We start from the raw sequence: 144,179 nt of genomic DNA, 5'->3' as shown, positions 1-144,179 counted from the left end.
GATGGTTTTCCTTAAATTTTCCGGAATGATTATAGCATCCGCGTTGGTTTCTTGGACACCGGTAACGTCAAAGCCCGGTCGGGCTGCAGCTGCAGTTCCACCGGTTGCGTTATTGCCTGTCGGTTGACCGTTCTCGGTGTCGGTATCCAACATTTTGTTGAAAGTCTTGATGAGCAAGTTTCAAGGAAATAAAGATAAGGTGCACAATATTTTGGAACACTATATCCTTCAACGTTGAACAAACCAAAAACAAATACATAGGATTTTCATCCTACTCAGTTATAGCAGATATTTTATCCTTTTAACCCACTCCAGACGTCTATTGGAGTATTTTACGGGAAAAAGGGGTCTCTGTGAAAAGTACGACTGAGTTACTCTAGTATCTAGCGTTAAATTAGTGCCTTACCAAACGTTGGGCGCCATGTAGTGTAGTTCCCATATTCCCAATAGGCTCTGCGCATTGAAATAACATATCCTATAGATTTGACGTAGGACTTAGGTCGACTAGGTCTCTATCGAATATATTGGACTTAATTGTGAGTGCCAGCTAGCTCGGAGATCACTAGAAACTTTCTCGAAAGTACAAGAAGAGATTAGTTTCTGACAACCGCATAAACATGACAGCTTTGTTTCCCAAGAATAAGAAGTATCTCTAGAGTCATGGAAACAATAGATAGATATTTCACTCAGTCAATCGTGCATGCCTTGTTTCACCAGAGGTGCAGAGAAATAGAGAGACGGCGTTTTCAATTAAAGTATTTATTCAACAGTCTTCTTTCTCATGCAAAAGAAATGAACTGCTACAATCGTAATACTGGCTGTAAAGTATAATGCGTACAGCAAGAAGAGTATTATAAAATAATACTGTAAAGGCATGGTATGGTTTCTAAACCATAAAATACATACATAAATAACAAAGACTAAAAGTACTCAACTGGTGCTTCTAAAATACGCCTACCCCAATTTACCTACCCTAAGTCTAGTACGAGGGAGGAAGTAAATATGGTGTAGCATAGGTTTTAGTTTCTTTGCCAAGAATCTATCCAAGTTTTCTCTTAGGGTCTAATCAGCTCCGTACCTTGGTTTAGAATGAAGGATGTCTGGTATCTCTCTGTCTCGGGACTCGATTTCCCAACAACCCGCAAGGGGAGCTTAGAAACACTGGAGCTGGATTCTCAGCGAGAGAAAGGCAGCCTCTCTGTCACTGCGTCAGCTGGAGGGTCGGCTTCCTTCGGCACTTGCTGTAGCGAGTAGATAGACGAACTGCTCCAAACCACTGTGTGTTTGCTAGGGCAAATGTAGGCATATTTATACCATGAAGGTGCCTGGTTTGACATAAAGTCGGACATAATAACGTCACCAAAGAGCCCCAAGGGATTGGTAGTTCTTTGAAAACGCCATGATTTCTGGTGCAAATCAATATTCAAGAAAGGGGATGTCCCTGACTGCTAAAGCCGAGTTTTTCCAAGAAATCGTTGCGGGTTTTGGAACTAGTGGAAGTAGCCACGCCTGTATTAGGACTGCATGGGCTATGTCTAAATATGGGTATGATTTCTATGCCTATATACGGGTAATGTGATTTATACCTATATAAGCGCATGAATCGGGAAAATTACACTTGGATCCTAAAATGCTACACGACATTGGTGGGTATCAAACATTTGTCAGTAGCATTTTACAGTCCACAGGATAATGGTGTGGTGGAGAGGCGGAAGCACATAATGAAAGAGACAATGTTGGATTTTAAGGTTGCCCTTTGCTGAAAGGTTTTGGAGCTATCACAATACTCCACTCTCAACCACCGGTGTAGCACCATTTGTTTTACTTAGGTGTAGGCATTTTTGAGTGAACTTTGAGTTGAGTGCTGAAGAAAACTGGTATGAGTAAAACAGTTCCCAATGAAAAGGAAATAGGTCAAAGGGTAAAAGAAGTACAAAGAAAACATAAGACCAGGTATGAAGACTTAAGGATCATCCGAAGATATCGGGTTTTAGGTGGGAGATGTGGTACAAATCAGATGACCAAAAGGTTTTAGCAAAGGTTTGTCAAGGATTTATCCCAACTCCAAAGTGATTCAAGTGACCAAACATGTGATAAAAATTGAAAATGGGCAATGGTGGAGTAAAAAAAGGTGCTGCCAGAGTACCGCCCAGGGAACTGGGGGCAGCAGAGAGAAATGTTAAAGATACCTCTGAAGTGAAAATAGGGTTTGATCCTAAACTGAATAGTCGTTTGTTTGACACAGAAATGACCACTCAAGTGATGAATGACTTGAGTATGAATAATACAGAGGTTATAAACTGTTCCAATCATGGTCAATCCTCTGTTGAAGATACTTCCAATACATTGTCATTGGGAAGAAAAGCTGAGTTGTATAGTTGTCAATATGTGGGAGGAAGATACAGAATTACTAGGCATGTGTGAAAGCCTAAATATTTGGGTTAATTGTCCATATTAAGGACTTTTCTTTTGCTTTCTAAAGGAGGGAGGTGTTAGGACATTTATTTTGTTTTCAAAAGAAAGGAGGAGTGTTATGTGCAATTATTTAGGTGCGTACACTGTTTCTTTGATTGATGGAGCGTTAGTGAGAGTTCTCGCTGCATCTGTTGGCGAGGGTTCCTACTCCTGTAAGTTGATGAGTGGAGCCTGGAACTGCTGACATGGAACTTCATGTGCTGTTACTCCTGTTTCTCTATACTAAAGACTCCTTATACTTCAAGTAATGGACTTTACAGGCTCTCTCATCTCAGGCCAGCAGGAGGTCATGATAACTCATCCTACAATCAACATTGCTTCTCCCTTGTTCCCCCTCATGAGCCTCAAACATGCTCTGAGTTCCTGAAGTGCTTGGTGAGTCGGAGAGCCTGGCTGCACAGCACTCTGCACACACATGGACCTCAGTGTTAATCCATCAGAGTCTGATGAATGCTTGAACCTTAAATGAGCCATCCAAGCATCCCCCAACTTTAACGTACCTATCACCTTGGCCACAGCAATCATTGTCAGTGCAGACAGGGTAGGCAAACCATAAGTCGGCCCAAGCATACTGTAAGGAAAAGCAACATTGAATGACTATCCCCATACTTGTGGTGTTACATGAAAATTACTAAAGTCTAACAGGAGATTTGTAGTACATGTCAGGGCTAGATATATATGCTCTGGAGTGAGAAATGCACTCATGTCAAGTGGTTCCATGTCATTGGTGGCACCTTGTGCCAGACCTGACTTTTCAAGCAACAGTGCTTTGTGTTATTGAACTTCTAGTTTCACTGTTCCCATTTTAAGTATATGGCTTTAAGGACCCAGTATGAAAAGGTGATTGACTAAAAACTCAAAAATCAATGAAGAGGGAAAAGAAATTATAGTCCATTCTGCTTCCTTAGGCTAGAGCAAAAAATCAATGAGGGAGAATGAACCACTTGTCCTGTGTTTCCAGGGTCTATGATAACGTGAAGCCGGCCATTGTTGTAAAAAACCCTCATATGCTAACACAGGCGTAAGACGGTATATCTTGGTTCTCCGCCATTCAGTGTCGCAACAGCATTATCATTGGGTCTTTTCCTTAGTAGGTTATGCTGACCTCCATGAGGAGAAAGACCAACTGGTTTGACAGTAGTGGCCAGAAATAAAAAAAGGGTTTTGCTAGTCCTCAGGTGGGTGTGAAATAAAATTCCTTATACCATGACGCTCGTGTTTTATTCTGCAGTTCACTAGTATAGGAAGCTAAAACCAAGAACGTGCGTCTTCAGGCCTAGTTACTAGCCTTACGCACTGGTGAATACGGTCAACATATTTCAGACTTCTGGTATCTCTAGAGGCTTTCGTCAGGACCAATCTTTTAAGAGCCAATTGTGTCTCCTAATTATATAAAAGTGGTCTACTCACCACCTTTAGAGTTTGTACGGAGATAAATTATATCTGTACCTTAAATCATTAGATTCTCGGCTTCATCGAGGAACACAGCCAGCTCTGCAGACCTGTTGCGGTGCTGCCATAACTGGAGCTTGTGCTGGCTCTGGTTCAAAAAGAACCAGACGTTAGCTGAGACAGTAGAGCGAGGTTTGCGACCCTTCAGTGCACGCCCTCCTTATGCTCATGGTGCCCCACCTGTGGGGGCCGGTGCATCTCCCTTGCTCCCACCCACCGACGCAAGCCTTGACCCATACCTGCTCCTAATTCCTGCTGTTCATCCCTTTTCACAGGACCGCCTGCGACCTTGCCTCATTAACGACCAGTTTTGACCTGAAATAGAAAGGAAAGTTTTAATGCACTCCGGGACGAGCCCTGTGTCCCTGAACCCATCGAACACTGCAACGTTGCCGCTGGTGACCCAAGGTCCCAGTACCTGCTGTGGGCACGTGCATCGCCAAAAACCCTTTGAGGCAAGGAACAAGATTGCAAGACACAGCCACTGAAAGTAAACTTATGTTAGCCACGCACATGTATTGTGTATATTCCTGCCTTGACGTAAAAAGGACAGAGAGGGACCCCTTACAAGAATCAAGGGAAATTAGGTACTTTCTACCAGAAAAAGAGATAATCCTCTTGACCAGAGAGTATTGTCAATACACACTGATTAACTATACATCAAATAGTAAACACCATATACAATTCATACGTTTCAATTTTTTTATTAAAAAACGAGGTTTAAAAGTAATTTTTTTTTAAAAACATGACATCACTGTTATGACTCAATAAACATTTTCAAATACATTGCATGTAATACAAAAGAAATAAATCAACTCAAATAACAAATACAGTTATGACCAGCATAACAGAGACAACACCATATGTAAGACACAACACCTTGTCATTTACTATTGCATTTATTTCTTTTGTATTACATGCAATGTATTTGAAAATATTTATTGAGTCATAACTGTGATGTCATTTTTTTAATTAATTTTAAACTTCGTTTTTTAATAAAAACTTTGAAATGTATGAATTTTATATGGTGTTTACCATTTGTTGTATAGTTAATCAGTGTGTATTCCGGCCTTGATACTGCATGTGTCCCCCACCCCTGTTAAGACCATAAGGGGCAGGCCCACCAAACTTGCAAACAGGGCGCTGCCTATGGATCCCCGCAAATAAACCCAACATTCTGTTGTTTATCTTCAATACATTCAATGCTAGACTTGATTGAAAAGTAAACCTGCCCCTCCCTGTTCCAGGGTACGCTCGCCCTGCTGAAAACTCGTAAACATTTCCTGTCCCCTGCAAACCCCTTCATCACCCCACGTCATATATGTGCCTGAAAAACCTGAAGACGGTGCAGATTTATATAGTGCAACACGCGACAGAGGGTATTGGAACAGACAGCTCGAGACCAGCGCTATGGTGGGTCTGACCCAGAGGCCTGCATGGAGTCCTTTCCCTGACTTCTGCACAGTTTAGCTATCTCAGTGCAGCCGCATTGCCAACGGATAGCCCCGCTGTCGGGGGTGGGGCCTGCACCGCATGCTTGATACCAGCCATGCTGGCCCGACGACCGCCCCCGAGATACCCCCCCTCGCCCCCCTGAATATCCATGTAGCGGCGCGCCTCCCGGGACCACGGCTGAGGAGAAGGTCTTGTAACGTGCCTTCAGGAGACACCCGGATTGCGCGCTGGCACTCCCTGCTTGGGAAATAGAGTGATGTGTTACCCGTGTGCCTGCCAGTAAGCAAAGCGTGCCTGTGCCCTAATCAGGCGATTGTGTGCGCTATGTTGGGAAGGGAGGGGTACCGGGAACGGGAGCAGTATGCTTTGACCCTGGCCCCCCAATGCGCACCCACATGTAAACCGGGGCCCACCAGCTGGAAGGAGGCCCAGTGTCCGGTGAAACATGGCCCCGCGGCCAAGGACAGATGCAGGAGGAGCCGGCCTACAAAATGGCCCCCGTGGACCGGAGCGGGTTGAGCTGGCATTCAAGATGGGGGGGGGAGACAGCACAGATTTAAATTGGCCCGAGGGCCAGGTCAGATGCGGCACCTACAGGCACTTAAACCCGTGGAACAGCCACCGTGCGCATGAGGGCAGTGGCCAGCAACTGCAACCTGCTGGCCATGCTGCGGGTGAGCGTGCCACCTCCACCCCCATCGGCTCACGCATGCCAATTCAAATTGACCTAGTTAGCGATCTTCCCCCAGGGCCAAGCCCCGCCACCCCGTACCTGGGTGGAGGCACGGAGAGCTCACACCCTGCACACCAGATTAACTCAATACCCTACAGTGAATTTGTACGAGCTGATCCAGCGGCCTATAGGAAATATATCATAAACAACGCTACCCAACAATATAACCTACTTCATAATACACTACTCTAACTCATGGACCCATTAACCAAATATGACATATTTTGGCCTACTAAATCAGGTGGTCAAATTAAACCTATATACCTTGTTTACAAATTATACACATCTATATACATCCGCGGTAGATGATGACAACATATGAACAAACCTAACTATTTAAATGACCACCATGGCGATGGCATCTAGCTAATAGTAACCTGTGCTTCTAAATAACTAAGACCAGCTTGTTTCAAAAGTAAGATTTTATTAACTAATTGTAGATATTTCAAAATATAGTTTCATAAATGTAATTTTATTAGCATTAAAGCAAGCATGTATGAAAAGTATCATAAGAAAATATAGTTTAGGCAAGAAAATATAAGTTTAGCATTTCTAAATCCTAAGTCCCTAACTGAGCTAAAATAAATGGAAATAAAGTAAAGTTCTTTGAGGATTCTTACGTGCTCCACGCAAAGTCCAGCAGCACAACACCCTCATCGGAAAGTCAGAAAGCAGCAGCCAGCCCATCCCCAGGGGCATGGACTTTTTATACCTTTCTATGCTAGCTAATCTAAGTAAAGGAAAATTTTCTGCAAACGACGATGTCCTATTGGTCCGAGAGTGACAAGTGACATGTCACCCACATTTCAAAACTTCCATTAGGTCATATTCTTTAGGACCATTGTCTTTCTTGTACGTGTTCCAAAGCTTCCTTAGTTTGCAACAATTTTAGGTAACTGTTCTCACTGACTCCATTCCACTTCCGCGGATGCCAAGTTAGCAAAATTGTTCTTTTCTACCGGTTTCTGACCTTGGCCACGTCCGACAGAATGATGACAACACATCAGCTTTTGTTCAGTGAATGCGACTTTGACAAACACTTTTTTCAAAAATGGACATCTCGTGCTCCTTGCAGAAGTAAAATTCATCTTTTAGCAAACTCGAGCAAACTAGGCCCAAAAGCAGGCAACTTATTTTTCTAGTATAAAACAAACACAAGAAAAGTATTAATGTAAGAAATGTCATTTATTCTGTATCCACCCTTCGTTTACTAATTGATTAACCCATCCAATTAGTCTAATGTTACCTAGCACCAAGCAACAAATAAGCAGCATTTTATATCTACCAGTCTTCATGAATCCATGAAACCTTATGTGCACCTAGAATAGTAGAAATGACATCACATAGACAAGGAAAGCAAAATAAGCACATGCTTCTTTTAAATCTGCTGCAGTTTAGTAATGACAAAACCAAAAACGACAAATTAGTTTATTATTTTTGCACGAACAAAAGATGCAACATTTATGCACGTTTATGAGCACACGTGTTACCAACCCCATGTGTAAAATTTAATCTAGGTTGTGTTAGCAAAACACACCATAAAACGTTAACAATATTATTTGTGTTATGGAAGTGTGACTTCACGAGTTTAAACAGATTTCTGTTTTCTATCTCGCTCCATCAACTCCCTCATCTGGTGATTAACAAATCACCACACCACCACCCAAAATTTGGAAATTTAAACTTTCTGGAAAATGATTCAAATTCATCTGTGTCAGTATTTTTAAAAATCTGTTTCCGCAAAATCTTTGCAATTATCATAACGAGCTCTATGTAATTCCTGCAATTCAATCTCCCTCTCCTCTTCTTTTTTGAGTTTATAAATTCTTTTCTTTTCTTTCATTTGTCTCTTTCTCTTATGCAACAAACAACCAATTGTTGTCAAAATAAAAATAAAAATTATCACGATCAAAGGTGCCAAAATCTTGCCAAGAACTGAACTCCCAATGTCATGAAACCAGTTTTTAATCGATTGGAATCTTTTTGAAATCCTTTCAGTGAAATCTTCTTCTTCTAATGGAATTATCTTTGAATGCATCTCTGTGATGTTCTTAATGTACATCTCAAGGTTCTTACTTTCGTCAGGTATATATGTGCAACAATGTTGCACATGTAAAATGCCACAGACTCCTCCCTCTTTCGCTAGGAGTATGTCTAAAGCAAGGCGATCTTGAATCACCATGGATCTAATTGCAATGACCTCAACATTCACTAATTGGAAACCATCAGCAGTATCTGTTGACAATCTGTCAACAATTGTGGACAATTTTCTGATTCTACCTGAGTTTAGGTTATACCTACAATAGGTATTATTGCTTGGAAAATATCTCCCATCACTTCTGTAAAAGTTTCTCTTTTAGCTTTATTTACATGATTATGAATTTTGAACAACCCTTCCGAATCTCTGTCAACATGGAATATCTTAGGAAACACAATCCCAACATAACAAGTTCCATACCAATGATCAGGAAGATTGTAATAAGCTTTGTCACCACAAACAAAATAAATCCCAGGGAAAATTGGATCTTTTCCACCTTTGAATCCCCAACCTCCCATGATCTGATATGTATCTTCACAATTACTTGCACCCACAAAGTAATTATCAAAAAGTGTATTATCTCTTCTAATGCAAAGCTTACCACTAACTGGTTTGTCTATGTGAATTGCAACATTATCAAGCATTTTGCCATTTAGCTTCTCATCCTCTTTCTGCCAGAACCTGGATTTAGTCTGTTTGACTATCTCATTTCTTTTGTAAATTGCTCTCCTTTCTTCAACCAGGTTCAAAAACTTCTTTCCCTCAGTACTTAGTTTGCAAGTTAAATTATTCTTGTAAGCATACTCATAGGTAAATTCATTAGTAACAAGGAAAAATTCCCTCATCTGTTTCGCTTTTTTATGCTTATTCAAAGCACCCTCAATTTTTAAATTAGCAAAAATCTCGTCAAAATCTGAATAATAGTATTCTAAGCGTCCAGTCTGATAGAACAAACTAGTTAACACACTGCATGTCACACCATATGTAAGAGGAAGCATATTGTATGTCACTCCCTCAGAAACAGAAGCAGGTAACTTGACACAGACATAGCAGTCCTTAGCATCCATTACCTTGACATATTCACTCAAAAGCTTTGTAAATGTATTGCTTGAAAAGTCGCTGATAGAATTGTCCTGATGAATGTTAAGTTGATGATCAATAATTTTGCCAGTTGTACTATGTTTGTTTTGACTAACTGAAGCTTTGCTTGTCATGGCTTTGTGAAAATCCTTGTTAATTTCAAATGGAATGATAACAGCTAAAACTAACCAGAGCAGAATTAGAATGAGCAGACACACCAGAGTCATCTTACAGCATCTCTTAAAAATGGAACATCCTGAAGTACTTTGTTCCATAACGTAAGGCATCTTTGGTTAGTTTTGCCTTAAAAGGGAAAAAAATTAAAACTATTTAAAAAATTTTGACTAATAGAATTATTTACACCCCCCTTTTAAAATAATTTTTTTTTTTTTTTTTTTCAAAAACCTTAACAGTATTTCTTCGAACTTATGTCACAAATGAATTTTCTTCAACTAAACAACTTTTCTTCGACCTTGTGCCTCCTAACAAGATTTCTTCGGCCTTCTGCCACAAATTAAAAACCCAAAACCCAATTAAAATTTTTGTACTTCAATCATTGTCACTGATTTCTTCAATTTCTTCTTCTTCTTGACTACTATCGTAAATGTCAATGACAGGTGGAATTACTAGATAAGTCCATTCAGGTGATTTATACTTTTGATTTGCTCTTATAATCCTCTTTCCTTTCCTTGTCACAACTTCAATTTTTCTTCCAACTCCAACTTCCTTTTCAGAATCCTTTTGACTACTGATTTCTTCCACCTGCTCTTTCGGTTTCTTGATCAACCTAACTCTCAATCTTCCACCAGGCCAGTAATCTGCTTTTCTCACAAACTTTCTATTTGGTTCTGAAGTTTTCGTCTCAGATTTCCAAGATCTTTTCTTTGGACTTCTATTTTCACCATCCACATCACTTTCTCCAGTATCACAGTCTGAAACTTCAATTATTGACTCAGGAACTTCTCTATTCGGCAGTTTCACTCCTTCAGGAACTACACTTTGTCTTCCATCACTGGTACTCGGTAATTCGTCTTCCTCCTCCTCTTCAATTACCTCCAACTTCCCAGATTCTGGACTTCCGTTCCTTACTTCAGAGCTTAACTTCTGCTTTTCGATACTCTCCTGGTCAGAAATTTCTTTCGGTTCAGTCTCACTGTCTTCAATGGAAATTACTCCATTAATCTTCTTGACTAACTCATCAGTCGTTTTTCCTTCTGATAGATTCTCTTCTTCTCCAGAATCTATTTCAATTATTTCAGAGCTTTTTCTTGTCACTAATCCTTCATTCACAGGTACAGGTTCCAAATGTCGACTTCCCTTTCTATCTTCAGTTTCTGGATTTGTTTCACCTTCTACTTCTGAATCTGAATCTTCTGTAGTATCACTTTCTACATCAGAACTCTCAGGAGTAGGCACTGGAATGGTATGACTAGGATGTATCCACCTCTTTAATCCTCTGCATTTCACTGCGTTTGTAGTAATCAGAATTATTTGTCTAGGTTTCTGCCACCTAGGAGCCAGACAATTTCTTCTCCGATGTACTTTTGTTCTGACCCAATCACCAGGTCTCAAATCATGTGTTAGAACTTTCTCATTTGATTGTGCTTCAGTTCCCACCTGATTAGACACAGAAGTCACTATATCAGATAACCTTTTACAGTAATCCAAAATAGCACTGTCATTTATACTCAACAATTTGCCTACAGGTACAAAAGCTTGTCTCATGACTCTTCCCATCAGTATTTCATGAGGACTCAAACCTGTCTTTTTATCAGGTGTACTTCTCAATGACATTAAAACAAGTGGAAGAGCATCTGTCCACTTTACACCTGTTTCCAGACACATTTTTCCAATTCTGTTTTTAATTGTTCCATTAATCTGCTCAACCACCCCAGATGCCTCTGGTCTGTATGCACAGTGTATTTTCTGCTCAATGCTTAATGCCTCACATATTAACTTCATTAGTTTGTTATCAAAATGGCTTCCTCCATCACTCTCAATAGTGACTGGAAAACCGTACCTTGGGATGATCTCTCTGAGTAGCAGTTTTGCCACTGTAATTGAATCACAATGTCGTGTAGGGAATGCTTCTACCCATCTTGAAAACAAACAAACAATTACAAGAACATATTTTAAACAATTGTGTAGGGGCATTTCAATGAAATCCATCTGCAACCTGGTAAAGGGACCACCCTCTCGACCAATTATCCCTGTACCTACAACTGATTTTCGGTTTGGGTTCATTTGTTGGCATGACAAACACCTTTGACAAAAAGACTCTGCAATCGTTCTGAATTTAGTATTGAACCAAGTTTCTCGGAAAAGTCTGATCATAGAATCTCTTCCAAGATGAGCTGGGCCATGATACAATCTGGCCATATCAGCAATCAAACAATTTGGTAAAACTACTCTGCCATCTTTATAGACCCACACTCCATCCTCAGCACGTGGTCTGCAATCTGATCTTAACCACAGATCTTTTTCCTCTTCATCTGCTTCATTTTGTAAATCTCTAATCTCATTCCATGTTTCTACCACAGTTGTTAACATTAATGAATTTGAATCAGTTTCTTTACTCTTTTCCCGATGGTATGCACAACCTTTTCGTGCGCAGTATTTTGCTGTCTTATCTGCATAGGCATTGCCTTTTGAGATATAATCCACTCCTTTTGTGTGTGCAGCACACTTTACAATTGCGATTTCTTTCGGCAACTGTATGGCTTCAATTAATCTTTTGATAAAAACTGCATTTTTAATTGGTGACCCTGCTGAGGTCAAATAACCTCTCTGAGACCAGAGCTGTCCATAATCATGTACAACCCCGTACCCATACTGACTATCAGTAATGATGGTAACTCTTATATCTTTTGATATTTCACAAGCACGAATCAAAGCAATCAATTCAGCCACCTGTGCTGAACGAATTCCTTCAAGACATGATGCTTCTTTCACATCTGCAACTGTACAGACTGAGTACGATGCCTTTAAAACACCTCCCTCTGTCCTCAGACAGGAGCCATCCACAAAGTAGACAACATCTGATTCAGGCAAAGGTACATCTTTGATGTCCTGCCTTGGTTTGGTGCAAAATTCCATGACATCCAAACATTCATGTTCCACTTCATTTTCATCAATAATTTCAGAATCAGGCAGTAATGTAGAAGGGTTCAAATTCAAACATCTCGAAATGGAAACATTATCTGCTCCCAGTATGATTTTCTCATACTTCGTCAATCTGCTACTTGTTAAATGTTGAGTCTTACCTCTTGTCAGTAATATTTCAACCGAATGAGGTACAAAAACCTTCACAGGAAATCCCATAATGATTCCTTCACTCTGCTCAAGGCTGACACTTGTAGCTGCAACTGCTTTCAAACAACCTGGTAATGCTTTTGCAATGGGATCAAGAACTGCAGAGAAGTATGCAATAGGTTTCTTTAGATTTCCATGTCTCTGAATTAACACAGACAATGCACATCCTTCTCTTTCACTGCAATACAGTTCAAAATCTTTCTCATAATTCGGCATGCCCAAAGCAGGAGCTTGACATAAGCTCTTTTTCAGGTTCTCAAAAGATTCCATCTCAACTTCACTGAGAATAATTGGATCTTTCACATCAGATCTTGTAAGTCTCTGAAGTGGTTTCGCAATTACCAAAAATCCACTTATCCACTGTCGACAGTAGCCAACCATTCCCAAAAACATTCGAACCTGTCTCTGTGTTCTGGGTGGTTGCATTGCTTGAATCATTTTAATTCTCTCAACAGTCACCTGTCTTTTTCCCTTTGCAATTCTATGACCAAGATATTTCACTTCTTGTTTGCAAAACTGTAATTTTGCTGGAGACACTTTATGTCCCTCATCTGCAAGATGATTCAGAAGTATTATTGTGTCTGTCACACAATTTTCTCTTGTTTTAGCAGCTATCAACAAATCGTCAATATACTGCACCAACGTAGACCTGCCAGGTAAGTCTAAATTTTCCAAAGATCTTTTCAACAGCTCATTAAAGATAGAAGGACTCTCTGTATACCCTTGAGGGATTCTACACCATGCGAGGGTCCTATTCTGGAATCTGAAAGCGAAAATTTCCTGACTCTCTGGATGTAATGGAACAGTAAAGAATGCATTGCAAAGATCAATGACAGTATACCATTCAGCATCATGTGGAATCTGATACAAGATCACTGCTGGGTTTGGAACCACAGGGCAACATGGAACAACAATCTGATTAACTTTTCTCAAATCTTGAACTATCCGATATGTTCCATTCGACTTTTTAATTCCCATAATCGGTGAGTTACAAGAGCTACTCTCAATTTCGTTTAAGACACCTTGTTTAATGAATTTCTCAATCACAGGTATAACTCCTTCAATTGTTTCTGCTTTCATCTTGTATTGGGGAATATTAGGAAATTCTATTCCCTGCTTCAGTGTAATTTTTACTGGATCGACATGTTTCATTAGACCCATCTCATTCCCAGTCAATTCCCAAATTTCAGATGTTACTGTTTCCTTGAGCTCTTCTGGCAGATTCTCTTTTTCAAACGTAGGAAACAATTTCGTTTCCTCTGTTTCCATCAGCATCATTGTCATCCTGTACAAGCCATCTTCTTCCATTGTTTGTAATTCAACTCCATCAGGAGAACAATATATTCTGCAATTCATCTTGCACAATATGTCTCTGCCCAATAGATTCACTGGACTACTATTACAAACCACGAATCTGTGTTTATCTTTGAAATTTCCAATTTCAACGGGTACTGGATCAGTCAAATCAGTTCTAATTTGTTGATTGCTTACTCCGACAACTTGGATGGTATCCCCAGAGAGAGGTAGGTTTTCAATTTCCACTGATCTAACAGTAGAACGGGTAGCACCAGTGTCCACTAGAAAAGTGATGTCTACATCATTAACTTTCCCATTTACAAATGGACCAGACTGGTCAACCTCAAGAGTGGCTCCAACAACACACTCTTCCTCCTCTCTCGGGCACCGTCAGTAATAATCATCAGAATCACTTTCCTGCCCTTCTGTTAACAAAAACTGTTGTGCAGTATTTTGCACCCTTTGCCTTTTTAGTTTTATTACCTGATCATCTCCTTGAAATCCCACACCTGAATTATATTTTTGTGTTCCCCCACAATTTGGAAACGGTGCCTGTGGCAATTGATTCTGACGGTTATTCACTTGATTCACCTGTTGCTGGTTTACCTGTTGCTGCAATTTTCGTTGAAGACTCAATTCGTTTAAACTCTGTTGCAACTGTAGCTGTTGCTGCAGGTCAACATCATTCTGCATCTGTGGATTTAACAATGGGCTTTTTAAATTTCTAGGTGGTTTCTTACACTCGTCTTTCCAGTGTCCAATTTCGCCACAATTAAAACAAGGCAATCTTTGTTTCATCTCTTCGATTTTTGGATTAAATTTTCTCACAAATGCATTATTTTTAAACTTTCCTTGCCCTTGGTTCGGATTTGTAGTTTGTACAAAATTTGTGTTTTTATTACCAAGACTGGCAATCTGTTGCTCAGCCACCTTCACCTGAGCCCACATGGCTTTCTCCTTAAGCTTCTTTTGTCTGACTTCTAACTCATCACTGCAGTACTTTGCCTTTCTCAAAATGTCATCAACAGAAAGTGCTTGCCATCCGACAATACTATTCCTGATCATATCTGCAATTTCTGGTTTTAAACCATAAACAAATCTGTAGACAAAATGACTCATATCCTTCTCGTCTAATTTTTCATAGCCACTGTATTGTTTAAAAATCAACAGTAACCTTTCATAAAACGAATGAACTGATTCTTTCGTTTCCTGGTTTGTTCTTTCTATTTTAACCCAATCAACCTCTTTTGGTGGAATTTTGTTTTTCAGCCAGTAAATCACTTTTTCGTAGAAATCCATTACAAGAGGATTTGGAGCACCTGTTTCCTTAACTCGATCAGGTTCCGTTTTTGGCCAACTTATGGATATTTTACATTCTGTCCAAAGATCTGATGGAACAACTATGTCAAAAAATCCATCTAGATCAATCCACAGAACTTTTGAGACTTTGATAAACCTGTCCACTTGCCTATACCACTCCACTGGCTTTTCCCTCAGTTTCGGAAAATCATTTGTGAACAGTAGTATGTCCTGTCTTGACCATGGGACATGAACATATCCTCCACCTGCAATCTCTCTCATTGGAAATAGTTTTGACAATTTTTCCAGTTTCTCATCTTCTTTCTTTTTAGTCCATTTTACTCTCCATTTATTCAGTTCTCCCAATTTTTTAATGTAAACAATCAGGTCTTTTATGTGCATTATTCTTCCCATTGAATTCAAACTTTCAATGTCACTTTCTGAAAAGTCTAATCTGTAATGTTTTGCAAAATTCTTTTGCTTACTCACATCTATTTCAAGTTCAGCAGCCAGTTCTTCCAACTGGTCATATTTGTTTTTTGTTTTCCATTGCATACTTTTGCAAATGAACAATAGTTCATCATCTCGATAATAATTTAAAATGTCAGGACCAATCGTACCAATTATTAATTCCTCAATATTTGCTTTCAATTTTGCAACATCCAGTTTAGGTTTAGTCACCCTAACTTCAGGACTCTCTGCATCAGATTCTGCACCCATTGGTGTTTTTGGAGATAAATCCTCATTAAAAGTCAAATCTGGCATTCTCGATCTTGAAGAGTTTATTTCAGATATATCTGAGTAAAATTTTTCAGCAACCTTCTGGATTTCTGCATTTAAAGGAACAGTTAACCCTGTCTTATTAGCTTCTATTTGTTCAAAAACAGGCTGAACAGGACCAATAGTTACTGGAACTGTCACAGCTTCCATGCTTTTTGTTATTTGTCGAATGAATTCTTCTTTTGATCTTAAATACTCAGAAGAATCAACAGCCTCAACGTTTCTTGTTTCTCTCACATAATTTTTTGGAGCTTCCCTTGTTCTCGGAGTCGCTGAAAAATGTCTACCCTCATTACGGATATTTTCAAATTCTGGTCTTTTTGGAGTTTCAACGATTTCACAATTATTTGGATAAAGTTTAGGAGCTTCGTTAATTGGAGGTGCACTTGGTGAAGTTTCTGTAGAAACCACCGGAGTAGACCATGACCTAGGAGGTCTCAAAGGCTGATTCCTTTTATCTGTAGTGTATATTTCCTCTAAAACTGCATCTTCGGTTTCACTTTCTAAAGGAGCACTATTTCTCTTTTCAGTTCTTTTTCCACCAGGAGAACCTAAAACCATTTCTCTAATTACAAAAAGTCCCTCACTCATGTTTCCCTGTCTCCACATTCGCATCCTGTCTTCATGTGTCTCTCTCTTCCAACTTGGAGGTTTAGAAGATCTTTTAATTCCACTTGCTTCCCTTTGTAATTGGTACATTTCATCCTCCCATTCAACTAAAGCCTCAAATTGAGTTGGTCTCGGCTTGGGTTTAAGAGCATTCATTTTCTCTCGCAAATTTCTCAAAACCTTTACATTAAATGAACCATCATCAGGCCAAGCCAAAACACCATCCTCCTTGGTGAAGTGTTTCCAGCTATCGAACCATAGAACAGTATGATAACCATATTCACCTTCCATATACGCTGCAGGTGTTTTGTACTTATGAAGTAATTTACCACCTCGCGTTTCAATTTTCTTGTCAGGCGAAATAAACATTTTAAATTTCTGAAACAACGTTGGCTTTTTCTCAACGTGTTTAAAATGATAACTCATTTTTATAAATTAAATTCAATTACCAAATTCGTTCGAAAAATATTTCCGGGATGTTCCGCAAAACAACCAATCCGTGCGCGAAACACACCAACAAGCCAATGAGAGTTGAGCTACGTCACTTCTTTACTCAACCAATAAAATGGAGATTTTCTGAAGAACCAATCAGCTTACAGCTCGTCAGAGGCTCACGAACCAATCAGAGCACAGCTTGTGACGTATGTTACCCAATCCCAGCGCGGCTCTGTGACGTACACAGCAGCTGCGGTCTCTCACTTCTCACTCCTAGCGCTTACCACTCCTTCACAAAATCTTTTCACAGCGCCATTTTGAGAACGCTTTCTCGATGTAAATTAACTTTTTAACAATGACAATAAGGACTCATCTGACTGTTTCTCAAATTAGGATAGTTTGCATGCATTCAAGTATTCACGCTTCGGAATAGTCGACGCTATTCTCATTAAGAATATTTTCCAATTGCCAGTAGAGCAACTCTTACTCTACCCTTCTAACAAGTAAAATATGAACTCATTTTCCTCAGGACGCACAACTAAGTGACTGTCCGAAAGTTCCACTTGAACATAAATTACAAAACAAACTCGCACTTTCACACGGAAAAATCCCTAAATTCAAATACACATGAAACCCGTACAGGACTCTCACCTGTTTATAGATATCATGCACCGTTAGCAAAATAACGACGTTATCCGTACAGGACTCTCACCTGTTTATAGATATAAAACATGTACCCCTACAGGACTCTCACCTGTTTATAGATAATCATGCACCGACGTTACCCTACCCTTCACTCAAGCTCGAATATAACCAATACTCTTATCACAGTGAGTTTTACAACAGGCGCTTTGTCCCTATTCTCATGCTGCTCTAATTTCTTAGATAATCCTCACTATACAAGATTCACACCTAGCCCTAAAACTGTGTTGCACGACCACAACACTGTGTTGCACGACCACAACACGTGATACACGACGATATCACTTGTGATACACGACGATATCACAAACAGATCAGATGTCTTGCGTGACTACCTTCTCATCACACAATCTGTACCGGTACAATTCACGTATAGCACGAAAACTAACTCAACATATGTTAAACATCGATCCTATTTTTATACCATAACACCTTAACAACCCTTAGCAACCACCATATCACCTTGGTTACCCTTAGCAACCATCAATTTCTGCTATCAGAAGAATTGATCCAGCGGCCTATAGGAAATATATCATAAACAACGCTACCCAACACTATAACCTACTTCATAATACACTACTCTAACTCATGGACCCATTAACCAAATATGACATATTTTGGCCTACTGAATCAGGTGGTCAAATTAAACCTATATATACCTTATTTACAAATTATACACATCTATATACATCCGCGGTAGATGATGACAACATATGAACAAACCTAACTATTTAAATGACCACCATGGCGATGGCATCTAGCTAATAGTAACCTGTGCTTCTAAATAACTAAGACCAGCTTGTTTCAAAAGTAAGATTTTATTAACTAATTGTAGATATTTCAAAATATAGTTTCATAAATGTAATTTTATTAGCATTAAAGCAAGCATGTATGAAAAGTATCATAAGAAAATATAGTTTAGGCAAGAAAATATAAGTTTAGCATTTCTAAATCCTAAGTCCCTAACTGAGCTAAAATAAATGGAAATAAAGTAAAGTTCTTTGAGGATTCTTACGTGCTCCACGCAAAGTCCAGCAGCACGACACCCTCATCGGAAAGTCAGAAAGCAGCAGCCAGCCCATCCCCAGGGGCATGGACTTTTTATACCTTTCTATGCTAGCTAATCTAAGTAAAGGAAAATTTTCTGCAAACGACGATGTCCTATTGGTCCGAGAGTGACAAGTGACATGTCACCCACATTTCAAAACTTCCATTAGGTCATATTCTTTAGGACCATTGTCTTTCTTGTACGTGTTCCAAAGCTTCCTTAGTTTGCAACAATTTTAGGTAACTGTTCTCACTGACTCCATTCCACTTCCGCGGATGCCAAGTTAGCAAAATTGTTCTTTTCTACCGGTTTCTGACCTTGGCCACGTCCGACAGAATGATGACAACACATCAGCTTTTGTTCAGTGAATGCGACTTTGACGAACACTTTTTTCAAAAATGGATATCTTGTGCTCCTTGCAGAAGTAAAATTCATCTTTTAGCAAACTCGAGCAAACTAGGCCCAAAAGCAGGCAACTTATTTTTCTAGTATAAAACAAACACAAGAAAAGTATTAATGTAAGAAATGTCATTTATTCTGTATCCACCCTTCGTTTACTAATTGATTAACCCATCCAATTAGTCTAATGTTACCTAGCACCAAGCAACAAATAAGCAGCATTTTATATCTACCAGTCTTCATGAATCCATGAAACCTTATGTGCACCTAGAATAGTAGAAATGACATCACATAGACAAGGAAAGCAAAATAAGCACATGCTTCTTTTAAATCTGCTACAGTTTAGTAATGACAAAAACAAAAACGACAAATTAGTTTATTATTTTTGCACGAACAAAAGATGCAACATTTATGCACGTTTATGAGCACACGTGTTACCAACCCCATGTGTAAAATTTAATCTAGGTTGTGTTAGCAAAACACACCATAAAACGTTAACAATATTATTTGTGTTATGGAAGTGTGACTTCACGAGTTTAAACAGATTTCTGTTTTCTATCTCGCTCCATCAGAGCTAAAAGGAATTGCAGTGAGGACTCAGAGTTTAAAGCAAACATCTTACACATGAAACCGCGATTCAGAAAGAGAGGCTACCATCCTAGATCTCTCTATAAAGCTGAATGTAGATTTGCTGAGGTACGCAGGAAAGACACACTAATCACACGAACAAGTATGCCACAACTTAAACAACCTACTAGAATGATCACAGAATTTAATGATTTACATAATCCCTTAAGAAAGAGCTTCAAAAGACATTGGGGCATCTTATAATCTGACAAAACACTCAGGGAATTCATCTGTGACTATCCACGGATAACTTTCAGGAAAGGGAGGACTTTGAAAAACAGATTGAGTCATACAGTACCACGCTCGATAACGACTACTAACGGGCTCAGACCACACACTCTGGGTTTCTACAAGTGTGGATTTTGCAGTATGAGCAGGTGGGCGAAACATGGCCATACACAATTTACAGACTTTACAGGAAGAAATTACGTCATCAAGAGCAATATTAATTGCACCACCAAATTTGTCACCTATATTATTAAATGCCTATGCAACAAGATCTATGTCGGCAGTACCATCAGGCCGCTCAAAGAGAGGATAAGGGAACATATCAGAGCCATACACAAATGTGATCCAAAATACCCAGTAGCATTACATGCAGCGACTTGTCCATCACAAGGAATGGAGAAAAAAGTTTTGTTTTTTGGCATTGAGGTCACACATGCCAACATTCGGGGTGGCAATAGGGAGCTAAGACTGAGAAGAACAGAGGCGATGTGGATAATGCGTCTACGGACAGTTGAACGAGGCCTCAACTTTGATCATGAGATGCAATATTTTCTTGGCAATTAACTTCTGACCGTGGTACAACCAAAGTAAAATCGCCTTTGATATGAGACCCATTTTCTCTCACAACTTTTTTAATACCTACTATTTTTGTCTAAATCTTGGTAGCTGCAGGGAAATACTCATGGGGCGCATGGTTTCTACAAATGTATCTTTTTTCAAATGTTATAGGATCAGACATTGTACCCACATGCCATTATCCTCTTTTCCTGCGCTTAATCTGTCAACCAACAAGTTTTTGGTCAACCTACAACCAAGCATAGTACAAGCTTGTATTACGGAATCGACGATATAGCTTTTGAAGTTACTTTAAGCATGACATAAACTATTTCTCTTACTCATGAGCACCAAATAGACTGTGATCAACACTCTTATGTACTGGAGGTGGGGTTCCCACACTCATCACTTGTGTTTTTTTCCAAGTCCTTCTTATTACTTGCAGGATCCTTCCCCTTATGTTCAATAGGACCTACGTACCTTTTATTATCTGTCAAGAGTGGATTGAGTCTGTTTATCATTTACTGTCTTTGCAGATATATGAACCAACAGCCAAACACAATCATGGTACTATGATAAATGCATATGAACTGTGTCTCCTTATAGTATCATGGAAAAACGACTAATGTATACAGATCATGTTTCCCCTTAATTTTGAATACAGGGTACACGATACATAATATACACTCCGTCTTCAAATAACTTTTTTTCCCCATTTTTGTTATAAATTGAAGATATTTACATGTACCTCTACCATGAATATGTTGTATGCATTTTTAATAGACAACGGATGTTTACTTTTAGTCCTTCATGATAAAAATCACCTACTAAAAACCTTTAAGCAGCTCACGCATGCACTAATATCATTCTATTTTTCACACTGGTTCAAAAAGATGTGTCTTTAACCAGTATACTGCTCTCTTACCTAACTATCTCTCGTCTCTCTTTTTCTACGCTAAACCATGATCGAAAACATGAGAGAGAACGTATGGGTGCTTAAACTTTTACCCACACATACCGAGTTTTAATGCCCGAATTCATCTCTTATTACTGACGCTTACCCGATGAGGCACCAACACGAATATAAATGGCGGCAATATTTCTTTTTTATATATTTTCAGGTTATCTGAGGTTCTTTTATGGCAATACTACTGTTACTCACTTAGTCCCTTCTTTTTTTACAATTTCCACATTTTACACTTTAAACATGATAAGGGTTGGCGTTCCAGCGTTTGCGGCGATACTTAGCCAATCCATGTTCAGGGACCTGAGTTACATTCACTTCCGGGTCTAAACTCTCACTCGTCCGCTACCTGGTACCGAGTGGTGTGTCGTGGGGCTGCATTTGAAAACTTTAATAAGGTGAGATGATTAGGAGTTGGTTTTCCCGGTTTAGTCCGTTCGTTTACGGCTACTCAATAAGATTTGAACCGTTTGTGTTGTAGAACCAGTGTTATAGAAACCCGAATTGCCTATTCTGCAGTAACGTGGTTTACTTGTACTCGTAGACCGAATACTCTTGAACATGGACAAGGCGAACTGACCTAGAATTTTGGAGACTCTGCCACGACTCAGAAATTTCGAAACACAACTGGCACAAGGTAGAATTTTTTTAACTTTTGGGTTGCTAGCATCTAATCAAAATTTTGGCTCTTAGAGCAGTGGCTAAAACTAGTGGTTTTTCTTCTGATTTTCATTTCTCTACAGACCGATCAGATTCACATGATTGAACACTAGCAGTGTATCATTTACACTTGTTCACAACGCTGGTAAGCCACACTTGCCACTAACCCCCCCTTTTTTGCGCAAAAACATTGTGACAAAGATTAATGTCTTAAGCTTCACTACTTATACCTCCATTTTCCATCACTTTTCTGTTTTTATCAGACTATCCGGAATACTTCACCTGACCCACATTAGCCCGGCCGGGTTGGAATTATCACCGGCTGAGCGGTAAGGCTCCTGGTTATTTTAGGTTTTCTCTCTCATGCCGTTTTCTGCCTTTTGGACACGTTTGGACTGACTTGCTCTTGTTTCTTCTGAATTTTCTTGTCTTTATCCAAACACATCTCGTTTGTTTTATTGTCTTTGCAGTGCTATTTTCACCTTAGTGAATTTCTCTCCTTTCCTTTAACCATCCCTCATTACATTTTACGAGACAATTTCTTTTCTCTATCTTTACGCACCTTGTGCTCACTTTAATCTTTTCTGTCACAGATTACACAGATCGATAGACTTTACTACAGATATTATTTTATCTCTACTAATTAATTCTCGGATATCCACTACTCTCTTTTTTTGTGTAGATCATCTACTCACTAACCACACTATACACTAATCACCATGGCACATTTGTTATGTCAATATTCGTATTCGTTCCATCATCCCCCATTCGAATGGACTTCATAATTCATGTCTCTGGGGAAAACACTCCTTTTTATGCTAAATGGCATGTTTCACCTGAGGTTGGTTGGGTTTCCACATGTCCATCAATTACTTTAATTATTAATGCAGAGGGCTCACATTGTAAAGCCCTTTACATCCTTTGTTTAACATGATAAACATGTGTGTCATTCGTATTTATTGTATCCATTCCCAGCCCTGAAGAAGTTGTGGAGCAATACTCCATTGTGCAACAAAACACGTGTTTGCTGGCTTGTTCTACATGCCTTTACGTTTGAAAAGGAATAAAAGATTCAACTTGATTTAACCGTACTTTGAAACCACCTCAAGACTTTTTCCTTCCATCTGGACGATACTCTTTGCCTTTTTTACATTGCTATTTACATGAACTTTACTCTCTCCTATGTGTGCCTAGGCACTTGCTTTTTGCACCCACATGTAAACCGGGGCTGTGACGAGGGGGACCCGGACTCGGGCCCTCCAGGCTTACAACCCCAGGGTCATGAGATGGTTCCTGGCCCTACAGCCATTCAGGTTTCAAGTCCGCCACAGAAAGGGGAAGGACAATGCCAACGCAGACTACCTATCCCGTTATCCTCTCCCCGAACGGGAGAATCATAGGGGGGAGGGGTGTGACGAGGGGGACCCGGACTCGGGCCCTCCAGGCTTACCTGTTACTATGTCCCCTCTTTCCGAACAGCACACCGACTCCTGGAAAACGACGGACATCGTGTACAACCCCTTGCAGAATACGAGGACCCGTGTTTCTTTAATTGGGCGGAGCCGGACCCTGAACCCGCCCACCTATCGCAAGTAAAACCCATCCCAGATATCCCACAGGTGTGTGTTACACCCGGAGGCGGAGAAGGAGAGTGGCGGCGGGAGGACGGAGCGGAGTGGAGATCGAGAGAGGAAGAGCGGAGGACGGAGGAGGCGGGAGAGGAAGAGCAGAGGACGGACGAGGCGAGAGAGGACGAGCGGAGGACGGAGGAGGCGAGAGAGGAGGAGCGAAAGTAGAAGGAGGCAGAAGGTGACGACCGAGGAGCCCAGAACAGCGGAGGAGAACAGAGAAGGGACCGAGACTGCAGCGACAAGCCAGGAGGCCAACGGGAAGGAGCATCGCCCAGCCACACTTCCCGGGAAGTGTGGCTAGAGCAGGTACGGTCACGCTTCACGGGTTGGGCGGGACGTAAGTGGGTCAAACCACCCTAACGAAGCTCTCGACATCCCGTGCACAAACCCCCCCCCCCTCACCACCTGTACCGGGGTAGTTAGTCGGCACGTGTGAATCCTCACTCCCTTCCCCAATCAAACACCTACAGTTCACCAGGCTAACACTGGTTTCTTTCTTTTCTGCTGCTGTACTCCGGCCCTCATTTGAAAACGGCGGAAGACCGGCCTACACCTCCCAGACGACATCGGGAGCATCGGGGGCTCGGAGTGGCAAACGACTTAACGGAGGACGCTGAAAACCCCCTCCCTTATTATCGAGTACCGGTCCAGAAGAGGCGGCTGTATAAAATAATAAAACCGGCTTTACCCAAGACCCCATTGTCAGTGAATCTGTTCGATTCCCCACACGAAATCCCACAAGTGGTGGAGAATGCGGGCACGGAACTAGCCATCCAGGACACAAAGATGGAAGAAATGTTACAGGCTCTCATCAAAGGCCAGGAACAATTGGGATGGGCAGTGGAGCAGCAGCTCGCCTCCACCCAGCAAGACAGAGACACCTTCAGGAGCACAGTGGTGGCACGACTCGAAGGGATGCAACAGACAGTCGACCCAGCCAGCAACCCAGTGAGAGAGAGCCGTCCACCTCCCACCCCCTCTGGTATATCCTTGCAAAAGTACATTACAGGCAAAGACCCCGACGCTTTCCTGACAAACTTCGAGAGGGTGGCTTTGGCATGTGGGTGGCCCTTGGAGAAATGGCCGTTCTTCCTCGCACCCCTGTTGACCGGAGAGGCACAGGCGGCCTACCAGGTCGCCAACGGCAATGTACAGACCCCATACGGACAGATTAAGGAAATCATCCTAGACCACCTAGGATTGGACGCGGAGGCCTACCGGGTACACTTTCGCAAAGAAAGAGGGCTAACAGGGGACAATCCAAAAACCTTGTTCTTTCGGCTGAAAGCCGCTGCCGATAAATGGCTCACCCATATGACCAGCACGAAAGAGGAGATCATGGATAAAATATATCTGGAGCAGTTTCTCGAGGCTGTCCCTTACGGGACACAGAGGTGGCTGAGACAGCACTCCAACCTGTCCACCAAACAAGCCATGGAGATGGCAGCCACGTTTGTCCGGGCACAGCCCCGCTTGCACACAAGTGAACCTGAGAAAACGACTAGACCTCCTGTCAGGTCGGACCGCCGGCCTCGAGCCCCCCCCTGGACTCCCAGTTCCCCGATTGATGACACCGGTTGTTCCCCAATACCGGGGTCCACAGTGCTTCGACTGTGGGGCTTGGGGACATATCGCTCGCCTGTGCCATCAAAAACGCAACCAGGAAGAACCCATGGAGGTCGGGTATATACCCAAGGCTGTCATGTATACCGCAGAGCTCGGAGGTGCCTATCACGTGAGTGTCAAGGTCAACGGAACTGAGGTCAGGGCACTCCTGGACTCGGGATGTAAACAGTCTGTAATACAGGGATGTTTTGTGAGGCCCCTTCAGGTAATGCCAGACGCCCTAGTTTATATTAAATCTGTGCACGGTGACGTCAAGGGTTATCCAGTGGCTTATATCCCCATAGAACTGGAGGGTAGGAGTACACTGGTGGTGAAGGTGGGTGTGTTGGACGCCCTTCCCGAGAAGCTTATATTAAGGACCGATAACCCCCACTTCCTAGACATGTTTGAGGGACAGATACTAAAGTGTAGGTCGCTTAACACCTCATCACTTCCTGCCCTGACATTCCCTGACCCCTGGGAGGGAGACAGGAGTTTTCGTTTTGCCCAGGCCAACGACTCCAACCTGTTCAACGCCTGGGAACAAGCCCACACTGATCAGAACAATCCTCAGCCCCGTTATCCCCACTTTCTGATAAAAGATGACCTCCTCTATAGACAGGCGAAACAGTAAGACCCTCTGCAGCTAATAGTCCCGACCTGTTTCAGGGAACAAATCATGTTTTACGCCCACACGCACTTGTTGGCGGGCCATACCGGGAGCGAGAAGACCACCCAGAACGTGCTGAGAAGCTTCTATTGGCCGGGAGTGTATCAAGACATCAAGACCCATTGTCAGACGTGCGATGTTTGTCAACGCAAAAACACACAGAGACCCCCTGCAGTACCCCTACAACCTCTCCCCATAATCGGAACACCCTTCGAGAGAGTCGGCATGGATCTCATTGGCCCCCTACCACAAACAAGGAGGGGGCATCAATATGCCCTAGTGATCGTGGACTATGCCACTCGCTTCCTGGAAGCGTTCCCTCTGAAAGCCCCCACCTCAAGGAACATTGCGGAGAAGTTCCTGGAACTATTCTCAAGGGTGGGGTTTCCTAAAGAAGTCCTTACGGATCAGGGGACCCCGTTCATGTCAAGAGTCATGAAGGAAGTATGTCACCTTCTAGGCCTCCATCAGATACGGGCGTCTATATACCATCCCCAGACTGACGGACTGGTGGAGCGCTATAACGGGACCCTGAAATCCGTTCTGAAGAAGATGCTAACCGTGAATGGAAGTGACTGGGACCTACTACTACCTTTGGCTTTATATGTGATCCGAGGCCAGAAGCAGAGCAGTTTAGGCTGCTCATCTTTTGAGATGCTTTACGGAAGACAGCCCCGGAGCCTTCTGGAAATGACCAAAGAGGTATGGGAAGCAGAGTCATCAGGGGAAACACGATCTCTATTGGAATACAGCCAAAACCTGAAGAACAAACTGGGGAAGATACGCGAATTGGCCTTTACCCAGCTAGAAGCCAGTCAAAAAAAGCAGCAGACACACTATGACAAGGGTAAGAAGTGGCGACAACTCATCATTGGCGACTGGGCTCTGGTGTTACTACCCTCTCCGACAAAAAAATTCCAGAACGAATGGCAAGGCCCCTACAAAGTCATAGAGACGATAGGGAGGACAACCTATCGGTTACAATTGAGCGGGAGGAAAACCCAGATTTTCCATATAAACCTTCTGAAGAAGTGGTTGGGCTCACCACCCGTGTCATCCAACCTCGCTTCCCCCACAGGAAATGTCCCGGAGACAACGTTGAGAGAACTGGTGATCAACGACGAGTTGTACCAGAGCGAGCAAGAGGGGCTACAGAAGATCCTACGACACTTTGAGCATATATTCTCCAACCTTCCGGGGACAACCCGATTGACTGAACACCGGATAGAGACCCCTGCAGGTGTCACGGTTAAGCAACGACCATACAGGATCCCAGCTGCAAAGAGGGAAGCCATAAACAAAGAAGTGAAGGAAATGTTAAAGCTAGGAGTGATCCGACCCTCCAGAAGTGAATGGTCTTCGCCCATAGTGATGGTGCCCAAACCGGACGGAAGCAGCAGGTTCTGCATGGATTTCAGGGCGCTGAATGCAGTATCTTCATTCGACGCGTACCCCATACCCAGGATAGATGAGCTGATAGAGAAACTAGGAGAGTCAAAATATATCAGTACCCTGGATCTGACAAAAGGGTACTGGCAGGTCCCATTAAGGGAAGAGGATCGGAAGAAAACCGCCTTCGCTACGCCAGACGGACTCTACGAGTTCAACGTACTCCCCTTCGGCTTACACGGTGCCCCGGCCACCTTCCAGAGGTTAATGAATGAGGTACTAAGAGAACACCAAGGATATAGTTCGGCATACCTCGACGATATCATCATATTTAGCCCGTCATGGGAGGAACACCTACAACACCTGCAGATCATCCTACAACAACTTCGCAGAGCCGGACTTCATATCAACTCAAAGAAGTCAAGAATCGGGTTCCAGAAAGTCAAGTACTTAGGGTACGTTTTAGGGCACAGAGCCATAGAACCCCAGCTCGAAAAAGTGAGGGCCATTGCCAACACCCCTTTTCCCAAAAACCAGAAAGAAATGAGAGCCTTCTTGGGGCTAGTAGGCTACTACCGGAGATTCATCCCCTCATTTTCGGACGTAGCAGCCCCATTGACTGACACCTTAAAAAAACATCCCAAGAACCCTGACTTTCAGAGACCAACCCCTGCAATGTGGAAAGCTTTCCAGACCTTAAAGAGAGCTATCACGACAAGCCCAGTCCTTACATCCCCTGACTTCACAAAACCCTTTATACTGCACACAGACGCCTCCGACTTCGGAATAGGAGCCGTGTTGTCCCAGGACACAGAGGCAGGTGGGGAACAACCCATCCTCTACATCAGTCGCAAGTTATTCCCCAGGGAAGTGAGATATCCAACAATCGAAAAAGAATGTCTCGCCATACGATGGGCTGTAGACAAGCTGCGCTATTACCTGGAGGGGCATCTGTTTATCCTGTATACCGACCACGCCCCTCTCTTATGGATGAGCCGCAACATCTCAAACAACCCCAGGGTCATGAGATGGTTCCTGGCCCTACAGCCATTCAGGTTTCAAGTCCGCCACAGAAAGGGGAAGGACAATGCCAACGCAGACTACCTATCCCGTTATCCTCTCCCCGAACGGGAGAATCATAGGGGGGAGGGGTGTGACGAGGGGGACCCGGACTCGGGCCCTCCAGGCTTACCTGTTACTATGTCCCCTCTTTCCGAACAGCACACCGACTCCTGGAAAACGACGGACATCGTGTACAACCCCTTGCAGAATACCGAGGACCCGTGTTTCTTTAATAGGGCAAAGCCGGACCCTGAACCCGCCCACCTATGGCAAGTAAAACCCAGCCCAGATATCCCACAGGTGTGTGTTACACCCAGAGGCGGAGAAGGAGAGTGGCGGCGGGAGGACGGAGCGGAGTGGAGATCGAGAGAGGAAGAGCGGAGGACGGAGGAGGCGAGAGAGGAGGAGCAAAAGTCGAAGGAGGCAGAAAGTGACGACCGAGGAGCCCAGAACAGCGGAGGAGAACAGAGAAGGGACCGAGACTGCAGCGACAAGCCAGGAGGCCAACGGGAAGGAGCATCGCCCAGCCACACTGTAGGAGAGTAGGGTCTGCTATCCTATGGTCACCCCAAATTTTTGCTTTTTGCTTCACTGGTTTATGACTTAATGTGGCTGTGGGCCTGATAATCAGACCCACAGCCTGCTGTTCTCTCTCTAAATTATTGCCAATGCACTTTAGGTGCATTACGAAATTGGAACTCGTTCCCCTTATTGGCCCCTGTAACAGTGTACCCAGGTACCCAGGGCATAGGTGCTTCCAAGGCCTACCAGGGGCTGCAGCACGTATTGTGCCACCCCTGGCCGGGCCTCCATATTTGACACAACTGGCTGATCACTCAGCTGGGGTAAATCGGTGTAACCACCCCTTACTTAGGTGTAGTATGCCTATACCTAACCTAAAATGGACACATATGTTCCTATCAGCCACTCCTATGGAAGGCCTCATCAATCCTGGAGGCAGAGTGCTTGGAAATATGTGAGATGGTGCTCTGGCATGAGTTGAGCCTGTCTGCAGCTTTCGGAACCATGTCCTTTAGCTGTTTCATGATACTGCCATACCATATACTCTTAAGAGCATTATAATCCTCGCGGTTAAATGCTATCTTTGGTTTGGCTTTATCAAAACATGTCGAGTGAAGTGTCATACGAATTGGAATACTACCCCCTCGCCAGTTCTGGCGACGGGGGTAGCATTCACCCTTCTATAGGGACATGTACATAACCTGAACCCCAGTTAAAGTTAAACAGAGCCTCAACATCACAAAATGGATGCTGCCACCACAGACACAAGTCTGACCTCCCGCTGCTGGGAGTCCTTCCAGCGAGGGCAGCTTGGACAAAGGGTTTCCTGCCTTGGGAGGTGCTAGCACCACCCCAGGCAGGATTTTGTGTATTGGGTAGGACAGGGCTGAATAGAATCAGACATGCCTAGGGCACACAAGGTGTCCCCGTGCATTTGCCAGTTCAAACCGGTGCTGGGGCTTTCCAGCCCCAGTCCTGGCGCGAAGCTGGACAAAGGAAAGGGGGTGTAACCACCCCCCTTCCTGGTCCCACCCAGAGGAGGGACCTAGCAGGTGATCCGGCCCCTAGAATTGGAATAAGAGTAGGAGCTGTGTCCTGAGACTTCAGATCATCCTGAACTCGACTTGAAATAAGAGAAAACTGGACTTCGACATTCTGCTGCACAGAAGACTGAAGAGAATCTCCCTTGTGGCCAAGGAGTGACCACCCTGTGAATACAGGCACCAACCAGCAACTCGACATCTGCTTTGCCGCTGTCTCCCGCCGGAGCCCGAGCCCAGAGCCTGACAAGACCCAGACTCCCAGACATCTCACAGCCCGATCCACAGTCCCTGAAAAGAAGAGACCCGTGGAGGCACCAAGAGACGTGGGACCGGACCTCTTGAAAGACCACCGAGAAGCTGACTGCGCAGCACCCGAGGCACCCTCGATGCTGTGCTTTGGGGTTTGAGAAGCCCTAACCTCGAGCAGCATTTGCATTGAAGATCAGCCCCCCAGCATCTCCACGATCTGAGTGGGGCCCTTTTGCACTTTGCCACTTGACGCGCCATCCCGGCCACTTGCCACGTGGCTAGCGGCCATCTTGGCGACGAAAACTACGATTTACACTGCTGGTCTGGTTGCTCCAGACTGGCCCTTGCTCCCCTGAAAAGGAGCACCCGCTCTGACCTTGCTGGTCCGAGTGAGAAGCTTGAATCGATTCCTGCGTGGCTTGCTTTAGCCAAGGCCTGTTTGCTCCAATCAAGTTGCCGACACCACCATTAGCGAGAGCCTACGTGGGACAGCTCGTGATCGACTCCTGGACGTCCTTGACCTCTTCGTGTCCACGTGGCTGCAGAGACAATCTTCACCTCATCGCCTGTTTGCACCCGACATTGCCTGGTTCCTTCCTGGTTCCACGGTAGTCACTGGCTAATGACTTTGAACATTGTCCCCTCTGCTTTCAGGTCTTCACCTCTTCAGATCCACCCTTGGATCCACCGGAACTCTTCTCGACGACCCGCCTGCAGCATCTTCAGCTCCAAGCACCATCGACCTGCGTGACGAAACCCGACACTACTTCGCACCTGTGCACCCGCTTCCTGTGGGTGAGGTAACTCAGCAACGCCGGTGTTCCCACACTGGTATACACCTCTAGTGCCTGTGTCTAAAGTTTTGTCCTTGTAGGTTCATCGGAAGGTTCCTAAAACACTAACTTTGTAACTTTTACGTACCATAGACATTGCATTGGTGCATGCGTGCGCTTTCCGCACTGCACCCGAGTCCCGCTGGCCTTTCCCGACTTCATCACTGCTAGTCCCGAGCAGCTCCAGCGATTCCCCAGGCCCTAGGCCTCTTCACTTTCCCCATAGTGGTTCTTATACCACTATTTTAGTATATGGTTTAGGTGGCCCCTAGGGCTCATCCATATTCGTGCAACTTTTGTATATTTAAACTGTGTTTTGTTTTAACGCTTATGCTTCTGTGCTCAAAAAGAGTATAGGGGATATTTGTAGAAATAAATATATATATATATATTCAATATATATCTGTGTGGTGTCCTTTCATTTGGTATTCAAGGGGATTGTGTATGGTAAAACAGCTTGCTTCACATGCCTTTACAGAGTTTAGCCTAAGACTGCTTAGTCCATGCTACCCCTAGGATAGCTTGTCTATAAGGTTGACTTTACAACCTCCACCATAAGGGTTGCTTGGCATGGTACAAGGTGATCACTAGAACTAGTGAGCATCATATACCAGGCCAACTTCTCACACACACTTCCCGGGAAGTGTGGCTAGAGCAGGTACGGTCACGCTTCACGGGTTGGGCGGGACGTAAGTGGGTCAAACCACCCTAATGAAGCTCTCGACATCCCGTGCACAAACCCCCCCCTCACCACCTGTACCGGGGTAGTTAGTCGGCTCGTGTGAATCCTCACTCCCTTCCCCAATCAAACGCCTACAGTTCACCAGGCTAACACTGGTTTCTTTCTTTTCTGCTGCTGTACTCCGGCCCTCATTTGAAAACGGCGGAAGACCGTCCTACACCTCCCAGACGACATCGGGAGCATCGGCAGCTCGGAGTGGCAAAAGACTTAACGGAGGACGCTGAAAACCCCCTCCCTTATTATCGAGTGCCGGTCCAGAAGAGGCGGCTGTATAAAATAATAAAACCGGCTTTACCCAAGACCCCGTTGTCAGTGAATCTGTTCGATTCCCCACACGAAATCCCACAGGGGCCCACCAGCTGGAAGGCGACACCGTGTCCGGTGAAACATGGCCCCCGCGGCCGAGGACAGATGCAGGAGGAGCCGGCCTACAAATTGGCACCCGCGGGCAGGAGCGGGTTGAGCTGGCATTCAAGATGACCCCCCCATGCCGGGGTCAGAAGCGGGGGGGAGACGGCACAGATTTAAATTGGACCCAAGGGCCGGGTCATATGCAGCACCTACAGGCACTTAAACCCGTGGAACAGCCACCGTGCTGCATGATGGCAGTGGCAAGCAAAGGCAACCTGCTGGCCACGCTGCGGGTGAGCGTGCCACCTCCCGCGCATACCAATTCAAATTTACCTAGTTAGCGCTCTTCCCCCGGGGCCAAGCCCCGCCACCCCGTACCTGGGTGGAGGCGCCCTAGACAGGCCTGATCCCACTCTGCCCCGCTCCCCACGTTCAACATGCGTGTCCCCCCACAATAACCCGGGGAGGAGGGTGCAGGGGGGCTCGCTGTCTTCCCCACCTCCCCCCATGACTCGGCCTCCCTGGCCCTCATGCCACCAACAATCGGGCCCTTCCGCTAGCCCTGGCCAACCTGCGTGGGGGGCATTGCTAGTGCGATATTATGGCTTCCCACCCAGGAGTCCTAGAGGAGTATATTAATTGCACACATGCACTTTCTAGAAAACACACTCTTGCATAAACACTCACTGCGACCCACTTGTTGAAATGTAAACATTCCTTTATGGGCAGTCACAGGCGCTTAAACTTGTGCCCCAGTGCTGTGCAATGGAAATCAGAAATTCTATGGATTATTTTCTATTATCTTTCCTTTGTAAATGCTTATCAGAATTGTATTTTTGATCCATTTATCATAGAAAGTGTGCGGAATATTGCATCAAAATATACCTTTTTAGGTCTCGGCTAGCATAGGCTGCACACATGCGCAGTCTCGCTGACGAGAATTAATGACTCTGAGTAGTGAAGGGAAACCCCGCCCCTCTTTTCCCTTGGCTGGCCTCCTAAACGGCGGCCAGCCATTGAAAAAGAGGTCTCAGTGACGTCATTCTCTCGCTCGAAGCCCCGTCTTTTTTGGATTGGGGGGCGTGTTTTTTTCGTTGCTTTCTCTCCTCTTTCCATTGGCTGGAATGTAAACAACAAGTCGAAAACACGCCCGTTGTTTACATTCCAGCCAATGGAGAAGAGGGGAGAAAGAAAAACACACCCCCCAATCGCAAAAGGACGGGGCTTGCAGACATGGCGAGCGCTTGTTTCTCTTTCTTCTTTGTGGCTGCATTTCGTGGTCTGTTGATGTCGGCTGCAGGCGGCGCGTTGAGTATGAGCATGGCGGCAAGGGGAGTTTGTAAGTATATCCGTCTCGCAGAATGGGGCGCTTGCATGTTAGTTCTGCTTGCATGTGCGGACATGGGCGACCGGTGGGGCGGTGAGTATCCCCGCCGTGCACTTAGCAGCATGTCGCAGGCCCCTTGTTTAACTTAAGGAACAGATTTTTTTTTATTTTTTTTTCAAAAATTAGTCACACTTTGTACATTATACATTATACATTATACATTATACGTTATACATTGTACATTTTACATTGTTCCATATTCAATCAATATCTTATATCAGATATAAAGCAAAGATATACTATATCCAGGAAATCCATTCCTTGTGTTTCGTCATTTTTGATGCCTGTGTTTAATCAAAACAAAACCAAGCAAATTATTTGGTCAACCTATTCCCTCCTTCCATCTTAGGATAGGATCCCAAATCTTCAGTCCCATCAATCTCCCTCTTTTTCCTTTACGGGCATAGATATTTTTCTCTATGTTGTAAGATGTTAATAGGTTGGCCACCCAACACTGCAGCGTTGGTGGGTTCTTATCTAACCAAGCCCTGGCTATCATTAATCTGTAAACCGCCATCGCGACAAAAATGAATTCCTGCTGCATCCCATCATTAACCCTGCCTACTCCTAGTAAAATCCAGGTCGGGGTAAGCTTTATCCGAATCCCTAATGTGTTGTCCATAAACCTTTCGATATCTCTGAGAAGCGTGTGGAGTTGTGGACATGTAGCGAATATGTGTATGCTATCTGCCTCGGCGGCATTACATCTCGAACAGAGCGTTCCCTCAGTGCCTCCCCATTGTGCTATCCTGGCAGGAGTAATATAGAGTGAATAGATCGTTTTGTAGTGTTGGGATTGGAGGGAGGATGCACACAGTATTGACCGGCCTAGGTCCAGTGACTCCTGAAACCATCCACTTTCTCCCTGTAATTTTGCCTCCCATTTATTGCTGTATTTTTCTAAATCATTAGGTTTTCCTTTTATCAAACTCGCGTAAATTGAACGGATCGAGCGGTCCCCTGCTAATCTTATTTTTTCCAAGATTTCATTCTTATTGAAACCTCCTGGTCCTCCTTGTTTGCCACCTAGAAAGCTTCTAATCTGGAGGTACTTAAAAAAGTCTCTATTGCACAAATCAAATTTCTTTCGTAAATCCTCAAATTGTATCATACCCTCCGAGCCCAACACATCACCAATTTGTACAATCCCCTTTTCTGCCCAATTCAGCATAATTTGATCCCCAAATATCTCCAAGGGGAATGACTTATTTTTGTACAGTCTTACATATCGATTGTATCTCTCCAATTTACACTTTTTCAAAAATGCATTCCATATTTTAACAGCAGCCAATAGTGTCTTGAATCTCGTTCTTTTAAAATATCCATAATTTATACAGTTTAGTAAACAGTTCCCCGCTTCCTCCCCTGCTACCGTTGTATATATTTTTGTAGAAAAGCATTCGATCCTCAGGTCGCTGTCATTACCACCAATTAATCCCTGCATGTATTGGAGCGCCGCAGCCATATAATACAATCTGAAATCCGGAGCGCCCCATCCCCCCCTCTCCCTAGGTAAAGTCATAAATCTGTAGGCTCTACGTGTCTTGCCGTGGGCCCAAATAAGCTTATTGCAAATTGCCTCCAGAGTATTAAACCAAGTAGCCTCCAAAAATAAGGGAATTGATCTCAAAAGGTAGAGAAACGTAGGCAAGATTAACATTTTTATGACGTTTGTACACCCCACCAGTGACAAATGCAAGTTATTCATTCTTTCCAAATCCACTTTTACTTGTGCAATTAACGGAGTCATATTGTTCCCCACCACCAGATCTAAATTTGCAGTTATTGCTACCCCCAAGTATATTGCTGAGTTAACAACTCTATTATCATTACAAGTGGCGAAGCTGTTCACCACAATCTGGGATTTACTTTTATTCAGGCTATACCCTGAAATCAGCCCAAACCGCTGTGCTTCCTCCTCGACCTTCTCGATGGCCGCTCCGGGGTCAGGTGTTAATATGGCTACGTCGTCTGCATACGCCAGTGTTTTAACATTGCTGCTAATTAAATTCATTGCCGGAATATCCGGATTACGCTCTAACCTACGCAAATAGGGGTCCAGATATAGGGCAAATAGCAAGGGAGATGAGGGGCAGCCCTGTCTTGTTCCTCTCTTTATTATGACTTCTTCAGAATACCCTCTATTAACATTTATCTTGGCTGACGGATTCATGTAGAGAGTTTGCATGGCCTTTATGAAACTGTCGCCTATTCCACTCCACCTCATAACTGACCATAGATACTCCCAGGAGACCCTATCAAATGCCTTTTCAGCATCTAGGAATAACGCGGCCATAGGGTCTCTTAGGGTATTTGCTGCATCTAGCATTGTTATAACCTGCCTTATGTGTTGTGTTGAGCCTTTCCCTGGAATAAAGCCATGCTGGGAGGGGCAGACCATACTTTCTATCACCCTTGATAACCTTTTGGCCAGTATTTTTGAATAAATTTTTACATCTGAGTTCATCAGAGTAACTGGCCGATACGAGCCTGTGTTAATCGTAGATTTTCCTTTCTTTGCAATTACAATGATGACTGCTCCTCCCCATGATTCCGGTATCGACTCTCCTTTCTGTGCCTGCAGCATTAAATTAAACATATCCCCCTCTAGAGTTTCTTTAAATATTTTGTAAAACTCCAAGGGTATCTGATCTGGGCCAGCGGCTTTCCCCGCCGGGAGATCTCCTAATGCTACCCCAAACTCCTCGGGACGGATAACTTCCTCAAGGTGAGCCTTATCCTCCATTGATAGCTCTGGAGGTGGTATATCGCTCAGATATCTTTCTACCTCCTCTGATCCTGCTGCATCACCCGTATCGTAAAGGCCTGAGTAGTAATGCCTAAATACCTCTCTTATCTGATCTGGTTCATGAACCATATTCCCTTGTGCGTCTTTGATTTCCCTAATATCTAGTGTGGCCCCTCTCTGCCTTGTTCGAACAGCCAAAATGTGCCCGACCCGTTCGCTAAGTTCATAGACGCTCTCTTTTCTTGCCAGATATTTCTCTACTGTCCTTTTAGCAATCCCCTCAGCAGCCTCTGCCTTTAGTGCTATACCTTTTAATAGTATCTGGTCTAGTGGGGATTGATGCCTAATAGCCAGCTCTAGTTCGCCCTCTACTCTCGAGATATTTCTATTCATTTCTTCTATTTTTAGTTTTTCCCTTTTTTGTCTCGAGAAGACATAGCTCATTGTCTCCCCCCTTACTCCCGCCTTAAATGTATCCCATACTATGCCTGGGGGTGCGGTATTCCGATTTATCTCCCAGAAGCTCGTCATCCAGTTTTTCATGGCCGTTCTATATTCAAGATCCTGGAGCAAAGCTCTTTCGAAGGTCCAGTGTGACTCTTTTCTTTGGAATTGCCCTAATTTAATTGTTAGTACAAGTGGGCTGTGATCTGATATGATACGTGGGTGTTTTTCTATTTCAGACCCTGTTGCCAAGCTATTTGAAATAAGGAAGTAATCAAGCCTAACTAAAACCTGGTGTGGGGCTGAAAAGAAGGTACTTCCATCCAAATGTGGATGCCATTTTATCCATGGGTCCATCAATGCATTGTTTATCACCATATCTGACAGGGCTTTATAGGTTTTTTTCTTTCTACCTTGGTACTGAAACCCTAGTTGTGTAAACGAGCTACCTGGATCGTGTAAGTTAAAATCACCACAACATATGATTGGTTCCTGCCATTGTGCTAATTCTACATCCAGATATTGAAAAATATCCGGATCGTCATCAGTAGACCCATACACTGAAACCAACGTTATTATCTCCCCTTTAAATGCAAGCTCCAACATTACCCATCTTCCATATTGATCTTTTTTTTTCCTTTTTACCTCCGTATCCTTCTTTCTGCCCATCACTACCACCCCTCTAGTCTTTGTCCCCTGATTAGTTTTTGCCAACACCGCAAACCCCAGCTGTTCCATAAGAGATGCATTTTTGCCTTCTATGTGTGTTTCTTGCAAGCAAACCAGATCTAGTTTTAAAGTATTTAACAGTGCAGCTACTCTATGTCTTTTATTTATATCATTCAACCCACACACATTTATTGAACCTATCCTACATGACATTGGAGTTTAGTTTCATTACCATTCCCAGTGAGTACCTCTGTGTCTTTGCTTAACTGTTTACTATGTATATCTTGCCCAGTTTGTATTTCATACAAGTATTTCATCATATCTCCTCCTGTCCCGGTGTGCTGTGCCAAATTTGAAACTTCCAACCTTCGTGCCTCTTTTTTCCCCCCCTCTACCCTCCCCAATCCTTCCCTCCCTCCCCCCCCTTTATCTCCCCCCCTCCTCCCTCCCACCCCTTTACAGGCAAATAGGTCTACTGACCTATATGTGACCGTTTTGAGTTCTCCTCGTCGCCTCCCCCACCAGCTTATTCCTACTATCCTCGCGCTATGCTGCTTTAGCTTAAACTCGAATCTTCAATTTTCCCCCTTGTGGACTGTCTTTTATATAATTAGTAACCATGCATAATCAATTTCATCGACCCCTCAACCCCTTTCTCTACTCTACTTTCTTATCCTTCAGTTGTTCCAAGAAATGCTGGGCTTTAATCTCTGTATCAAACATCCAGACTTGACTTTTGACACCACTTTAAGCCTAGAGGGGTAGAGAAGGTATGCTTCTGCCCCTAGTGCCTGGAATGGAGCTATCATCTGCCTCAGTCTCCATCTGCGCTCTACCGTCGTGTGGCAGAAATCAGGTCTTGTAAAAAAGGTAACGTCTTTGAACGAGCGTTTTTTTTTGGGCCTTGCTTTATCTATGAGCTCCTGTCTTAGCAAATAATTTCCAATGTTGACTAGAATTGCCCTGGGTAATACCTCTCTTGCTCCACTGGTCTGCCCTTTCCTTATAGTGAACGGGAACCGGTGCGCCCTCTGGACCTCCCTCTCCCACTGCCACTGGGATTCTGGAAAGGCCCCCTTTAACAAATCCACAACAAATTGTCTTGTGTCCTGTCCTTCCAGCCCTTCAGCCACACCCAAAATTCTGACATTATTACGTCTCTGCCTGTTCTCAAAGTCTTCCATTTTCCATCGTAGATCTTCCGTCATTTTCTCATGCTCGGTTTTAAAGGATTGCCATGCCCTGACATCATCCTCTAGCTTCTCGGTGCGTTCTTCCACTTCCGTCACTCTGTCTACTATTGCCTTATGCTGTTTATTGATTTTCCTAAGAGACCCTTGAATTTTCTTAGTATCCTGTCTTGCTCTACGGCTATCGGCCCTCGCCTCAGCCTGCATTTGTTTCAGTGTGGAGAATAGAATCCCAAAGGAATCGCTATGGGCGGCCCCGCCTGTTGCTCCTGTTCCTCCATCATCCTGGTATTCCTGCGAGGTGGCTGAATAGTCCCACTCCAAACGTCTTTCAGTTTGAAAGGGGGACCCAGTGCCCCGTCTTCTTAGTCTAGGGATTTTTTTCCTTTGTGTGGAGTCCTTTCCTGAAGTATCTGACCCGGAGCCTGAGCCTTCCTCTTCCTCCTCCTCTGGGCTCTCTGACACTATTGATTCTGGCTCTGACTCTGTCTCTGTGCCTTCGTTCACAGAAAAAAAGCACTCACCCTCCATGGAGACACATTCACCCCCTTCTTTAGTGCTGAGGCTATCTCTGCTCAACTCTGTGCTGTTCGACTGTAGCGTGCGCTTTTCCAAGTTCATCTCCTCTTCCACTGATAATAGCGCTTCTAGCATGTCGTTATTTCCCTGTTCTTTCCTGCCTGGCGCCAGGTTGCTGCCACCCTCTCCCAGTTCTTTCAATTCAGCACTAGGGTCACCCGTACCCTCCTCCAAAACTTCAATCCGTACTTCTGGCACCCCCTCGGGGGCTGTAGCTTGGACATTACCTTCGCTAGGCGGCTGCTTGGGCGTCTGGCTGCTCTCTGCGCCTTGCTCGAGACTCGAGTGTCGCCTAGCAACCGAGCTCACGGCTTTCAGCGCTGCGTCCTCGAGGACGCTCTCGCTACCTTCCTGCTGTGCCTGCTGATTCTTCGCGTCTTCGATCTGCTCGGAGGCTTTCGCTGAGAAAACTTCGTTTAAGGTAGGCTGCCGCATAATTGAATCCTTGACTTTCTGAGTTTCAGCTCCCTTCGTGGCGGTCTCAGCTCTGGCCCCTTTCTGAGCGCGATTTTCAGCTGATTTCGAGGCTGCGCTTCCCGCTGTCACTACCGACTTCTCCCGCAGCTCCATCCTCCTTCTGGCAGCGGGGGGTGGGGGTGCCGGATTCTTCCAGGCCGCCCCTGTCGATTTCCCGATTTTGCCCATGCCAGGGTCTGCACTTGGGGTACCTGGAACTGTTTTTTTCATAGCTGTCGCCGTCTGATCCGATGCTTCCTTTTTTTATCAGGTTTGGTGCTTCGGAGGGACATCTCAAAAAACGAGCCCAGACGTCCGTTCTTCACCCCCGTTAGCCACCGCGACCACTTCACTTGGGTACAGATCCACTTGTAGTCAGCTAGTCGCTTTATCAACCAGGTATATTCTTCTAAGGTTGTCTTACACCAGTTAAGACCATCCATCTAGCCATTCGCAGCATATAAGTCCTGTAGATCGGCTTATGCTGGAGAGAGGGAGATGTGCGACCTCTCAGCACAACTCGCCCGCGGCCATCTTGCCCCAAATTTTTAAATGAGTTTTTAATTTGGGGGAGGGGCGGCCGTAAAAAGACTTACTGCAAGCTACAGAGAAAAGCGTTCTTTTGATTGCTAGAAAAAGCAGGGGCTGCCTGTAGTGCTTTAAAAAACAGAAATGTAGTATTTGCAGCAGTTTCCCTTTCGAAAACGTTTCTGCTAAAAGCACCGTGCTCGAACAGTTAGAAATACAGTGTGTTCCGAATACACATTTTAGCGCGGCAGCCAGGTAATATTTAAGCATATGCTGTTGCATGTACGTTAGGTTTTCCCCCCAGACTATGGGACTAATTTAGAGTGCATTGAAGACGCCTTTAAAGGACGCTCATGTTGGATAAACGCACACATATTATATTTATGTAAATGCAGGGCCCCACTAAGACGTGGAATCAGCACGTGTGGAGAGAGCCAATATTGTTTAAAGACTGCAGATAGACACATATTAAACCCATTACGGCTATTCCCCTTGCTGCTGTGCGGCTGCTCGTTCCGGGCTGTTCCAACAAAGGGGGCTTGTGATTATCACAGCATGTTCCTTTTTTTAATAAAACTCGACATTGAGGTTTGTAAAGTGCTCGTATCTTGCCGTGTTCAGTGCTTGCATGTTTATAACATGGCCTGTGACCCGAGAGTCCCACCCCACACGGTCATGTGATGGGAGGGGCTGAGTGATCAGATTTAAGACCAATGTGGCCCAGCACACCATGTATTGTGACCAGGGGCCCGCACACTGTGGATTGTGACCAGGGGAGGCTGCCCTGAATATTGTGTCAAGCGGGGCCCCGCATGCTGTGCGTGGCAAGTAGCCGGCCCGCATACCTTGTATGGTGACCTGCTGGGGCCCGCAATGTGTATTAGGATCGGTGGGCACCTCATACATGTAGTGACCATAGAGGCCAGCACACTGTGTTTTGCAGTCGGAAGGTCCGGCATCTGCTTGGTAGGGTCTCTCCAGAGACTGGCAGGCCCCACCCACTGTCTGGCAGGGACTTGTTTACCGAGGGGCCCTGTACACCATGTTTTATGACTACTGTGCCCAGCGCACTTTGTATTGTGACCGGAATGGTCTACTCTTTTATGATCAGCCGGGGCCCCACACACCGATTATTGTAACCAATGGGGCCCCACATACTGTGTTTGAAGACCAGAGGGACCCACGCGCAGAGGCTGGCATCTGCATGTCTAGGGTCTGCGCAATGGCTGAATGGGGTAACTGGTGAGCCCCACACACAGGTTTGCCGGGGCCCCGCACACCAAGTACTGTGACCTCTGTAGTCCTGTTTACCGTGCAATGTGACCATAGGTACCCATGCAGTATGTCTGGCTGGACCTAGCTACTGGAGACACCATTCAATGTACCTGGTTGGATATGACCAGCTTAGGGCCACTTCTTCTGTGCAGCTGGACCTGGCTACCTCAGGGGTCCCCACACTGAGTCACTGGACCTGGTGACCCCAGGGCCGCTCACACGGTGTCTGGCTGGATGTGGTCAGCTGAGGGTCCCACACGCTTGCCTTGTGCCCATGTGTTTAGATCATCTGTAATGACTGGGGCGGTCACCAAAGGGGACCCAAACTTTTTTGCCTGTCTGGACGTTGTGGCAGACGTTCCACACAGTGTCTTGTGACAGCCCGCACACTGTGTTTGTGTAAACTTGGTGATTAAAATCTCGCAGTGTCTCTTGACCCGAGGGGCACCCACTCATTATCTGTCTGGTCGAGGTGACCACAGGGACCCCACATCCTATGTCTGGATTTGGTGACTTGGGAGAACTACACTGTGTCTTGTGACCGGAGGGGCCACCCGCTGTGTCTGTGAGCCCCCTGTGTCTTGTGACTCTGAGGTGCCCTACGCATGTGACTGGTTGCAGAGACCAGTGTGTCTGTCTGGCTGCGGTGACCAGCACACTGTGTATTGCATGTTTATACTAAGCCACGGGACGGAAGCCATCACTAGATGGGCCCCACACACGCTACAATGCATGCTTAGGATCTGACTAATTTTCGGATGTGATGACCTGAGACTTCCACCTAGAGTCCCTGCCTGGAAGCGGTGGCCTGTCTTTACTCTTCATATAACTCTCGCATCCTCCGGTAACTGGCTGGGTGGGTACCAGAGGGCCTCTATCACTCACTTCGCACGGCGTCTATCTGCATCACCTTTGTTTAGAGGCGGCCCTGTACCTGCGCTCTTGAAACCTGTAGCTCCCAGCGCCCTCGTTACCTCGTAATTTTCTTCTAATGTGCACGGTACTCTGCTTTCAAAGTCAGGTAGATCTCCGTTCACCTATTGGCTGTCGGCTTCCTGTTGCTGCTCACATCTGGAACGTGCAAGGCAGCAGTGATGGATTTGGCGGGCTGCGCACACTTGTAGCTTCAGCTCATTTCTCTGCTGTATTTTTATGTCCTTTCCAGCAAACAACCTGCTTTTCAAGCCCCTCTCCTTTTCACTACCTTTCTTGCGTCCTCTTTGTTGGCTGTTTTTGCCTCTGATCCATTTTCTTCCCTTTCCTTTCTTGTCGTACTCTCTACTTTTGTTCCATTTTTTGGGTGTTGTTTTTTCCCGTTTAGTTTCCAGCTTTCTCTCTTCACTTTCTTTATTATAAGTTGATTTCTTTCTCTTCAGGTTTTCTCTCCCCCAGTTTCTTTGGGTCATTTACCTGATTCCTTTCCTTTTTTTGTGCAAACATCTGGCTTCTTTCTCTCTGCCTCCTTCCTCCTTTCCTTATTGTGTTTATTTCTTTATGCCCCGTCAACACTCTCTCTATAGCTTCTTTCTCTCATCCCACTCCGTTCCATTTTATTTGTGATGTTCTCTCTTCCATTTTCATAACTTGATTCCCTTTTCTCCCTGTTTCAAGTGCCATTTCTTTCTTTCTGTAATCTTCCTTTCCCTTCGTTTTCATTAGCTTCATTCTCGTTGCCTCATATTCCATTCTCTTTCTTTAATTTCTTTTACCTCATTCTCCCTCTTTACTTTCTTTTCACATGCCAATTCCACCTTTTCTTTTTGCCAAATTTCCCCTTCTCTCTTTACTTTCCTTCACTCTTCCTCCTTTTCCTTACCTTTTTGTTTTCTTTCTCTTATTGTGGGGCTCTGTGTGTGTGTGTGTGGGGGGGCTCTGTGTGTGGGGGGCTCTGAGTGTGTGGGGCTGTGTGTGTGTGGCTCTGTGTATGTGTGGCTCTGTGTGTGTGTGTGTGGCTCTGCGTGTGTGGGGCTCTGTGTGTGTGTGTTTGGGGCTCTGTGTGTGTGTGGGGCTCTGTGTGTGCGTGTGAGGGGCTGTGTGTGTGTGGGCCTCTGTTTGTGTGGGGCTCGTTGTGTGTGTGGGGCTCGCTGTGTGTGTGGGACTCTGTGTGTGTGGGGGGCTCTGTGTGTGTGTGGGGCTCTCTGTGTTTGTGTGTGGCATTTGCGAGAGATTAAGCTATTGGCATTGTAAATGACAATGCCATTTATTTATCTGTTTTCAAAACAAACACATGAGTAAAAATGTTGTCATTTACAATGCCAATAGCTCTAACTTTTGCAAAGGCGAGACCGTTGCATTGTAAATGCTTGTTTTCTCACTGAGAAACTCTTCTGGAACCCATCTCCTATAAATCGGGATCGCTCTTGTCGCTCACTCGCACTAATTAATGTATTGATTTACTCCTATTCCTCACCACTTTCAAATCCTACCAGCCGCCACAAGACTACAAGTCCCAGAATGCAAAGAAAAAAAATACCACCACTCACGAAGGAGCTGTAAAACAAAGCAAAAACCCTGGACTATATGAACTAGTCATATATGGACCTAGGAAACTTTTATATCTCTGCGCTTCCTAGCCTACGTATTTATTATTTTTTCTGTCAACCTACCAACTGTGAAGGACAAGCTACTTCTGTCGGACTGCGAATGAAGCATTTTTTTAATTACCGAACGAAGTCGACTAGGGTAAATTATATTTCACTACGTTAGCCGCAAAATGAATGCTATAATCAGATGGGGCGCAAGATTCGACACAGGTTGACTTTAATACTATGCTGGCGCCGCAAAGATGTGGTCATGTGAGTAGCGTTTGTTCGACGTCATCGTTTCATTTTTAAAAAATGGCGGTCGTGTGATCAGCGTCCTCCTGACGTAGTAATTGTTTACAGCTAATATGGCGGCCGTGCGATAAGAATATCGGTCAGCGGCAGGTTTGAACAGCGCCTCAGAGGTAAGTAAATTGGCTGTACTAATGTACCGGCTTTGTTTGCCGCAACATAAGCCCGTGGCTGTTAAGCCATAATATTCTCTGGTTCCTTGCGGTACGTTTCTTTGGTAGGGTTAACCAGCAGGGTCACCTCCCCTTTATATCAGGTATGCAGCCCAGAATGCATCTGTGCAGGCGGTAGATCCAAACCAGAAACTTCTTTCTGATTGTGCTTTCATTGTAAAAACATTTTGTTCATGCATAGTGGTCATTCGAATCTTTCAAATACAAAATTACGGCCCTTTGGTTGAAATGCTAATTCAGTTTGAACTTTCCATTTTAAAGCTTTAAGGGGAGCTGACATTTGATCACAGAGCTGCTCCCTGGGCGAAAACAATTTGCCGCCCACTCCTCCTATTTAATTGTCTATTTATTGAACATTTGAGTGGTGTACGAGGGAGGTGAAGAGGGCAAGATAAGGAGCGCCGTGGAAAAACAAGCATCTGCAATGCAATAGGGCTCGCATTTGCGAGACTTAAGGCTATCAGTCACTATTTTAAATGATAATGTATTTTATGCTTGTGTTTGCCTTTGGGACATTATAAGTGTTTAGCCATGCAGCACATTATCCATAACTCCTGCACACAGTGGTGTAGGAGACCCTATAATTCTGGGGGGACTGCTCACAGTGGACCCTAAATTTCGGGGGGGGGGGCACATTACTGCCAAGTATCACGCATCAGGCGTGACTAACGCATTTCAATGTGGTCCGCTTCACCACACTGAAATACATTGTCACGCATTTTAATGCCACCCACTGTCTGCTGTACCAGCGCTGAAGTAAGTGTACGTCAGGCTGATAGGGGGTGTGCCGTTGACCTGCGCCGGCTCTGCTGCTCCCTGCAGATTTTCGGCCCCGGGCGCTGCCACCAGTACAGGCTTAGTAACAGTTAATATTGTGCATGTTTGGTGCGACAATGTATCTTAAATAGCCTACGGCATTGGTATTCCCTCCCACGCTGCGCAGGAGAGGACTGAGTCACTCACTGACTACTGCAGCCAGGCCTTAGGTCATCCAGCCAACGTAGCGCTGTGCCCAATACCGAGACACCTGGGCAGGCCTGCCCTGAGTGGTTGCGTGGTGATTACTCGCTTTGGCCCCGCGGGGGTGGTGAGAGGTGTGATTTCACGTCCTGGAAGGAAGTGAGGTCGGGGATTATTCAGGAAGTGGGGGCTGGAGGAGTGCTGCGCTCCTGCGGGCAGTCACTGTGTCGGGGTACACAGGAGCCTAAAGTCGTGCCACGTCGTTGGCAGTGCTCATCTCACTATACAGTATGCATTATGTTTAGGGCTCCCGGTCTTATGGTATTTATTTTTTTGCCATTTCCGTCTGTATTTATCCATATTTATTTTTGGGGCATTTTTTCTGTATTTATCCGCATTTATTTTTGCCACAAGCAAAAGACTATGCTACAGCTAGTATTTTTCCACATTTATTTCAGTCCCAAAAAACACATGTGCAGCTGCTTGTACACGGACGCAAGAGCTGAGGGAACAACAAACTAAATGGCAATGAACTCAACAAACACCGATCACAATGCAAAAGGGCTACCACAACCCCCCCCGCCCCCCCCCCCCACATGAGGAATCATATGCAAGTCACACACCCATGCATCAAAATAGGCTTACAAACAACCACACACGAGTAGGGGCGCAAAATTCAGCTGTTTAAAACTAAATAGAAACCAACGGGCAGTCTTTAATTTGATAGTGCATGGAGGCAAAGGAAAGCACAAATGCAGTTTGCCTGAATCAGCACACTGAAGCCTAGCCTGCTGATATGCCAGTTCTCTATTCCAAGCCCAGCACTGTTGCTGTAATGCCATTCTATCAGATGGCTCAGCAAGTTTAGTGGTGGTTTCTGACATATCGTAAGCTCAAATGCCAGCAGTCACCTTAGTCTTTCATCTTTCAAAGGATGGTAAAATGAAAGCCATAATGCTGGTTTGGTTTGCATTTGTTTTTTCAGAGGGGCTGCTAATTTTTTACAACGAGTACAATGTCCAACATGTCTCTTTATCGAAAACAAAACATTAAAGGAATTGGAAAACAGGTTCTGCTCAGAAAACTTTTGGAGCTTGCACTTCCATGGAGAGAGTTCTGTCCTACAGAGCGCTTTAACTGTGTGCTGTATCTATTGTCTACAGTACAATACCAAGCGGGGGCATTGGGTCAACGCTCCGCTGATTTCTGGGTGGCTTTCAGATCTATTTCAGTTCCCTGCTTCTTATTGGATGGCAATCGTCCCTAATGTTGTACTGAATCCGTCCCTGGAGTGTATCTTCTTTAGCTAAGTTGTTGACTAAAGGAGCTGCATTCTTCCATTGTTGAAATCAGAACTTTTTTTTTGCTATTTTAGTACACATTGGAGCGCATGACTTTTCTTGCTCTCTATCCAGCCCACACATTCTCTATCTACGCGCTGCCTTCTTTTCCAAGCCATATCCACTCACCTATTGCTCTCCTATTGCTCCCACATAACATTTTGTTTGGGGGGGGGTCGCAGCTGCTACCATACCACTCGCTTCTTTCTTTTACCACTCCTGCCCATACTCCTTTTTAAAAGCGTACAGACTTTCCGCAGAGTCTCAAAAGCTGAGGTGCCGTCATCGCCTCGCTTTTTGGAAAGTGTATCTTTTAAAGATCAGTCGTACAAGACCTTTCAACATGCAAATACGACTGTTGGAAAGCACAGCTCGCAAAATCCAGTGCACACTCCCTGAGCTGCAGTTATCCTAATCCTTCGGCTCAATGAAGGTTAATTGCTGATTCAAAACCCCCTGCTATTGCCTGTCTCATAGGTGGTGGGGGGTGCCAGATCCAGAGCCCGAGGCAGCAGCAGGACAGACAGCATTCCAGGGGTCGCCGTTAATCTGACCCCTGAGGCCACAGACATACATTTATCTTGTGAAATGGTGACGGGCTGGCGCAGATCTCACTTGAGCAGCGGAGCCCTGGAGATCCCCAATTCACAGGAAAGGCTGGGGGCAGCAACAAAAGGAACAGGGGTGTGCCAACTCTGGGCTAAGCGCGGCAAACTTTACTAGTATTTTGCCGTTTCTACATATAAATACAGACAAAGGAAACATAGTTTCCCATCTGTATTTATATGTAAAAATCCGTATAAACGAAAAACCGGGAGCCCTAATTATGATATACACTGAAGGAGACAGAATACTGCAACAGGGGGAGCAGCTGATGATCCGAACTAGTTGTTGTCAGTCTGGTGGTGCAGAGGGGGACGTCACTGACTCACATCATGCGTCCGAAAAGCTTCGCAGGGAACGTTTGGGAAAGGACCGGCGCGGCTCCGCGCTCGCTGGTTTGTGAGCTGCGTCATATAATAGAAAAAACTGTTTGCAAGAGTTTCCCTCGCATGGAGGGAAAAGCCATAACTCTGCCAGCATCTAACTGGAAAAGCTGATATCTGGTACGAGAGCACTTACGGAGGTGGAGTCTTGACAGCGTGGGCGGGAAGATGTACGCGACAGCAGGAAGAGAGGCTCCGCTGAAGGGTGAACTGGCAAAGCTGCATATCTATACAGTAAGTGTATGTTTTTAAAATTACATAAATGGTTTCTGTTTGCTACAGAGTACTCGCTGTTCTTTTAGTTTATTAACTACTGCAAGTTATTGTTAACTGAACTCGCAGTAACAGGCGGCGCTCCGGGCACCTGGCAGCTCACTTAATTATACTGGTGTGACATTTATGAATAAATTTGTGCCCGTCACTCGAGTCAGACTACTTTTGCACTTAGCTGGATGTGTCTGGATCTGAAGGGGGGGGGATGACATCATTTTTAACAAACTAGGGCGACATATGAAAAAGGACGAACGCAAAACAGATGAAATACTAACATCTAGACTGGTCCTAGATTGAACTCTGGAAGAATGCGTATAGGAGAGTAGGGTCTGCTTCCTATGGTTACCCCCACTTTTTGCTGTGTTTCACTGGTTTTTCGTGTTAGTCTGGCTGTGGTCCTGCTAATCAGGACCACAGCCTAGCTATTCTCTCTCTAAATTGATTCCATGTACATTAGGTACATACCAGATTGGTTACTGAGTTACCTTGTGAGCTCCTAGTGTATGGTACCGTAGGTACCAAGGCCGTAGGTACCCCTGAGGCCTACCAGGAGCTGAAGCATGTATTATGCCACCCCTGGGAAGCCTTCCAAAATGGCACCACAGGTCTGCACTTGCAGCCTGGGTAAGGTGGTGTAAGCACCTCTTACTAAGATTTAGTATACCTATATCTACCTATACATATAGACCCATAGTAACCTATAAGTCACTCTATGGTAGGCCTTGACAATCCTGAAGGCAGAGGGCTTGGTTTTGTGTGAGAGGGTGCCCTAGCATGAGCTAAGCCCCTCTGCAGCTTTCGGAAATCCTTCCTTATAACTGTTCTATAATATAGCCATACCACATACTCATAAGTGCATTATAATCCTCGCGGTTAATGCCGACTTTGATTTGGCTTTACCAAAGCATGTCGTGTTTGGTGTCAAACACTTTGGAATGCTACCCCCCACACCAGTTCTTGTGGTGGGAGTAGCATTCCACACTTCTAGAGGGAGAAGATTTGTACACACTGGTAAACCCGGTTGAAGTTAAACAGAGCCTCACCATCAGAAAATGGATGCTGCTGCCACAGACACGAGTCTGACCTCCTGCTGCTGGACGAAACAATAGGTTTCCTGTCCAGGGAGGTGCCAGCACCTCCCCAGACAGGCTTTAGTGAATTGGGGCAGGGTGGGTTGCATTCAGTGAATGCCTTCCAGACACTGCCTGGGGCACACAAGGTGCTCCATGCATTTCCCAGTTCAAACCGGTTGCTGGGGCACTCTGCCCCAGCTCTGACACGAAACTGGACAAAGGGGAAGGGTTGTAACCACCCCTTCCCCAGGTCCTCCCATAGGTTGGACCTTGGAGTTAGTCCATCCCCTAAACTTAGTATAAGTATAGGACCCCAGTCCCTAGGACTTTAGGTTACCCTGGACGAAACTCTTCAACATATATCTTGGACCTTCGTCATTCCATATCGACTAGAAAAGACGGAAGAAATCTCCCTTGGGGTCAAGGAGTGACCTCCCTGTTGAAACAGGCACCTAAGAGCATCTTGCCGGTCTGCATTTTCGAGGCTCCCGCCGGATCCCAAAGAATCTGCGACACAGGACACCGACTTCCAGACATCTCTGAGGCCGACGCAAGATCCCAGCAAAGCTGAGACCCGCAGCCGACACAAGAGACGTGGGACCGGAACTCCTGGACATCCTGCAATTTTGCAACTGCACCTACTTCCCGAAGTTTCCCGAAGTTGTGCATTGGGCTATGTGTTGCCCTTGCCCCGAGTTCCTTTTGCACCGAAGCTGAGAGGCCAGCACTCCACGAGTGACCCATGAGTCCCCTTTCATCACCGCAGCTCGAGACTCCTTTGCGATCTCTAGTCCGTTGGCTAGTGGGTCCCCACGAAGGACAAACCTTTGTTTCTTGGGCTTTCCTGGCTGCTCCAGACGTGCCCTGACTCTCTTCCAAAGGGTGAGTCCCTCAGACCTTGCTGGTCTGCACCAAAGCCAATCTTGTCTTCTTGCATGGGTTGCTGTTGCCAAGATCTGTTGGGTCCAATCCGGATTCCGACGCTGCAGCACTCGACATCCTTCGTGGGACAGCTTGAATCCAGCTCCTGGTCGTCGTCGACGCCTCCTGGTCCTCGTGGCTGAAGAGTCAAGCTTCACCTACTTCACCTGAAAACACCCAACATTGGCTGGCATCTTCCTGTCGCCATCTTGGTCACTGGCCAGTGACCCAGACTCTGTCCACTCTGCTTTCAGGTTCTTCAGATCTCCGATCCACCCTTGGATCCACCCGGACACTTTTCCTCTGGTCGCCTGCAGCACTTCTTCGCAGCTCTCCATTGGAATCGATGACGAAACCCAACACCAAAAGACACCTATGCACCTGGCTTCCCTGGGTGAGGTAACACGAGTACTCCGGTGCTCCCGTGGGTCTTGGCTCTCGAAGTGTCAAAGTCTAAATGGGTTCCATCGTAGTTCACCCTGTAGTGTCCTTAATCTTTAAAATTGTAACTTGTAATTTCTCCATAGAAATCAATAGGTGATCCGTGGCTGTGTTTAGACACTGCACGCGTTCCCCTTGGGCCTCCTGCGTCCCTACCTTGGGTGGTTCCTGGTTGCCCCAGCGGTTCTACAGGCCCTAAGCCTAGCTTCTATCCCTCCCATGGTTCTTATACCACTATTTTAGAATATGGTTTGTGAGGCCCCTAGGGCATAACGCATACTGTGCTATTTACTGTGTGCTATTTAAAGTCCTTGTATTGTACTCTTGCCTCTAGCCTCATAAAGAGACCAGAGGGGTTGTGTTTAGAATAAATACATATATATTTGATATATACCTTGTGTGGTGTACTTCCACTTGATCTTTCAAGAGATTATAGACTGGTAAAACAAGCTGCTTTACATTCCTTCAAGACTTAGCTTGAAGGCTGCTCTCCACAGCTAACACTAGGATAGCTTTCTATAAAGGTTGTCTAAACCTACCATCAGTAAGGGTCGTTTGGACTGGTGCAAGGTACCCACTAGAATAGTGGACATCAGATGCCAGGCCAACTTCCCACAATACGTCAGTAAAAAAAAGCATTAGGCTCATGCTCAATTGCATTGGCGAATATATACATAATAGACCTACTCATCCTTTCCTTTTTAACCAAGAGTTCTGTTTTTTAAATGTTTAAATTTGCTCACGTCCATATGGCTCCCAGACCTCGTTCTTACTGAGCAGAAGCCCCCGATTTGATAAAAGTACCTATTCGCTTTTCCAGGGCAGTTAAATAATTAGCAGCCTGATGGCATTTATTATATTAAAACATATTCCGACCTATTAGATAATAGTTTTTGCAACTCAGGAAGCGTTTAAAACGTATAGGAAAACATGCATTACATCGACAGATCAGCAGACGGCAATCTACAAAGTCTCGGAGCATCAACATCAAAGAAACCTGGTAGTAAGACAACACTCATTTTCCCAAGAGTTTTACCCACACAGCAAAGGCCGATGGATTCCAGGCGTGAGGCGTCCGTGTTTTTTTTGCTTGAAACACTGCTGTCGAGTATCATGTATATTTGGTTACTCTCATCTGCGGCTCAAGTATGTTACAGTTACTGTGTCTGGCACCGCTCGGTCAGGTGGCATACGTTGGGGCATCTCTGACATCAGTTCCCTGTTGGGACAGGTCACGCACGTGAAGTCAGAGAGAGGCCCAGACCCTATGCTCTCCTGCTTTTGCCAGGAAAGAGGAACCCACCACAAAGGCTGGTAATCTGTGTTTGGAAAAGGCTGGAAGTACAAGCCTCAAAACAACACAAAACCACAAAAACACAGCTCCTGGGCTTGTGTGCAGAGCCTTGATTTAAAATATTGCAAAAGTGCTTTCTTATATTTGTAATATTTGTATGATTCTAAGTATATGATTTAGCCATGATTATGATAAATGGCAGTCATTTAACAATTATTTCTTACGCTGTGCACCAGTTAATTTAGAGTGTCTCCTTCCTTAAATGAGTGTAATGTCTCCTATGTATGTTTACCTCATCTTCATAGCTTGATTTTGCTCGAGAGAAAGTGTCACTCATAGTCGTTAGAATGTCACTCATAATTACTCTGAAATGATGACCATGTCACACATGGCAATCTGAAACCTTGGCAGCTATGGTGACAGGGCCAACCTTGTGGACTTTCCAGTGACCCTATACAAATCGCCCAATGCGTGAGACCCTACGCCCGTAAAACGAAAACAACCGCATAGTATTGAAGTGAAATATTAAGAAAGGCAGGCATGTAGTTCCAGTTTGAAAGTATGCTTTGTTGTTGTTTACGTTCACATAGTAATTAGACCAAATGTGGAAAAAACATGTATATGAATCTTGCATCTTCATGAACCAAGCAAGCAAAGGTCGCTGACTTCGGGTGGGGGCGTCATGTTTGCAAGTGCCTTATGGTTTGGAAAGTACCTGCTGCTGCATTCCTGGTCTCCAGCAATTTTCGAGCAACAAGAAAAATGTCAAGATAACTTCAGTGATTAATGTTCTTCATAGAGAGAGATCGGAGGTTTTTCTAGTGTAAGTTTTGACTCATAGTAAGCTAGCCACAATGGGTTAATATACCTGCTGCAAAGAACTTGTACTATGTAGATCACAAAGTGCATATAATGTAAATAGGTCAGTGGGCTACTGCTTTTGTCTGAGAGATTCTTTTGTTACTTGCAGTTTAGAAGTTAAAATCCTAACATACAACAGTGACCTAATAACCTTCATCAAAGAGCTGCATGAAATCCTAATGTTAGAAAATGGGGTCATTTGGATATAAATCAATTCTGATTATTAAAGAGAACCCCCAACTATGGTGTTATGTTTTAAATTCTGAGTTTGTGCTTCTTGAGACCGAGCACTTTTAACCCCTTCCATGCTGCCGTCGGCCATTGGCCGATGGCAGCACTACCTCGCTGGTGCTGCCGTCGGCCAATGGCCGACACTGCCGCCCCTGTTTTTTAAAACGGCCGCACTGCGGCGAAATCGCGGAAGCAGCCAACGGGTTAAACTATACTGTCATGTGGTATAGATGACATGCGACTCCTACACCTTGTAGTCCTCGGTGTTATGTAATATTTTCTTATACACTGATTTACACACCTATGACTGATTGATTGTGTAGTGTGTGTAATGTAAAGTGCTCTGACACTGTACACTGGTATGAGTGGCGCTATATAACTAATTAAATGCATCTGAGAAAGTGGTAATGGAGACTTGAGGGGCACTGTTAAAGGGTGGTAGTGAGGGAATTAATGGCGGAGCTAAGTTGTTGAATACCAAGGCTGCCTACTCGATTTCAGCTCCTGGCTCTTTCATCCACTTTCATTTTCTCCATTCACTCTTGTAGGTTCTTTCTCATCTTTGTTTTCTCCCTTTTCGCTGTTTCCCATATTTACCTTCCACCTCCTGCCCACACCCATTGATGCCTTTCTCTCTCTTGTTCTGTTTTCCAGTCTGATGGTTTAAAAATTGTACCGGTCTCTAAAAAAATAATTCAGTTGGGCCCCACCTGAAGCCACCAGCTTAAATTAAGCATCCTTAGCTTGCAGCCCACAAAGGAAATGCAAGAGTGGCTAGTCTGAATCTTTCTGTATATTGTCTCCTGCCTAAAGAGCAGATACACCATTCCTCTCCTATCTGCAAGACACAAGAACCCCAGCCTTCTCCCTTCCCCATGGCGTAGCACAGAAACATTACATAAGACCAAAAATAAGGCCACCATGTCAACCTCCACTCCGAGTCTCCTTTCTACCCAAAACAGTCTCCCAAGTTAACTGTTCTTACTCCGCACAACTGACTCTGGCGTTGGTCTGAGACCATTTTAATATATCTTCTACTATCCTTGTTATTTCTGCTGGGGTACTTGCATTACTATTTCCATCAGAGTGAACGTTGCTTCAGAGCATAACCAGCTACCAGTCTCTTGTCTGTAATTGTCGGAGGGTTCCACTTCTAAAGAATGCTTCCCAACTGCACTGTGTACAGCTTCTGTTGTTTCTCATTCATGCCTCCCCCCACGTACCCTCCCCCAGTATGCAATAATATAGAGCCTTCACAGGCAGGACTTGTTGCTTGAACGCTGTGCCATCATTTTCACATTGCGGTATTTAAGTGCACATGTAGTTGAAAGGCAACAGAGTGCTGTACATGGTCAAAGGCAGAGATCCAACCAGTACGTGAATCTGGGTGGGAGATGCAGGGTTCTGCAATGGGAGGTGGCATCTTTACTGTGTTGTGAGTTAGTGTTCTTTAAAGACCTGCATCTTCAGCTCGTTCCTAACTAGGAGAATCCTTTGGGTGGTCCTGATGGATACAGGGATGTAGTGGCAGATCCTGAGTGTGTGGATGGGGAAGGCATGTTTCCTCATTGTTTTATTGGTTCTTGCATATCTTTGTCCCCCCTGAATGAAGGTGTCTGAATATGTCCCTGACTGGCCCGTTGATAATTTTGCATTGTTCTTTAGATGTGACCTGCATGACTGAGCCAATACTGCAGATGAGGCATCACCAGTGTTGTGTACAGACCTTTCAACTGCCTGCTGGGTTTGCACCCCGATATGCAATACAGAAGTATTCTTACTGGCCCCACATTCATGCCTGGAGCTGTTACGCTCCTAGCTGCCAATTGGCCACATGTCCAATGTCGGCCCTTCAGGCCATTCTCGATTTTTGGCCCACTGTACTTTGCATGCCTGGATTTTGAAGTCCATGCCTATAGTAGACAACTTAAAACTACAAGTACCAAAATGCAAAGGGCTGCTGGCTCAAGAGCCACCACTGGCTGTTGACCTCATCTATGATTCTTGTCCACTTGGAGCTTTGAAATTCAAAGTCACTCAGCCGAAAATCAAATTTTTACAGTCTTCAAAAGCATAATTTTTCCTTTAAAGCCCACAAGTGTCCCTAATTCAAGAAGACCTACAGCTATCGCAGACCAGCACAAAGAGACAGCACAGAGGGCATGTGCTGCTAAAGCACGTGCACACGTTTTATCAAGAAGATGCCCTAGCTGGCCTGGGATTTCTAAAGGTGGACCGGGTGCCAACTGGTGCAGTGGGGTCATAAAAGCTAGACATATTTCAAATGTTGGTGCAATACTGTTAGTAAATCTCTTGCACTTTTTGTGAATCACATACACAGGCACAACAGGCCTAACTGGGAAAATAAAGTTTTAAATTGGAAACATTGTCAGGCCATTAATGGTACAGGCTTGATAATGGCGCCACTTGGTTTACACTTGGCGTGCCAAAAAAAGGGCCCTCATATTTCTATACCGGGTCAGAGTAGTGCTACCTGAATAAGCGTGGCTTACCTTTGATTATATTATGAAGTCCTCTGGTAACATAAGTGACACAGCGGTCAAGTCATGGGCTTTCCCTGACATTGCTCTCAGGTTTATTAGTTCACTTGGTTAAGCTGATGTAATGCAAGACTACATATCCCAGAATGCTTATTGTGCTTAAGGAAAGTTGGGGACTGCAAAATAGCATTTTTTTCCTGATACAGTGTCATCTCTTACTTTTGCTAGGCTTCATTTGTGAAGTGGAAGGCACAGGGAAAGTGCCCTATGCAGTCTGTGAGTCCTAATTTCAAGCTCCAGCTCCCATCTGTGCCAAATATGATCTGCGACTTCCACGCTTAACCCCACAGTCAGGCTCCGATAGCACTTCAGTTCGTAAGGCCTCAACATTCAAAACGCAATAAGCCGAAATCCGTGGTCAAAGTGGGGGGAGGGAAAGTAGGAGAACTGTGGGCAAAGAATCTGAGGGCGAGAATAACCTAAAAGTTGGGTCTGTGGACGGAGTCGGAGCTATGGCCAGAAAGAGCAAAACGTCCCTACTTTTAATATTTGTTTGGCATTTCACTGACCAGTTACAGCATATTACGTTATTATTAAATCAATATATACGCATGTTTATTTAATGTTTAATATGAGTTATTGACATTGAAGTACATTCACAAAGTGGGATATGTTTCCAATCACAGAATATGCCAAATACGCTTAAAAGTGGAATCACAAGCCATTTGTCTCCGAGCCATGCAGTTTCTGTCATCCCCACTTCTCCTCCCTTTTTCCACAAGAGCAGTTCAAACATGAATTGCAAAATATCCTAGTTTGCAAATGTTTTCCACTTTATTATGGCTGTACTATATTTGCTTCTGTGATATGACTGCGCACTACGAATATATAGAGAACTTAAGTATTCGTTTGTTCGTGCTCCTCAGGTGTACTCCCTGCACTGGAGTAGATACTTGAATAGATAAAGGTTGCACCTACACAGACTGTGTGGGTGTCTCCTGGGGCACAGAAGTGTGCGAGGATTCTGCTAACACGAATTTCCACGTATTCCTTTTCAATTCCATAATTGAACATATATTCTGATGATCAAAAGCAATTTAAATGAACATCATTCCATGGTTTATATGATTTGGTTTCATTACATTATATTCCAATGCATTTCGGCAATAAATGCCTTCATCAGGGAAATCTACAAGAGAAAAATAAATAAAACATTCTAATGTTCCACCTCTAGCATTCCTTGTACATATTGTATACTCTCACATTCGCTGATTATCTTTTTTACAGTAAATGATGCATAAACGTCCGTACTATCGAATTACGTACCACAGTATTCTAAAATATAAACTAAACATGATGAATACATCAGTTAAAATAACAGGGAATTTGTTGAAATGTGTTCAACCCTTAAACGAAGGATTTTCAAACTAAATCAAAATGAGACTTTAACGTTGTAGCGGGTATAGTTGGCTGTTTCAGAATTTTAAACCATTCTATTGATTGAGCAATCATCGCCAATAGCGTGGTAGACGAGGTAGCGTGTAGTTCCAAACAACTCGTGTATAGTAACAATGTATCGCTTTACAAAATGAGAACAAAATATTAAATTACGCGTCGCGCTTAACTTGTAGAATGGTCTTAACCGTGATTCCTTCGCGCTGACTATCAGGGCTGTTCGGTGTGTGCTAACGCTTACCGCTTTCAAATACCATATTTGCTACATAATACATCTGCTGCATAATCTAAGGATTTCAACAAAAAAATTGTTTGTAGCTCAAACGGATCAAATCACTGAAGGAGGCGGAGGAGACAACGCTGATCTGTGATTTTATGGTGAACTTGTTGTCAAAATGGATTCATAGATTTCTGATGTTACATAATGGTCAATAACCTTTTAATCTGCTTTTAGCTGTAATGTTGAAAAATCTGCATCAAATATGCCAGGAAGTTTGCATATTACACCTACTGCACGTATTTCAGGTTTGGTGTAGATCGAAAGGGAGGCGAGTTTAGGGAGCAAATGTAAAGAAAGGAGTGGGTCTAAAACTTTTGAGTGGGCCCTTTGTCTTAGCCCTATCACACAAGGCCTTTGGCAGGTTGTGAGACCATGCAGTTTGTCGCTTGTGGCAGTTTAGGCACAGTGGCCAGACTCTCCAGCCAACACCTGCCTTGCAGGGCTGTGAGTAGCGGTGTTGGCTGCTCATGGTGGGTTGATCATAGACCCTGCAGTCAATCCCTCTGCCTTTTCAGTGGAAAGTATAAAGCCATAAATTCACCATGGTAACCACCACTGTCTAAAATATATAACGTTTGTGTGTTAATGTACAGTGTAATACAGGGGTTATAATGCCCCCAGTCGTAATATATAGCATGTCGTGCTCTGTGCAACAAAAAGCAGGATGTAAGAGCTTACGTCTGTGAAGGGAAGAAAATCTCATTTGATAGATTGTGATTATTATGAGTTTTGCTGTGTAAACCCATTGTGAAATGTAATCTGTAGTAGGCACCTGGACACCTAGCTTGCCTTTAGCCTGTGGCCTCCAGTTCTTGCTTGTTCTAGACCGATCCAGTGACACCGCAGCTGCCCGGGTTTTCGAGTTAGGGTTTTCCCGACTGGAGATTTTCCACTCACTATTCTTCCCACCAGCAGAAGCCCCCAAGACCTTTAATTCAGGCCGCAGCTCCACCAGGCAGCAGACACGCCTGTCTGTGCCCGTCCCCGCCTGGACCGCATCCAGCGCCACAACCCCTTGCCCTCCTGCCCCCAAAGATAAACCATCGCCGAGCTCTACACCCTCGACCCCAGATGCTGCAACAAACACTAGCACCACGACGACCCACCTTCCATGGTAGGACCTTACACCTGCACCCACTGCCACTTCACCTGTCACTGTAAGCATCCAAGAGAACACGCTCAGATGGATCACCTCTTTTCCTCCTTTCCCACTGGAAGAACCCAGAGCATCCAACTCTCACCTTAAACCTCTGGACCCAAGGAGATCACCTGCAGTGTCTCCTAGGCCTCATCCCTCCGTCCCACGCTCTTCAACGCATATATGACTCTGCTAGCTAACATCTTCAGATCCCATGGTCTCAACATAATTTCCTAGGTAGACCATTCTCAACTCTTCCTCACTCACAGAAGACCCCACCACCACCAGGCCCAACTTCCACAGATGCATGACACATGCCGCTTACTGAATGAAGAACAACTACCTGCAGCTGAACGCAGACCCAACGGACGTACTGATCTTTGGCAACAGCAGAAACACATAGAACGACTCCTGGTGACTATCAGACCTAGCACCCACACCCACTCCCTCCGACCTCGTCAGAAATCTATGAATCCTTTTTGACAACAAGTTCACCATAAAATCACAGATCAGCGTTGTCTCCTCCGCCTCCTTCAGGTGGCTACTCCTAGACACGAGACGCACCATGACACAGGCCCTCCTCATCAACCGACTGGACTATGGCAATACCCTCAACGTAGGAATCGCTGCACACCTCCTACAGAGACTTCAAGCCATACAGAGCGCCCTGCCGCCAGTCTCCTCATTGGCCTTCCCTGACTAACCCACATCACACCCCACTTCAGGCAGCTCTACTGGCTCCCTTTACAGAAGAGATGACAATACAAGCTCCTGACCCACGCACACAAGGCTCTACACAACCAAGGACCCGCATACATTAACCACCCCCTGAACTTCCACCAACCATTGAGAAGACTATGCTCCGCCTCTCTTTCACTTGCCCGTACTCTCTGCATGTACCGAAGCAGAAGTGGAGGACGTTCCTTCTCTCACATCGCAGCAAAGCCCTGGAACAGCTTCCCCACTCACCTGCGGACCATCACCTCACTTCCGGAATTCTGAATAGGCCTCAAGACCTGACTGTTCGAATTATCCTTCGGGACCTGCAAGCGCCTGGTTACGCTCTTTGTTGAGTAGCCGCGCTTTACAAATCCTGATTGATCTGTAGGACGGTAAACCACATTTCTTTTGTCAATTTCGCTGTACTGTGTAATAAAGGGAAGACATTTTCTTTGTCGTAATAAATATGGGTTTATTAGTTTGGTTGCTCACAATATCACGCATTATCATGCCACCTCTATTTTCACTCCCATGGAGTGTGTGTGTAAAATATATATTCACTGGAGGAAAAAAAAAAGGTTAAAGAGACGTTACAAAACCACTGAAATTTACTAGGTAGAATTATCTCCAGAAACTATAACTCGGACCCCCGCCATGCACTGTGTTGTCATCAGTGATCTAGTTACAGATATTGCAGTGAAGTTATTAATGATGTCATGGAACATGTCATGAGATACGTAATATGTGAGGTAATTGGCAGTGCAGGGCAATGGGGCAAGTTATAGTTACTTGAGAATTATTAACTAAGGTGCCCAGTTTTCTGCTTTTACTGATAAATGCAGATGGAAAACAATGTATTTCCTGTCTGTATTTATTTTTAAGGGAAGGAGGAAGGACAGGGCATGTTCAAGATGGCGGCCACGACAGACGCATAGAAAAGAGCTTTGTGTCTGACCGGTGATGAATCCTGCATTCACCCTCTAAATACCGCCGTGCACTTGATTGTGCTGCTACCCAGGTGTCTCGCTCTGTTCAGTGGCAACACCCGATGCATCTCTCCATCGGAGTGGGACACTATCCCGGTGCACTACAGACCGAGTGCTGAGGCCAACTGGGGCTAATAATGTTGGAGACCTCGGGCGCTAGGACTTGTTTGCCTGCTGGATTCCGTGGATTCAGCTGACTGCGGTCTACAGGGGACGCTTGTGGGACGGAGGTGCCCGTGCCTTCTGTTGCGGCCCGCTCCTGTGCCCCTAGGACATGGCAACAGCTCCTGGGTGTGGCCTGCCCCACACCGGGGGTGTCTCGCTGCCTGTGACTCCGGCGGCTGGACAGATTCTGGGGCCATCGGCACGAGTCACGCAACCTAGCAGCACAGTGAGTTTGTCGTGTATTTCTATAGGTTCTGAATCGATCCCCCTATTCCTGACCCTATTCTGGTTAAACTAACTATCAAAGTTAACTAACAGTCAGCCCATGAGGCAAGAACAGCCCCCATGATGCAGATACCGTTATCTGACGCAGTCACACTACGGCACAGGAACGTGTTATCTGATTAGGTCATAACGCTTGAGATCTAATTAGACAAGCGACATTCCTCCAGCCCCTGATAAGGCATACGACGTTCTCATAACAAATCAAACCTATGACAACCTGGATAATCCGTGCGGCCATTGTTTTGATTTCACAGAGAACTTTTGCAAAAGAATGTGCTAACGAGCAAGTCGTATGACATCTTTATTGACGTACCTATGTCCATCCTTACGTCAATCTCGGCACCTTTAAGGTATAAATATTGCCGACCTTGCCCTATGCAAACACACGCGTGGTGACGAGACGGAGCAGCCATACTTGCCGAAGCCGAGAGCAGAAGCAGACCCCGCTGGCAGCAGCCCCGCCTTCCTGACGCGCTGAGAGACGCGCTGCTATCTCAAGCCGAGAGACCCAGCACCGGCGCTTCCGGGTAGCCCTCGCAGGCAGCCTGGAATATCGAGAGCAGAGAAAGAGATACCATTCCTCATTCATCCTAAATTCCAGGTACAGAACTGAATAACCCCTCACAGAGAATTCTTTAGTTATTCACTTGGCAAAAACAAACTTAACTTAAACTGTAACTTTCTATTCCCGCCCACGCATTAGACTTGGGTCAGGTACACGGGGTAGGCGTATTTAGAAACACCAGTTGAGTACGTTTAGTCAAATGTATATGTGTATGTAAATATATCTTAATCATTTTAAAACATCATATGGCTCAGAAACCATATCAATGTTTTTACAGTATTATTTTATACTATTGCTTTTAATGTATGCACTTTACTTAACTATAAGTATTGCAATAATATCGATCCATTTCTCATGTATGAGAAAAGAGACTGATCAATAAATAACACCTTTTATTGAACACGCCCGTCTCTTCCTTTTCTCTACATTCTGATGAGACTAAGAATGCACGTACTGACTGAGTAAAATAATTGCCTTGTGCTCACACGACTCTGGAGATTGACTCTTGATTAGGGGAGAGCAAAGTTGTCATGTTCTATGGTTGTCAGAAACTAAATCCCTTCTTGTCTAATCAGGGGAGGTAATTCTTTCCTGAACATTCGAGAAAGTTTCTAGCGAACTCTGAGCTTAGCTGGCAAACCCAAAAATTAAGTCTAGTATCGACAGTAGTAGACCTAGTTAACGTCTGGCCTAGGCCTTTACTGCTGTAGGTACTATTCCAATGCGCAGAGCCTATTGGGAAAATAGGAGCTACACTACAAGTTCAGCGGAGCAGCTCAGGGATGCGGACCCCGGCAATAAAGGTTGCGGCTCCTCTGCAGATATCAGTCAGCCCCCCCCCCCCCCCCCCCTTCGGGGTCAGTCCTGGGCATCTTGGTAATCTACGCAGCTGGATTGCATGGATTCCTCCTTCCTCTGGGCGAAGTGTCCTTGTCTGTGTGGGACATCAGCTGCAGCATTCACTGCGGACCCGGTTGGGTGGGCTCCGCTACTGCAGTGACTTCCATATTGCAGCCTGAATCAGGATCCCTGGCAGCATCAGCCCTCCACTTGTGGGCCCATAGCGGCTGATCAGCTGGCCCCTGGGTATGGGAATTTTGCCTGGCTAATTATGACGCTGTATTGGAGAGTTCTGGACATGAGTGGCCCCAACTAACCAGATTATTCCTCTGATACTAAGACTCTATATCCCCCAGTTGCATGTTTGCCCTTTCACCTGGAGCCTTGTGGTGCACTCTTGGTGTATCGTACGCCCGTGGGGCTCTGTTTGGTGCACAACGATAGGAGGCCTGCATCATACCCAAATACCACATAAACAAATACCGCCTTCACCAATGATGCACAACACTTGGCGCTGGCTTGTCTTGCCCATCGGACTCTGGTGGAGCAGATCTCTGTTGGTGTGACTACACAGACGTCAGCCACTGGTCCTAGGTTACATCCCCCATACTGTTACCCTGGGAACTGATGAGCGCCTACCACCCACACTGTAGCTGGGGGACTGTTTTGGGCAATACGCCAACGGCGGCAACCAGGGTCTTTCTTGCAGAACTCCTATCCCTGATCATTGTGTTTACTAGGTGCAGCTGTTTCCTACGCCACTGCTGTACAGCCCTGACTCAACTTGGCATTTTGTCACTACGAGCGCGACCTGTTCTACTGATTTGTGGCGATACCTGGCCACGCACAATAGTGCGACCGAAGACCGATAAGACCCCCGGCGGTTGGTGCCCAGGGGGAGTGAGGAGACCACGAATACTACTGATGCTGTGGGTTTGTCCCCGGTAGGCATGTTTACCGATCATTCCGCTGCTTCAACAAACTTTTGACAGCTGTGTTGGCTATTAAATCGACCCTTGAACCTAATCTAGACACCTTATGCATTGATATGGGCCTCCTGAGGGACGCTCACAAGAAATTGAAAGACCAAGTTGAGAATATGGAATCAACAGTAGCTGCCTTGAGACCCAATGTGGCGGACTCCGACAAGCGCCTCCGGGCCATGCAGGAGGAAATAGATTATCTACAGATGGAACAACGTCCGGATCATGGGCCTCTCAGAACAGGCAGAGGACCCAATAATGTAACTGTACCTCGAAGACTGGTTCATAAACCAGATTGTGCAAGGTAAACATTCCTTCCTTTTTCTCTGTTGCCTAAGAGAATTCCCCCCCCACGGGTCCCCTCCGCGGCCAGTGGTTGCCTACCTTTTCAATTATATGGACAAAGACCATATTCTACAGGTTACACAGGCCAGGGGCTCCTGGTCTGTTGAGAATGCCCAAGTGTATATTTACCTGATTATATTTTAGAAGTTCAACATCGCAGGTCATCCTATGATGATAAAGAAATGATTCTGCGACCATGGCATCAAATATGCTTTGGAGTTCCCTACCACACTCCGGATAGTACACGAGGGTACTACTTCCTTTTGTATGACACTAGTGGATGCCTGGTCCTGGCTGGAACTCTGAGGCATCACGCCCCCCCTCGCGTGTTAAGAAAGATCCCCCCTTCTGTATGGGAAACACAAAGGCAACGTAAACCATGTAACATACATCGCCCACGCGGTCCAACTAAACAAGCGGTCAAAAGGAGGGCTCAGGCGGGGTCAAATGTGAGGCGGCATGTGGCAGCCTCCTCCCCCACAGGATCAGATGCAGAGAACCAACTCGATGACTCCCCGGAAGTGACTGCCTCACAAGTTTCTGCTCTACTGAGTGGCGACCCACTCGGTACCCCTCATACGGCCAAGGACTTGATATAGGATGCAATTCACAGGTTTGGAAGAAATGTGGATATGAATGTGGATATGAATGTATCACACCTGTAGTGGCTGCGGTTTGAGAGAATAATATCACTGATTCGATGGCTGAGGGTTGCAGACCTATCCACACAGGGTCACCGCTGTCGACGTGTGACCACCCCTCACTTGCTACTGGTATAGACTGTTAACTTGTATTGTTTGTATTGCATTACAGTTCTAATGGCTGGTCACCCTTAGGTGAACTGGCCTAGAAATGGGAGTTTCTTATATTCTCTCATCATTATTTCCAGTATGACTCTTCCTTTTTATACACACACACTCTTGTAGCAGCAGAGAACTCACTTCAGCAAATTACCTGGAATGTACCAGGCCTAGCAGCTTACACTAAGCGATACTGTGTCTATCTATAACTCTGCAGTCGCAAGATTCAGATAGTGCTCCTTCAAGAGACGCATTAGAGCGTTTGAGAGGCACCATATTAGGGACCACATTTTCCAGATATGCCAGGGGAGTTTTAATTTGGGTGGCACCAGGAGTGCCCTTAGAGGTGTTGCACACTAGAATTGACTCGAACATACAGTACATCGTGTTGAAGGGTTTACTAGATGGTCTTCCTCTCTCCCTCATATCACCCAACACTGATCAGGCTCCCTTCCTACAATCCTTGACTCAAGCGCTGTTGCATAATACATTGGCACCTAACTATTGGGGAGGGGCCTTTAATTGCACCCCGGATCTAACCTATTACTGCTTTCACCCTGGTTAAATCGGGCACAGTCAATCTCTCAAGCTCTCTGACCTGCGCGCTGGCATTATGGTGGAACAAGAGGTACTGCATGTTGCATGGACAAGCCGACCAGTTACTTCTCACCCCCCAAACTGGCAGAGATATCCGGAGGTGGTGAAATCTAGATATTAAATAACCTCTTTCTGAAACTGGTCACATGAATAACGCAGTGCAGCCTGCGATCTAAGTATAATGCATGCAGCGAAATTCCTTCTGCGAACACGTAGTATTCATTATAGTTGTATTACTTAAGCTGACAAATATACTTATTGCTTATTAATGGGGAGAGGATGTAGCCTAACAGTTAGGGAAATGGACTTCAAATCTGGGGAACCAGGTTTGAGTCTCGGCCACAACGCTCCACATCCTGTGATTCTGGGCAAATTAATGTGTCCTCATGTAACGCAACTGGTGCTTATGTAAAGCGCTCGGGTTAAGTTTGCGCTATATATAACTTCGAGAAAAGAAATAGTTGTCAATCTTGTTGTCGCTCAAACTATTAATAAAGAAATATTTTTAAAAAGGGAAGGAGCGAGGACAGAGCTGAGTTGATATACAACGCGTTGTTTGTGTTCCATTTTATTAGAGAAATCTGAAGTGCTGAATTAGAGCATTACATTTCTTCATTATGATTTCTTTTCTTTTTTCTTTCTATTCTTTTGTCCATTCAGTGGTATTCTTAAATTAAAAATCATAGATTCAAAAAGGCAGCTAACACGTTTCGTCCCCTTCATGGCACAGGCCTGGGGGCTTTCTCAAGGCTGATGGTAATAGCTAAGTGTGCAGTGAATACAAAGTTCATCACATATCGGGAGACCAGAAGTAATCCAAGGTTAGCCCAAGTGTTTAGTCATTAAAGGACCGAAATGAGGGCGAGAGAAGAGTGAAGGAGAGGGATAAAGTCAAGAAAAATACATAACAAGCAAACCCAAATCAAAATATACAGTATCATTTTCATGTATGTGTAGTTGCCCAACCATAGTATCGTAGAGAAGTGAAGGCCATATATTTGGATACATACAGACGGAAATGTTAAAAAATACCATAAAACATGGAGTCCTAACTATAACTGGTGAATTTCTGTGATTTTGTTAGTTTAAAATAGTATGTCTTAACTGATTTCCATCTAGCTATAAATTAGCTTTAACCTTTCTTTTTTCTTTTCAGGGTATTTCTAAGGCTTTTTTTTAATGCAAAGTAAAATATTATTTACACACTTAACTATTACATCACTTTTAACCTTTTTCTTTTTTGAGTGAGTTACTAGGGAATTTTGAATGTAAAATGTTTTACCATGTGCAGCACCAACCCTCCACCATGCACAGATTTTGGTCTGCGCAGCATGTGGTTGGCTACAGAGTCTGCATCCAACCCCCGACGGTCAGCTAACCCCACCTCGCGTCCTGCCTCTTGCTACACGATTTGGCTGCAGGGCCTGTCTGTCTTGGGGCCAGGCTCTGCATCTAACCTCCACGGGCAGTGAACCCTGTGCCACACACGGTCTAAGGTCCTACTCCCCACTACCCGTGCCAAACCACCTGGCGTGCTCAGGGCCTGGTGCCCAAACCCCAGCAAGTGCCTGGCTATGTGATGCTACAATATAAAGGGTATTTTTGAGCTGAGTGACCCAAATGTTCATGCGAATATGGGTATTGACACAAAGTTTAAACAAGCTTACACATGGAACTCCTAAGCAAGAAATACTATTGGACAGTAACATAACTTTCAAGATTCTATTTTATAATTAATTTCCCTCATCGTGTCGAGACCCATCCTGCCCCACCGCTCTTACCTGCACAGGCTACTCCTGCTTTCATTCCATTCTGTTAAACACTAAAACCTGTCATCCGGTGCTACTCAATATGTTGAATCAGTGTGGGTGTCCCAGCAGAGGACCACAAGAGTACAACCAGCAATATTGGGTGCCATATTGACCAAGTGTGACAAGTGTGTATGTATGCCAGTGAATTATGAGACTATTTTCTTTCTTCTCCAGCCATTTTAAAGATGTTGGTTACCTACTGAATTTGTCCTGCAAGGAAGAAAACCAAAGTTCCCTATTTTGTTAGTATCTTGGTGGAACTATTATCACCTCAAAATGTTGTTTGGTCCTAGTTTTACAGTACAGTATCTGTTTCTCAGGCAAAAGAAGCATCAGACGGTTTATAAGGCTATGCATTATCGGACATTTCTTGCTCTCCTAAAGGTGTGTCCTGTTGAGGGCCAGATTCATTTCACATAATCATTCTTTCCTTAACAAGAGTGCTGTTCTTATACTAGTATAAGTGAGGGTCGTGCTCCACCAGTTCTCAGCTGTGAAGTGTGATGCAGACTGTTTCTCAGATCTTTTGGAGCCTCTATACAATGATCCGTACAATCTTGCAGTGGTCCTGCAAGGTCTTACTTTATCTCATCGTTCAAGCCATTTCCAGAACTCTGCAGGGTTCCTGAAGAAGTGACTCCTTCCACCCAACATGATTTTCTATTTTGAGCTATAATTGAGCATATATTTTATTCCAATCATTCTCAGTTGTTGCCTCACTTGTAAAAATGCTGTGTGTTATCTTGTACTCTTCTAATGTAGTCTGAATGTTATGTTAGGTTATAATGTACTTACAGAGCTCATGTACACCCAATGGTTTCTTGCTGCTAAGTACAAGGATGGTACAAATCAAGCTTAGAGCACACTTGAAAGGGGAAGGCTAGTAAGCCTGCCTAAACAGCCAGGTCTCTAGTGCTGGATATATAATGATCTTGTGGTTCTTGAACAGCAGACGTATTCCGCTGCACTCCCTCTTCATTCTCTTCCTCCCTCCAGCCTTTCCCTCCAGTATTCTCTATACCTGCAATTTTAAAAATGTGACAATAATTGCTCGAGCTGTGGCCCTAAGAGGTGGTGCCTGTGCCAGTGCCCTATGTTACAAATGTGGTATTGCAAGGTTCTGCTTTATGCAGTCTTGAGAAAGCCATCCATAGAGGTCTCTTCAGTGTGCTCTGGAAAGCCAACAAATCTTACTTTGTTCGTCTGTGAGCGCTTGTCTACATCCTCAGCCCTGTCTTATTGATTCATCACTGCTTTTTAGGTGCTGCCACAGTTTTTTCAACATGCGCACCTCTACATGGATATAAATTCGAACTCGGTTTTCTGTAGTTTCTCTGGAATTTTCCTCACATCTGTGCAGAGCAGACTGACCTTCATTGTAATGAAGTCTATATTGTTTTATATAGATTCTTGGGAATTCATATGGCTTCCAACATGTCGGCCATCACACCAGCATTCGCCTGATCGTCCTTTATCTGTTCTGTCTGTGTATCAGTCTGTTTAGCAGAACCTTTACTGGTGCCTGTGGACCTGCAGGATAGATAATGATTGCGTTGTTCTGTATAATAATAATAATAAAGACATTTATAGAGCGCATGGAATAAGTACGCCATCTCGGCGTGTCCCCGCGCTAAGATAGAGGAGAAACTCATTTTGGGGGAGAGAGCCGTGCGAGGCATAAGGCATTACGTGAGCTATAAGGTGAACAGGTGAGTTTTAAGTTGCCGTCGGAAAATAATTTCCGAAGGCTCCAGGCGGAGGTTAATGGGAAGTTTGTTCCATGCTCTGGCTATGCTCTGGTATGTTGGATGTTTTGTCTTTATTCATCTTAGTAAACTTGTCAGTGTGCCTGCATTCATGTATATTTATAGTAATTTTTACAGTTCAACAGTGCTGTTAACGAGCTTCAGGATGCAAAGGGGGGCTGTTATGTGTCCACTTTAGTGGGTAGTGACCATAAGAACATTAAATATTGACGTCTGTAGATCTGTTTTTAAAAGGAAAGTACACACCTGGCTAAAGATAGTTGCCCCTCAGCACCTGCGGTCTCTGTAGCAGAGCGACTGCGTCGTCCAGTTCACCAGTCTGCTTCTTGCTCCTCCGGCCAAATCGCTGTGTAATCAGGGCTAAATTGTTTCGCCCTTCATTACCCTTCCACCCGCCATCAACTTCAGCCAGTAAAGACAGTAAGATACAGCCGCGCTCCACTTAACTGCTGCTGCCATCTTGTTCCTTCACCAAACAGCCCACATGGCACCACAGTGCGCGCCAGAAGCAGTGCAACCAATAAGCCCTCGATGCTGCCGCCCAATGCTGTTCCCCTCCACTGATAGCCAGGAACCCAGCAGGCGCTAGGAACATCAATTCCTCCAAAGCCCACGAGGCGAGCGACCAGACAGACATCACCTCCTTGCTAAATAATTTGGTTAGCTCTCTGTTCTTGAACCCATTCTTGTCGGCAAGTGCTGCATAAGGCATGCCGTTTCTGCTCTCTAGAGAGCCAGGATTTGCAAGATTACTGTGAATATTTGGATGAAGATGTAGATCCTCCGCAGAGTGTCTCTAAGTGGCAATGTTGTTCAGCTAGTACCGCCTCTAAATATGGTTGAAAGAAAGAGGGTGCCCTTAGCCAGGTGGGACTTGAACATCTTTGTGATGTAGTACTTCTGACGAGGAATGAGCAGATTCCAAAGTAGCACTATCTCTCTGATGCTAAATTGGATGGATTAATGAATGTATTGTGCATGGCCATAAGCCAGTGAAGTGACTGCCTTTATTTGAGACTAATTGTGGTTTCTGGGCAGATGATCCAAGAGGTCAATCTAGATTTTAATGTTTTGAAATGTTAGAGGTTCGGAACGATATTTGCCTGCACCAAACATCTTTCATTTAATCCCTTTGCAAGTAACTATTGCCTCAACTCCTCTATATGTTGTCTGTAGTCTCATTATTCTTAACTCACCAGCATGGAGCATTAGTGACTGAGGAGTAAAGGAGGTACATAATCTTAAAATATTCAGATGGATTATCAGCTTGCTGCAAAGCAACCTGCAGATAGGAGGGTTCCAATTGTTGTGAAATAGCTCCATGGATTATGCCCCTGATACATTGATACATGGTTCTCAATCCATTGTTCACATGATGCCAGTTTTCTTTTTACCACACCATCCCTTTCTTTTTCTCAAATTATTTATTAGCTCATTGAAGGTTTTTTTAACGACAAGTTCTTTCCCCTCTCCCCCTTCCCCCCTCCCCCCGCCCAGGTTTGCTCAATCGAGATTATTCACCAGAATTTGAGCAGAGTTGACATTAAGGGATGCTCTAGGTCAATTAAAGCCATGTCAAGTGAAACCGATAAACATTGACTTAATGGGTTATAGCCAGACAGAAGCACTATGTGATGAAACCAGTTGTGTATCCTTAGCTACCGTGCCAATAGTTCAATAAGAAAGATGCCCTACTGAAAAGTTACACAAATTTATATATATATTGTTTGTTAAACGATTCCTTCGAAGTACATTATTTTTTTATTTTATTTTTTAGGAATCCGACCATCAAGCATGGAATTAGAAAAAATAATAAGAGACTCCCTCTTTTGCTTCATCCAGTCACACATCCCAGAGGCTGATCTTAGGTATACATCGGTTTGCTTTCATTCTGTTAACCTTAGTACTATCGTTTGAATTCTTCACTATTGTTGTCTTTGTTATCCATGTATTCTAGTTGTGTATCCATTTTGTATGTGGTTTAGACTTTGCCTTAAACTGTCATTTTTGCATCTTCTCACTCTGCGTTTGTTTGCGTCCTTTTGTCCAGCTCGATGGATGAGGTGTTCTTTTCCTATATCACCAGTGTCTTGGAGGAACTTGGATCCCCAGAATCTTGTGAGGAGAACTTTGACATGGAAACATTTGTGGAAATGATGGAGGCCTACATCCCAGGCTTCGCTGACATTGGCAGGTATGTTTCGCCTACTGGAACCACTTTTTCATGGCTGTATCTGAGCTTGCTTTCTGATTGGGACGATTGTAGTTGTATTATCAAAGACACTTGCAGTGGTACTACTAAAATCTAGAATTGATGTTGACAAAATAAGTGGCTACAAGCCTGTTCCTTAACCTGTGTGTATGACTTGTCAAAACACATCTTTATTGGTTATATCATAACTAAACCATAAAAGAAAATATAATTAAACTTTCATCAGACAGTTATGATTAAAAAGGTAAAAAACAGTGTAAAATACAGCATAAGAACATCCGTTAAAATCAAGAAGTTCATAATTCATATTTCCAAGGTGCTTTAAACTTTTCCTTAAATGCATTACTTGTAGGATATAACTTACAGCGGCGCTACAGACCAATGGATCCTCCAAATTGGTGAGAAAAAGAAATGGAGGTTTATAAGTAACAATGCCCCTCTGTATAAATAAAGGTTTTTAAAACTGTCATCATTAATTAATATAACATTTACAAAACAAGATAAGGTGCACAGTAGATTGCGATGATGACCCATCATTGAGGCACTTCGGAATATCTCTATTCCAATGTCTAATCTGTGGAAATCCCACCAGGTGGTAAACTAGACCTAAACGGGAATGTGTAAGAATATACTTATGACATGGACAAACCATTAAGCAAATAAGATTGGATTCCAGCTGAGCATTCAATCTGAGGAAGAGCCTTGGACAGAAGACCTTTGGACCCTACTCAGACTCTTTCTTGCTTTCTAGTAGCAATAAGTGAGGTCCTAATTTCTCTTTTAGAATCTCAGAATCATCTTTGGATTGGGGAATAAATATTGCTAATTGAATTTATATAAGATAACATTTATATTGCGTAACTCGGCGACTTCAGGACATGATCCAGTGGTAAACAATCTGTTAAGATGTCCCTTGTAAAAGAGGGTTCTGGTTTACTCCACAACACCTCACCAGAAAAGCTGGCATGATATATAATGTGTCCTCAATGTAGGAGATATCTGGATCTTTGTGGATAGCTGGCACAGCAAGTTGAATATGGAATGTCGAAGGCATCTAAGCAATTGTTTCTCTAGCCTTTGAATGTTTGAATTTGAACCAAAACCCAAGAGACCTGCCCCGGACAGGGCTGCTCCTAACCACTTACTTCTATATATTGGTAACATTTCTCTAATAGGTTTACAACCTAACTTAGTTGCAAATTTAAATATTCCTTCAATTGTTCAAACCAGGTTAGTAGGGATATGATCTGTGTTTTCCCCCAGGATCCTTTACTAAGAAAAGAACTCCCAAATCTGAGATTGTCAAAATTCTCAAATCGGGTACTGGGTTTATAAAGTGTGAACAGGTTTTTAAGGTATTTGTTACCACAGACCATTGTATAACTTTTCTTTAGGTTCACCTTAAGGTTCAGACTCGCCATGTACCGCAGAGGTATTAATCAGAAGCTGTAAGCCACTCACTGCCTTGGACTGAAGGACAGCACTGTCTTCTTATAACAATATAGGTAGCTTTCTATAGACAACTCAATAGAAAAGATGCCAAAACACACCCCTGCCTTACTCCCCCCTTTATGGGGGCGGGGGGGGGGTATACATTCCCCATTAGGGCCAAATTGTACTTTTTGCTGTTACATTCGAATACATCCTTGTAAACAGTATGACTATTTCCTCTGGGGCTCTAAAGTTCTCATAATGTGCCATAACTTCATATGATTAACCAGGTCAAAGGCACTTCTCGAGTCCATAAAAAACAAATGAAGAGATCTAGCCATCGCCCTTGTGTATTTTCCCACTATTAGATCGAGGTTCAGTGCATGCTCAACTGTTTCCCAGTCCCTTTCTGAACCCTTACTGGCTTTTGTTAGGATGGAATTTTGTCAAGCCTCTTTAAGATGATTCATCCCAATAACTTGGCTGATGAGTCCAAGAAGGAGATGGGGCGATAACGGGACGGATCGCCTTTATTGCCCTTCATCTAGCTAGGAATAATGGTAGTCTCTGAACCAGTGTGTGTGGAGGGAGCTTTGGGGGGATGGGAGAGGACCCGGCTCCAGTCGCATTAAATACCATTGTGAGGAAAGGTGCCTAGAGATTAATGAGATTTTTTATAAAAATCCACCAAAACGCTATTCAGTCCAGCTGCCTTCCCTTTGTTGTGAGGTTAATAGGCCCTGTACACAAATATTTCCATTTTACAGGTTCGCCTCTAAAGTTGACATCTTTGTAAACAATTACTTTAAGCAGACATTTGCTTGCAAGCCCATATGAGGTAGTGTACTCCGAAAAGGTTTGCTTACAGATACATTTCTTTGTAGGCACATTATCATCCTGTCGTACGTTTTGTCCAAGGACCAGATACACTGCGCAAACTGCCCTTGTTTGTTGTCTGTTCTTCAACATCTCTGGATCTCTGGGTGGGTAGAATCGACAATGACAGACGGAGTAGAGTTCGGGCACAGAACAATGGGTACAGTTATATTATATAAACTGCACCATGCCTTTGTTCAACAGAGGAGCGTTTCTCTAGATTGTCGTGGTTAACCAGTGCCTGAATTCTATCCCAGCTGAATATCCTCACTATCCATAGAGGGGACAGCAGCCTGTTCTACACTAGACTGACTACCTGATGACACATGCGTGCAGGTAAAGGGGGAGTTAGCCAACTCTAAGGTATCTGGCAGAACAGCATCCAACCTGTGCTCTCTAGGATAGGTATTTCTGGTTAGAAGTACAATTATATATATCCTTATAATCCAATAACTATAATGGTTGAATTATTCATCTTGTTCACCATTCTCTTCATGCTACTTAATATGCTTTATTTTCTTCCACTAATCATTCCAGCACACGTATTTTACACAAGAATCCACTTGCTTCAATAAATGTTTCAAAATGCCAATTTGTCCATTTCTTGTGTCTCCCTTTGGCCATGCCTTAGTGGAGGAGTGTGGCTCAATGGTTAGAGCGGCAGACCCTGATGCAGAGTTCTGGCCCGGGATCAGGGTTCAATTCCCGCCTCGGCGGGTCTTGGGCTCAATTTCCTCGGACTTGACAATTCTCGCCTCGGTGCCTATTCCAATCATGGGCCCCACGCTGCAACTCTGGGCAATAGCTTGCATAACCTCCACACCGGCCCCAACAGCGCTAGGATGCCTGGCTTCACCCTGGGGGTGCCCAGGAGTGGACACTTTACAGGGAAAGCCAGGAAGGGTTCCACAGCGGTATGAGTGATAGCGCCAGGAAACCGCTTGGTGGCAGTGCGCTCTACAAATACCTTTGACATTGACATTTACATTTAGTTAACAACGAAAGGGTAGAGTAGATCTGTATATTCAATTTCCTTGGGGGAAATCATGGTTGTCATGTTCTGAGGTTGCAGACACCATCCGGTATCTTGTAAGGTTTAGAGGTTCAGATGGCACACTGTGAGCTAGCCAGGAACAAGGTCCACATATTCTGATGGTATGAGCGGACACAGTTCCCTATAGTTTTGATGCTTATGTTGCCCAATCGCACAGTCTTACTCAATTAGTAGGAACCGTACAATACCTTTACAACTCTTATCTAAGGCCAGGATGACTTCCTTTAGTGTAAAAATAACCCTAATGTCACAATTTGACATGGCATAGATGGAGTATTGAGCCCTCACTAAAAGGGCTAAAACAGTCTTGAAATGATCAATGTAATCATGAGGAGAAATCAGCGAATGTAAGGGAGAGAACAACTTGTCGCTTAAAAAGGGCCATTTACGGTTTTCCATAACAAGGTTACATCTTTGTATTCAGCTGCTAACAATAAATTGGACCAGGCTTCTTCCTGAAGTTGTTTTTTCCTATCCGTAATAAAACCTTCAATAAAAATAAATTGGACATAATGACCTTGTTTTCTGGATGCAAATAAGCTGGGCTGATGCTAGATGAGTTTACCAGCCTGTCATATGACTAATCGATCAACTCGTTTGATGAAAACCCTACTGCACAACCAAAAAACAAGATTTCAGTTTGGGTATTTATGGATTTGTAGGCTAGTTTTGTGCTGCAGCCCAAGCGGGGTGCTTGAGACTGTGCAAGGTTCTATTACCTTGAGGTCATTTGGAATCCATATGTGTTGTTTTAACTAGGCAGGGCATAGCTGATAAAATCGTAAATGTATGGCAATTGGTGGTGGCCAAGTTCTAGAACGTTAGCTTTTGCGGAGGGCTGCAGAGGTTGTACTTGCAAAATATGTACAGCTGTGCATTTTGTGAGTGTGTTGCTGGTGATGACAGAGGTACCTAGTAGAACAGACAGTACACAGATGGCTTTCTTGTTGGTGCGAGGCTGTGGCGATGTTCTTAGCGTATTGTGTTATTTCCTTAATATGTTGAAGGAGGGTGGGATGCTGAAAGGGTTAGGGAGCTGTAGAGCCTTGGTGTGTTGTGGGAGATGCTACCTTTGTGCAGTTTCTCATTTTTGGTCTCTTGAATACATATGGACACGAGCCATTGGATTTAGATGGTTTGCTGCCTAAGAAGGTGAAACTTCGCAGTGACGAGGGCCTCAAAAAAGAGCAATGGTGGAAGAATATGCAGACTGGGATTTGCAGCCAATAGCGTGATTGATCTGTGTGTGGGTATTGTGCTTCTATTAGTGGATAGTCATGATGAGGGTCAAGGGCGAAGTCGGTGAGGTACAACTAGTAAATTGTAAATGATGTATGAACTGATGAGGACACAGGTGATCACTTGGAATCCCAAGGCTGGGAAAAGGTGTTTTTTTTTCAATTGTGTTTTTAATTTGTCAGATTAATGACCCTGGAATAGGTTGGTTGCCTTGTGTGATGTGTGGTTTTAACGAGAGCTGAAGTGAAATGTTAAAAATAACACAGTATTTTTCGCTGGATGCAGTGACTTGGTTTGTGGAGCCAAGATTTTAGTCATTAGGACGTTTGGCACTTTAAGTGTATTTGGATGATGTGTTTGCTATTGGATATGCTGGAATCCTATAATGCATAATGAAACCTCTCATAGATGGAACAGGCATGTATTGGCATTAAAATGTAAATACTGTAATGTTTGCTACTAACAATGTGATGAATTTCTCAAAATGAATGATAGGATTCGCACAGAAGATTTACGATCATCTATAGAAAGAAACACAAAATTGTCTAGGACGGCCCATTTGTGAGAAACTTGGTTTGTGTTGCAGTAATCCCCCCACCACTTTTTGCCAGAACTACTGATGCTCTTTGACTTGATGTGCCCTGGGTCCCTGCCATTCAGGTCCCCAGGGCTTGTGTTCTTTCCCCAAAACGGTACCAAACCCAAGTGGCACTCTCTGGCCACAGGTCAGCTACCGGTAAATGGTACCCAGGGCACTGTGACCAGGGAAGGCCTCTAAGTTATTGTGCCACCCTTAGAGGTCCTGTACCTTTACACTCATACACTGCCTTTGCAGGCTGCGTGTTTTGGTGCAGAACAAAGTGAAGAGTCGACATGGCACACATCCCTCTGTGCCATGACTACAACTCACTGCCCTGGCATAGATCAGCCACCCCTCTAGCTGGGTGCACTATAACAGTGGTGAGGGTACAGGTGCATGAGCCCTGTACCCCTACAGTGTCTAAGTCCATTCTTAGACATTGTACATGCAGTGCTGCCATTAAGAGTATATGGTGCTAGGAATTTGTGATTGTGAATTCCACAGCACCATAATGGCTGCACTGAAAACTGAGAAGTTTGGTATCAAACTTCTCAGCACATCAAACCCAGACTGATGCAAGTGTGAGATTTAATGAAAAATGCACACAAAGGGCATCTTAGAGATGCCCCCTAAAAAACCGACCAGCCTGCCACCACGAGACATGTTTCTGGACCCCTAGGGTGGGTGCCTTCACTCCCTGAGCCCAGAAGCAAAGCCTTTCCTAGGCAGAGTTGTTCACTCCTCCCCCAGGCCAGGAAAAGACATCTGTGGCAGGGGAGCTTAAAAGGCCTGTCAGCAGGAGAGACTGGGGGTTGCATTACAAAGGCTATCGGGAGCAGGCCCCCTTCCTGTCGCCCCTCCTTTTCAGCGTGAAGACAGGCAGGAAAAACTATCCAGCCCAGAATGTGTGCCCACCTCTGCCAACTCCTCTGGTGGCGAGGCGAGGTGAAGCCCACTCTTCCGTGCCTGCCATCTTGCAGATGGCAGGTACTCCCCAATCAGGATTAGGGATTGTGCTCACTCCCCCACGTGGGGTGAGCACACCAAGGGTGTAGCCCATTGGATACTGACCCGAGACCCCTAAACTACCACTAAATACAGTATTTAGGGGGCAGCCATGAACCAAGAAAGCAGATTCCCTCAACCTAAGAAGAAAAAGGACAAAAGAAGCCGCCCAGCAGAGGACACTGCGGAGAACAACTGACTTAGTCCCAGCCCTACCGGCTCATCTGCAGTTTCCAGAGATCCTGCGCCAAAAATCGTCTTGTCCTGCAGCCAGCGACCTCCAGAATCCCTGGGAGGACTGACTGCCTTCAACAAAGACAGGATCTCCTGTGAACAGCAGCCCTGTTCAAAAGAAACTCCGAAAACAGACTCTGAGCCTGCTTAGAATGAAGAACCCCAATGCCTGTAACTATCACTGCACCCGTAGCCTACAGCCAGAGTTCGAGTGGCCCACCGGTCCCAGCGAGGTCCCTCAATGCTCCAGAGTCAGAGTCCACCGTTGGTTGACCCCTCCAGGACTCCCCGGCTTCGCCTGCAGCCTCTGCACGGAGACCCCCCAACCGCAAGTAGCCTGGTAAGGTGAAATTCCGACTACAGAAGACACCCCTTCATCCAGCCGCCCTGCACCCTGGACAAGAGAACCCAAGGTGCATCTACGTCCCCAAGCCCTCCAACTTACTTGCCCAGCTGTTGGTTCTTCCCAGAAGTCATCCTGGACCGAGCCTGCTGCTAAAAATCAAAAACGAAAATCCCTATTGAAAACAACGGGGCACCCGACGCCAAAACAGCATCCTGCACTGCTGAGGGTGCACTTTGGATGCTAAACCGGATCCCCCTTCGCCCTGAGCCTAACACCAGGAGCTTGGCTCCCACAACCAAGTGGCCTGCTCGTCCGCAGCCACCAACAGGAGGTCCCCTATTGGATAAAATTGGGCATCAGCACTCTGCACCCTGCCGCCCTAGAGCCACTGAGGGTGTAACAAGAGTGCATTCTTGACCCTGGGGGACCCCTGAGTCTACCCCAAGAACCTCGGCTCCCACTACCAAATACTTACCTTAAAACCGATAACACTATTTTCCTCCGTAGGATAACATTGACTGTTTTTCTTGGAAAAAAATTCCAAGTGTAGAGTTTGAAAACCTAAAGAAATTTGTAAAAATTATACAGTTAGTTTAACAAAAACGATTTTACTTACCTGTTTACAGGAAATGTCCTAGAGTAGCATCTAGTATACTACTCTGTAAGAAAATTAATCTAAAAAGCCCATTCAAGTCTATGTACTGTATTTACAAAGTATTGCATTTCTCTGCAACCATACTGTAAGTCAAAACAAAGTGCATATGCAATTATAATTCAAACTGTATTACTACTGTAATGAATTTGCTTACCTGTGCCAGGCTTGCTTTGTTCTAGAAAATAAAATAACTAAAAGGATATTTTTATACAAAAGAAATTGGTCTGAAGTTCAGTCTTTGAGTGTGTGAATTCATTTGCTGTCTGAGTGTGTACAACAAATGCTTAACACTGTCCTCTGATACTGCCTTACTGCTCGACCACACTACCACAAATAGAGAGTGAGGTGCTATCTAACTTTAGGGTTCCACTAGACTCTGTGCACACTATATCTCACTTTGGTATAGTATATACAGAGCCAGCTTCCTACACCATTCATTTACATACCGAGGCCATCCACATTTACTTTGTTTAAGGCCGTTTATGTCAAGGCACAAGACTTTTAGATGTATTTATGCATTATCAGCAACTGGTTTAATCCTGCATTTGTTTTGTCAAGTGACAGCATTGTATTGCACGAGTGGGAGAGAGCATGGTACTCTGACTCTTCCTGTGAAATGTCATGAGATATAACTTGCAATCTTCTATTCTCTCAGTGCAGCACGGAGGGAAACATTTCAGTATGGAAAGTTGCATCTGTGGCTAGAAACTGTTCTGCTCTCCTGTTAGGTTTTGAAAATCTTTTTCTTTTTCTTTCAGTGGGGAGGTTTGTGAAATGATGTTCACATTGTCAGGAAAGCTAAGTGAAGCACGCAACAAAGGTAAATGAACTAGCTGCTTGTGAAAAATTATCTGTTCAGAACTATATGAGGGAGAGGTGTGGCGCCACGGCCAGGGTGACTGACTCCGGAATCTGGGGATCACGGTTCGATCCCCGGGGCCGGTGGCAGATTAGCCCAACACCATGTGACTCTGGGCAATAGCTCGCTTAATCTTCCCGACGGCCCCCAGCGCCTAGAGACCCTTACGGGTGATTGTGCGCTTTACAAATGTGGATTATTATTATTATTATTATTATTATTATAGCTGCTTGTAATCCAATTAAGTAACATACAGAGAGCACTTTTTTTTTCAAAGATTCTCAACTTTACTGCTGTATGTCTGTATAATAACTAGGAGTGATGGTGTCATTTGAATGAAGCGAAACAAAATGTGATGGATGGAATTCTTGAATAAATATCAGCAACTGGAAATGACTTGAGCTGCATCCTGGTCCGTTTTTAGGGCTCGCCTGGCATTGCAGCGCAAAGCGCTGCCGCTAGCGAGCCTTATTGTCATTGTGTTGTGTTGCCTCCCCAAGTGGTACAGACCGGTGCACGAGCAGACACCGGTCTGTGAACGCGCGAGCCGCAGGGAACGCCAACGTGCACGCTCACGGCGTCGCGCTCCTGCCCTCCCGCGTCTCTTCCAAAGTGCGCTCCAGGCCGACTTGTTCTACTATGCCGGGACACCTCGTTTCATGTGTATTCTTATTTTGGGAGGTGTTTACTTCGTTCACTGCCCATGGTTTAAAATGGGAGATTGCATAGGTTTAAACCTTGCGCCTGCAAGCACTACGTTCCAGTCACGTGAGTCCTTGTAACGAAATTACAGTAGATTCACTCGTAGCCTGGACTCTAGAACCTGCCATATTGCTGTATGTTTCACAGAGAGTGTGCAAGAATGCGAGTGCTCTGCAACCGGCAGTGGTGCCATATGTGTGCTTGAGAGCACAAGATGAAAAGCACTCTCGAACCAGCCATATTGCTGTATGCTTTAGAAAGAGCGTGTGATAATGAGTGCACTGGAGCCTACAGTACTGCTACCAGGGTGCTTCGGACCGCTAGTGTTCAGCCCACATTCTCTCCTCTTCTGCCTGTGCTTCATCACCAGATGCCCTGTTTGGCTATATGCTATCCGCTTCTATTTTTTTTCTAGCATACCTACATTTTCTTCTATGGCGTGTGCAGAAATGTTTCTGTCATCAACCGCATTGTGTGCTCGAGTGCACATCATAACATGCCCATGGTTGCAGCAGGGAACAGCTTCTGCATGTTATCTTCATAGGATTCAAACTGACTGCAACTGTTTAAATTGTTTGCATATATGGCACCAATAAAGTGTGGCTCACATTATTCATCTGGCAGCTAGTGGACACAAATATCATATGTTTTGTGCAATGTCAGGTCCGATGTCCGGTGTCTTTCTTCATTCAACCCACAAACCTCCCCTCCTTCAGCGCCCCACTCCCATCGTCTAGAATTACTTTCCTGTGACAAGCAGCAATGTTTCTGTCTTCACACACGTTACTTTTTTATTTATTTATTTAATGCGATTTTATATAGCGCGAACATTACCCAAAGGTGTCGGAGCGCTTTACAAAAGAACCAGTTGCATTACATATGGACTTTGGATTACATGAGTTACATAAGAGATACAAACAGAAAAGAATTGCAAATATACAAGGTGTAAAGTCACTCAAGTAAGAGATATAAACAGGAAACAAGCATTAAAAATGCAATAAGTCTCGCCTTTGATTAAGTTAAAACTATTTGCTTTGCTATAAAATACCATTAGCAAAGCAAATAGCTTTAACTTAATCAAAGGCGAGACCTATTGCATTTTCAATGCTTGTTTTGTGTGCTTATCATGGCACCTTAGACAGGGATCAGCCATATGCACATCAGCTTTGGCCCTGCTCCAATCAGAACACGCCATCCCTGATGCTAGGCTACGTCACCTATAAACGGTAACACCAGACCTGTTTAAGCTTAATTAAGACTCATCCGTGGAAGTACAACTTGAGACCTGTGGCACAGTGAGTTGAGGACCCGCGTCCGAGCGTACAAATCACACAGAGGAAAAACAAAAAGGTGATGGGTCAAAAGCTTGAAATAAAGTCAACTGCTGTTGATTACTCAGGGATACTTCCCGATACATCCATTACCTCCCTACCACACTACTTTCAGGAGGAGCCAGCAATATGCAAATCCGCTTTTACCTGCTCCAATTTGAATGGTCCAGCTCAGGCTGCCAGGCCAGGTCCCCTCTGAACAGGAGCCCAAGCAATCGCAGACTGGTTTTGTTCAAGTAAGGCAGAGGTCTTCAAACTTTTGTATGCCGAGACCCCCCTGTCAAAATTTTCAGGCGTAAGGACCCCTCCTGACAAAAATTTCAGACTTGGTACTCTTCATCATCGACAACCATAAACACCCCCAGTTCCCATGGCAAATCATTTTTACTGTGGGGAAATATTATTAAACCGGGTTTAGCAAATCAAAGGTTTGTGGGTGACTGTGGTTCGGAGTCGGAGGCTTACTACACAGTTCAAAGAAAAAGTCTCCAAAAAGAATTACCCCAAAACGCACAACGGTACATTATTTTTCCCAAACACAACATAATTTGGCACAGCTTATTTGGATAATAACACATTTCTGAACTAATGTATGGGTGTGCCTGTTTTTCTCCAGAGAAACGGTCAATTTGTGGATGAATTCTGTGCTCCACCTCAAGTCTTGAACTGTACTTCATCTTTAATACTGCCAATGCTGAGAACCCAATCTCACTTAAATCTGATGGCTAAAAGGCAGAAGAGCCAAGACTGCAATTTTTGACAAACATGAATCTTCTTCACAAATTGAGGCTAATCTATAGCTGTGTGGAACGTGCATCGCCAAATCTATAGCTATGCAGAATACACAGCAGCAGCAAAAGTGCATAATTCTAGTGTCCCTCCCTGCCTATAACTAGGGCAGTCTGAGCCTAACCACCACAGCTCAACCAGGCCCATTCACTGTTACCTACCAAGCCTGCACGGCACTCTGCCTTCTGGACACTGCACTGTTCTCCATCCTTTGGACCCTACACTCCTCTCAACACCTTTAAATGAAGCCCCAATTACTTAATGCTGCAAACAACTTTTCAAAATATATAAACATCAAAACAACTATAATTGAAAATGCTTGTTTTCATAGTGGCGGTATTTCTTTTTTCTGCCTACAGCAACATTCACATACCGAGTAAAATTCAGTTTTGGTGTCAGGACAAATCTTTTTAACAATGCTATGTTTTTTTAATGAACTATGTGAAACTGGTTACTGGTCCAGACTTTCTAAAGAGAAGGAAAAGGACAAGTATTCGGGCAAAATATTTAAAAAGAGCGCGTGTGAGATTAAGATTGATGACAGTCACGAGAGAGTGGTATGAAAGAGTCCAAGAGAGATAGGCACGCTGAACTAAGACAGAGCACAAATGCACACTCAACCATGGGAAGGGGCGAGACGCACCAAGCACCTCTCTTGTTTCCGCTGGCATCAATGTCCACGGCAAAAAAGAAATCCTGAGACGGGTCACCCAGTGACCTGGAGGTTCTGCAGATTTACACTTTTGAGAATAAATATCTGACACTCACCTGCCCCTAGTTTGGGAGCAGCAGCAGGGGTCCCCCTTAAAACCCTGGTGGTACTGTGATGAGTTAAGCAGTTCACTCATGCCTCTTTCCTCCCAACCCCATCCCTCTCACCTCTCCCAACCCCGGATCCCTTTTGCAGGCCATTTTCTTTCACCCCTTTTTTTACATCTTCTGAACTTTCCCCATTCCTCTCACTTCTCCTTTAATCACCTCTTGCTGTTCTGTATTTGGACTCCTCTCATCTCTAACAGTCTCTCGCATTTATCTCCTGGCCTCTCTGGCCCGTCACCTCTTTCACCCCTCAGCACTTCTCATTCACCTTAAATTTCTCCCTTCAAATTTCTATCTATTTGTATCTTACACCTCTCCAGTCAACCAATTCATCTTTCATATCTCCCCTTTGATCTCCCACACATTCTTGAACCAGCACCCACCACAGTATTCCCTCTCTTCCCCTATTGCTGCTCTCCCTCACGTTGCATCGAATTTTCGTTTTAGCTCATAGATCACCTCTCATCTTCTCTCACCCTTCAATAGTAGCCCTCCTCCCTACCCTCACCGCTCATCTTGCTATTCCGCACTTCCTTTGCCACTTCACAATTCTCCTCATCCCTGACGTCTTAAATCGAATTCTGTCCCTCCCTTGCCGCCCTCTTCATTTCTCTCAGCTGTCTCCTCTCACCCTCTCACTCTTTCACGTCTCTCAACCTGCGTCTGCTCACTTAACTCACATCATCCACCCCTTCTCTCCAGTCCCCTCTCATACCTGCATCCTGCCTCTTGCTCTGCACCTCTCGCCTTGCCTTCCAGTTGGCCTTGCATAGACCCATCTCCCATCCGCATTCATAACATATTATGGTACGTGCTGTGCACCAATATTTCTTCTGTATGTATAGGCACAGTATGTTTGTTTTTCTATTTTAGCTGTCTGTTTATTCCTATTTCATCGTTATACACCATCTTCCAAGTATTTGCCCTTATTTTTCACTGCCTCCTTATGCAAAGTTTGAGGGGCACTTCGCAAGTTTAGGGTAAAGTAACCCTTTAATCCAGATTGTGCTCAAGCTTTTTTGTTGTTATGGTTCATAGGATACAATATAAGCAAAAAAGCTGAATCAAAATTACAAAGTCTGGCTTCATGTTTGCCTCTGTGTGTCTCCTCGTGCAGCGCTTTGACACTCTTCGGAGCCTTAATTGAACTCCCAAAAAATATACAAAATAATATGAGAGGCCTTGCAATTTAGCAACCAAAACAGGCCTGAGGCTAATATACATATGCCATATTAAAACAGCCCTTTTTGCCTGGCCTACGTAATATTCTAACTAATCAAAAACACATAAATGAGAGAATTTTCAAGGAGGTATTGTGGGAAACAGTTTCAGGCAGGAAAATTCTTATAGATAAGAATGAGTGTGCGTGGATGTTTGTGTGTATGTTTGCGGGGTGAAAAGCCAGGGCATGTTGGTAACTTACAAGTTCTACGAAGCTTGGGTTGCCTTGGTAACATGGAAACAGCTTAGAGAGGATTGAAAAGGCCGCCATGAGGAAGTATTGTATTGTAATTGCATTTATATAGCGCTTACTACACCTGATGAGGCGTTGAAGCGCTTTTTCGGCAAGTAGCACGCTACTCCAGGACACATAGAGGATTAGTGTTAAATTAGTATAGTGAAATATACAAGTACATTTTAAGTGGTGGACAGGTTAGTCATTTATTTGTATTTGGAATGATAGCAGAAGGATAGAGGAAAAAAAAGGTTTGTATTTATGTAGTGCTTCTTACCCCTGATGGGGTGTTGAAGCATGCTACTCCGGAAGCCAATAAATGATTAAGAATAGTACATGATACATCATTTTGGCTGGTTGTCTACCGTCTATGCTCTTTCAACAGCACTCAAGCTATAAAGACCGAAATTGATATTTAATGAAGATTAAAGTTTTTTAAAGATGTTCGTGAGCAACAAAGGAAAAAATGACGACTCTGCTAGTTTCTGGTCTCCAAAAAGCCAAGTATATCTCTCAACACAGATTTTAGTTCAAATTAGGAAGCCAGGCTCACAATACAACGCTTTGCGCCTAATAAGCCTTACAGTAAACCAACATGTTTTTTGGTCTGTAGTTATCTCTACCTTCTCTTGAAGAGAAAGTCGCCATTACCCTTCTAAAAGAGGAGCACAGCAATCCACCAGTTTGGGTTGTTGCCAAGAACTAAGTCGCAATGCAGGCTAGCGTTAACCTTCCACCAAAATACACAGAAAATAAAAAAAAATTACTTGAAATAGCCAGGTCGAAGGCTGCATTTCCTTCATACACATTTAGACTAATTGCCGCCATGTTCCATGTGTTTATAGCAATGAAATGTAGATAAGACTCTGGGGGAAATGTGTGTGACCAGATAGAAAGGGGTTTAGGCACTAGACTCGGTGCAACTTTTTATAAAGACAATGTGATAGTGTTCCCATACAGAAAGCCCGTATTTCTAAGTAGCACGAAAAGGACACAGCTGAAAAAACACAGCAGCAGCGGCAATGAGGAAGACCAGGAAAGGCAACAGGACGGGACAATATAATATCGAAGCACTCCAGAGCATTCCGCAGTTGCATATTTCTGGCCTCATTTCCCGGCCCGGCATTTCCTGATGTTCATCCTGCTGTCTCTCTGATTGGCGTACAATCGTGGATGACGTTGTATTCTTTTACAATGTCCTCCAATCTGAGAGTCCATTGAGATGCACTATTCTGAATCCAAAACGAAGAACAAGCGTTTTGGATTCCGGATCCTGGCAGTTCCATGCAGGAGTGCGATCGGGAGTGCGCGACCCCCTTTGTATGTCTTCACACCCCCCCCTGGGGGTCGCGCCCCACAGATTGAAGACCCCTGAAGTAAGGGATCATGAGTAAGTTACAGCTTAAGTAAGCCCTGTGTTACAGTGAAGACGCCCTAAGTGCAACTGGTATGCCCAAACATGGGTCTTGTGTTCACTGTGTATAAGTCTCAAGCTGCACCCCACTGACCAGGCCAAAAATATCCAAAACCGGTTTGGGATCGCTTGCGTTACTGTTCAGCTGGGACCCGCCTGGATCTAAATGACCCTGTATGTATGACCTATCTGTCTGCAGGACATAAACCTCTTTTTCACATTAAATCCAACTGCTAACGATAAGGTGAATAACCATAATAATAGGGGCTTGCTACATCCAATTTTTGCAGTTTATAAGAGCTGTAAATTGATGTACTTCATGTGTGTGCAATTGGAGATAGAGTAAATAATGCAGTTCTAGGTGCTGATTATGTTAATTTAGTAAAACCATTGTATTTGTTTTGGGTAGTTATTGCCCCTTACAACAAAAGATTGCTACATTCCTTGGAGAAGCTAAGAAGTCTCAAGGGGGGACAGTTCATACTGTACCAAGTAAACTCCAGACTTTGTGTTACCCAGTGCATTACCTCCACAAATACTGACACACTCAAAGTGGGACCCTAGTGGGAAGCTGATGTAATCTCTGGGCAATCTGTCCCAACCCAAGTCATGAGTCGCTCTTACACATTTGTAAGCTCTTCTAAGTCCTTGCCAGGTATTTCCACACTCTGATTGGGGTACTGGAAAAAGACACAAAGTTAATATCAACCTTGTTGTCTGTTGACAACTGCAGAGCCGAACTTTGTCATTGGGCTGCAGGGGCGTCGGGTGTTTATGGCCGGGTGAATGCCCGTCCTCTATCCTAGTCCTCAATTATCTTCAGACTGTTTTAAGAAGTGATTTGCTTCAACAGTTTCTGCTACCTACCCTTGCAAGCACCTTTTTGGACAGTTAGAAATGTAATAACCTGCATAGAGGCAAAATAAGCTGAAAGGTCCTATATTAAATCTAGTGTATTATTTAGCTAAAGTAGTAATGCATTTGAGCTACTCGGATGAAGAAATGTGGATTTGGTAACTGTTGGGGGTAGAGGACCAGTTGGAAAAGGACGTTTGATTTAGACTGTGGTTTAACCCTGCATTCTTATGTTCAAATGGAAACTTGACATGCTAACATGGCTGGAATTGGCAGTTTACCAGTCAATGAGCAGGAACAAGGCTGAAAGCAAGAAGTCTGGCACAAAAGCCTGCGCACTGAGGAAGTACCATAAGCTGGAGTTGGATGAGATGCTAAGTAGAAACTTTGTGCTGTCATGTGGTGACCAGTCTTGTCAGACAGTGCATAATAAAATGACTAATGAATTTGGTCACTCTTTCAGAGGTATTCATGTTTATTGAATTGTACATTTGAAATCCGTAATCCAAGAAAAAGTCCCACTGTTAATGTTCATTAAAAAAATAACTTTGTCAGTGTTAGGATCACAAACCTTTAATGCACACATTTGTCTGATGCAAACTGCCCAGCAGCAAAACACTACTTAAGTCTCTTTAATAAATGACATTTTTAGTTCTCAGAACTAATCTTCGTTATAAGTTTGCTGTGGCGGGCGGTGTGGTTGGCACAATCTGCTCTGATAGCATCTCCCTGCAGCTGCTGTGATTCCTAGTGGTAGTAAGCTGGAGACCCCTTGGGCAGTGGGTGCGGGCCCTGAAGCTGTAGCGGCTGTCCGACTGGTGGGGTTGTGTAAATGGGGCCTAAAGCCTAGTGATAGCTCTGCCCGGTTCGGCCCCTAAAGACATGAGCTAAGGTTGAAGTGTTCTAGATGACCCGCAGCATATCCGTGGTATGGGGAGTTTTGTCCAGTGGCTTGGTGAAACCACCGGTGAACATGGAGGCGGACATGCAGTTTTAGCCTGAAAGTGTGTTGATCGTTATGGCGACAGCTGGAGGAGATGGACCGACTGCTAAAGGTGCGTGCTCTTAAGAGCACTGGAAGTCACTCATTACTGTATGTATTGAATCCGCTGTTATCAACTAGGACATATGGTCCATACTACTGTGCGGCATACAACGGGCCATGAACTGTAATTCTCTTGAACGGAGGTAGGATAATAAATGCCTTGCAGGGCGGTATGGCCATTACCTCAGGTTTGGTTAAGGCAATGCTGGAATATTGAACGTACCGCTTGAGCATTTGTGAGATGGAGGGAGGCTGAGTTGCAGTGTAGCAATATAGCCGTTCTTAACTACCCATGTCCAATCCTAGTTAATACCGTAGTCCTTGGTGGGGGCGCAATTTTCCTAAAGCTTCGTAGTTGGCACATGGACTGCTATAGGTCCTTTTTCCACTCAAACACCCTCCCACTACCATCCTCCTATTATTTGAAACAGCAATGAATACACTGGGGTTCTAACCCATGCGTTTAGATCCAAAGAGTGCCTCTACAGTGATGCTGCGGGCATATGGTGCCCTGACTGCCCAACTGGAGACTTCACAGTTCCCAAATGAGCAGCGGTGGAACACTTCTGCTGCAAATATACTTCAGGCCCTAAACAATACCAGGACATCCCTTGAGGGTAACCTAGAGGAAATCCAGTTCGATGTCACCTGCTGAAGCAGGACTTCAGAAAAACGACTGACATTATCACACAGCCTGAGACTTGCAACATGTCAGTGGAAGACCAGGCCTAAACCTTGCATTATACACACTCACCCCTAGTGATAGTTTACAAAAGGATGGAGTATAGTGCTAAACATTTGGAAGGAAGTGCCCAAAGAAAACACATTATTATAGATGGAATCCCAGAAAATGCAGACAGCACGTGTGTGGTGTAATTTCTCATGATCTGGATCAGACCCTGGATCCCTTCAGACATTCTATTGCAGTCTGTCATTGAGAGGACTCCTCTGGATGTACTAAACCTTCTCAACCACTTCAACAAAGATACCATAATGAGAGGCACGGACTGTTGGTACAGTTTAATTCTAAAATCCTAATCTTTTTAGATTACGCCTGCTCTGTTCAGCATCAGTTTTGTTCATTCATGGCAGTTGGGCTGAAGTTTGAAGCTCTTAAAGTGTACTAGTATGTCCTCCTGTTTCCTTCCAAGCTAAGAGGTAGTTTTTATAGCAAAGATTTTTTTTTGACACATCGGAGACAGAATGGAACTAGACTCTCGGTAGGAAGACATTGAAAAGCTTAGTTACCTGCACAAGGCCTGTCTCACATGACGACGTGGCAGCCTGCATCCAGCTACAGCGCTGATTAGCTTAGTGCAATGGTGGGTGGGATGACAGGACCTATTGGCCTAGCAAAAGCAAAGATGTGAGTGATGGCACAGAACGGGTCCCCGGGGGTGGGGATTGATGGAAAAACCGACACAGGCAGACCTCCAGTGACACCCCATAGCTCCATAGGTGTATGCACTTGTCCTCGGGGTACTGGAGACGGTGACGCACTTTAGGCTGACTGGGAGCCGCTTCCCTCCCTTGGTTCTCGTTATTAATTCCTGTATAGGGTGGAGGGGGAGGTGAGGCTGACAAACCAGGTTCAAAGGACTCCTTTAGTGATCAACGACTTGAATGGGGGGAGAGATTTATTGACTGCGTTGCACACACCCTTGCGTTCTAGTTTAGTTCAGAGCTCAAGGTTGTGATTTTATTACGTGAAACCTTCACCTTCATGGCATCTGAAGTGTGGGTGATCGCACTAGGTTATTTCATAATGGTTCGAGAAATGCTGGGCGGACACATTAGTGTGCACGTATCATGTGATTTGCTAGACAACACTCTTGCACATATTTCTGACCCAGTGCTAGATTCCAATCCCAGGATGACTGTTAGGGCAGATGACTTTAAGGTGATTATCAGTTCTTTATTGGGCATTCTCCTCCCCATTATCAAGCAGACCATTAAAATTGCCTAAATGGCAGCATCCTTAGGCCTGGTAGATACCTATTGTCAATGGGATGTGAAAGTAATACACATCCTAGTCAACAGCAATCTAAATTACTTTATGCCTGGCAAATGCACTCAGCAGTGCCTTCTGTATATGTATGTGGTACTGGCACAGACGCACAAATTGCAAAGTGCAGCAGCACTACTGTCAGTAGACTTCGAAAAAAGCTTGCAAAACTTTTCACTTGAAATTTCTCCAAAAAGTGTTTCAAAAAATGCATTTGGTCTCGATCTTACATAGATATGTAGCCATACTATACACAACTCCATGAGCTCAAGTTAGAGTGAACGTATTAAGTTCTACACCCTTCGCTATAGATTGTTGCATGGATCAGAGGGGTGGTGCCGGGAAGAGTTGCCCGCTCTCTCCACGGCTGTTCATATTTGTAACATTTGATGGGATTCTGGTGGAGGAATGGGCGCGTAGTACGGGGCTCGCTGTATGTGGACGATTTACTGCTAGGTGTTTAGCAATCCGAGCACTCCATCCCTAGATTATTTAGAAGACTACATATTTACAGCGACGCCTCAGGTCTTAGTTTAAATTGAGTCAAGTCTGTAAATGTATCAATATCTGATGAGCTGCCGCCATGTATAGGACACACTCATGTGGCAGTAGCGGTGACCATTTTAAATACTTGGAACTGATTGTGACACAAGATGCTAGGTGGAACTGGGACATTCACCATAGCTTAAATGCATGAAGCAGGAGATGGATGGTTTTGCCTCCTTACCACACTCCGTAATGAGCAGTGTAACTCTTTAAAATTGTTTCACAACCCCGGCTCATGTATGCTATTAAAAATTATCCATACTTTCTCCCATGTCAGTTTATCCTCATTCTGCAGTCTATGCTTTGCAAATTGCTATAGGCTGGTAATATCCCCATAGTTTTCTTTATCAAATGCACACACTGCCCATATGATGGGGTTCTTGGGTTATCAGATATCTGACTGTATTACTAGGCAGCCCAGCTGCTCTGATCAATGATAAGCTGTACAGAGACCGGCATGATACTTTAGTGAGGCTTGAAGTTGGTTGTCTTACCACCACTAAATCTGTGCTCAATGGTATATGGGTCACCAATCTCTCACATACTTCCACTATTTACGAAAATACCTTTAATATATTGACATGATGCCCTAAGGCAGTGGGGGAACATTAATAAAGGAGATATCTCTGCTGATCACTCCCCACAGTAGTAAACCTTAATGGCTTCCAGGCATGGTGCTTGATATGGAATGTCTAAATTTGGAGGTGTCTGTGCTTTAAAACACATCAGACCATTTGAACAAATGTCTTAAGATAGTCTTTAGATATTTGTAACTTTGCCATCCCCTGAAATGGCTTAGTGAGAAACTGACAGATATCGGATTTCAGCCCTTAGAAGCCAAAGTGATAATCGAGAAGTTGGGAATCGGGGGTATTTCTAGGCAATACAGATCAATGAGGGTCAACATGGCTGACCCTTATGTAAAACTACGAGAAAAATGGAAACTGTCTGCTTCTAGTTAGGTCGAGCAGACCTGCATTCAATGCGAAGCATTGATTGCTGTCTGCTTCTAGACCTATTGTCAGCCGTATTTGGGAATGTAGACACGAGAGGTGCACGAGCGCAGATTTGACCTCGTGGGCGCGCACCGTGCCGTGCCCCTCTCGTGCCTCATATTCCCATGCGCAAACACTCACACAGCCACACTCACGCATGCGCACATACACAGGCACACACACACTGCATACACACGCACCCCCTCTTAAACAGACCCACGCGCACACCGACAGACACACGCACAGACACACACACTCGAACACACACAGACACACGCGCGTACACCCCCACCATGCCCCACCACCACCACTCACCGGGATCTTTCGGCGTGTTCCGTGTCTCCTCCGCAACGCTGGTCTTCACCCGGGCCCCCTCCTGGGACCCGGGACTTCAGATGCCGCACTCCGCTTTGGTGCCGGGCTCGGAGCGCGCATGCGCGGGCAGCCCCCGCCCTCTCACTCAGCCCGGGCTGCTTTCTGTTTCTGTTCTGTGTTGCTGGTTGTGTTTTGCGCTGGAGTCCTCTTTATGTGTGCACAAGAGTGTGTTGTGATTATTGCGTATGTTCTCCTGCCTCAGGCTTTTGGGTGTTCAGGACTTGTGATCTGAGTGTTTCGGAGAAGTGGCACGTGCCAACTTTCAATATTGGCAGTCACGTTTTGGCTATTTACTGGTCTCCTTAAATTTCATCCTTGTTTCATATTTCAGTTCTTTTCATACAGTTACTTTTTAACACTTTCTTTTTCTTCCTACGCTGCTCGCTCTTTCTCTTCTTCGTAACACAACATATCTAGGCTTCTTTACTTGTCACGGGGGTCGCCTGAAAAGCGCAGAGCTGCGTGGAATGGTACCCACGAACTGCAGCGCCTCGATGCTACGCTTAGTGTCATAAATGAGCTACACTGTTGCTTAGATGGCAAAACAACGAAAGAACGTCACATTTCCAGAAACTAATAAACAAAGAAATTCAACTCAGCATGATAAAATACAACCAGCCAAGCCAGCATAAAAGAGGGAAATGAAACACTGACCAGTTCAAATTAGCCTGCAGTGTGGCACTTTAAAGCCTGCAGTGTGGCACTTTGAAGCCTGCAGCGTGGCACTTTGAAGCCTGCAGCGTGGCACTTTAAAGCGTGCATGTTTGTCAATTTGTGGAGAACTTCCTTAATAAAAAGTGGGACCTCCTAAGAGGCTGGCGAGCGTGCGAGGACTCTTCATCCGACTCGATGCATTCACATCACCTGTAGGTCCCACAAAGGCTCCCGCCCAATCACGACCCTGCTTTCCAGAGATCTTCTGACTGTTTTTTTTCTTCTTCAAATGCAGCTCTTTATTGGACTTTGGCGCTGTGCTTGCACAAAAGCTATCACATGACGTAGAATAAGTTTTAGAAGCGGCTGTCAACTCGCAGACGAGAGGCCTCCTGCTGCAGCTGGTGAGCCCCAGACTTCTAACCTAAATCATTTACCTGAAAACGCAAGTATCCTGGGACTTTTAGAAACCCCATTCTACCCTTGTAGTCCAGGCAGCGCTTAATTTAAGGATATCCTCCCCCTCCCCCCCCAAAGAAATGATGCCTGAGTGAGCAGAAAGCAGAGAGTGAGAGACAGAAAGAGAAGGACAAAGACAGAAAGAAAGAAATAAAGCGAGAGAAAGAGAGAGAGAGCCAGAAAGAGAGAGAGAGAGAGGGAGAGACAGACAGAAACAGAGACAGAAAGAAACTGGGTGAGCGTTTGAATTGAACAGAGAGATGTTCCCTGATTTCGGCAAACGTCTCAGTCCTGCCCTATTAAAAGTACAGCCGCCCCCTGAGACACGCTCTGTCCAAGCAATGCAGGGGCGCCCATTTGGTGCGTGGCACGCCCGTTTAGAACTCCACGATCCTCCCTGACGTCATTTATTTTCACGCTAAGTAATTTAGGCGTTGTTCTATTTAAAAAAAATGCAAACTTTGCAGCCATCCCGAGAAATACATGTAATAACCCGTGTATTACATAGTGTCCCCGCTGTGAAGTACTGTACGTGCCCATTAAAAGTATAGCGCCTTCCTCAGATGCGCCCCCCCCTTGGGAGGTGCTGGGTCTGTCAGAAGAGAGAGGCTGGAAGATATTATTTCAGCGACCCTTAAGCGCCGACACTCATGCTGCAAAATGTAGTTCTATATTTTGAAACTTTCCCTGTTTCTGAATGCTGAGGCAGATAACCTGGCTCTGCCGCTAGATGGCGCCACGTGCCATCCCGGGATTTCTCTCTTTATATTTGGAAACAGAAGCTCGTGCTGGGTGTGGCCGGGATATTTTGTGGCCTGTTCCTGCTAAAACTTCTAACATGTCTGCAGGCACTGCCCAGCTGACACATGCCCTCACAGGGTACTGCCACTCCACAGTAAAAGTGAATTCCTTCTTCTGAAACATGCCCTGCGGGCCCAAGAAGTGAGCAGTAGGCTGTTATGTGTAGTGGCAGATAGTTCCACACTTTAGGAGTGATGTCGGAGAAGACGTGCCTGCCAGATCCGTATGCGTGGGTATCTATCTATCGCCCCCTCCCTCTATCTATCGCCCCCTCCCTCTATCTATCGCTCTCTATCGCCCCCTCCCTCTATCTATCTATCGCCCCCCTCCCTCTATCGCTCTCTATCTATCTATCGCCCCCTCCCTCTATCTATCGCTCTCACTCTATCTATCTATCGCATCACCATAGCATCATTCAGCATCACTCACAGGCACCACAACATCACTCAAAGGCACCACAACATCACTATGCGCTACCACAGCATCACTCGTCGACACAAGAACATCACTCCGCACCACCACAGCATCAATCTGTGCAACAATTCAACAACTGGTTCAAATATGTTCTCTCAATGTTTCAAGCTTTATTACAAATGTCACAAAAACATGTTAATATTTCACTTCTGTTCTTGGATTTTCGCCACAATAAAATACAATGAACATAATCTTTACAAAAGTTATTTACAAAAGCTATTGCCATTATAAATTACAATAACTTTTATATTGCATTACAAATGCTATAGGTGTCACATTTGCTAAAGTTAAAACTATTGGCATTGTAAATAACAAAGCTATTCATTTCGCTATTTAAAAAAAAACACATAAATAAGAAAATTGTCATTTACAATACCAATAGCTCAAACTTTCCTAATGCGAGACCTATTGCATTGCAAATGCTTGTTAAGTAATATTTTATTGCATGTAAATGTCTATTCTGTTCTGTTGCTGAAGGGTTCTAGATTTGAGTATCTTGCATCCTGGTAGAAACTGGGCCTAATAAAACTATGAAGGTAAAGGGTTCCCATTTGAGGAATTATTTTAAACTTGATGGTATTAAGTTGTCTAGCTTGTGTACACACACTTGATTGTATCGCTCTTTAATATGCTAGGCAGAAGATAAATGAAAGAAGAATGAGGGAGTGTTGTAAAAAATAAAACATTTCATAAAACTTAACCACCTCCTCAATATTATTGTATCAAACTTAAATAATGTGCCAAAAAGCAACAGTAGTGTGTTGCGTGTAGACAGACAATTCAACCGATTACTCATTAATGCACACTGAACAGAAAGCACTAAATGAGTGACAGTACTGGATAAACCACTTACAGCAAAGGTGTGCTCCATGTAAACGCTTCTTGGTTCCCTTATCTCTTTCACTTTACATGAAATTTTAAAGTACACCATGCACTATGTATGAAAGTACAATTAGAATGGAATGGTGGGAGACCATGGAGCGTGATTTTGGGGCAGATGTACGAACCATATCAGTTTGGTTGTAATGCTGCTTTCAAATCTATTGCAGAAAATGTTATTCCAAAGAGTTCAGAGGGGGTTTGCCGATTGTCTTCCCATGAAGGTACTAGTGAGGAGCAACCTGATACTCTGAAGAGGCTTCATTCAACAGAGATGGAACCCAGTCAACAGGTACTAAACCACTACTATAAAAGTGTTATTAAAACCCACATTTTTATTCCATTTCCAGTATCGCACTCTAAACTGCCATCCTTGAGGACTAATGTTCTTTGTTTATTAAGTCAAGGTGAGCCAGACTTCAATGTGGTATTATATTGAGAGGAAATTACGTTCTCAGATGTGCAACATTGCAAATAGTCCAGGTTTCCTGTCAATGCCCGTATTTGCAATAACTACTGACCTTTGCGTGGGCAGTGGGTCATGTTAGTCTGAACCTCGTAGAGATCTGCCACTGCTTGCTATGAACAACGTCTTGGTATAATCCTGATTCACAAGACATTGTGTCCTGTTACTAATGACCTCATACCTTCAACTACTTTTCCTATGCCTGGAATCACGCATTGGACACCTGAAAGACTTTTTAGTGTGCCCAGCACAAGGAGAGTGGTGGACGTCCTTCAAGGAGAGGAAGTGCCCTCATCCGGAGTATGAGCACAAGGTCCTGATGGTTGGGACCTGTTTGTAGAACAATTCATTGAACCCTGATGATCAGTGTCTAGGTTGCAAATGTCTCAACATAATTACCACTACATTACCTAAGGATCAGGGATGGATTTTAACCACTAATGAGCGTGATACACTTTATACACTTTCATAGTCTTGAGAAGATCACATGAACCTTTTAGCCCATACTCTTGGGGTCTATCCCATTGGCTGACGCTACTCGCCATCAATTTGAAACCATCATCCAACATTTTAGAACCCTAGAGATATTGTGGTTTATGATACAGGTTAGCCCTAAAAATAAAATCATAGTGATCTATGATGTTAGTGGTTTTAGTAAATTGGGCAACCCATGTCATAATGAGTACCCCTTCTGCAGGGTAATTTCTGCAATGACCATTCTTTTGCAAGCTATTGATACTTGGTATTTAGTAACCACGTTTAGACCACTGGCGATTAGCTAGTTCATTTCCCAGCACTAGCTTCTTGAATATTGCCTCTTGATACGTTTGGACAGAGACTTGTCTCCCTGAACAGGGCTGGCATCCACCCCTTCACAGGTCACTCGATACACATGCCCCAAAACCCACCCCATTAAAAGGACAAAAAAGAATTTGGGATGCTATCCCTCAACACAGACACCTCTCACCCACATCAAGTTTACAAGGAAGAGACCACTGTCACATCACCTCTAACTCGTTCTCATCCCCACTGATTCACTTCCACGAATCCTTACAGACAAGTAATACAATAACTGCTTACTCACCTCATCCCTTATCACAAGCTAAACCCATCATTTGCACAGTTGCCGAAACCCCCTAATCCAACTAAGTCCTTACTCAACCTCCTTTTAGGAAGAAGAATACTTACCTATCCACTTTTGTTCTGTTTCCTTTTTACTTTCTGATAGTGCCCAGCTCTTCCTGATTCTCATCATACTTTACCCCCACCCCGCAGCACCATCCACACCTTGTACTAATGCCTTTTGCTTGGTGCTGTCTCTCTTCTTTCAAATACCTCCTCACATGAACTACCTGTTGATCGGTATTTGTTCAGGGAACAGGAACGGATGAAATATTTTAAAACTAATATCAAACTCGAAATTTGACCTGCTCTTCGCAACAGAAACTTGACCTGCTCTTCGTAACCAAAATTTAGCTCAGACATTACATCTCTGCGATAAGCCCACAAGTGATTTTCACCAGGATGGCAAATCCATATACCTAACTGCCAGAGAAAGAACGAGGTGGTTTAGCAGTAATCTTCGAAGAATCGCTGTAGTCTGCAAACATTGAACATACTCTTGACAGGCTGTAAGTCTTTGCTGGTCTGCTTTTCACCCCTACCTACTTGTGTCCAAGCCTTCATATTTACAGACCACTGCTGAACAATTTTACAGGCCTTCATGGACTCTCTCAAATATCTCTTTAATCCATAACAAGCTCTACATCCTAGGTGACCTGAACATATGGTTTGACAAATGTTTCCTCCCACAGCCAACAACCATTCCAACAAATCTGGAAGTGCTCAGTGTAGCTCTAGTGAGTTGCTGAGAGAAGCACAAAGCTGGCCACAGAAAGTATGCAATTTCTGCATTATCATGCAGGCAACTAACATACCTTTTGGAGAGACACCACCTCATCTTCTTCAACTCCAGCCTCACTCGAGATCAAATGATACTATCATATTGATGTTAACCCCTTGCAGACAGGCACCTGGATAAATTCTAGCCCTCATAACTTGGCTTTCTCCTTGTGACATTCAGCCAATGAGTACAGCTGGTTATGTAAAACCTTTCAATCAAAATCACGCTAAGGATCTAAGGGAGAAAACCCAGATGAGCGTGTATCACTCCCTAACAGTACATCAAACTCCCAAAAGATACAGTCTCCAACAACTAGGAGAGTTGGTTAAGGGAAAGTATTCCTTTTTAAGGACGAGAACCCTCACTCACCGAAGGTAACTTGCTTCATAATGGGGCTCCCTCCTCACCAGGGCCGTAAGTTCCCAGGTGTGAGCTACAACTCTCCGCCGAGTGAGATAGGTAGAGAGGAGCGGAGGTGTTTACAATGGGCAAAGCCAATGAGAAATGTGAGTGAGGGGCAGAGTGTAAAAAAGATATGTGAAAAGTTAAATCTATCTCACAGGACCCAATAATTGTATTCGATGGTACCCCTGGATAGGGTTAAAAGAAGAGTGGACTGGGGAATCAAAACAAATATACCCCCTTGGTGGTCTACCTGTTTCTGCCTTCAATTGACTCCTGCCGGAGTTCCTGGGCATTCTTCAGGACCAAAAGATAAATCAAGTCACTCTGCAGTAAATCATAGAATATATCATATGGATATACTGGTCGTGAAAGTGTAGCGTCACAAAAAGGATGGGTGATTAGTACACCATCTCCATCTGGAAGGAATAAAAATAAAAGTTGCTTTATATAACTGTACTGCACATGGAGTTCCCGGAGCCCAATCTTGTTTTACCCCCTTAAACCATTTGTGACGTGAAATTGAAAGCCAAAATTGGGTTACCTGATGGAGGAGTTAAGTTTTACCTCTCTTCAGCCACATGGTACCCTAAAGCAGTCTCGGCTATTAAAACAAAAACACAAAGAAGGAAAGACAGATGGCAGTGTTGTGCGGCCAGCATAATCCCTAGTCTCATTTACTGAGTATGGCAAGAGACAGACGGCCGTGTAATAAATGTAACTCATTCTATCTAGTCGTTAAAAAGCAAAGGGAACTACGTGAGTCTTACTCAAAGTTAGTTGTATCCCATATATCAAAACAAACAAATGTACAATTATCCATTGTACATACTTCTCCCTCGCGAGAGGCGGGGGAAGGGATTGTGACAAGTGCAAGCAGAAGTGCAATCCTTACATTGAAAATGTATTTGTATCCATCATGGTGGCATCTGATCTGAAGTTTTTATCTGCTGCTTATTTAATAAAAAGATGTTTACCAAAAAAAAGATAAACCAGCTACGATCAGGGATAAGCTTCCTGCCATAGTTCAAGCCAAGGGTACAGAAGGTCATCAGGACAAAATATTTACACTCCCATACAAAACCACAAAAGAGCTGGATTTGCCGCCTTTCATAGAAACTGTCCACAAATCCCAAAGAAACCTGTTTTTTCCCTCATATTCTTTCTGATAAAAAAAGACTGGACAGTGAAAGCCAATTTTTTTTAATTTCCGAAATTTTTTATTGTATATAAAAAATATATATTTACATGGACAAGGCTTATACATGAGTGGAAGAAGAAAGTAGGCGGAGGGAGAGAAAGAAAAGGGTAGAAGGAAGAGGGAGAGGGAGAGGGGGGCGGTAGTCCGTATTCTGGAGGTTGTTCGATGGCTCGGTATTCCAAAGTTCGGATTCCATCGTACATGGTCCAGGGGGCAGCTTGACTTTTTGTCATGTCTCTGTGTTCGCCCGTTTCTTGCCCGTATCTTGCCCCCGGGCCCGAGGGGAACAGTAAAGAGATATAGTAGGAGTTGAGGGGTGTGCAGGGCGTTTTGTTAACGCATAGGTTCCAGCGTGTGCCAATTTTTGACCTCGGATAGTTGAACAAGTTTTTAAAAAAAAGTAATCCTTTTAAATGATTACACTGCAGAAGGTCCTGATGAAAGCAGAATGTGATTTCATAGCATCCTTAGATCTTCAAGACACATACCTCCATATACCCATCCATCAAAAGCGCAGGAGATACCTTTTCTTTTTGGTAGCAGTCCAACATTACCAATTCAAGGCACTTCTTTTGAACTCAAGTCAGCAGCTCAGCATTTTACAAATGCCTTGCTCCAGTCTCTGCCTTCCTCAGGCGAGAGGGTCACCGAGTGTATCCATACTCTGATGACTGGCTCGTCATAGCTCCATCAAAGAAAGATGCAAGGGCTTCAATGACCTCCTAAATCTGTCTCGCTTGAAACTTGTTTCTGATGCTGAACAAGGAGAAATACTCTCTAGAACCACAGATGAAAATTCAGTTCCTGGGTACAATACTCCACATGCAGATGGGATAGGCATTCCCATTGACGCAGAGAGTGATAAAACTACAAGCCACGGCAAAGAGTCGGTCGGCAAAGCAAACCGTTACGGTCAGACAATACGAGTCTCTGTTAGGTCTAGTGTCATCATGTATAGGCCTTATTCCTTTTTGCAGACTGTTGATGAAATCCATCCAATGGGAACTGAACCAGCCATGAAAGCAAATTGAAGGCTCTTTGGACAATACAGTACTACCCATTAGATGACTGATACAGGCACTTTTGTGATGGAAATTCGCAACAAATCTAGCAGTTCTCCCTCCAAATGGTAACAAAAATTATTGTATTGACAACGATGTGTCCATGTATGACTGGGGTGCTCACCTCCAAGGACTTTCAACTAGATGATGCAGAAACAATGTTCAGTCAATTGATGGAGCTCCAGACCATGCCATTAGGCCTTCAAGTGTTCCTCCCTATAATAGCAGGTTAAGCTGTTCTAACCAGAACGGACAACACAACATCTATGTTCTACGTAGCCAAACAATGGCATATGCGGACCCAACCTCTCCCAGTGAAGACTCAATTGCTATTGGACTTAGCCATTATTCACGAGATGGAAATTGCTGTGGAACACTTGTGAGGCTGTCCAAGCAATCAGGTGGATGCAGTCAGTCGACAACCTTGACTGCCACGAGGGGGAACTGCACCAGGACCAAATGGATTTGATATTATGACAATGGGATCAATCCATGATCAATGTTTTCGTCACACCGAGCAGTAAGATGTGCCAGTACTTTTCAAGCAGATTTTGGCAACCAGAGACCATGAGAAACGCTCTTTTGATCAGTTGGTCTCCTCCGTTTCTCCTGATCCACACGGTGTGAACATAAAGATTGATTATTGTACCCTATTGTACCCTGATTGCCCTGGTGTAGCCACACTAATACTGGTACAGCGAACTCCAGCAGCTGGCGGCATGTCCATCCGTTTTCGAAAATTGCACCCCAGTCTCCTCTCGAGGCATCAGTACATCTTTATCCTAAGTCACTGACTCCAGCAGCATGGTACCTGGCCACTTTGATCTACCACAAGACTGTAATAAGATCTTAACACTGGCACGCGTTCCATCAACTCCAAAAACCTGCAGTGCAGAGTGGAAACCTTTCTGTGTATGGTGCAAAAGCAAGGACTTTCCTTCACTTTAAATACTACCTAAGCACATACTCCCATACATGTTGGATCTGGCAGAGTGGACTCCAATATTCTCCAGTCCAAGTTCATCTGGCTGCAATATCAAGATTTAGGACAACAGATTTATTATCATCTTCTCTATTCTCCCAACAGATCATAAAGCAATGTTTAAAGGGACTTTTTTGGACAGTTCCGCCTGTACAATGCCCACCTGTTTCTAAGGAGCTCAATAATGTTCTCAGTCAGTTAATGCAACCTCTTTGAACCAGTGCACAGGGCACGTTTAAAATTCATCTCCCGGAAAACTGCTTTTCTTAGCATTGACATCAGCAAAGAAAATAGTGAATGCTTTGATTTTATATCAAGTAACCTTTACTCCGGTTCACTATGGACAAAGTCATCCTACAAACCAGTCCCAGATTTATACCCAAGTTTACTACTAACTTTCACTTGAATAAACTAGTCGTCATTACATATTACTCCAGTATTGGAGCTTTCATAGAGCGAAGTGAATCTTTGAGCCCTAAACCTAGGGGATCCCCCACTTTCTCCGCATCAGCATCACCATCCATCAAAAAGTAGCACCAATTTCTTCAGAGATGCTCAATAAAAAAAGTAATTCTCCCCTTGCGCCTCACTGTCCGATGTCCACCCCCAGAGTTAGCGAATCCCCCACAAGCTGTACTCTGTGGACGTCTGGTGGAGTGGGAATAGTGACAAACAACATTGATGTATGTGTGCTCTGTTGGATTGGATATCACTAATTTTAAAGGTAAATTTCCTGATATTGTGTACAGTAAACTCTGAGGAACACTCCCATTAATAGAAAAAAAGTTGCTTCCTTATTAGTGCACTTTTAATAACATGAGTTCCTCTGTGTCCCCATTGAGGGCTAAATAGTAAGTTTAATTGTGGTAGTATGCCGAGACAGAAACATTCACCTTCCAATCACAACGCTCTAACCAAATCTGCCAACAGAACAGACCTACTAGTTATGGAGAAACACCCCTTAACTATTTTTTTTAAAAAAAATGGAATCTTACTATCCCATCTTTTTTAGGAGCCGGATGAGCTAATTCTCGGAGTGGACCTGTTGGTGGAGATGTTTCCTTCATGCTCCGTGAGCCAGGCTAAAAGGGTGCTTTCCATTGCAAAGGGGGACATGGAAGAAGCAGTGCAACTAATTGTGGAAGGAAAGGTGGATATCTGCACAAATGTGAGCTCCAAGGTAACGTACCTCTCTGACTTTAACACAATAGCCTCATGAACCGACCACGCATTCTCAAAAAATTTCACTCACATTCTGGGTGATCCTCAATTACTGGTGGACACTACAGCTTAATCTATACAATTGCACACACGTTTCCTGACTCGTTCAATGGAAATTGTGTTGTTGTAATCCTGCCAGGTGTTTTTGACTTTTGATTGATGTAATTAGCACATCAGACTTGATACACAATTCCAACACAGTGTGTTTCACTTCTAAAAAAAAAAAAGAAAACGGTTGGATGAATTCAATATCATTTGGTTCCTCTTCATCACTTGTTATAAATAAATATCGTACATCTAACCCACGTACAATCCGTCCTGCTCCATGGTCATTTGATAGCATGTATAACGTTCAAATGACAAAACTTTTTTTAAATGTCTTTGCTGTTTGTGAAATTCTTGTAACAACATCATTTGAGTTAACATGCAATAGGAAACTGTTTATATATTTCTATGCAGCTAATAATTATGTGCCACTTTTTCCTTGTTTTCTGCTTTTATTAACATTCTTTTTCTTTAAAAGATAAACATTAGCTTTGAAGAAAATATTGTCTGAATTCCATGACATTTTGCAATATGCTCCAGTTGTTTGTTATAAATCTCTTCCATTCTCTTGCTTCCACAGATACCTTTATTCACTTTTTCCACAAATACCTTTATTCACGTTTTCCAAATGCATTTAATATGAAACCAAGTGTCCATAAAATACGTTTTCCAAATCATCTCCTTGTCCAATATCCATTTGTTTGTGATCGAATTCTAGGCTTTTGTTCCTTGATCCTCGAATACCAAACTAGTTAACATAGACCTGGAATAATAACTTGCTAACAGTAGTAAATTGTTCACATCAGTTTGCTTAATAATCAAATCTCTGATAAAGGCCTGGTTATGGACCTATCCAAAATGTCCAAGCCCCCGCATTGCCGTTCTCCACAGTACATTGAATGAAAAGTGCAGATATTCAACAAATTATGCTTGTTCTTCAGCAAAATTAATTGTAACATATGCCCATCAAATGTGTATGTTCATGTACCTAGTATCATCATCATCAAGGTAACTTTATTCGGTTTCAGAGAAAAAAAACATAAAAGTACATAAATCTCCTATACATTTTATAATTACCATGGCCTAAATACATACACATGATGATCACTTCAATTATTTTAATTATTAAAAAGGAATAAAAAATGAAGAATGCCATCCTTAAAATCAGTCTAAAACGGAGGAAATTGATTATTGATCCTAGATAATATAGATCAAGTATCAATATCGTTTTTTAATAACAATTACCACCTTAATAAAATTGGAAACCCCAATGCATATATCTGATGTGGCCAAAGAATACAAGAAATTCAAACCATCAGTATAAGAGCTTGGCCTATAGCTTTTTAAAATCGGGACTAAAAATCTACTCCTTGGCACCTTTTATATAGGGTGCAAAAAAGCATAAGGCGCAATGTGCTTTGAACTGCCAAGTCGTCACAGGAGCAGGGCACTAAGTTATGTCCAACCAGCTGGTGTCGGAAGAGCCACTAAAAAATGCATGGTCATAAAACGTAATCTTGTTAGGTAAAAGCGAGCCTGGATATTTGAGGTAAACGTTAGAAAAAATTGCTGTTGGGCCGGAAAGAAACACAGAGGACCTGCTGCCTCTGGTTGGGAACGGCGGGTGTTAGTGCTGACTTAATGCACCTCTTTAATAATTATTTTTCTATTCTCATGAATACTTGCAGGGCAATCAAAATGTCTCAGACCCAATTTATGAAAGTTATCCCTGACAAAAGATAGCCAGGGAATAGCTAATACACCATCAAGATTAAGACAGTCTATGATAATATTTCTAGTAAATGTTAGCTCCTCCGATAACCAAATGTTGGCCCATAAAAGTAGGGGGCAATGTTTGTGGAGTCTTCAATAAAGTCAAGCCCACCTCATAATGGCAAAAGCTAGTAGGGGCACCTTTTGGAGCCATCAGCAGCCTTTTAATAAATTTGTTCTCCGTTTGCAACTGGCTACTGTTATGGTACCCCCAGACACCTGCACCGTATGTTACCACCGGGACACATTTGGCCATGTAAATTGTAACCAGCTCGGTCACAGGTTTTTGCCCTAATTTAGATGCAAAACGAAAAAGTCCCTCAACCACCCGCCTAGCATTATACATTGATGCACAAGCGAATTTCATTTCAGCTTGTTAAAAAAATTCCCTAGGTAATTAAAACTTTTCATTTTATCAATTCTAATTGAGCCAACTGCATGATTTCTAGTTTGTCATTTTAGGTCCACAGACCATCACGTAAGATTTCACAAAATTGACTTTTAAGTCCAGCGATAGCATTAAATATGAGAATGCGTTGAGAGATTTGTGAAGGCCATCTGCAGTTAGGTAACAACAAGAACAATCTCCCTAATTATGACTTTCAAAAGTGTAGTATATCCATAGATTCACATGTCCCATAGAAAAGTAGTTTTTTTTTTTAAGTATTAAATTTTCTAATACATGTAAAACATTAATATAAATAACACGTAGACATCACATATAAAGTGAAATTATCATAAAAGCCACAATAGTGGACATTAATTGTTATGGAGCCCCATAATCGTGATCAGTAGACCAATGGACTATGTGCAATTACAAACTTCAAAACAATACACAGACATAAAACAGCAAGGCAAGTACATAAAAAAACCAACAAATCAAAAATAAATAATATATACAATGCAAGTGATTACAAGTACACAGGAGATGCGCCGACTCGCGTTTCGGAGGTGACATTTATTTTTTGCCAATTCCTTCATCAGGGCGCTGAGAAATCAAGGATGCACTATTCCTCAATGTGCAATAAATGGGGCTCAATATAAATACATACTACATGCGTTTAATGGCAACAATGTCATCTGGTAACAAGAATGATGAAGCTGTTACACTCCAGTGACGATGGAATCGCTCCCCAAGCAACGGGGTACACAAAGTAGCTATACTGCCTTAAAAAAGAAGCAGACCAGTAGAGGTACCAATTTAGGAAGCCAGAATATAATACAATTAGTAGGTCACAGTGCGAACTACACCACGGGGAGAGCTGGGTGCCAAATGAAAATTAGAGAAGTTGTCTGTCCTGCCGTGTGGACTGCATAGTTCACTGCCAGGTTCCATCCGTTAGGAAGAGAAGCAGACTTAATTGAGCTCCCCATTGTATGTTGAGCAGCTCTTTGTTCCAGGACAGACAACTTCTCTAATTTTCATTTGGCACCCAGCTCTCCCCGTGGTGTAGTGCGCACTGCGACTTTGTTTTAGCATGATAAATACTTTTTATGTGGACTAATGATCTGGCGCCTGAACTTTTTAGAAAATTATTTTATAGCAGTCCTGCTCCTCTCCATTCCTAAAGCCCTCACTTTGTCCAATTTTGACCATGTTTGCTTCTTATCAAAAAGGACCTCCAGGTAGGGATGGTGTCTACCACTTCAATCTTTCCTAATTCCATAAGGAAGTACGGGGGTTTATCTCGTTTGCCAGCCCCTGCTATAATAAATATTTTTATCTGATTAACATTCAGGTCTCATGAGTGCATAAAAGCCGCATAGGCTGTTATGAGGCGTTGGAGTCCTAATCCCGTTCTAGCAACGAGCACAGCGTTGTCTGCATAGGCCAATATCGGTAATCAATGTGAATCAAACACAGGCACGTCCAATGTTGCACCCTCAAGAGCTTTTTCAACACCGTTTGTGTCTCTTCCCCCAATCCCACTCTAATAATATTTTACATACAGAACTGGGTTTACCTTGTATCGCAAACTCAAATCAGACTAGCACTGATCCTACTGTGGCTCTCCGTTTGGTGTAGGGATACGGTGACCCTAACGTACAACATAATAATAAATTGCCTAAAACTGAAGGATTACAGTAGTATCAGATGGTTGAATTAAGTGGAAGAGGAGTTAACTGCTATTGGGCTGAATGAACTATTTAAGGACCCAACTGCTTGTAGAAAGATGTCCAGACAGAAGCTGACTAACATTTTTGCTGAGGGCTCAAGATACCCGAAGGGAGAGAAACTATAACAAACTGGCAGTTCTCGCTTATCAATTAGCTCCGCCCATGATACAGGGAGGGTATTTCTATCTAGCGGACATTCCCATACCACAACAGAAATTTATATTACTGAGATTCCTTATGAATCTGATACCATTGATGTTAGGTCATCCGGATAGAAGATTTAGGCACTCAGACCTGACTTTGTGCCCCTGTGATAAGCAATCTCCGCAAACTGTTTATACCAGAAGGAAAGGAAGGAATATATTGCCCCGCTCTTAACCCCTTCCGTGCTCCTGTTGGCACTCCCTCCCCAGTGCTGCGCACGACCATTGGCCGACACAGCCCCGCCCACCCTTTAGAACGCCCGCACCGTGGCGGAAAAAACACCGCGGTTAAGGCGTTAAAGCTCTATAATTTTAAACAATGTCGGGTTGTACTTTATTTCTTAAAATCGCTGCCTGATCCTTTAGTGTGTTTTTCGGTAATGCCATTTTTGTGGGCCTGTATAAAAAAAAAAAGCAAACAGTGGGGCTTATAAATGGCTGTGGTGCTTTTATTAACAGTTTTATTGTGATGCCAATAGAAGTTATTATATATTTTAACTTGTATGTCAAGTGGTCACATTCTATAATATATTCAGAATTTTGTTATGAATTCTTATTATGGCCTTTTAATCAATATGTACTGGAACTGTATGCAGACTGTTTAACCTTATATGTGCTTTTATGATCTTAATTTTAAAGATCAAATAAAGTTTGTATTGATCGATTATGTCCAATTAAGCATAAAGTGTATAGGCAGGGATTGCCCTAATTACAAGGCATGCAGTATTTGGAAGGTGGGGGTATACTGATTTTGTGCGTCATGTGTTTAGTTTCTGTGTTTAGTTTCTGACAAGTGTACTGGACTATGGGAAAAACCTGTGCACCTTAAGTTCAAACATGTTTTATAGCAATTCTAGCTGCTTGCCTCTCCTAGAAGATTAAATAACATACCTTAATCTCTACAGCTTTTGACAGTTTTTTAAAATTATTTTTAAGTAATGTATCATAACATGAGTTATAAATTATTTTTTTCTTTTGTTTTTCGACTGTAAATAATCCACTGAAGTGTCCTGGGTGGCTTCGTATAATGCCACTGAAAACCAAATGTTTTTGTTGTAGAAAATGACAGCCTTCAACTTAGATGAACCCATCTGCCACTCTACGACCTCAAGTTGACTCTTGCTTAGGTTGGAAAATAAGACCTTCCAGTTTTTTGCTTGGGGGAAAAAAACTCCTGTAAGATGTGTACCAAGGCATTTCTACCAAGTTTACCTTTCAAAACCAATCAACTTTGTTCACTTTCCACCTTATTATTCTTGTCAGATCGTCACCCTGTTATTGTCTTTTGTTGTTCCTTCCCGGAATACAAACCTCTGTGCGGTAACAGTCAAATACCAAAAAATCTTGTGTTCAAATAAAATTTAGAATTTCTTCATAACTTTTCATCCTTCGTATGGTGCTGTAAGAATGTCCATGTAGGTACTGTTTGATTTCAGCACTGGGACTTCTAGAGTCAGTGTAATTATGGGACAGAGTGTATCCCTGGCCCTATCCCTTTACTGGCAATAATTATCAGTTATTTTGGCACTCCTTGTATTGTCAGTTTGTAAATGGGGTTCTTCCTGATAGTTTGGATAGCGGGTAGCGCTTGACAGTCCTTATTCCCGACTCAAGTGAAGGAATTGATAACTATTGCTCTTTATGCCGCTATGCATAAAATAAAATTACAGTAGCCCCGGGCAATGTGCTAATCAGATGTGGAAAAAGTTAATACAGCCCTTTTGATGCAGTTAAGAGGCACACAAAAAGTAGGCTGCCTTCTGCTCTGGATTAGGCAGCACCTATGGACATTAATGAATTACATATTGAATGTAGAAGCATCAATGGCCTATTTAGAGCGGCTCAAGTAGCCCACTGGTCATATCCTTTAAACCTTGCAGTATTTCACTACCTGGCTATTAAATCCATTAAATGATTTGTTGTTTTATTTTATGGTACAAATTTGGGGGCAATTTATTTAACACATGCTTTTACCTACATCCGTAGACCAGTGAGGCGCATTATAAAGGGGGGGGTCATGGAAGGGGAGAAGGAAAATGAGGGTAAGGGAGTCCAGGTGGAAGGGCAGGTGTGGGTAGGGTCCCAGAATCCCAGATTTGGGTCGTAGCATCACCCAAATTCATGGAAGGGTCCTCTCAAAGTACATTTGCTCCTGAGGCGGAAGCCGGGAGCTAGGTTGCTGCTAATCTTTTAATTGTTTCCACTGTATTAGCACTCCTGAGGCGGAAGCCGGGAGCTAGTTTGCTGCTGTTTATAATTTTTTTAAACTGTTTACTGCCTGCACTTTTAATAAAATTTAAATTGCTCATTTTTGCACCGGACACCTTTCCCCACGCGTGAGCGAGCAGACTCACCTCTTCTGCGCCGTTTCAGGGACCTCACACAGTGTTCCCTTAGCCGATTTGGGCTTTCTGTTGAGCGGGACCTAGAGGGGCCGATTCACCAGAGCGGCCATCTTGGGGGAGGACGAGGTTGCCACGCTAGTTGGGAGGTAGGGCTGGACCCGCCGCGCTAAAGTGCATATATTCAGACGGTCCTCCTACGCGCCTTACCGCGCCAAAGGAGCGCCTAAGGAAAGCCCTTCTGTACCCGTCCGTGCCAGGCTGGGCTAGGACGTGGCTTGGGGGCTATAACAATGGAACCCTTATCTCCTAAAACCCTCTGCTATAGTGGGGAACAGCTTAGGGCATTCAGAGGAGGCGTTAAGGTTAGTTGTCCTAAGGAGACACTACCAGAGGAGGTAATGTCCCTCTGTCCACATTGTAAGCCTATAAAGCTATTGAGTGGCTAAAGTAACTCCTTCACATTCGCCCTGCTAAAATTGCCGATCTCTCCCGAGGCATGCAGTGGAAATCCATTTGCTCCTAGAGGAACGAGATTTAGACGTACTTTTTTTAACTGAGACCTGGCTGACCGATGCATCTGACCCGGATATAGTCCAGGCGCTCCCGCCCAACTATTCTATTATCAGGCAGGATCGTAAGACAGGGCGAGGAGGAGGTGTGGCGATTATCTATAAGAACACCTTAGTGTGCAGAACCTCTGAGAGTCCACTTGTAGAGTGCGAGAGAGTCTTGGCTTTTCTATATCCTTCTCGCCCACTTGTACTTTCTCAGGGTTCTTGGTATATAGACCACCGGGTGATTATCACGACTTCTGTAACAACCTTCTAGACAAGATCTCTCTTTCCATCAGTAGTGCCTCTAATTTTTCCATCTTGGGCGACCTCAATATTCACCTTGATGAAGCCGACGCTGCTTCATCGCAGTGTCTGCTGGATACCCTGGGAGTAGTACATGTGGAACAAATTGTGGCCAGCTCCACTCATGTAGCTGGTCACCTACTAGATCACTTCTTTACCAATCTTGGGAACATCGTTTGTGGTCCGCCTAGCTTTGTTCCTTGGTCAGACCACGCCCTACTTACTTTTGTGTGGTCCCCCTCAAAACAGAATCACAGGGTCACCCTTTCAAAGAAAGTCAGTCGAATATGGTCGAGACTACCGGTAGAGGACTGGGAGGTGGCCCTGAAGAGGGCGGAAAGGAAGTGGAGAAAGGACTTTGCCCCTGCGGCGAAAAGTGAATACAAATCATCTTTGAGATCTTACAAAAAATTATTAAAATCTACAAAATCTACACAAGCTGCATATTATCAGGGTAAAATCACGGAAGCAGCTAATACCCCCAGAGAAATTTTTAAAATTTTCCAAACTTTGGTCACCACACCTATGGCCACTAGGCCCGCTCCTAACCCACAGAAACGCTGTGAGGACCTAGCCGCTTTTTTCGCTGCCAAAGTGTCTAACATCTACTCCAGCTTTGCGCCAACTGCACATATTCCAGATAGGATGGAGAGCGAAAACGGGCTGTCTGAGGAGGTAGCCCCAGACTTGTCTGGAGGTCTTAAAGCCTTCCCGCTACTAGATCTGGCTACCGTGAAAAGTCTCCTCAACAACCTGAAATCTGGCTCCCCTCTGGATGTTGCGCCTCCGGTGGTTCTCAAACAGGTATCGGGGACGGTCTGCCCGGCGATAATGCAGGTCATTAACGCGTCTCTGGCATCAGGAGTAGTGCCCCCCAACTGGAAGATGGCAAAAGTCAGGGCCCTGCTAAAAAAAATCTAGTTTGGACCCTGAAGACCTGGCTAATTACAGGCCCATTTCGCTGCTACCGGATCTCAGCAAAATAGCTGAAAAACACGTGAATCAGGTCCTGTCTTCTTTTATTGAGACCACAGGTTCACTACATCCTACCCAGACAGGGTTTAGAGCCAAGCAAGGAACGGAGACTGCTCTGGTGACGGTGGTGGAGGTGGCCAGGGGCATTGTGGATGCGGGAGGCTGCGCTGCGGTGGTCCTGCTGGACCTCAGCGCAGCCTTCGACACTGTGAATCATTCCCTCTTGCTGCACCGGCTACGTCTTGCAGGGGTTTCCGGATTGGCCCTTAAATGGCTCCATTCTATTCTATCGGACAGATGTTTCTCCGTCTTTGAGGAAGAGGTATCAACGAGCCAGATGCAATTGAATCACGGCGTTCCCCAGGGATCATCACTCAGCCCCACCATATTTAACATCTACATGAGACCTTTGGCTGAGGTGGTGCTTCTCTGGGGAATCCAACTTGTCAACTACGCCGATGACACGCAGCTGGTCGTATCCCTGGTGAGGGACGACGCTTTAGATCAGGGGATCAATAATCTGACCCTGTGTCTCACCAAAGTCCTGGAATGGATGACCTCCTCTTTTTTAAAGTTAATTGGGGCCAAAACGGACATTATGCTCTTGGGTTACAAAGCCCCAATTAACCTGGACCCCTGGTGGCCACATTGTCTGGGACCCCCTCCGGTGCCTAAGACTCAAATAAAAAGCTTGGGGGTCTGGCTGGACTCCTCTTTAGGATTCCATTACCAGGCCAAGAAGGTGGCCGCGACTTGTTACCGATTGTTGAGGGTCCTTAAGAAAGTTTTGGATCTTCTTCCATTTGAAGCCAGACGCGTGCTGGTCCAGTAGTTGATTCTTTCGCGGCTGGACTATGCAAATGCTGTCTATATGGGGGCCCCAGCAGGTCCTATAAAAACTCTGCAATCTGTGCAGAATTGTGCAGCTCGTCTGCTCATGAAAGTCCCTAAACGATGCTCGGCAAAGGCCTCACTTCGGTCGCTTCATTGGCTACCAATTCAGTAGAGGATTATGTTTAAACCTTGTGTTTGGCGCATAAGTCCATCCACAATGTCGGGCCTACCATTCTCTGTCCCCTGTTTCGTCGCCATCAATCGGTGAGACCTCTGAGATCTAACCAGCGAAATTTGCTGGTAGTACCCAGGGTGAAGCTAGCCCGGATGGGTGGCCGCCAGCTTTCCTTCCAAGCAGCCAAGGGATGGAACAAACTCCCAGATAACATCAGGCATGAAACCAACCATCTGGCTTTCAGGAAGCGTCTAAAGACATTTTTGTTTCAATAATGTATTTTTCACGTCCTCTGGTCTTACAGCGCTGGGATGCTCGAGGTTAGCCATGCGCTCTACAAGAAAGTATTCATTCATCCATGGAGAGAGGCCGTCAGCCATTGTGTTGAGTCTTGCCTCCTGTTAAACAGAGCATCTGATGGTAGCAGGACCGGTGCGTTGCCAAGAGTCATGGGATAGGAATGGGGTGAAAGGCCCCACTTTCTGTCGAAGTGTATCGGTATTTGTTCCTGTGAGCCTATGAGCTTCTCCATCGCACAGTGTCCCAGAGTCTGAGTAGACTGGGGTAATATCCATTCCCCATGATGACTTGTGTGACCGCGCATAGGGCGAGTGTAATAGCCCTGCCCCTATCAGAGGGGAGTGGGTATGTAAGCTGGTTTGGATGCCCCAGCAGTGTGTAGCTAGGAAAGCGGGGGATATTTGTCTCAAAAATAGTGTCAATGTATTTGAACACTTCTTCCCAGTATCTATTAAGCTGGGGGCTCTCCAGAGCAAGTGTGTGTGTTCCTGCTTGCCCTCAGTTGCACCAGCAGGTGTTACCGTCGTTCTGTGACCATTGTCCGAGTCTAGCTGAAGTGTCCTAACCATAGTTGGTCATTTTCAGCAGGGATTCTTTCCCTGCTGCATTTAGGGAGGAGGCGCAGGTTCTGTGGAGAAGGTCGACCCATTCTTTAGGGGTGAAGGTGTGTTCCAGTTGCTGTTTGCAGCATCTTTTTCTACAGGGATTTGCTAATGACCTTAGGAGTGTTCAAAACATTGTATATGTTGGAGAACAGGCTTTTATCGTCTGATTTGGTGAAAAGCTGCTGTTCGAATTTTGTAATTGATCTGGAGGTGGATGGAGCGTCGGGTGACCAAGTGTCTGACTGCGGTGTAGCACCAGTATTTGGTTCAGTGTAGGCCGTAGTTGGATTGGAATTGTGGTAAATCTATAATCCTTGTGGAGTTGTAGAGATCTCACTCTACTTGGAGCACAGGGGGGGGAAAAGGAGGAGGCTGCCCCCCACTCAAAACCTGTATACACAACAAGAGACTCCTCCTTCAGGATACATCTTTCATTATAAGCGTGACTTTTTGGGATAATCAATATTTCTTATTTCCCTATTTATAAGAATTTTCATTTATTCATATATGTCACCGTGTCAGATTCATAAAAAGACCACACGTCAACTGTCACCACAAACCCCACATTCCATACAGTGAAAAAATGTGAGGAGAAAGAGAGAGCACCTCACGGAAGAACCGCCACAAGGGGTTACTGGTTAGTGATTACCAGTTTTACCCACTTATCATCATTGGTAACTCTCTCTCACTCGTGAAAGGAAGAGGAAAGAAAAGAAAAGGAAGTGAAATCAACAGACAATTTCACTCCTCAGGAGACACAAATAATAACTCCCACTTGTACACACATCAACACAAACACCCCTCGTGAAAAATCAAAAGCGTAGTTTTCACCACTAAAATTGAGAAGCTTGCTGGCCACTATGACTTTTATTCTGGGCTGCAAACCTTTCAAACTAAAATTGGTTTCTGTTGTACCCAACCTAATATTGAATTGCCAACATGTTTCGTTGCTGTCTTGTTTCGCAACTTCATCAGGGCTTACAGGGGTTCGTCCTTTCACTCATTCCACAGTGTTTTTCAATTCAACACCTCGAGGTGGCGAAGTTGCAACATACCCGCACACCTCTTGTCAGGGTATTCGTGTCATCTGATCACGTTTCCCTGCGAAACCCACCGCACTGCTGGGGTTCGCTGCCGCGTCCCACCGGTGCTCCTAAACGCCGGTGGGACGCGGCAGCGAATCCGTCCGTTCCTGGTGCTTTGCCATGTTGTAGCCTAAAGATAGCCTCAATACCTCTTCCATTCAAATATCGGTTTTGAGGGAGAGTGCATCTCTTTATGGTAGCTGTGAGGGGAAATTCACAGATCTCCCGGGACTTATCTTTTCTGTTGACTACAGGGTCTTGTAGTATCATCTGAACGCTTGGACAATCACTGTGTTGCTTCGTGCATTGTGGTTCACGACAGTCCTGTTCCTTTGGTTGTAGTCCTGTAGGTTATGGGCGAGTAGTCAGCCTGCCTTGTTGCCGCAGTGTAATATTGTTTAGTACGGAGCAAGGTGTATTAGACTCCATCCCAGTCCAGCACTTTGAGCTGTTTTCTGGCCAGTGTCCGCTGCCTGTGTGCTTTATGGGTGCCTACCTGATTATGTGCCTACTCCAGCACCTTCATGTTGGCTCTAGGGTGGCCTTTTTGTACCGTTTCTCTTTGTCCCGTGAAGATGGCTAAGCATGTTCCCTTTGTTACTGCTTTCAACGTTTCCCAGATAAGAGCGATGGGTGTGGTCGGTGTGTCGTTGAATTGGGAGGAAATGCTGTATGGCCTCTTGGACCTTCTCCGTAGAGTCCTAGGCGAGTGATTTGACGTTCAGCCACCATTGGCAGTAGGCTGTGCTGTGGTCCGGTGTGTGGAAGTTTATCGTGATGAGAGAGTGGTCTGACAGGGCTGTTGACTTGTATTTCGATCTGACCTATAGTTGTGACAGTGCGGGGGAAGACTAAGAAATAGTAAATTTGAACGGAAGTCTAATTGGAGGCCTGGATGCGCCAAGCGTCTGTGATGGCGTTGAAGCGCCAAACTTCCGTGAGAACTATATCTTTTAGCCATTGAAGCATTGTGTCTGTGAATGCCCCTAATTAGTCCTGTCTTTAAGCCAGTTTGTTTAGAGAGTTTTTGTCGGCTAGGTTGAAGTCATCCCATCACTGTATCTTGGTCTGTGGACGTGGCTACCAGAGCATTAAGTAGAAAGTGCTGTTGGTGGTCATTGAGTGAATACAGAGTACAGGGGTGAATGTGATCATGTTCACTGATATTCACAAGGAGGGAAGCCTCCACAGGAGTGTGCTTGGGTTTGTGTGATGTGGCCTTGAAATGTGTTGGCCAGCAGTATTGCTACTCCCGCTTTTTTACTGGGCCCCAAAAGAAGTTACAGCCTGTTAAACAGACGAGGCCTCCGTCTCTTCTAGTCTTTTTTTGATCAGATGTGTTTTCTGTAGGAGGGCGGTGTTGCTTTTGGAATCTCCTAAGAGTGCGATGAGGGCCAGTAATTTTGCTGGGGCATTAAGACCTCTAACATTATGACTCAGTACTTTGATCATCCGGTGGTGGCAGGATTGGGCAGTGGAGTGGGCATTCAGGAGCAGCTCTGCTGGTGGTACACAGTGAAGGTGTGCTATTGCTCCTCTTTGTGGAGTTCCGCTGGGGGTGGGACGCTCTGGGCAGGTGGGAATCTTAACAGAGGTTAGACAACTCCTATAATAACTACTCCCACCCTGGGAGTCCTCCGTTGGTCTGGAGTTTGGGTCTTGGTATCTGGTGGAAGGAGGCGATTTCCACTTTCAGGGTGTATGGCTGTCCCTCTTCTTTAGGGTTTGTGGGTGTGTCTTCAGCTGTGCCTGCTTGATAGCACATTGGTAAGGTCACCGGTTTCAGTCCGGCTTTCCGTGGGTGCCTCCTTATGGTAATGTGGTATGGTCTATGAATGGTGGGCGATTCTGGTGAGTAGTCCCAGTTGGCGTCTTGGCCCTGAAGTTGCTGGAGGATCACTGAGTGCTTGCGACGGCTGACGCCATGTGTTGGTTTGAGGGTACTCCTCTTTGTAGGTGTCTCTCTTCCCAGCAGGCTTGTGTGGAGAGCTACCTTGTGTTAGGTTCTCGTGGTCCGTGTCTCCCTTGTTAGCATGCAGACCCAGAATAGAGTTAGCCTCTTCCATGGAGCCTACAGCACGTTTCTCGGTCCCAAACAAAGAGTAGATAGAAGGGGTGCCCCATTTGAGTTTGATCCCCTGTGTGCAAAGAAAGGTGGTCACCTCATTGAGGGCGCAGCATCTTTGAAGAGTGGTGGGGGACAAATGTCAAAAGAATAGGAACATATTTTAGTGCCTTCAAATGTAATTGGGCCTTGATCCCTGGTTGCCAACTTGATGGCCTCTTTCACACTGTAACTATGGTCACATGTAAGGGTGTGTCGAGGTGATGCAGTGGATGCACTGCCAGCTCTGAGTGCAGTCTAAGATTTCTTTGTCAGCTAAGTCGGGGTGCATATGGCAGATGACAGCCCTCCAAGGCTCCTATGTCCATCTGAAGAGGGATTTCTTTGATCCGTATATTGGAGCGACGTGACCTGTTCTCTAGATTTTCTAGCTTTATTTGCAGCTGGTCTTTGTTTCTTCAGGTCCAGGAGTTCGTGTCGGTGAATGTCCAGTTCCTCTTCCCCTGCGTCCCCGCTGGTTTCCAAGGTGGGCATTCCCTGGCCTAGTTCTACACATCTCGTTTGATCACTTTGATGTAAAGGCCATGTCCTCCTAGAGTGCTGCTGTATCCTCCCTGAGCTTGTCAAAGAGGTTTGTCATGCACCATTGAGTGACTGGAGCCATTGCGTCAGTTCCAGCCTTCTCTATTAATGGGTGTGGCTAGAGGTTAGGGCGCTTTGTCTAGCAGGTCTTTTACTGTGCCATCCCTCTGTGTTTTATGCCACCTTACTTGTGTTGATGAGGCTCCACTGGGTAGTCATTTTGGTCGTGCTTCATTCAGGGTCTGCCTGGCGTACCACGTGGGCTCCTGCCGGTGTGGCGGATACTCCTTGCTCCACAGGCTCCACATGCTGCAGTTCATCTTGGTGGTGCAGGGTGTGGCCTTAGGAGGTCTCTGTTCTGTGCCGGTTTATGGGCCTTGTTATGAACGTGCCCAGATGAGAATCTGGGAGTGGCAGTACTGTGGTGACCCCCTCTGTGTGCTCGAGGTGCAGTTGTGTGGCTTGGTCAGTGGTTCCAACACCGGGGACCTCTGCTTTGACTCACTGCCTTACTTTGGCCAGAGTTCCGGCCCCTCAATTCTGCCATGCGGATGTGGGCCACAAGGCTGCCAGTGCTGGTGCACCAACTCTGTGCTGTTCGCCTCTATTGCCTGGTGTGCCCTCCTCGTGTCCTCTGGGGCTAAGAGGCCTTCTGAGGTGGGGGAGGGGGGATGTGGGCTCTGTCACATGTGGCTTGCTGGTATCGGGCAAAGGAGCTTAGCCGAGCCACTCCTACCCCGCCGCCATCTTAGCTACACCATGCCCTTTGTTTTCTTTTAAGCTTGATTCTCTAGAGGTATTTAGCACTTTCACCTCATCCGCTTCCTATAACTTGTGCGCTGGTGACTAAACCAACATAGAGCTAATGTAGAGTGCATGTACCACTCCCTTTGGAGAGTGACTGCCCGTCTCCCATCATTGACCCTTAATGGTTGCATACAATGATTGTGAATGATTGTAATCCATCGATACTACTATGTAACAGTATTAATTGCTGACTGGCATGCATTGAGACCCTCCCTCTTCCAGGCTTTATCCTCTGGTACTGAAATGAAGGTCTTTTGCCCTGTGTCAACTAGTAAAGACTGCCGACTATGCTGGGATCTGCAGAATACTGCTTGGCCCGGTCTTGATTTGGAAGAAAAATCGGAAGAGCTTTTGTTAACTTTTTCTGCCTCTCTTTTTACTATAAACGTTGAACTGCCTTGCTCAATTTCTCCCTCGCTATCAGCCTCGCTAGGCGCACAAGACTGACTAGTTTTGCGAATCCTGAACCATTAATGGATCTGACATTTACTGGGGTTCTGTTGTCTGCATCTCCAGACTAAAATCTGTGTTCTATAGAAGGGAGAGCCTAGTGGACTATATATATAGTGAAGTAGTGTGGCTCACTGGTTAGAGGCGGCAGACCCGAGAGCAGAGGACGGCCCGGGACCAGGGTTCGATTCCCGGCGCGGCAGGTTTCTGGACCAGGGTCAGCGGACTCGATAATTCTCTCGCCTCGGTGCCCACTCTGATCAGCGATCACACTCGGCAACTCTGGGCATTAGCTTGCCACATCTTCACTAACGGCCCCACCAGACCGCCGGGGATGCCTGGTCTCACCCTGGAGATACCCATTAAGGGACCATCTCTCAGGGAAGCCAGGAAGGGTTTCGCAGCGGTCGAAGCGCCTTGGGACCCTACGGGTAAGTAGTGCGCTATATAAATGCCTATACATTTACATTTACATTTATATGATCAGCAGTAGTAAAACTGTGTTCATAGAATAGAGGCATACATGATAAAACATTGTACCATATTTGTTCATTTTTTGTAAGGGCTTGTATAGTGTTTCTTCCTAACCCAATCCTTTGCTAGTTGTGCCGTGGCATTTTAGTATTCATTATGCTTCCCACTGACCTGTCTCGGGAGTTACAGGGTTTTTAGGTCTCGTGGCGTTAACCGCCGAAGCGCGGTCTCGCCAGAGACCTATTGTGAGCGACTCTGCTTTCCAGGAGAGGAGACAGTAGCTGGCCGCGCGCTTCTTCAAGAGTCAGAATTGAGCGGGCCACGCGCACGTGAACGCGCTCGCTGTGCCCAGCTCCTGTCTCCTCTCCTGGAAAGCTGTACCACACAGCCACACCTCCCCCTGCTCACGCATGCGCACACACACGAGCACACCTACAGACACACACACACATACAGAGACCCCTTCTCCCCCCTGCCACCGCCGCACACATACACACACACACACACACACGCGCGCACACACACACACACACACAAGCGCACCCCCCTCCCCCTACAACTAAGCCCCACTTACCGCCATTGTAGAGTTCTGCAAGTGAAGTGGCGTTCGTAATCGTATGCGTCAGCTATCAGTACCACGGCCCTCTGTGGGACAGAATCGCAGATGTGAACGCGCCGCGGCTTCATCCCGCCTACTTCAAAACCGAAACCTAAATCTCAGGGACTGGACTCGGAAGGGTGCGTGGCTTCCTCTCACGCGCAGCTGGGTCCTGCCTTGGAAACGAAACTATGCCTGCAGCTAAAACACTTGGGAGCTTTTGACAGAAATATCTGACTCACAAGCACTGAGGTGTATTTTTTGCTTACCTGGCTGCATACTTACCGCTGTCAGCCGTGTTCCTGAGGTAGCACCATGGCCCCTGCGGCCGCCAAAGGAGAAAGTAAAGGGCGCCTGCGGCTTCTGCCACTAGCGCGAGCAGACCCCGGTTAGCGGCGTGCTGTACAAGACCCCCGACGACGAGGTGGTGGCCCACTTCAACTGCATGGTAAGAGCTGGAGGTGTGCGGGGCGCGCAGGAGGCGGGTTCTGCATTAACCTGCACTAGAGTGACCAGATGTCCCGGACACTCCCTGCTTTTCAGCTCCCGGCATGCCAGCACTTTTTGAACACATTGGTTAAAATAGCATGTGTGCTCACATTGTGACTCTCGAAACACAAAGCACACAATGGACTGCACAATGTTTGACGGCATTCCCTGCTTCGCTTCCTGTCCCTTGGTCCCTCGTTCACGTAGCATTGTGGCAGGCGTCGAAGAGCTGTGGTAAGCAATTGATGGTACTTCAGGCCAAAGTTACCTGATCCCAATACACAAGGCAAGAGGTTTATTTCGTAGATCATTATTCACAATACATTATTCAACTCACTTTCGACAAAAATGACATAATTTGAAATGGCAAATCAAGACTTGAAAAAGGGCTCTGTTTTTTCCTTTTAATTTCAATCCAAATAATTTCCTTTACAATTCCATATGTATTTCTTCACTAGCTCCTCCTTCAAATATTTTATATTTACGTTCTAGTGCTTGCCATTAGGAAACCATGACTACACCCTCCAAAATTCAATACTAGGCTGATTTATTTATTTTATATATCGCAAACTCGACCCGAAGGTATCAGTGCGGTTTACATGAGCACCAGTTATGTTACAGAGTGACACATTCATTTTGTTAGGCACAAAGAAATTGAGTCGTTTGCCCAGAATCACAGGGTGTTGAGCATCCCTGCCAAGACTGGAACTCGATCCCCCAGCTTCAAGGTCGACAGCTCTAGCCGTTAGGCCGCATCCTCAATTACATTGTGACATGGGAGATCCACAGTATCGCTTTTTTCCCTTGTGTTTTCAAAACCCGAAAAAAAGTGCACCGCCACTAAAACACTGACTGGTGTTTTGTATCTTTCAAATGTTTAGCTTGCCTTATAACTCCGGATGTGTGCAGTCCTGTGTCAGTGATTTTGCCATGTAATCCTTCCGTGTTCATGATTGATACCAATTTATAGCTCTACTTATTTGTCTGTGGCACATAAGAAGATATCACTTTTAGATGGGTTCTATTGCTGTCACAATGATCCTTGGCTGATCATTAAAATGAAGAAAGACAATGTTAAACAAGCATTAGAAATGCAATAGGTCTCGGATTTATTTGAGTTAGAGCCAATGGCATTGTAAATGGCAATGTCTTTTAGCCATGTGTTATGGAGTGTATGCATGTGGTGTGTAGTAGAATTATGTGGGTTGGGTTGGAATTGTAGCAATGGTGGCATGCTGCGCTTTAGATGAATATGTTTAAAACTAAAGTGCACCATACTGCGATTGCTACAATACTTAATTGTGGATGCGTTAACAATTTATGTGTGCACTGATGGCTGGTGGTGTGTGTGCCTGTAGAAATTGTGCGCTGGTGGTGTGTGTGCTTGGTGGAAGCGTGCACTGCCGGCTGGAGGTGTGTGTGCTTGGAGGAAGCGTGCACTAATGGCTGGTGGTGTGAATAATAACTGCGTCAGCCCCGTGCGTGAGTTGCATCATCAGAGCTGTGTGAATAATAACAGCTGTGAGCCCGTGCCTGAGGTGCATCATCAAAGCTGTGTGAATAATAACAGCTGTGAGCCCGTGCCTGAGGTGCATCATCAGAGCTTTCCATATCTCACTGGTATGCAATTAAACACATTTTGTCGAGTTACACTCACTCCTGTAATCTCACCCCATCCACATTGCTCATGTCACCCAAATTCCTGCACTCTCTACCACAATGCTTTAAAGAACAGCATACTCTTGCACACACTGTCACTGCTCACCAACTCAAAGTTTGCAAAAAAATGTATGCAACGCATTGTCATACACAATGCCAATAACTCAAACTTTAATGCTACGAGACCTATTGCATTGTAAATGCTTGTTATTGTATCATGGTTGACTTGCGTAAAAGTGTACCCTTTAAAATGTGTCTGCACTCTTTTGATTGAGTTTGTATTTTCTATATTAAGGAAACCCACGATGTCCCCAAAAAGGAAGAGCTGAAAGATTTCATTTTACAAAAGTAAGAGGAATTTACACCATTTTGTTTTAAACTGCTTGTTCAAGTTACAAGAAAGCACTAAAATAATCATTCACAAACCTCTCAACTTATGGCACTGTTAATATAGCACCAGTATCTATTTTTATTACAGATTTCACTTGTTCTTCCTGGCTTCAGACTTAAACCTTTTACACCTAAAATCACCTTTTGCACTGTTTTTGTGACAAACCATAAAGAAAGACCTGTGCTCAGTGATCTTTATTTGATATAGGTCCTTTTGTATTCAAATACATTTACATCAGAAAGTAAACAATTGAGAGATGTAGACTCTTATCCCAACATTAAACTCGTCACTGGAATTGTAGTCCCTACCTCCCCAGTGTGTTTGTGGTTTAAAAAAGTTGCCTTGTTGCTGCATTCACTTCTTCTAAGGCTCGTGTCCCTTTTCACATTGTCCAGATTGACATTTCACAAACACCACATTCACGTTGGCAATATTTATTTTTATATTTCGTCTATAGACCACTTTAGCAGTCTTTTCCCCTCTCCCATTTGTTTTCTTAGTTGATTTTTTTCGGAAGCCCTGAACGCTGCAGTTTGCTACCATGGGTCATCTCTTTTTTTCATGTGCTTTTGTGCACCTTTAAAACATTTACCACTCTGAGATTGGCGTCCACCATCTCCGAGCAGTAAATGCTGCTGTGTCCTTACAAAAACATGCTGAAGCATGTGGACACACACCTCTGTTATACTCATTATCCTGTGGCAGCCTATGGCTATGTGACACTTGTGCAAGTGTCATGATGCTAATATATATGAACTGGTCAGATAGTGTGTATTTTGAAGTTGGGTTCCCTGCGACTTTATAAGCCAAATATTTTTGATTTGATTGACTTGAAATTTGTTTTTCAGATATATGATGGTGGATAATGACGAGGATGAGAAAACCCATAGGCCACTTGCTCCAAAAGAGGTGAGAACATCCCCAAACCAAGACTTTTTGACAGAGAGGACAATATAATATATAAATTGTTCATATTTGTTCAGTCTTGTCAAATACTATTTCTGGGTAATTGGGGTAGTGAGGAGCACTCCGAAAATAATCAATTTCTTTAAAGTCCTCCAATGGTGCTGTGATTAATCAGGATAGTCATTCCTGGGTGCTATGAACGAATGGTTATGGTGGGTGTTAGCTCACCTAATCACGCACTGTTCACTTGGTGCTCCGCACCTTAGAAGATAAAGAATTTTTACCACAATCTTTTGGATTCGTGTTTACACTTGTGTATGCATTTATTTTTCTCTTGCTTTATGCAATTTCTCGACTTATGTTATTAGAGGTATTCATAACAATGTCCATAAACATTTATAAGCACATTTATCATTACATTTTCATCACAGTCATAATATACATCACTTTATACAAGCATTATTGAGCAGGCCCAATGCATTTTGGCACTCAAGGTGGTGCCTTCATCAGGGGCAATTCTGAAAAAAATAAAAAAATTTGAGTGTAAGTGAGCACAGTGTTGAGTGTGTGGGCTCATGGGGGTAGACAGATTGATAGATTAAATAGCGTACCTGCTATCAACTGAACTTCAGGTGTCGATGTGGTGGCCTGTAAATCTAAGGCTCTGCATAAAATTAGATAGCGCGTGTTAGACCCAATACAGACTATCCACATGATAATAACAACGTGATGTTTCTTTAACATTATAGATACATCACTACAGTCACGAAGATAAGGTAGGGTAGTTTAACGAATCAAATTACGTATGTACCATGTTCAGTCCATGATTCTAATAATCATGACACGTATGCTTGTCATTACAGTTTATCTGGATACAGACAAGTAGGTAGGTGGACATCACCGGTAAAGGCATGGTAATTTAAAACCATATGCAACATCTAGCTCTCACCGCTATATCTCTTTTATTTATGCAGAGCCTTAGATTTACAGGCCACCACATCGACAATGGTGCTACAAATAAAGGACTAAGTTCACACATTTTCAGCCTCTCCCGTTCATCATAATAGAAAATTAATTTCGTGATCTAAATGAAAAATCTACGAGATACAGAACAAAATAACCAATTCCCCACCTGCTCCAGACTCAACAAACGGCACATAAAAATACACTGCACTACAAAGCCCAGATATTCTAAAAAAGCAGTACAAAAAACAACCAATGTATCCTCCCTTCTCCCTCCCCCCAGGCCCACAAGCTCCTCCCAAGCGGATAGACGTCTGCTAGCCAGTGTCTTCAGTAGCATCCAGGCATTCAGCTCCCTCAGATATTGTATGCTATTCAAAACAGCAAAGCATGATTCCAAGAGAATGAGGTTCTGGTAGCCTGGACCGTTATCTTTTTATTAGGTTTTATAATTACATAAATATGCATCGAAGAAACCATATAGTCTCAGATCAGAAATTGAGTAAGAGTTGTCCAGTATATATCAAAATCAAGAAACAAACATACAGTAGTGTCCAGTTACACAATTATCAATTGTCAGTCTTTATCTCATCATTTAGAATCTCATGAATTCTACCTACCTCAAACCATTGGACTATGTGAAACTCTGACGCAGTTACTATTCCTTCATCTCCATCTCAAAGATTCAAGATTCAAAATAAGCTTTATTCGATATTCCAAAAGAAGTATAATATAAGCATACATTACAATAATTATAAAAACCAAGAAATGTCAGTGATTTTTTTTTTTAAATAATAAAAGAAATTTTTCACACAATCACAAACAAAGAAAGAAAAACAGATAAAACTTCGGTGTCGCCTAAATCATTAAAGCAATTTTCGGAGTTTAAGCAGCAGTTTTAAAAAATGGTCCATGATGCATATCACATCTCTGTCTTCTAGCTCTAGTAAGCGTTCAAAAGCGTCTTTACAGCCCCTTACACCCCATCTCTTAAGTAAGGGTCTCAATAGAGATTTCCTAGGAGACTCATAGTATCTACAGAATAAAATAATATGTATATTAGATTGTGCTGAAATTTCATTACATGGGCAAGGAGACAAGTTCCGGGACCAGTCATTACAATTGGGAAATGTAACTAATCGGAAGAAGGAGCCCAATCTAAGTTTGGTGAGCATCATTCTAGTATAACAGGAGAAATCTGTTGAAAGGTATAGTTGAAGACCTTTATGGGGTGTCACCCTTTGGTATGCCTGGATTGTTTTATTTGGTTTTTGTTTATTCCATCTTTTAAGTTCCAGGTGATCCATTAGGAGCTTTCTCAGATTTTTCCTCGAGATGTGTTCCAGTAGCGATGGATCTGTGAACAGCTCCGGACGACCGATGTCGTCTAAGAAGTTTTTGACATAGGTCATCCATTTTGAATTTTTCAGAGGTTTTAACCCCTCCTTATTTAAAATATCTGATAATACTTCCCTGTTTAAAACAGTCTCGGGGGTGGTCCAAAGTTTATGCCAGAGAAATGGAGGCTCCACTTTGATCAGATCTGATATGAACGGTAGATCTAATTCAATATGCATCATATATACCGAGGTTGCTTTAGATGTAGCCAGTAGGTACCTTAGGAAGCTGTTTTCCACTTTTTGTATCAAAGAGATATTATTATCGATACCCCACAGTCCGGCCCCATAGATCGCTGTTGAGGTGCATTTAGCTTTGTATATTGTGATAAGCTGTTTAACCGGCCTCCGCCCTATTTTTCCAGCAAAGTCCCGAAGGCCACCAGTTGCTCTGACAAAGGCAAGTTTCCTCTTTTCAACTGCCGACTGCCAGGACATTTTCCGATGCAGACATATACCTAGATAGGTAAAGTTCTCCACAGTCTCCAGTCTTTTGTCCTCAATAAATATAGGGCAGGCGGTTCTTTTGTTCTTTTTACTACATACCATTGAGTATGTTTTCCCTATGTTCACTTTGAGGCCCCTTTCGTTCATGAAGACGGAGAATGCCGTAACAGCTTTTTGAAGCCCCACTCTTGTTTGGGAGAGGATAGCCGCATCATCTGCATATAGCAGGATCGGGATGGATTTACCTCCTACCTTTGGATAATCGCATTCAATGTTGTTCAGGTGCTCGCCTATAGCATTTATATAGAGCGAAAAAAGCAGAGGGGCTAAGATACACCCCTGCCTGACTCCTTTGTTGATGGTAAATCTAGGGGAGCATTCACCCTTTGGGCCAAATCTGACTCTGGCTCCAGCATCTTCAATCGTAGTCCAGGTAGGTGTCCCTGATATAGAGTCATTATCTGCCACCTGTAATCCTGTAATATAATCTCTGAGGGGGCCCCAGATGTCCTTTGGTCACAGTCTCTGCACTTGCAAGGACAGGTTCATCAATGCCTTTTCATCACAGAAAATCGAATCTCGTACCCAGTGGCGAGTCCTAGGAATAGGTCCCTTAAGCCAGGCTGTTACAGTTCGTCACCTTGCGAGTGTCAATGCAACCAGCTTCCATCTGCTGTATGAGATCTTCAACAAAACCTAGTAACAAGGGAAGCGGCATACATGTCAAGTGAGTGTCGGCAAGCTCATTAATATTAGAAACTATCTCAGACCAAAATGCTCTGATCAGAAGGCAATGGCAAGCAAGGTGCATGAAATCTTCCAGGTCTGCGTAGCACCTGCTGCATCAAGAGGGTTCTGTTGTATCTATTTGATGGAGGCGTTTATGGCTATAATAAACTCTGGATGAAATTAAAAGTATGAACCTATGTTGTTGATTTATAGAGACTTCTTTAATTTGCTCACAACAGTGCCTCCATGTCTTAAGAGGCAAAGTCATCTCAAGTCTACCGCCTGTTGTTCTAGTCACATCATGAGACAACGGCAGCATTTCGTCAATCATCTGGTATAATCTAGTCACCCATCCTTTAGTGTACTGGACAAATACATTTGTGTCAGAGGCGCATATTCTTAGGTTTATGCGGGAAGCCCACCCATAACACAGAGGCAGCATGTCAATAGCATAAAATATGCAAACAGGTCAACCATATTGATCTCACCCAAGGAACATAACTGTTCAGCCTAAGTAAATAGTTGACCGACTGCAGTTAGATTTAGGCACTCCAACGTAGCCTCTACTGAATTTGCTATCGTAGTGGCTTAAGATGGATTTTCAGCAGTACATATATCTGAAAGCCCTGCCCGCTTCGCTGCGCCCAGTGTGTACATTGTACTGTTTAAATATACGTGTCATGTCTGGGTAGCTTTGTAGCCAGTATGGTGCTCAGTGCTCCCGCGTCTAATTGGTCCCGCGCCATAGGGAGATATGGTGCAGGGCACGGTGTATTTATCAAATATATCACGTAATGTGCCTGCACTACAAGGAAGCATCTCTTTGGGTCTGACACAGCAAATCCCACCTATTTGTATGATTATGTGACTCTTTCCCAGCTCATTTGGGGCACCCTGCCCTTGACATGAGTCCAGTGAGTAGAGAGCGCGTACTTGGTCAAAAAAGTCTTTACCCGGGGGAATAGGTATATTTATCTACAGATAATGGATTTCACGGATCACCTTCATCTTTATCAATACAACTTTGTCATTTTGGTGCAGGGGGAATGGAATGCTTCCTTTTTCCTTTCCAGAGCCTCCTCCGTTCACTGATTCCCTCCACTCCTTCAACAGCTGTTGTAGAGATGAAACATGTTTGCAGTTCTAATATAATTAAAAGAATGTCATTGAACTAAATGCTTGTACTTAACAATACACTTGTTGCCAATTGTTGAATAAATGAAGTGCTCTTTTATGGCTAAGTCATATACAAGCTTAGAGGTGTGCTTTAATTAACTGTTCGAACCTGACACAGTAACTATGCCCAAAGATGAGAATTTAATGGGTAATCTGTGAGGTTTTAATCGAAGGTCAACAGACGTGGGATTCCGCAGTTTTTTCCTAGTAGTTTGATCCAAATTATTGGTGCAAATACAACATTTTAACTTTTTTCTTTTACTTAGCTTTTTTTCCTGGTGTCATGGCTGTTTAGGGTCAGACAGAATTTATTTATTGTGCATTTCCAAAAGCTTTTCTTTGAGGAGGCAGGCTGGTCCAGTTGTAGGACTTCATATTTGAAGCTGCCTTTGGGGTGGCATGTTTGCCTTTCTGGTAGAGATCAGATTAGGACTAATGTGGTTTGAAGTTAGCGGGTTTTTCAAATGGTGTGTTCACACCATCAGTGTAAAAAGATCTAAGGCTTACACAGTGATTTAATGTCTTCCTGGAGGAAGTGAAGCTTGACTATATGGAGATGATATCGATAAAAGGAAGTCCTGTAGATCCTATGAAAGTGGATTTGCATTGAAAATTGGCAAGTCCTGGGCGAAAGAATGGGTTCCCTTGTAGGACTAAAATGGCAGTCAACCCAAGTGGCCAGATGATTTAACCCAAAGCTTTCAAGCATATGAAGTTATCAATGTAAAGGAGTTGGCTGTCCATGCTATGTGAATTGAATTTGAGGAACCTGCTGGACATCAACTTCTTCTTAAAAGCTTCCATGCATGATATTAGATCTCATCAGAGAAAGTCACTTTTACTTATAACTGTATGGCATCTGCATAATAATGGATGTAGTTGTAATCTTTTCGGTAGCTCCACAAGCTGGTAACCTAAATGATTTCATCTTGGGATGAGTGTTTGAAAAGTCAACCATTATAATGTTTGATGACAAACTAAAATACGTAAAATGATTAGATAATTGTGATCCAGTTTATCAAAGCCTACAGAGAGTTCTACTAGCACCATTAGATCACCATCAAATGTGGTGGTTTTCATCAAGTAATTAAAATGTGTCCATCTTCATGTTTTTCTCATTCTGAAACCTAACAATAGTGCAAAATACTCAAGTTGGTAATTTGACATTAGACTTGAGCTCCTGTTACTGTTTCAATCATTTTTGCAATCAAGTGCATTCTGGAGATCAGTTTAAGATTAGTAAGTAAGTCTGTGTGTTCAAATTTGATGTATTCAGCATTGGAAAATGTAATTTACTTTGCTTTAAGGAATGAAGTATTGTTTCCAAGAAACAGTGATGCATTAATGATGGTCGCAGTGAATGGTGACACTTTTGTTTACGTGGTTTTTGCGTAATTTGAAGAAGATGATACAGCACTAGCCTTGAATATCACTTAAGTTTCGGCCGTGAGTGACGGCCGGTCACCATTGGTACACGAAACCGTTTTTAACTAAGCGAGTATTCACTAACATATGAGATTTTGCTATAGAAAGTAAGAAGATTTTTTTTGTCCTGATGAAGGTGGGCAGCTATCCCCATTGGACCCACCGAAACGCGTTGATGCTTTAACTTTGGGAAAACACCACGGATATATGACATATGCAAACAATAGCTTTTGATTATCTAGCTAGGCTTTGTTTCTGCCTAAAGCTTTGTGCATACAATTTACCTATCTATAGGTCCTAGTACCGTGGTGCTCCCTGACTTAAAATCAATCTTCCTTGCTGTGTTTTTGTCCCACATGTCTACTTATGTTGTTTAAATAAATGTTTTTAACTTGTCTTTTATATTGTACAATGAATTTTTAATTATATAGCTGTTCTTGTTATAACATGGTTAATAAATTGTAAAGCTATCTTTTTTAGATTCGGGAATGGCATTCATTTAAATAAGGTCTTCATTTTTTAGATTTGGCCTTCAGAAAAGCATCTAAGTTTGGCCCTTCTCCTAGCCGTGACAGTCATACCAAAAATGAAAAAGACTATACAAGCAAATTATTCAGCTAAGATGTACCGAAGCAGAGTATGTGATGGAGCATATTTGCAAGTAGCCAAGAAATAGGGATGGTAGATTAACTGTCCACAGATACGGCTAATCTGTAATCAATAATTATTTATATTTTTCTCTTTTAAAAAAAGAATGGAATATACACTGTTTAACAGTGCTGACGAAGGGAAAAGATGTGCTATGGAGCAATGTGTACATAGACCTCAAATCTACCTCTTTCTCCTCCAATCTTGCTGCTAAGGCATAGTTATTTCTATAAGCTCACCCAACTACAACCAAATTTCAACGAGCAGTTTCTTATTACAGTATTTTAGTTTCCCTTCCCCTTTTTAATCTTTCGTACTGCCAATGCTTCAGTAACGTAGATTCTAAAGGATACCTCTTAACTGCAGATCCCTCACCTTTTGACTTTTTCCCATATGCCAGACTGGATCTGGAAAACTTCAACACAGTGCTCCAGAGCGTTGACAAATCATGCCTTGTTGCGCTGCACAGAATCGAAAGTATTGAAGTGGAGCCACGTGTTAAACTCCACCCCAGCCCGCACGGACATCAGTTCCTTTCCTTCCACACCTTTCAACGCAGAGCCGAAGTGCCGCTCCATATCTTGGTCTGCCTTCTGAAAAACCCTCAACATTTATTCAATGTGATAATGAACTGATCTCCTGCCAAAAAGCTATATGCTTCATGCTGAGCCATGACTACAAGAAGCAGATGTCACACAAGGTGTAATTTTAGTGCCTGGGCTCCAGTTATAACTCTTAAGTCGTACGAGTGCATGCTTCCACACCCCTCAACCCCCCCTCCACATGTTTCCCTCCCTCTGAAGAGATTCGGTACAAGGAGGCAAAGTTCTAAATCGCCAAACGCAAAATAGAAAATTGCAGTCGAACCATTCGATTAGCTCTTGCTCCAATTAGTGGGCCAGTCATTAAGTTGCTCCGTTGATATTCCACTTTTCAGCCTGATTTCAACCTGATACTTAATAGAGGCTCCATTCACTTTCTGGCTCTGACCCTGTGCAAGATCTAGGTAGGATTCCTCAAGATACTGATGTTGAAAAGGAGAGATGCTCTGCTATATCCTTATTATACTGGTGATGCATTGTATCTAAGGGCAGTAGGTTGGACAAATCTCCTGAAACTAAACCTGACTCACCACATGGACCACCAATGGAGGAAACAAAGTCAAATGTCCTCTCAGAGATTCTTTAGCCAGGGCCTATGACCCCAGAGCCATTGTTGTCTTTAATGAAACCTTTATTAACATGTTAATGTCTTCATGGTACCACTCCATTCCTGCCCTCCAGTGAGCAAACCAGTAACCCATCGACATAGCCCTGTGCCTGGTGACCCATTTTTTTTTTTTTACTTAACACACCCGAGAGACTGCAGACGTCTACTAGCACGGTTAGCCCAAACTCTTTTCGGACCAATTTCCCGAACCAGGGTTTCAAGCGGATTGGTTCATTTGGCAAGAGAATGTTTCCCTCAGCATATTTTTCTTAAACACTGTATGCTTGCTACGCAGTTACAAGCATGTTTTCTGAGAGGTGGTCTGCAAGATCTTGCCGGCAGCCCCAGAAAATTTTAGAACCTCTTTGGCACAAACAATACATGACAGATATGGTGCAGCAAAGTTTATTTGTGCTAGCCAGGATGCTACAAATTGCATTGGCATGGCAGTTGATACCAGGATGGTGTTGAGACCTGCATTGAGGAGTTCTACTGGACATCTGGATGTTTAGAGGCACCCTTAATGGACATGGCATTTGATGTGTACAGACTATTTGGGGGAAAAGCAGACTCCATTTTAAAAAGGTTCAAAGGCAACTGAGCTGCAGCACAATCCATTTGACTGCTGACACCAGCAAATGTGTCTTATAGATACGTAAGCTGGGCTAAGCCTAAACATTCATTCTCATTCTCTCTCTCTCTCTCGCTCACTCTCTCACTCCTCACTCTCTCACACTCTCATACTGGAGAGAGAAGTGTGGCTCAATGGTTAGAGCGGCAGACCCTGATGCAGAGGTCTAGCCCGGGACCAGGGTTCAATTCCCCGCCTCGGTGGGTCCTGGGCTCAAAAATTCCACGGACCTGATAATTCTCGCCTCTGTGCCTATTTCAATCATGGAGTCCCACTCTGCAACTCTGGGCAATAGCTTGCTTTATCTCCACAACGGCCCCCACAACGCTAAGGATGCCTTGGCTCCACCTTGGGGGTGCCCAGAGTGAATACCTCACAGGGAAAGCCAGGATGGGTTCGACAGCGGTATTCGTACAAGCGCCTTGAGACCCTTGCGGGTGAGTAGTGCGCTATACAAGTATCAATTTACACTCTCTCACACACTCTCTCACACACTCTCTCACACACTCTCTCACACTCTCGCTCACACTCTCTCACACACACACTCTCTCACACACTCTCTCACACACTCTCTCACACACTCTCTCACACACTCTCTCACACACTCCCTCACACACTCCCTCACACACTCCCTCACACACTCCCTCACACACTCCCTCACACACTCCCTCACACACTCCCTCACACACTCCCTCACACACTCCCTCACACACTCCCTCACACACTCCCTCACACACTCCCTCACACACTCCCTCACACACTCCCTCACACACTCCCTCACACACTCCCTCACACACTCTCGCTCACACTCTCTCTCACACTCTCTCTCACACACTCTCTCTCACACTCTTTCTCACACACTCTCTCACACACTCTCTCACACACTCTCTCACACACTCTCACTCTCTCATCACTCCCACCCATTCATCTCCTACGTGAACTAATTTCATGTACATATTTGCAAATCCCCCTGCAGAAGGTACTTATTTTGCTCTGAAATGGGGTCAGCGAGCTGGTGGGGAACTCTGAGAAAGGTGAGGAATATTTCCCCAACTATTTACTCATCCTGAAAAAGGATGGGGGTGGGGGTGCAGGCCCTTTCTGTGCCTTGGACTGATGAATGCCTTCCTACGTAAGGACAAATTCAATATGTTCATGTTGGCTCAGATTTGGTCTTCTCTGGGCCCAGAAGACTTAGCTGAAGTCCATGGAATTCCAGGATGTGAATTTTCATTTACCAGTCTGGTAGACCCACATATGTTGCCTGACATTCAAGTTGGGCCAAGAAGACTTTGTGTGCTGTGCTCCCCATCAACCTTGCTTCAGATGCTTGGGTGGTCACGAAAGTAATTTAGTGGTCACTGACCATTTTCAAAGGTGAAACTACATGTACTCTCACATCTCAGCGACTGGCTGCTGAAGGTGCCCCGCCACAGTCCATCATGGCCCACCTCCAAATAATGGCCAGCCACTAGACACCGTTGGAATTTTCCATCTAGGAGCTGAAGTCGCACTGGCTCTCTCAGAGGATTTCATTCATTTGGGGCAGTACTGGTTAGGGTGGTGTTTCCTCATGAATAGCCTATGATCACAATGTTTTGGAGGTCACACATCATACTGATCTTGCAGGAGGAGGCTTTAAATGTGCAGTGGTCATCTGACCTACGGCAGACCACTTTCCTTCTTTCACCCACAGCTCATAGTGGTGGCAGATGCATTTCTGCAGGGTTTCGGGAGGAAAAGGGAAAGCCCTTGTTGGATCTATTTGCCACCACGGGGTTTCTCGTTCTTTATCACTAGATTTATTCAATATATTTGCAAAACCTTTCATTCATAAATTAGTTTTCAGAGACTGTAGAATATATAACTGCGTTGATGATTCCTAGCTGTTTTTCTTTGTTTGACTGAACTTCTGCGTCGCAAGTTGATTTAAAAATTATGCGATTTATTTCTGATTAGATGAGCGCCCATCAAATAAAATTAAATAAAGACAAGGCGGAGACTGTCCATATTGAATAACGGTACGAACTTATGGAATCAATCTTACTGTCCCACTGAAAAGGGCATAGTGCCCAAACCAACATCAGCTAAAAGTTTGGGTATCCTCATCGACAGCCGTTTAACTATGAATCTACCAATTGGATCAGTGGTATCCAAATTTACATTCTTATTGAAAATACGGAGGAAAGTTGCATCGCTTCTAACAAAGGAAGCCTGGATAGTGATAGTAATAGCGGACATTATTTCAAGACTTAACTTTGCTACCCCAGTTTATTTGGGTCTGCCGGACACTATTCTTCACACATTACAAGTAATTCAAAATGAAGCAGCCAGATGAATATTTAAACTCTCAAATGCCACCTGCCTTCTTCAAAAACTCTTTACTGGCATCCAGTGGAGCAAAGGATTCTGTTAAAAATGTGTTGTGGTGTTTTTAAGAGCCTGAGAGGAAAGTGTGCCTATTTAGGTGGCCTATCTTCATTGCTTCCTATAGCAGTTAGTCAGGATGAAAAACCTTTTGGTGTGGCGAGCCGCCAACATGATTACAAAATTCTTAAAGAAAAATTTACCTGAAATGCTGAAATTAATTTGTTTTATTCTGGTCCAAGAATATATTTCTGAAAGATTCACGATTTCTTTCTGAATGGCACCCTTTCGGACCTTAGACACTAATTACCAAAGGTATGATCTGCTGTTGGAATCTGAACCCGACAGTGCCAATCCTTTTGCTTTGACTTACTATTAATATGCATGCTGTCAGTCTTTCAGTATCCAGTTTTTTTTTAACCTATCCACCATCTTTGCCATGTTAATCTCTTTAACATCTGATTCGTCTGTCTCTCAAGAATCCACAGACGCTGGACACTAGATTTTACTTTCATGTTCAATATTTTACTACACAGTATGTTCCTTAGAAAGCAATTGAAGCATGTTGGGTTTTGATGGCAAACATGAACTAATTTTTAGGTTGTAGGAACTGTAGGAAAAAGTATTTTGATTAGTTATTGCGTATAGCAATAGTGTGTGTAGAGTATAAATTACCCAAGTTCCTTCCAATCATCACCACTGTTCATTATTTTCAGGCACCTAAGAAGATGATCCGCTACATTGATAATCAAGTGGTGAGCACAAAAGGCGAAAGATACAAAGACATGAAGAAACCAGAGAGTGATGATATGAAAAAAACCTATGTGAGCTTGAAGCCAGCCAGAAAATACAGATTCCACTGACCCAACTTATGAGCCTAAGAAAAACTACGTTACCTAAACCCTCCTGTCTTTCCTGGAATGTTATTTGGCTAGGTGGCTTTAGTGTGAAAAAACTAAGCTTGAAGTATCCTTGTTGCACGTGCCGGAGCTAATACTTGGACGTTCATAGTGGTCGACAGGTTTATGTGGATTTATTTTGTTTTTGGGCTTATTTCAAGGACTGGAGCATGAACCTAACCACCTGTGATGATGCAAGAAATATAAATTCAGTGTTCCCTTGAGCATTGTACTCAGTTGATTCCTGGTAGAAACGTGCATGGTATACTGTTTATTTAAAATGTATAATCTTAGGTTGTTTGAAAACAATTTGGATTGTGCATGTATGCATGGATAACAATAGACGAAAGTATTTCTCAGGTTGTGCTTAGAACAAGGAAAAGATTTCCATAAGGAGTACCCCTTCAATGTTGAAGGAGTATCTAATGAGGAATCTGGATTTTTAAATTCCACACGTGAAGTGACCATCAATTTAATGCTCTTTTGAACATCTTACCATATTTTTGAGGTTTCTGCTTATGATGTGAAGAATTGTTTGAATTGGGTAGGCCATGGTAAATAACTCTCTAATAAGTAAATGTATTATTTAATCAGTTGCCTTATTGGCTGTTTTATTTACGTGCTTTTAATAAGTCAATATAATGCAGTTTTTCAAGAAACTTGGTGTGTTCTCGTGCTTTTTGGCAATGCTTCCGAGTTATCAGGTGACATGCATCCAAACTTTATTATTGTATCGTCCTAATACTGTTGCGCTGGGCACTTTTTCCAAACTCTGACTAATAGGATTTTGCTATTTCATGTTCCGGTTTACGACACTGAAACATGTGAACTTGAAGCCAAAATGGTTTCTGAATCATGGTTTCTGGTTCAGGGGCTCTCCAATGAAATTGTAAGCACTGAACCGTCCCGCAGCACACTTTACAGATATCCATCAAATGTTTTTTTCTAGAAGTTTTTTTTAACTGCCTAGTTCAGAATACTATGGGCAATATCTGAACGTTTTGTTTTGTAAAAAAAAAAAACTAACTTTAAATAAAAAAAGTAACTAAATGTTTATGGTGACAAAAAAAACTTCTTACAAGTATTCTAAAGGAAACAAAGAGAAAAGCAAGACAATATTTTTCTTATAACGCCATCAAAGTAACATTGTCTAACTCAAGTACTCTGCATTGACCCGGTTTTACTTCTTTTACTGTACCCCATGATTTGTATTGTTTATCGCCTTTTGTCGTAACTTAGTTTTTTCTTTACCATTATGCACTTGTTAAGCGGTCTGATACCCTTGGGTCATATTCGCACTATATAAAACATTCAATAAAATATGTAGCTAAACTGCAGCATGGAGAGAACCTACGCTCCATCAGCATGTCCACATGCTCTCAGTTGCTTCAGTTCTTTCTTCCTCCTCCTTTTAGAGGACAGAGCTCTGCTGTTTTGGCTTTTGTCCTAGGAAAAATCCTTTAACCGCTCTCATCAGAAAGTGTTAAAGTGTTTTTTACCTCAGAATGCTCTCTCTATGAGAAGTGACAGTCGTGTGGCAAATTAAAAGCTGAAACAGGCCCACACCATCTGTGTATCGTTTACCTTCCAGACTTCATCTTCTGAGTGTGAATTCTGCCAGAAAATGTCAATAAGAACTCGGACATACTGAGATATCAGACTTCCGGGCAAAGAGAATCTCTGACGTATCCAGAAATCGCTGTGTGGAAGGTCCAGTGAGCTTTGAGGGGCTCCTACCTCCACTGAGGGAGATCAAGAAAGCGATCAAGGCATGAGAATCCTTGTTGCTCGAGGGGACTTTGAGAACATAACTCAAGGACAGGTAGAGCTCTATGTACACAGTCAAGGTACATGACAGTGAGGGATCCTAGCGATACACAGTCGATGGTGAAGCACATGATCCTGAATCCTCTAGTCTATCTTGTTCGTAGTTAAGGAAAGTCAATTCCAGAAGACAGACTCTGCCCTCTGTCTCTGAATATATCAGGGTGTACTCTACAATTCCTGAAGTGTATACAATGATTGTGCTCAGTGATACGCCTCATCTGTGAAGATTCAACGCTTTGAGGTACTCTTCAACTCATCCAGTGAGGAGTAGCACCACCACCCTGCAGACTTCTTCTCCATAGGTAGTGGTTCATGCTCCATCCTGAAGCCTGTTCTTCCAGAACTTCTCCTACGCAGAGTACCCTGATGATCCTCCAGCTCACACGGACCCAGTGGTTTGTGCCAGCAAGGTTTGTGCTCCTCGTAAACATAGGTCACATAAATTACCTACAGGTAGACATTCTTGCAAGAGATATAGTCTTAGGCATCTCCACTTTGCCAGTAGATTATTTTACTCTATTCATGTCTATCTTGCATCTGTGACTTCATCCACTTCATTATCTTCGATCAGGAGATATTTGGACTGTCCATCTGGAATATCGCTAAAAAAGGATATCTGAAAGAGACACGTTAGTGTTAGATTCCTTACCTTAGAATATCCCCAGGCGTCAGACTGGATCCGGAATTTTTTTGTGTAGCAGTACCCTTGCGCGTTGGTAGGCATCGTCTCGGCTCCGCGTCCGTCGTCGGCGCCGTGATGACGTCGTCGGAGTACTTAGACGCCGCCTCCGCGTACTGACGTCAGTTCTTCTTTTTTCCGTGCCGGAGGCGCAGATCCGGAAAAAGTGGTACCGTAGTCACTTTTTGACTAAATCTTTTTGATCTTTTTGATCATCCTTTTTCGAGTCTTCGACTCCGAAACGGTGCCGGTAGGGATGCCTGGTTTTAAGCCCTGTGAGGATTGTGACCGGCTGATGTCGGTCACGGACCCTCACCGTCGGTGTCTCCACTGTCTCGACGTCGACCACGACAACAAGACCTGTTCCGACTGCCGGGCCCTGACTTCGAAGGCTAGACGGGAGCGGTCCCGTAAGCGGCTCGAACTCCGGCAGTCGGCCCCGCGCCAAGAGAGGTCCCGGTCCGGACGGAGGTCGAGGGACCGGAGCCATCATAGCTCCGGGAGTCGACATCACTCCTCAGGGTCGAAGTCGTCAGGTAAGCACAAGAAGTCGAAGAGACGTCATCGCACTTCCGACTCTTCCCCCCCCCCCCCCGACGCTCGCGCGGCGCGGCTGGAGGGGGGGGCATTCAGGTGGCACCTCCCACGCGGCTCCGTCTGGCGTCCGGCTTCATACCCTTAGGTCCCTGGGCCAAACGCGGCGCCGGAGGAGATCGAGCGGTCCGTCCCTCTCTCCTCCAACGGGCTCCGCGGCGCCTTCGGGCCCAGCGGTCCCGTTTGGGGGTCCTAGCGGGTCGGGGGCTCCGGCCCCGACGCCGTCGGGTGCTTTGGCTCCGAAGCCGCCGGTGCCTTCGGGCCAGGCGCCGCAGGGCCCCGCTGGATCCGGTTCCGGGTCGTCGCCAGTGGATTTAACGACCTCCGGCGCCGACCCCTTAGGTGTCACAACCGGCGCCGTCCTCTGGCGGCGCCGTCCCCGACACATCCCTCGACCCGGTTCCGGCGCCGCTTCAGACGCAGTTCGGAGAGTTTACTTTCCATGAACCGGCCCCATCCTTTGCTAACCCTGAGTACCAGGAGATGGGTGATGAGGAGGATTGGGAGGGGTCTGAGGACCCTCTGGCACGTGAATGCCAGTCTCAAGAGGACTGGGCAGGTGAACTTGGAGAGGCCAGTGGTATAGACACTTCGCCTGACACTGGCTTTGTCTCGCCTCCTACCGTGGCTACGGAGGAGGGGGCAACCTATAGTGTGGTGTTGATGAGGGCAGCCAAGGCCTTGGGCCTTGAGCTCCCCGTCACGGCCGTGAGGACTAACCTCCTCACCGAGGTCCTTAAGCCGCAGTCATGCTCAGCCGAGCCTCTGCTGCCGTTTAACGAGGTCTTAACCGACGTTCTTTTGGGCACTTGGTCCAAGCCCGCTACGGGTTCGCCCGTAGATAGGAACGTGGCCAGACGCCACCGCCCGGCCCCGGGCGACCCATGTTTCCTGTCCACCCACCCCACCCCCGAGAGCCTGGTCACCAGGCCTCCAATTCTCAGACCGCATTCCCGTCGGCTCCGCCGGACCGGGAATCCAAGAGGTACGAGCAGTACGGTAAAAAGTTCTTCTCGTCCCTTAGTCTGGGACTGCGGTCTTCCAACACCGCATGCCTCTTGGGCCGCTACACCCACTCTCTGTGGGATACGGTTGCGGATGTGCTGCCAGAGTGTCCGTTGGAGGTACGGGTCAAACTCGGCCAAGCCCTTGTGGAGGGCCGGGATGCAGCCAAATATTGTATCCGGGCTGGGCTGGATACCACCGACTCACTAGGTAGAGCAATGGCAACGACGGTGGCGGTCAGACGCCACGCCTGGTTGAGGTCCGCCAACTTTTCGGCCGATGTCCAAAACACACTAATGGACATGCTGTTTGATGGCCGTCGCCTCTTTGGCGACAAGGCAGACCATGCGCTTGAGCGCTTTAAGGACTCCAGGGCTACGGCCAAGTCCTTGGGCCTCTCGGCCCCGCGCCAGCAATCGGCTGCCTTTCATTCCTTTCGTGGCCACGGAAGGGCTGTACCCACACATGCTGCCAGCCACGCTCCGCAGGGTAATACCCAATGCGGTGGCGGCCGTGGAAACCGCCGTCCCGGCGGTCGGGGACAACGGCGAGGTCAGTCCACACCTTCCCCCGCAGCATCCGCCTCAAAACCCTCCTAGTCCTTGCTTTCAGGCCCTTGTGATGCCAGTGGGGGGCAGGGTTTGCCATCACCTCCTCCACTGGTGCACTGTCACGTCAGACAGGTGGGTACTGCAGATCGTCCGAAGGGGCTACTCCCTCCCCTTCGAGGCGACTCCTCCAGCCATGCCACCGCAAAACCACCGTGTATCGTGGGATCATTTGCGACTTCTGCAGGAGGAAGTTACGGCCCTCTTGGCCAAGGGGGCCATCGAACGCGTTCCTGGGCCAGAAGTAGGGTGTGGTTGCTACTCCCACTACTTTCTGGTACCCAAGAAGGGCAAAGGGGGCCTATGCCCTATCTTGGACCTAAGGAATGTCAACGGCTTCCTCCGGAAGGAGAAGTTCAAAATGCTGGCACTGGCTAAATTCTTAGCTGCCCTGGACCCAGGAGACTGGATGGTAGCGTTGGACTTGCAGGACGCTTATTTCCACATCCCCGTCCTGCCGGCCCACCGGCGCTACCTGCGGTTCACGGTTGGCCACGAGCACTTTCAGTATACCGTGCTCCCCTTCGGCCTTACCAGCGCCCCACCGGTGTTCACAAAGGTGATGGCGGTGCTCGCAGCTCATCTGCACAGGTTAGGGGTTTCAGTCTTCCCCTACCTCGACGACTGGTTGTTGAAGACGGGCTCGCCCCAGACAGTCGTCAGCCACCTCCAGACTACGGCAGATCTCCTGCACCAGCTGGGGTTCTCCATCAATGTGCCAAAGTCACACCTGTGCCCCTCTCAGAAGCTCCTTTTCATCGGAGCGGTTCTCGACTCGGCGCGGTTTCGGGTTTATCCACCCGAACAGCGGGTCCGGGATATTCAGGCTCTGATTCCCATCTTTCAGCCGTTATCCCGGGTCTCGGTCAGGTTGACGCTGCGGCTTCTGGGGCTGATGGCCTCCTGCATCCTACTGGTGCATCACGACAGGTGGCGGATGCGGGCTCTGCAGTGGGACCTGAAGTTTCAGTGGGCCCAGCATAAGGGCAACCTGTCCGACCACGTCCTGATCTCGGAGGGCACTGCGAGACAGCTGCAGTGTTTGCTCACGGACCGCGATTGGGTCAGCGGCAGATCCCTCTCCCTTCCCCAACCGCAGCACGTACTTGTGACGGACGCGTCTCTCCAGGGCTGGGGAGGCCACATGGGAGAGGCGGAAATCAGAGGCCTCTGTCTCCGGCGGAGGCCCGGCTCCACATCAACCTGTTGGAGTTACGGGCGATTCGTCTAGCACTGAAGGCATTCCTCCCCTTTGTCCGGGGGAGTGTAGTGCAGGTGTTCACAGACAACACCACCGCCATGTGGTACTGCAACAAACAGGGCGGGGTGGGGTCGTGGACCCTTTGCCAGGAGGCTCTGCGCCTCTGGCAATGGCTGGAACGCCAGGGCGTGACCCTGGTGGCTCAACACCTGGCAGGTTCTATGAACGCCAGGGCGGACGAGCTCAGCCGTCGGTGCATGATGGATCAAGAATGGCGTCTGAACTCTGACGTGGCGCAAGGCCTCTTTCAGCAATGGGGAGAGCCTTGGTTAGATCTATTCGCCACCGAAGAGAACGCGTAATGTCATCAGTTCTGCGCATTGGAATTTCCAAGGCGGCACTCGCTCGGAGACGCTTTTCGACGCGAGTGGAGTTGCGGTCTATTGTACGCCTTTCCATCTATACCACTTCTGCCCAGAGTGCTGAAGAAGATCAAGCGCGACCGGGCCCAAGTCATCCTTGTGGCTCCGGACTGGGCACGAAGGTACTGGTATCCAGAGCTACTCAGTATGTCAGTCGATCCCCCGGTTCGTCTGCCTCTTCAGGAGGACCTTCTGTCGCAGCAGCAGGGGACGGTCCTCCACCCGAACCTGTCCAGTCTCCACCTCCATGCTTGGAGATTGAGCGGCGACAGTTGAGGCCATTAGACTTGCCACCTGAAGTCTGTAATGTCATTCTGGCAGCCAGGCGTCCCTCCACAAAGTCGGTATACGCCTGCAGGTGGAGCAGATTTGTGGCATGGTGCACAGCAAAGGCTGTGGATCCTCTTGCTGTCCCTCTCTCTGAGGTTCTTCAATTCCTTCTTTCTCTTGCCCAGCAGGGCTCTGCTCTGGGCACTATCAAGGGCTACCTTTCTGCCCATTCAGCCTTTCTGAGGCTGCCTGATCAACCTTCTTTGTTCAAGTCCCCTATTGTAAATAGATTCCTAAAGGGCATCACACACACGTTCCCTCCTGTTCTGTTTGTGATGCATCAGTGGGACTTGAACCTTGTTCTTACATTTCTGATGTGCGCTCCCTTTGAGCCACTCCACAACTGTCCTCTCCGCCTTCTTACTCTGAAGACTGCTTTCCTGGTTGCCATCACCTCTGCCAGGAGAGTGAGTGAGCTCCAGGCCCTTTCTTGTACTCCTCCTTTCCTTTCTGTCCATCCGGACAAGGTTGTGTTGCGTACTAAGCCATCTTTCCTGCCCAAGGTTGTTACAGCCTTCCACATCGGGCAGTCTATCACCTTGCCAACCTTCTTTCCGCCTCCGCATCCCTCTAAAGAGGAAGAGCGGCTCCACCGTCTGGACCCAAAACGTGCGCTTTCATTCTATTTGGATCGCACACGCCAGTTCCGGGTGGATGACCAACTCTTTGTTGGTTACGTGGGCGCTAAGAAGGGGAAAGCGGTGCACAAGGGGACCATCTCCCGGTGGATCATCTTGTGCATCCAGGCATGTTACTCCTTGGCTAAGAAGGAGCCCCCTGTTGGATTGCAGGCTCATTCCACCCGAGCCACAGCGACTACAACTGCCCTGGGCCGGGGAGTGCCCTTACAAGACATCTGTCAGGCAGCTACGTGGGCATCGCTGCACACGTTTGCAAGACACTACTGCCTGGACAGCCAAGTCCGGAGGGATGGCTTCTTTGGCCGTTCTGTCCTCCAGGACTTTCTGGTGTGATTGGTTCGCAGACCCACCACCGGGGTTGGTATTGCTAGGGTATCTATTCTAAGGTAAGGAATCTAATACTAACGTGTCTCTTTCAGATGCACAAGTTACTACTTGTGTAACGATATATCTGTAAGAGACATTAGTTAGTATTAGATTCCTTACCGACCCACCCATCCTCCCCGTTCTGCGAACCGATATCTAGGGTTAGGGTTATCCCCTTTCAGGGCCCTAGTTTCAATGGCACCAGTGTTTGTTTTTAACATGGCTCAGCGCTTCTGGCGCGGAAAAGCTGTGTCTAAGAACTGACGTCAGCATGCGGAGGCGACGTCTAAGTACTCTGACGACGTCATCACGGCGCCGACGACGGACGCGGAGCCACAGACGACGCCTACCGACGCGCAAGGGTACAGCTACGCAAAAAAATTCCGGATCCAGTCTGACGCCTGGGGATATTCTAAGGTAAGGAATCTAATACTAACTAATGTCTCTTACAGATATATCGTTACACAAGTAGTAACTTGTTCATTCGCACCTTCCATGTAGCACCAGTCAGAGGTGCAGCTAAAACAAATATACCATTCTTACACACGGCGAAGACCTGAGTCATTTTTCAAATGCTTTATCAAAAGTCAGCATCCCATCCAATGCGTACTTCTGTGCTAGGCCTTCTGGAGACTGTCATGAACCTCTTCTTGCTCTGGCATCAGAAAAGGCTGACCCACCATGCCTTTTGAAGAGCTACCGGCCGCCTGAACAGGACGCTCTTTTTCTCAGAGTGGCTTCTTCTCTGAATTCAAACATTGTCTCCACAGCAAGAAATGGCCTTGCCACTGCACTTTTGTTGACTACTTCCAGACAAAGAGAGGCAACATCTGGATTACCTGGAATGTGTGTCACATTGGCAACCTCAATGACAGCAACCAATATGACTGCTTCAGTTGGGAGATATGACTGGGATTTCCTACAGATATTCGCTGACTACCTTCCCAGAGAAAGGGCAGAGGACTTTACTAAGATCATCATGGACAGAATGATATTCTCAAATCAGATCATTAGTGCTGCAGCAGATTCTTCTGATCTGGCTGCACATATATATTTCCATGGGTTCACAATGAGTCGAGCCTGGTGGCTACAACTAACCACTCTGAAGCTTGAAGCACAACAGCACATCCCCAACCTTGCATTTTCAGGAAAAATTCTATTTGGATCCCATGCAAACAGAGAAAAGATCCCTGGATGAAAGCAGAATATGTGATGTTGAAAGCCGTTTGATTCGGGGAAACATTAGTACTGGAAATGTTACAGACATCAGAAATGTTGATAATCCCATTAGTGTTCAAACCTCTCAAACATCTGCAAGAGTGGCAAAAGACTTCACCATATAGGTGCTGAATACTGTGCAGACTTAGTACAGTGTCTTATTTAAATCTATTCCACCTAACATCCCTACAAGAACACCTAATCTATTTCACCTGGAACAACTACAGCAGGAGGTGGGCATCTTGTTGCAAAGAAAGCAGTGGAAAAATTCCCTGATTTCTAGTCGAGAAGGGGAATTTATTCCTGTGACTTTCTGGCTTAAAAAAAGACTCCAGCACAAACTCAGAATCATTCTCTACACAAGTGATTAAAAAGGAGAAATTCTGACCCTCCACCACATTTACTTTCAACTATGTCAGAGATTGGATGTGTGCCTTAGACCTTCAGGACTTTTCAAATCCAAACTGCAACGAAACATCAAAAGATTCTTGTGGGCAAAGCTCCTTCTGTTTGGGCTAACCCCTTAACTGCTGGGCCTCCACCCCTCCTCCACCTCCCTTCCCCCAATGTTGTGCCATTTTTGGGGCATTTGGGGTAGTTCGCACCCAGTCATCTGTAACTTTATATCCACATAAGGTATCCACGCCAAATTTGTGTCCTTTTTCTAACATCCTGGCGATTCTAAAAGTACCCATTGGCAAAATATAGCTAACATTTGAGTTTTGGGGATAAAATAGGAAAAATATGCTCAAGATAAGTGTCAGGGTTTATTTTATTTTTTCCTAAAAATGACATCGGCGAACGGTTTGCTGTGCTAAAGTCACCATCTTCCCATCTTTCAGGAACAAGCAGATCTTAATAATAAAAAGAAAAAGTGAACAAAGGTTTGGTGTTTTTTGAAGAAGTAGCCCATTTTTTAGGTCTCGCCTATGCAGTGCGCATGCCCTGCATAGAAGACCTTTAGCCTCATGCAGCTGTTTTTCCAAGCACATGCTTGTGGCGGCATATGCCTTGCGGGAGTGCGCAGCGGCGCGCCACAAGCACGAGTATGTGCTTGAAAAAACAGCAGACTGCTCTCCCCAGCACGCACGCACCACTCCCAGGCTTGTTTTTTTTATTTTTAAACTTTAAGTGCGAGGCGGGCGCTCGTTTTCAAAGTGACAATTTATTTCCTGAAAGAACCTCAACTTAACTTTGTAACAGTGGACCGAGCCCTCGGCGCGTTTGTCTTATTGTTAGATTTTACTATGTTTCTTAAGGTCTTCGCTCTTTGTATTAGGGCTCGGCCTACGGCACCACGAAGTGGGGCGGAGCTCCGAGCTCCTATTGTTATAGAGAAAAAAAAAAGTTTCTTTAGGGCTCGGGCCAGAAACATTCCTTAGTGCGCGAGCTTTTTTTATGGCATCTGCATAGTGATTCGTGTTCGCTGTGCTGTCTTTTTAGTAGCCTTGACGCGATAGGCTATATGTAATTTTCGTCCGCCATTGTTGGCATTTTCTGTGCGGTTTCGCGCACGGCAGTCCATTAATTTTAATTAGGAGCTGTCAGGGTGCTCCTCCAAATGCAATCCAGATGGTGCGAGCGCGTTCACCATTCAGCATTGCATTGCATGTATCAGGCGCGCGTTCGTCTGCAGCGTGTAATGTCTTTTTGTTAGGCGCGCCCAGGCCCGTGCACGGCACACTCACCCACACCCCGACTGTTACATTTTAGTAATGTGCATTAACGTTTCACTGTTGAAGCAGAGACACGCTGCTTTACTGCAGGGATACTAGAGTACAGGGTCCGGTTACGGAAGCAGCTCTGAATAAAGCCAACTTAATACCCAATGTAATATCTGTCAAGTGGAAGTAGATACTGGTTGGGGGATGTGAAAAAGCTGTTGTGCTGAAATAAGTAATAATAAAAGCGTGCAGCGGGTAAACAGCAAGTTATTTAAAATCCTTTTGATGCTGAAACTTTTGTTTGTTTCGGAGGCGCTCAGTGGGAAGGTTAACCGATGACATGATGGCAATTAGCAAAGCTAATTTCCGAGGTGGCAATGTGTGTATTTCTAGATTAGGTGCTCCAGGCACGGGACGTAGGGAGATTGTTCGTGCTGAAGTTTGCAAAAGGCAGAGGGCGAGTCACTGAAACCCATAGGAAAACGTCATCGACTGCCCATTCACGGCAATGATTGTTGCGTGAAGG

The 144,179-nt window shown here is 44.6% G+C and overlaps 1 protein-coding gene across 1 annotated transcript; it reads left to right on the top strand.

Moving 5' to 3' along the window:
• The first annotated feature begins 44,343 nt into the window (after positions 1-44,343).
• CUEDC2 (CUE domain containing 2) lies at positions 44,344-133,757 on the top strand. Its single transcript, XM_078643051.1, has 9 exons — positions 44,344-44,468; positions 69,923-70,013; positions 70,196-70,339; positions 78,536-78,597; positions 94,406-94,527; positions 101,263-101,430; positions 120,206-120,258; positions 121,150-121,210; positions 132,916-133,757. The coding sequence occupies exons 2-9, from the start codon at positions 69,940-69,942 to the stop codon at positions 133,060-133,062; spliced, it is 831 nt and encodes a 276-aa protein (XP_078499177.1). The 5' UTR covers positions 44,344-44,468; positions 69,923-69,939; the 3' UTR covers positions 133,063-133,757.
• Positions 133,758-144,179: the final 10,422 nt, after the last annotated feature.

Source organism: Lissotriton helveticus, chromosome 5_1, assembly GCF_964261635.1.
Source record: "Lissotriton helveticus chromosome 5_1, aLisHel1.1, whole genome shotgun sequence".
NCBI classification, from domain to species: domain Eukaryota; kingdom Metazoa; phylum Chordata; class Amphibia; order Caudata; family Salamandridae; genus Lissotriton; species Lissotriton helveticus.
Note: the sequence above shows the minus strand (reverse complement) of the source record. Positions and strands in the feature narration are given on the sequence as shown.

Excerpts from the sequence above, each read along its gene's own strand:
- CUEDC2 (XM_078643051.1), top strand. The coding sequence starts at position 69,940 with ATGGAATTAGAAAAAATAATAAGAGACTCCCTCTTTTGCTTCATCCAG. Across the intron at positions 120,259-121,149 it reads AAAGATTTCATTTTACAAAA|ATATATGATGGTGGATAATG; the intron begins GTAAGAGGAATT and ends TTTGTTTTTCAG. Across the intron at positions 121,211-132,915 it reads GGCCACTTGCTCCAAAAGAG|GCACCTAAGAAGATGATCCG; the intron begins GTGAGAACATCC and ends CATTATTTTCAG.